The 116,444-nt window shown below is 37.8% G+C and overlaps 2 protein-coding genes and 1 pseudogene across 3 annotated transcripts; 2 read left to right on the top strand and 1 right to left on the bottom strand.

Moving 5' to 3' along the window:
• Window positions 1–4,036: 4,036 nt before the first annotated feature.
• On the top strand, window positions 4,037–4,579 carry LOC122110835 (annotated as a pseudogene).
• Window positions 4,580–38,608: 34,029 nt separating this feature from the next.
• Window positions 38,609–44,063, top strand: Ermn (ermin). 2 transcript variants are annotated; one of them, XM_042683540.1, is made up of 3 exons: window positions 38,609–38,864; window positions 39,539–39,571; window positions 42,344–44,063. In XM_042683540.1, the coding sequence occupies exons 1-3, from the start codon at window positions 38,621–38,623 to the stop codon at window positions 42,859–42,861; spliced, it is 795 nt and encodes a 264-aa protein (XP_042539474.1). In that variant the 5' UTR covers window positions 38,609–38,620; the 3' UTR covers window positions 42,862–44,063. The 2 variants fall into 2 exon arrangements, with proteins under 2 accessions (XP_042539474.1, XP_042539473.1); XM_042683539.1 differs by having other exon boundaries at window positions 39,479–39,571.
• An 8,998-nt stretch (window positions 44,064–53,061) lies between these two features.
• On the bottom strand, window positions 53,062–94,739 carry Galnt5 (polypeptide N-acetylgalactosaminyltransferase 5). The gene is made up of 10 exons (XM_042683523.1): window positions 93,340–94,739; window positions 77,772–77,938; window positions 75,789–75,908; window positions 69,147–69,282; window positions 68,094–68,213; window positions 65,197–65,314; window positions 63,892–64,215; window positions 59,195–59,275; window positions 55,639–55,800; window positions 53,062–53,370 (listed from the first exon to the last, which is right to left on the bottom strand). The coding sequence occupies exons 1-10, from the start codon at window positions 94,737–94,739 to the stop codon at window positions 53,230–53,232; spliced, it is 2,769 nt and encodes a 922-aa protein (XP_042539457.1). The 3' UTR covers window positions 53,062–53,229.
• Between the last annotated feature and the right edge of the window lie 21,705 nt (window positions 94,740–116,444).

The following is a 116,444-nucleotide window of genomic DNA, read 5'->3' as shown; positions in this document are numbered from 1 at the left end:
AGGGTACAGAAAACTAAAACAGAAACATAGTAAGAATCTCTTGCTTTCAATTCTTGTGTTGACACGCTTCATTACATATGGTCCTATGCACTTAGCAATTGGGCTACATATTATATATACTGAAGGATCCCACACATCCATCCCAGGAGACCATGAGGAGACAGGCAGGCACAGGAGAAAGATTATTATGAGGTTTATTAGAAGAACCATATTTTCCCTAAGAGGAAGCACATGGCATCTGTCCCTATCCAGGTAGCAGGAGGGTCTGGGGGATAGGAAGTGAGGTAGATGGGAGTTCAGGTGGGTCTGGGTAGAGAGAGGGAGAGGCCAGCAATATGCAGGGATTTGGGAACTCCGGGGCAGGGAAGGGCTCAGGTCTGGGTGGAGCTGAGGACCAAAGATGGGCATAATACTTACATATACTATGCTATATATACTATATATATATATATATATATCTATATCTATATATATATCATACATCCATTCTAGTTATTACAAATGAGGGAAACCATGTAACCTACTTTCTTTGAGCTTACTTCACTTAATATATTTTTTCCAGATCTTTCCATTTCCTTATGAATGTGTATATATACCATATCTTGATCCATTCATCTACTGAGGGGCATTTGAGTTGGTTCCATATCTTAGCTATGGTAAATAATACTGCAATGAATGTGATTGTGCTAGGAGCTTTAGAATGGTCTTGTTTGCAGCCATTTAGATAAATGCCCAGGGGTAGGGTTGCTGGGTCATAGTTGTAAGATTTTTTTTCTATTTATTTTTTCTTTAATTGTGAAAATACCGTACAGAGGGGTTACAGTTACATGGGCAAAGTAATGAGTACATTTCTTGTCAAGCATTGTTGCCTCCTCCTTTGTTTCCCTTCCCATCCCTTCCCCTCCCCCCCACCAACCCTGGGGCCATAGTTGGTAAAGTTCTTTTTTAGACATAACATCTTGTACATCTCATTGTTGCAATGGGTCCACCTGTATCCCTATTTATACAATTTGTTTTTTCCCTTCCCCTCCCCAAATTATACCAACATCAAATACAGTGAAAACAGGGGTTATACCTTGGGGAGGGACATACAAAGCAACAAAGAAATCATCTTATAAATATGTTAGAAATAATTGCAAGAAAGAAAAAAACATTTGAATCCTTATCTTGAGGTTCATTTCACCTAGCATCAACTTATCTGACCGTTTTTGCTTATCTCAGACATATACTAGTTATTGCAAATAAGGGAAACCATGAGATCTATTTTTCTTTGGGCCTGGCTTACTTCACTTAATATTTTTTTTCCAAGTCTTTCCATTTCCTATTCTTTCTGATGGAAACATAGAATTCCATTGTGTGTGTGTGTGTGTGTGTATATATATATATATATATACACTACATTTTCTTGATCCATTCATCTACTGAGGGGCATCAGGGTTGGTTCCGTATCTTAGCTATGCTAAATAGTGCTGCAATAAACATAGTTGTGCTGGTAGCTTTAGTATCGTCTTGTTTGTGAACATTTGGGTAAATGCCCAAAAGTGGGATTGCTGGGTCATTGGGGGGCTCTATGTGGAGTCTCTTGAGGAACCTCCATGCTCAACCTCCCTAGCCATAAAAGAAATGCAAATCAAAACAACATTGAGATACCACCTCACCCCAGTTAGAATGGCTATAAGCAAGAGCTCTACTAACAACAGATGCTAGAGGGGATGTGAACAGAAGGGAATCTTACTGTATTGTTGGTCGGAGTGTAAACTTTTTCAATTGTTAGATTTTTAGAGAAAGAAGTACACCACGCACGTGGTATTCAGGTAAGGGGTAGGTTTATTCATCGTTCTGGCTGGCACCAGTCCATGTTAGCACTCCATGCAGCTGGGAAAGGCCTGAGAAAGAGGACGTCTGGCCCTGGGCTAGGCCTTATCTAGAGTAGGGGCAGAGAAAGGTGTGGCCACATCCAATCCAGATGTGACCTCATCGGATGCAGATGTGACCACTTCCAGGTGTGCTAGTTGCCTAGGTAACACAGGTACTGGGCAGAGACTTTGCTGTGAGGAAGGTGGAGTCTGCCTGCCATCCAGGAGCAGACCTTACAATAATTATGGAAGCTCTATGTTTAGGAGAGGTAAATGGGAGAAAATGGGGGAGGGAATAACAGTGTTTATAAAGAAATGTACTCATTACCTTATGTATGCAAATGTAATCCTCCTGTTCATCTCCTTTACATTAAGATATATATTGAAAAAATTGGAATGAAAGACTGTGCCCAAAATTTAGTAACTATCCAGAAGATGAGTAGGAAGCTGAATCTGGGACCACTGACCTCCATCAAAGGCCTATTGACCTATGAAATTTGCCTGTTAGGTGCATGAAATGGTTGAGGAACTTTTAATTTCAGACTATTAAAGACTGAACTAGTTTCTTCCTTTTAAATTCTATTCAAGAAATATATTTCAGTGAGTCCAGGGACAGGTGAATCTTCACAAGCAGCAACAGTAGCAACTGCACAGAAACACAGACAAAATACTCATCAAAATTGTAAAACCCAAAGGATTTTTCAGGGTAATAGTGTACAGAAGCATCAGAGAAGGTGTCCTCACTTTTAATCTGATCTCAGAGATAGAACACCCCCATTGAGCACTACTACAGTATTAAGTGTAGGTCTTTGTAGACATTCTTTATCTGATATGCTCTTTGTTTTTTCAAAATATTTTTCCTTGTATTTTTGGTCATTTTATTTGTCGTATACCTTACCTGTTGAACTTTATAATAGTGAAGTGTTCCTATATGCTGTTTCTGAAAAGGCTATATTCTGTTTCCAACAGTACCTAGCATTTTACATGGCACCTAGGAAGGGCTATCAACTCTTTTATTAATTTAGTTTCTTTCCCTCCAAAATTGCTTCTCTCTCCTCTCATTTGAGAACAAATAATGTATACTGGCAAACTCATCTTCTCTTCTGACATGGTGCTTGTTAATCAGAAGATGGTTTTGAGTGAATTGCTTTTAAATACTCAAGAGACTTTGAGGCTCGATCAAAAAATGCATTTACGATAAATTTGTGCTTTTCTGCTGTCACCGGAGTTGACAGTCAATCCTTGGTAAAAATATACATTGAAATGAGAAGAGGGATATGCTCAGGACTGAATGATATTCAATTTTCAGCAAAAAAAATTGAATTTAATGTTATCATGTTTACAGAATCTCTGCTGATTTTATAATTCTAGGGATTATAAAATCCATGTACTTTCTATTTTTTCTTTTTTGATTATTTCTATTTCATGGAAAAGAATATTATAGTAAAATAACGACATAAAGGTATTTATTAATAGTTTTGTCTTAAACTGCCCCCCTCCAAAAATAATTGCCAGGCACCAATGGCTTACATCTATAATGCTAGCTACCCAGAAGGCTGAGATCTGAGAATCATGGTTCAAAGCCATCCCAAGCAGCAAAGGAAATCTGTGAGACTCTTACTTCCAATTAAAAAAACTGAAAGTGAAACTGTGACTCAAGTGGGAGCGCTAGCCTTGAGGAAAAAATTCAGGGACAGTGCCTGGGCACTGAATTCAAGCCTCAGGACCAGAACACACACACAAAAACAAAATAAGAAAATTAAGTGCTGTGTGTGTGTGTGTGTGTGTGTGTGTGTGTGTGTGTGTGTATATATGTATATCTATATATGTATATCTATATGTGTATGTATATCACATACATTTATATATATGTATATACATATATAGGTATATATATGTATGTGATATATGTATATCTATATGTATAGATATACATATATACACATATATACATATATACACACATATATATCATTAAGTATAGAACAAATGAAAGTTTGGTCATTTAAAAAAGTGATAGAAATATTTGTGTGTTTTATCCTTAAAAAGGAAATAACAAATGAAAATAGTACCTTTGAAGGAAAATTGTTCTCTTGGGGGCGCTGCAATAAGACCCATGCTTACCTGTTGCCCAGCATGAATCACTACAGGTCCTCAAATAAAAATGCTCTAGCAGCTCCTGAGCGCTTTGTAGGTGTCATCGTTTCTGGACGTTGTTCCTCGTCCGAGTCCAAGATGCCGCGCGGAAGCCGGAGACGCACCTCCCGCGTGGCCCACCGGCCAAGCCGTGCCCCTCAGATGAGAGCTGCACCCAGGCCAGCTCCTACAGCCCAACCTCCAATGGCAGCCCCAGCATCTGCTGTGGGCTCTCCTGCAGCCACTCCCCAGCAGCCTGGGCTGATGGCCCAGATGGCGTGCACAGCCGCTGGTGTAGCTGTGGGCTCTGCTGTTGGGGACACACTGGCCATGCCATCACTGGCGGCTTCAGTGGAGCTGGTAATACTGAGCCTGCCAGGCCGGGCATCACTTATCAGGAGCCCCAGGGAACTCAGCTGGCCCAGCAGCAGCAGCAGCAGCAGCTTAGTGGCCCATGCGCCTATGAAATAAAGCAGTTTTTGGAGTGTGCCCAGAACCAGGGTGATTTTAAGCTCTGTGAGGGCTTCAATGAGGTGCTGAAGCAGTGAAGAATTGCAAATAGACTAGTTTAACCATGAAGTGCAAGTTGAAGAAATGGAAAATCACCCCTGATGACCAAGTTAATTTAACATGGAAATGTAATTGGTAGTGTAAAACTATAAGTTAACTTCTTGTTGTTAATTGTGGCCTTGGAAGAGGGCATTGTGACTCTTAATACAGGTTCACTGAGATGGTATAGAGTTGGGCTGACAGGTGTTTGTGTGGCTTTCATTGTTCTGATGTTAATTAGAATAAACTGATTTCTTAAAAAAAATGCTCAAGGAGCAGTTACTTGGTAATGACAAAAGAATTTTGGGACTGTTAGCATTTGGTTCTAGAAAGGCTAGCCTTTATTTCCAAGTTGTTATTCTTTTCCCAGATTTTTTTAATTTGTTGTGTTTGTTTATTCTACGTTCTCATTTATTTTGTTGTAAGACATTCTATTTTGTAAGAGGTACTATTGTTATGGTTTCTTCAGAATTCCCTAGTATTGTAGAATAAAGAAACTTCATGCTTTGTTTGCTAGAGGCAAAGTTTTCTTTTTTAACCAGCACCTTTATGTTTTTTCATGTTGGTAACATGGCATCTATTTTTTTCACTTATTTCTTGTTGTTTCTGTATAGTTTTATGAGCTGTGCTAGCTGAACTTTCATTTGTTTCTTTCTCTAAATGTCTTGATCATCTGTACTTGTTTATTGACAGCCTTTTTGAGCTCATATTCTATTTAATTTCACAATAGCCTGATTTTATTCAGTCTCTTACTATACTCTTATTAATGTTCACCTGTGCTTTGCTTAAAATGAATGTGGAGAAATACTATTGACCTGAAGTCTCTGGGGCAGCTGGAGACCAAGAATGCTGCCTACAATGCCTCCTCTTTAATTTATTGGCCATTCTTGTTTTCTCACCTTGTGGCCCATTTCCATTGGGGGTGAGCAGGTGACACACTGAGAAGTCATTTTTGGTCTCAGGAGAGCCTTTGGGCTTACCAGGGTTTTAGAAGTGATTGTTCTGGAATTGTTTCTGCATTCATATCCACCTGCAAGGCCAGTCTTTATTTTCCTCATACTCTTCTCTTCCCTATGTTCCTCTGAAAGAGGATCCCACACATCCATCCCAGGGGACCACGAGGAGGCAGGCAGGTACAGGAGGAAGATTATTATGAGGTTTATTAGAGGAGTCATATTTCCTCCAAGAGGGAGCACATGGCACCTGTCCCTATCCAGATAGCGGGAGGGTCTGGGGGATAGGAAGTGAGGTAGATGGGAGTTCAGGTGGGTCTGGGTGGAGAGAGGGAGGGGCCAGCTGTATGGAGGGAACTCCAGGAATGGGAGGGGGGCCCAGGTTTGGGTGGAGCTGAGGACCAAAGGTGAGCATAATACTAACAACTTCCAGATAGTTTTGAAGGTCAATGATTCCCATCTGCATCGACAGCTTCTTATATGCCAAGAACACTGTTGACTTTGAATGCTTAGGGCTCTCCCTGGAGTCTTTTGTGAACTGTGTGTGTGCTGGTAATTTTTTATATATATAAAATATCATTGGGAAAGGCTTTAGAGATTCTCTGGCTTAGCTTAAGATTCATTCACTTATTTGACACATGAATTATAAGAGCATAGAGCGTGGAAGCTTTACATTTCTTTTCCTTTCCATGTTGCAGCTAAAATTAGCTGAATTTTACATTGAGTTGATACAATCAGTAAAATTGCAGTAAGACTTGCAGAACTAAAGACATAAATTTTTCTACATCCTTGTTGATGTTCCATTACTTATTTAATAAAACTATAAACGTAGGCTTACCAACATACCAAGGAGGTTTGAGGGAGAGGTTCTATGGGAAAGGACTCAGCCTGAGATCCCAGGGTCTCATTTTGGTGGTATCAAGATTCCTGGTGTTATCATTGTGGTACAAACATATGACATGATCATTTCAAAATCTCTTCACGAAGAGTTCAACCCTTTGCATTACCTGGCTGCCTGATAAATGATTTCTTGATTAGCCAATAAAGAGGATGGAAAAACATAAGAGTAAAGCTTAAAATAAAATGGTCCAGTGCCCCTGTTTTCTGTAGTTTTTTTCTTTCAGTATTTCATAAAATTTGGTTTACTAGAATCCCCTTTCATGAAGAGAACTTATTTATCAGAAGGGAATGATCAGATTCATTTTAACCCATTGAGAAGTTCATTAGAAGACTTCTAAAGATACCCATCTTGAGAGATTTGAGTTAAATTTTCTGTCAACAAAGACATTTCATCAGACTTGGCCACCTTTTGAGCTTAACCAATTCCAAATTTCTTAAGTTCAAACATAGAAAGGAGCCAATGATTAGAGATCAACTTTTGTGTTTTGGGGGTTTGTATTTGTCTTTCAGGTACATTTTCCTTTTTTTTCATTCCTTTTGACTTTATATTTTATCACAATTTTTATTTCTTTATTTTTGTCTTTGTCCATAATCTCTGTGAACCATATTTTATAAAGATGGGGTAATAACTGGCTAGGGCTTAATGAAACTACAAAGTTTATGATTGGGTGTAAAATGTAGTGACAAAAGTAAAATAATCTATACAAGAAAAAGATGGAAAATTTCCCAAGCTTGGGACCCCTCTTTTCTTTATAGTGATCACACACACAGGGGGCAGTAATTGTTCTTGTTCTCTCAGTTCTCTGAGTTTCCAGTCTCTGCTTTATCTGTCTTCATTTTCATACTTTCTTACATTTAATGCCAATTTTGAACTTCTACTATGCTAAGTATAAAATAGGCCGAGGAAATGCTGCTTCAATTTCTCTTTATTTCACATATCAACCAAAAGATATATTCTGGCTTTACTGCAAAATTAGATCCTAACTATCACCAACTTAGAAAACATTTTTGTGAGACTGGGGTTTGAACTCAAGGTCTCAAATTTGCGAGGCTGGTGTTCGCCTACTTGAACCGTGACTCTAGCCCTGCTTTTTCCGGTTTATTTTGAGATAGGGTCTTATGACCTTTTCTGCCTGGGCTGATCTTGGACCTTGATCTTCCTGCTCTTGGCTCCCAAATAGGAGTCACTGGCACCCAGTCTTTTATTATTATTATTATTATTACTTAATCACCATAGTGCTTTGAAATTAGGTCCTTGAGCTTATTAAACAGGTGTTCTACCAGTTGAGCCCCACATCTCCCTAGCTTTGTGCTTTAGGATATTGTTTTTCAATAGTCCCTTGTTCCTTGCTCTAACCTCTGCTTGTCTTATATCCTACAATCTTCTTACTTATGCCTCCCAGTTTCTTTCCAACTGCCTGCAAATACCTGCAACATTATCTTTTTTTTTTTTTACTTTTTATGTTTATCTATACTACAAATGTCAAAATGATTTCTTCTTATATTCCTATCTTCACCTGTATGCAACCATATTAAGGCTTTAATTAATAATATATATATAAATTATATTGCTCAATTGCTTCAAACTGCCTGCTTGTTTATACTGAACTTAGATTAAGTCTGAACCCTTCTTATGTTGCCCATGTTCTGAGAACTCCAGCCCTTCTTCCACACTACCTGTGTCTCCAGCCACACTCTGATAACTGTGTGTCAGCTACACTGTTTTCTCTTCCCTAACCACAGCACATGTACCGTACTCTTCCGTTGTCACCATCCTTCTTCTAGTGTTTGATTGGCAGTCTTCTGACTGGTTATTTCTACCTTTCCAGAGTACCTGTGTTAATATTTCAAAGTAAGTTCTTCTGGGTCCCCACCTCTGTTGCTTTTAAAAATTCTGTTACCTAGTTTGCTTGTGACACTTATCACTATATGTTCAATTATCTCTTCGATTATTTCCTTGCCTTCCTAAAATATAATTAAAATTTTGTGAGAGGAAAGTGTTAATCTGTTACATTGACTATGATATCCTCTACCTTGGAAGCAGTGCCCAGCACTTTAGAGATGCTCAAGAAAGAAATGCTTGTTGAGTGAATGAATTCTTAATAAAAGTTGTGCTTTGAGGAAAGAAAAATGTTTGGTGTCTCCTACTTAGATCAAGGATTATCCACAATTAAGAGTAGAACAAATTGTCTCAAACAAATGTAAAGATATTTAAATAACCCATCCATTTTTATTCACTAACAAAAACTTTACTATAGATGTGATTTTGCTTCTACTAAGTGAAATAATTGCAAGAAGCTAAATGTGTAACAGGTCAAAATAAATATTTAAAAAACCAATCCCTTAGATGTGTCTATAACAAAAACCTCACAGGAAATCTGTTTTTTCAAGTGATGTTCTTGCTTATGTCAGAGAGCAAAAGTCTGTCATGACAACCTTCTGACCATATCTCCTAGGAATTTAGCTTACAGAGCTTAATAGGAAGTATACAATAATTGGTGGTTGTATATTTATATATTAAAATCAAATAGGAATCTGAAAGAGAGGAAGATGAAAATCAAGATGGAAGATTGCCCTGTATGAACTTAGTCACATGGGTGGATTTTGGATTTTTCTGCCCCTGTAAAATTTCATATGCCATTTTTTTTTCCTGAGTACTGAGCAGCTAACCGCCCCAACCCCCACTTTTTTTGAAAGACTATTTTTCTAAGTAGGGATACTGATGTAAACAAAATCCAGTGGTTTTAATCTTTTGGGGCTTGTTGGCTAAAGGTATAATGGAGATGTTTTGCAATTCATTAAAAAAAAAGTCACAGCCACAAAATCAAGTGATGAATCCATGTTTTTCAGTTTGGGAGATGAAGAGAGTTGCTTAAATAAAAACACCCAAATGCCAAGGTGAAATTTCTATAATACATTCTTGTGTCTGTGTATGTACATTTACATCTTATTCTGATTTTTTTCCTTTGTCTCTTTTGTTGGTAAATGGTCTAGATTAGAGGCTATTGCTGAAAGAAACATTACCAGTTCCATTATGCTGTGTATTTAATATGGTATCGTTAAATTTATTATTTTCATGATGTGTACATTTTGGTTTATCAATATAGAGAAAAACAGCAGCTTCAAATTAAGTACTAATGTAATAAAATTAATTTTAGAAGGAACTGGTATTAACTTGAGGGCTAGTCAGGTGCTCTGCTGCTTTTTTTCTTCTTTTAGTTACTTTTTTGGATGAAATGTCATGTTTATTTGTTTTTCTACACAACCTGGGCTGCAGTCCTTCTACGTATGCCTCCTAAATGGCTGAGATTACAGAAATGAGTCACAATACCTAGACTAGTGAAGATCTGATTAGTCTTTAATGCAAACAGAACCAACTAAAGTATCCTCATGAAATGGTGGCTCTAGGTAGTAGACCATTTAAAGTGCTGTCATTTGGGCTTCTCTAAAAAAACTCTGTGTAGGTTACAATGTTGGCTCTTAATTCACCTCAACTTACCAGTCACAGCTGGGGAACTGTCCGAAGGTAACTATTTTGGAGAAAGTTATCTGTAACTGGCTTAGTGAGAAAAACAAAACAAAACAAAACAAAAAACTAAATGATCAACTATGTTATATATTGACAAGACAATCCAGTAAGAGTAACTGCTAGGAAGTTAAAAAATAAGTCTTGAGGAAATTAGATAGTAGAAATGTCAAAATCTAAACAACAGAAAAACAAACAATTGAGGAGTTATGGGGCAGGAAAAGCCTTGGAAGCCAGGAGCTGGAGAAGCCATGCAAAGAAAGAAATCAGCTGGGCCAGGGCAGGGAATCCAAGGAGACAACTGCAGCAAGCTATTGAATCAACAGAGCCTTAGTTGGTGATCAAAGAAGCCAGTGACTGATGGACACCCTTAAAATTGACTTTCTTCTTTAAACATGAGACTTGAGAGACACTTTTGTTTATTAGTAAGTTTCCAGAGTGAATTGTGTTAAGTGAAGTAACTGGAAATTACATATTTGCTGGCAGATTCTATGATAGCATCCAATAAGACTTTCCTAGAATTTTCCCACTTTTCTCATTGCATTTTGAGACAGTTTATTTATAGAAAACATAAACTTAATTCCTTATAACTATGGTATGTTAGTCGAGGCCAGGATTCCAGAAAAAAAAACCCTAAATGTATCTAATTCTCCTTTGACAGTCTATTAACTATAAGAAGATCACTACATTTAAGGAGTCTTAAGCCTCCAGCTATATATTTATAACAACTAAGGTATTACCAAATTCTCGAGTATCACCATGTGATATCATACCCAAATTTTCAAGTTTATTGGTAATAACTGATTTCTGTAAGCACTTTATTTAACTGTTTCATTCTGACCCAGATGTGTACTTTTAGTTCCACTGATACAGACAGCATGCTTGTAGTAGTGTGCCTAAGACTTTGTTCACTTTCAGATCTGTCACCATCTCTTTTTGTTGTTGTTGTTTTGTTTTGTTTTGTTTTTCCCCTTCCCATCCCTTCCCATCCCTTCCCATCACTCCCCTCTCCTGCCTACCCCCCTCCCCCCGCCAAAGTTGTAAAGTTTGTCTTTCGACATAAGATTTGTACATCTCATTGTTGCAATGGATCCACCTGTATCCCTATTTAAACGATTTGTTTTTTCCCTTCCCCTCCCCAAATTATACCAACATCAAATACAGTGAAAACAGGGGTTATACCGTGGGGGAGGGACATACAAAGCAACAAAGAAATATCTTATAAATAGTGTAAGGTCCACTCCTGGATGGCTAGCAGACTCCACCCTCCTCACAGCAAAGTCTCCGCCCAGTACCTGCGTTACCTAGGCAACTGGGACACCTGGAAGAGGTCACATCTGCATCTGCATCTGCTGAGGTCACATCTGAATTTGATGTGGCCACACCTTTCTCCGCCCATACCCTAGATAAGGGCTAGCCCAGGCCCAGACGCTCTCTCTCTCTCTTGCTGTTCTTTTTCTAGCTCTCTCTGTTCCTCTCTGCTCTCTCTGCTCTTTTCTAGCTTTTTCCTCTCTCTCTCCTCTCTTTCCCAGCTCTCTATCATTCCCAAGCCTTTCCCAGCCACGTGGAGTGCCAACCTTGCCTGGTCCCAGCAGGTCTACTGAATAAACCTACCCCTTACCTGAATACCACGTGCATGCTGGTGCTGTTCTTACTTGGCTACCTCTTTTTAAAAACCTAACAAATAGGTTAGAAACAATAGCAAGAAAAAAAACATTTGAGTCCTTATCTTGGGGTTCATTTCGCCTAACATCAACTTATCTGACCGTTTCTGCTTGTCTCAAACATATACTAGTAATTGCACATAAGGGAAACCATGGGAAAGAAACTATGTTTCTTTGGCCTGGCTTACTTCACTTACCATCTTTTAGCACAGGTAGACCTTCTCCAGGATACTTTAAAAGGCATGGTTGGCCTGAATTTTTGTTCTTGTATACAGAGACTTCTAAAATATCAACAAAAGACTTAAATTTATAACTGCTAAATAAAGCTAAGGACTTAGCTTTATTATAGCTTTTGGCTTTCTTTTCCAAACTCTGTTTTATGGAGCACTCATGTGCTCACAAAGTAATAATGCAACATGTATAGAACACGCAACTGTTAGTTTTTGTTTTTTTTATTGTGAAAATACTGTACAGAGGGGTTACAATTACATGGACAAGATAATGAGTACATTTCTTATCAAGCATTGTAGCCTCCTCCTTTTTTCTCCTTTCCCATCCCTTCCCATCCTCCCCCTGCACCCCCCCCCACCCTCACCAAAGTTGTAAAGTTCACTTTTGACATAACAAGTTGTACATCTCATTGTTGCAATGGGTCCACCTATATCCCTATTTAAGCGTTGTTTTTTTTGTTTTATATTGACCATTCTAATTGGGGAGAAGTGGAATCTCAGTGTTGTTTTGATTTGCATTTCCTTTAAGGCTAGAGTGGTTGAACATTTCTTCATGTGTCTATGGGCCATTTGTACTTCTGAGAAATCTCTCTTTAAGTCATTAGCTAATTTATTAAGTAGGTTTCTTTAAGAGTTTATTTTTTGAGGGTTTAATTTTTTTGTGCTCTAAGTATTTTTTGGATATTAGGCCCTTGCTTGATTATAGCTGGTAAAAAAAAGTCTCTTACTCTGTAGGCTTTCTATTTAGTTTATTAGCTGTATCTTTTACCATGCAGAAACTTTTAAGTTTGGCACAATACCATTAGGTTACAAATAAATTAACTGAAGTGTAATAGACCCTATAGAGAGCACAGATAGTGTAATTCTTTAAAAAAATAAAGCCAAAGCCCAACAAAATAAGTACCAGGAAACTGGTACTTGGAAGAGGGGAGGTGAGAGGGACAGGAGAATGAGGAGGGGGAGAGAGAATACAGGCAAGAATTCATTGTATATAGCACACATTTGAGAAATATAAAGGAAGGTGTGAGTCAAAGGGGGTAAAGATGTTTAACTGATAACACAGATCAAGATGCATTTTATATATAACCTGCTTTGTTAAATGGCAAAAAGTTCAATATATAACCTAAAGTTGGTAAGTGAGGGAAGGGTGGATGAGACTGTGGAAGGGGATGCTAGTGATCAAGATGTATTGGATTCATAAACTGCTTTGGCAACTCCTTTGTACAACTACTTAAAGTGAATAAAAATATTAAAAAAAAACACAAAAGAAAGGAGTGATATAAACTATTACTAAAAAAGGAACAATGAACTTTCCACGTAGTTCTTTATATAGAATAGCTACTAACACTTGTAGGAACCCAAGTATCATTATGAATCTCCCTGAATCATACAAAGTTCATAAGTAGTAAGGGTGATGCTGTATTTGAGTCATCTCTCTTAGTCTTGACCAGTAGAAAGGGTTCAAACAATGCTTTTTTTAAACATTTTATGTTTTTTTAATGACCATATTTATTCAATTTTTTTCTTCGTATATTCTTTTCCCCCCCATGAATCCCGTCTTTCCTTTCTTTTTTCATTATTCTTCTGAGGATATGATTTTATTTAGAATTATTTCAGGCTTCTCTTCAAATACTGCATTGAAATTCTACTTTGGCAGCTAGGTTGGATGAAGTTCAATTCATGAGCTGTTTCCTGGGAATTTTGGCTGGGCACCTCAGCCTTACTCACCTTTTGATAGGCTTCAATAGCCTTCTGAGTTGCTCCCCCATCCATTTTCCCCACTTCATCTCATTTTGTTGGGTCAGGCTTTCCTATCCAGTCTCTAAGTCTAAATTTGCAAACGCTTTTCAGGGTTGTTTTGTTTGTTTGTTTGCTTCTTTCTAGCTTTCTTGTGGTTGAAATTGAAAGAGGATTTTTTTTTCAAACATGAAAATGAGATAGAGATTTGGTCTATATTTGCCACTGTGTGTCTTGGTGCACCCTCTTGTCACACAAAAGAGTAACACTGGATCCTCCTGTGTCTCCTGTCCAGATGTCTAGCACACCTGCCACTTTCAGCAGTCATATGCAGTGAGTCAGAAATGAAGAGGAGGAAGTGGGCTAGTGTTTTTGGGGTGGAGGTGGGGGCAGAGATGTGAGCAAGATATCATATTTCTTTTAAAATAACAACTACTCAGAGTATTAGAATCCACTAACTTTTCTATTGACCCATCCCTTGAAATAATTAATCTATAGAGAAGTTTCTGGAGGGAACTCATTTGGAACAGAATACCTTTTGGAATAACTCTGGCTCTGTCCTTTCTTCCCTTTGGGGATTTGTGGTCATTGGATGGGGTGTCATTGCTCTGGAGAATCATCTATGTGTATATTACTCCTAACTGCTCAAGACTTCATCAGTTAAGAGGTGGATGCAGGAAACTGTGATACTATTCAATGAAGGATGAGAAACTAGTGTCCCTATCTTTTCATGTCCCTAACTATCTTATATAATGTCATTTTTTTTCCACCTATGGTACGAGGGATTGAATTCAGGGCCTTGTACAAACATTCTATCACTTATTCCTTATTTCCTCTGCTCTTAATGTGCTTTTTTGTTGTTATTGCTGTTGTTTGTTTCTTTGTTTTTGTTTTTTAGGTAGGGTATTCAGACTGAGCTTGAACCATGGTTCTCCTACTACTACTTTCTGAGTAGCTGGGCTCATAAACATGTGGCACCTTTCAAAATGTTGTTAAGTCAATCTTTTCTTTTTCTTTTTTGCTATTCCTGGGGCTTAAACTCAGGGCCTGTGAATTGTCCCTAAGATAATTTTGCTCAAGGCTAGCATTCTACCACTTGAGTGAGCCACAGTGCCACTTCTGGGTTTTTCTGTTTATGTGGTACTGAGGAATTGAACCCAAGGCTTAATGCTTGTTACCAACCACTCTACCACTAAGCCATATTCCTAGCCTTGTAATGTCAATCTTAAAGAAGAAGCTCACTAGACCCATGATTTTTTTTCTGATGAATATTACTCTGACAAATGGGTAAATTACATTGTCATACTCATCTGCTCCAAATTCGCTTCATAAAATACATATTTGTTTGAGGATTTTTTTGTTGGAAGGTTTAATTTTTTGAGCTCTCTGTGCATATTTTCTTTTTTCTTTTTTTTTCTTCTGGCAGTTGTGGGGCTTAAACTCTGGGGCTGGCATAGTCCCTCAGCTCTAGTGCTCAAGGCTAGTGCTCTACCACTTGAGCCACAGTGCCACTTCTGGCTTTTCTGGTTGCTTATTGGAGATAAGTCTTATGGATTTTCCTGCCTCTGCTGGCTTTGAACTGTGATCCTCAGATCTCAGCCTCCTGAATAGCTAAGATTATAGGTGTGAACCACCAGCACCCAGCTCTCTGTATATTTTTTATATAAGGCCCTTGTCTGTTGCATAGCTAGTGAAGATCTCCCAATCTGTGGGCTTTCTATTTATCTTTCTAGCTATGTCATTTGCCATGCAGAAGCTCTGCAGTTTAATGTAATCTTATTTATCTAGCCTTTCTTTGATTTGTGTTTCTGAAACAACAGTCCCATTAATAAGTGGACTAAAGAATTAAAAAGAGACTTCTCCAGAGAGGAAATAAGAATAGCCCAATAGACACATGAAGAAATTCTCAACATCTCTGGTCATAAAAGAAATGCAAATCAAAACCACATTGAGATTCTACCTCACTCCAATTAGAATGGCCATTATCAAGAAAATGAATAGTAGTAGATGCTGGTGGGGATGTGGCCAAAAGGGAACACTACTACACTGTTGGTGGGAATGCAAACTGTTTCAACCACTCTGGAATGCAGTATGGAAGTTCCTCAAAAGAATAAACATAGACCTCCCCTATGGACCCAGCAATCCCACTGCTGAGCATTTACCCAAATGATCACGAGCAAGGCCACACTAACGCTACCAGCACAACTCATTCATTGCAGTATTATGAATATGGAACCAACCCAGATGCTCCTCAATAGATGAGTGGATCAAGAAAATGTGGTATATATAAGCAATGGAATTCTATGTTTCCATCAGAAAAAAATAATATTGCCCCATTTGTAAGGAAATGGAAAGACTTTTAAAAAAATATATTAAGTGAAATAAGCCAGACCCAAAGAGACATAGGCTCCATGGTTTCCCTCATTTGTAATAATTAGTATATATCTAGGATAGTCCTAGCGGAGGATTACAATAGCTCAAAAGCTGTGTACATATGGCCATATAAAATGATGCTAATAGAAATGATCTCCAGGATATGGATTTGACCTTGTTGTCATCAATGTACTGTATTTTTATTTTTATTTTTCCCTTTGGTTTATGCCCAGTAGTCACTGTTTTTGATTCTGGTACCCTGCATCTTCTATATACACTTATCTGATTTGAGGAAGGAAAGGGAAATAGCAAATTGGTGAAACAAGAACGCAGGATGAACCAATGCAACAGTGATACTCACAAGGTACTAGGTTGGAAATGAACTTTACAACTTGGGGGGAGAAAAAGTCAGGGGGAGACAGTGGGAGAAAAACAAAGTGGGTAACAATGTTCAACAAGAAATGTACTTATTACCTTACTTATATAATCGTAACTCCTCTGCACAGCACCTTTACAACAAAATAAAATTTAAAGAAATACAGATTTGCCTAGATATGTCCTCAGCTATCCCCAGCATATCTTCCTCTTATTGCCATTCCTATGTCCCTGTGTGGAGACATGGGATTTAGTCATCTGTGAGACAAAGGATGTGTATGTTCATGTTATGATGCTGCTGCTTTGTAGCTGGGTGAGTGTGATAAGTGGCCTACTGTCACTCACTAGTGTCTAGTGAGTACTGCTGTCTTTGTTTACCCTTTGGTCCCCATTTCTGTGCCCCTCCCACTTAAACTTTCCCTTTTTTAATCAATTGAAGAATCCATTAAAAATTCTAGGTGAGCTTTGGGGTCAAAACCAATGCTTCAAAATTATTTTAAATAACAATTTATAAATGAATTGAAATACCAGCACAATGCACTTAAAAACGGCACAGTAGAGTGATTCCCACATTTTGTGATATTTGGCCAAACTTCAAACCTCCTGTACTGTATATATAAGTTCTTTAGAAATGAATTTTATTCCTAATTAAATTAGTTTACATAAAAAAAGAAATATTTGCCATAGTATAATTTGATTGTAAAATTGAATACAGTTCAACAAAATGATGCAACAAAATACTAGAAACACACTGCTGTCTTCCTAAGGGAGCCTGCAACCTAGATCTTTACTTAAAATGACAATAGCAAGAGCTTAAAGAGGCTGTACAAACCTTCTTACAAACCTAGAAGGGTTAAGAAATTTGAAATTATTGTCTGATGTAATATTATTTACTTCTTGCTTAACATTCATCCAAAAATAATCTTGTTCCACAGATAAATTTACTACCTTAACGCTTATAAGGTCAAGCTTGTCAACTTAGTTTTGTTAGATTTATAAGACTAGGAACATGTTCATTAATTAATCCAAGTTTCCACATGAGGAAACATATGCAGAAATACATATTAAAAGGATGAGGACACAGAGAAAAGGGAAGGATTCCAGTAGAAGTATGCTGTTACCTTGCACTTTGCCTGATTCCTGGCTTTTACTTCCATTACACAGAACACCTGTGTGAAGATCAGATTTTTCCATCTATGAAAAGAGGCAGTTGGGAGAGACACTATTTATTCACTCCATAATTGTTTTTAACATTGGTAGCTGTAACTGGGTTAGCTCTTTTTGTGTTTCTGTGTGATGCAAAGACTCTTGGACCTTGTCTTTCCTAAATTAACATTAACTCAGTTAACTGCCTTTGCCCCTCCTTTGTACCCCGCGGCTGCCTCATGCTGCCCAATTGCAATAGCTTGCCATGGCCTGAGGTGGTAAGGTAGTTTACTTCCTCCTTTAAATAGACCACAGGGAAGTATTGCCATTTTCACGATGTTAATCGTTCCAATCCAGGAGCATGGGAGGCTTTACCATTTTCTAAGTTCTGTTTTGATTTCCTTTTTCAAGATTTTAAAGTTTTCATTATAGATGGCCTTCACTTCTTTGGATAAGTTAATTCCTAGGTATTTTATTTTTTGTGGGGCTATTACAAATGGAGTTGCTTTCCTGATTTCAGCCACACTTTTCTCATTGTTGGCATACAGAAAAGCCATTGATTTTGGGGGTTAATTTTATACCCTGCTACTTTGCCAAAGTTTTGAATCAACTTGAGTAATTTGGGAGTGGAGTCTATGGGATTCTTTAAATATAAGATCATGTCATCTGTAAAGAGGGAGAGTTTTATTTCTTCTTTCCCTATTTGGATCCTCTTTATGTCTACATCTTGTCTTATTGCTGTAGCTAGGCATTCTAATACTAGATTGAAGAGAAGTGGAGAGCGTGGACATCCTTGTCTTGTTCCTGAGTTGCCCCTCAGTAGATGAATGGATCAAGAAAATGTGGTATATATACACAATGGAATTCTATGCCTCCATCAGAAAGAATGACATTGCCCCATTTGTTAGGAAATGGAAAAACTTGGAAAAAATTATATTAAGTGAAGTAAGCCAGTAAGGCCCAAAGAAACATAGGTCCCATGGTTTCTCTTATTTGCAATATCTAGTATATGTATGAGTCAAGCGGAAAAGGTCAGATAATGTGATGTTAGGAAAATGAACCCTTAGATATGTATTTTAATGTTTTTTTTCTTTCATGCATTTGTTTCTAACGCATTTATAAGATTATTTCTTTGTTGCTTTGTATGTCCCTCCCCCACAGTATAACCCCTGCTTTCACTATATTTGATGTCAGTATAACTTGTGGAGGAGATGGGGAAAAACAAGTCGTTTAAGGATACAGGTGGACCTGTTGCAACAATGAGAAGTACAAGTTGTCATGTCGAAAATGAGCTTTACAATGTTGGTGAGGGTGGAGGGGAGGGGGGAGGATTGGGTGGGTGGGTGGGGGGAGGCTGGGAAGGGATGTGAAGGGTAAACAAAGGAGGAGGCTGCAATGCTTGATAAGAAATGTACGCATTATCCTGCCCATGTAATTGTAACCCCTCTTACAGTATGTTCACACACACAAAAATAAAATTAAATTAAAAAAAAACCAAATAGACCACAGGTAGGGAAAGGACTGAGAATTGCCTGTAAACACACTATCATATTTAAAATCAATATGGAAAAGCTGGAGAGGTTAGAGATGAGAAAACAAACAAACAGTTACTGAATGACTTCCAATTTATGCTTCAGGACATCTGCCAGTTACAATTCTCTGCATTTTCATTCTCTCTTTTTCTCTCTTCTTCCTCCCTCCCTATTTTTCTCCCTCCCTCCCAGCATTTTGGATGGAAAAATTGGCAAAGGTACCAAAGATTGGGTACCAAAGCCTAACCTTATCTCAGCTCAAATCTCATGAGAACCTAGGCTGAGAGCTGCTAGTCAATCATGACCCTTACCTTAGATAGAAAGAGCTAAGTATAAACTTCAGGCTTTCTGGCTTTATATATTAGTGATTGTCCTCAAGCCCAGCCTTTTATTTTCCTTGTTTTGGATTTCTTCATTTCTTGGGCTTTTGTAAACCTTGATCATTGGCAAAGATGGGTTGATTTTATTAAGCAACTCATATTTGAAAATTTAGAGATCTTTTCCCACCTGTTACTATAAATACTAAGTTGAAGAATTGTTAATAATGAAAATTCCACTTTGGAATGAAAAAAGAAGCCGAGACCTTCCCAAATGTAGGAAGAACAGAAACTGTCCCAGCTAACACAAAATAAAGCGTAAGCACATGCGCATGTGCACGCACGCGCACACACACACACTCACACACACACACTCACACACACACACACACACACACACACACACACACACACACAAGACATCAGTGATAGTAATATAGGCTATCATTTCCTCTGAGGCCATGATTAACTAGAAAATTGATAAATTTGCCCCCTTATTTTGATGAATTCTCTGTGATTTGATTAGATAGTTACTTCTACTTTTTCTTTGGTGATGGTACAGGGGTTTGAATTCAGGGCTTGGTGCTCTACCACTTGAATCCATGACCCCAACCCTCTTTGTATTAGCCTACCTTTTTAAATGGAGTATTTCTTTTTGCCTAGGGCCAACCTCAGATTGCCACCAGACAGAGGTGAGGATTAGTGAAGTTCCCCTTTAAATATAGGAACTCTTCACTTGGGTTTCTTGATTTCAATCGCAGAATAAGAATTTCTGTACAAATCACAATGGTAAGAAAACTTGGCAGAGCTTTATTAAGTAAACAAGCAAGGAAACAGACAGACAAAAAAGTAGACAAACAGAAGGGCAGGGACACACTCTAGGAGAGTATGGGTGCTCTCACAAGGACACAAAGACACAGACACAGCTCCTTGGGCTGTTAGGTATTTATAGGGTAAAGACAGGGGGTCTGGCTTAAAGTTATGCAAATCTAGGTGCTTTGTCTTTGCTTTAACTACACCTGCTGTCATTCTCAGAGTTTCTAGGTAAGAATGCATCCTGCCATAAAACAGATCCTTATCCTTGAAAGGAGGAGACATCTTGCTATCTGCATTTTGGAGCATCCTGTCAGGCAGTTGTGAGTTCTTCGGTGAGAAATGCATCCCTCGGAAAGAATGCATTCAGTTGCCTTTCTTTGAAGCAAAGATAGCATTTCTAAGTTTTTAGATACCATATTTCTTAGTTGCCTACACCAGGCCTCAGTTTCCAAAAATTATCCTGCTTCAGTTCTCCCAAAATGACTTTTGTTCCCTTAATCTTAAGGGAAGTATATGAAGGAATATTTCCTGTATTTGCTATTAGCTGATCATACCTCATTTTTCCTAGTCTATCCAGCTTCAAGATCATGATCTTACCTCTGCCTCCTGTGTAGCTGAAATTACAAGTCTGCAAAATCACATATAACATGGTGTTTTGAGCTAGTCTTAGCCTTTTTTTGGGAGGGGCCTGACCTCAAAAGGCACCTTGCCATTTCTGTCTTTTGCATAGCTGAGATTCTAAGTATATACTACCATACTTGGTGATTAATTTAGCCATATTTTTAGTGAAGCACAGATCTATGTTTAAGAGGCTTGGCTCTAGTGGGGTACCAGTGGCTCACATCTGTAATGCTAGCTACTCATGAGGCTAACATCTGAGGATTTATGGTTCAAAGCCATCCCAGAGAGAAAAGTCCATGAGACTTGAACTGCCAAAACGTGGAGCAGTGGCTCAAATGGTAAGGCAGTTGCCTGTGTGCAGAAGAAAAAAAAAAGGGAAACAAAAGCTCAGAGCCCAGGCTCTGAATTGAAGCCCCAGGAATGGCCTAAGAAGGAAGAGAGAGAGAGAGAATAGAGGGGGAGAGAGACAGAGAGACAGAGACAGAGACAGAGACAGAGACTTGGCTCCAGATGAGAGAGAACACTACTCATAAACTGATGTGTTTAATTGAACCCCCTTTGAAACTGATACTTGAATTAAATCCTATTTAAGACCTTTTTTTTTTTTTTTTTTTTTAAAGAATAAACTATGGTTCAAAACTTGGATTTGTTACTCATCATACAGGTAAACTTGGCATACCACTTAAACTTCCTATGCCACAATTTTCTTTCCTAAAATAATGAGAGCTGGCTACCAAGTCCTCCTTGGATTTGAACTCAAGGCTTTATATTTTTAAAGCAGATGTTGTACTGCTTGAGCCATGACTCCAGTGTAATTTTCTCTGGTTCTGTTTTTGAGATAAGAGTCTCACTTTTCCCCTAGGTTGGCCTGGATGATGATCTTCCTGCTTACACTTCCCACAATAGCTGGGATGACCCTCAGGAGCCACCACCACACCCAGCTATGGCCTAAAATAAGGATTGCTTTGAGATGAGATTTGTTGAACTTTTTTTTTCTTTTTTGGCCCAGGGACCTAGAATAGAGATCCTAATACCTATGGAATGCCACAACATCAAGCTTTTGTGTTGTTGTTGCTATTGTTGAGATGGGGTCTTACTAAATTTTGCTTTCATCTATGATGTTCCCAATCTCAACCTGTAAAGGAGTGAGATGAAATGAGCACCACATCTGATCCCAGGTGTTGTTTATAATGCACATTCTGGACTGCAAGAAAAGCAGGGTATCTGGGAGAATGTAGTTTAGAACACAGTTTTGAATTGAGGTTTTCTGAGATTCTGAGCCGAGCTGAGGTTGAGAAAGCAAGCAGAGGCTTCTTTTTGCTTAATCAAAGAAATGAGTCCATTTCTTTGTAAACCAGCCTCTGAGCTCGTGGGTTTTTATCTTATTAAATCCTCATGAGTCCTCAGAAGGCAAGTTTCTATCATGAGCTCAGTTTTTCAGCTCTGAGATTGAGGCATTCACAATGCTCCGATTAAATGATTTACTGAGGATACTTTGGAGATGGAATTGGGCAAATGGAATCAAGGTCCACCTGGCCAGAATTTGGTGTCTCCAAACACATCAAACATTTGGCATTCTGTCTGAACACAGTTCCTCCTCGTTGAGCCTTGATGCTGTGAAATATCATTCAGAATGTTTACTTCCAAATTAGCCAAAATGGTGACAGAACCTTCTTCATAAAGACTATACTAACCAAATGGCATTCTCTTAACCAGGTCTGTCCACTAAACAGTGGGAGTGTAGGTAAAGGTCATCCTTTTGAGCATAGTGTTCCTAGGTTTCTTGATTATAGCCATTCTAACGAGCTCCCCTAGGACCCAGCAATCCCACTTTTGGGCATTTACCCAACTGATCACAAACAAGACCACACTAAAGCTACCAGCACAACTATGTTTATCACAGCATTATTTACCATAGCTAAGAGATGGAAGCAACCCAGATGCCCCTCAGTAGATGAATGGATCAAGAAAATGTGGTATATATACACAATGGAATTCTATGCCTCCATCAGAAAGAATGACATCACCCCATTTGTTAGGAAATGGAAAGACTTGGAAAAAATTATATTAAGTGAAGTAAGCCAGGCCCAAAGAAACATAGGTCCCATGGTTTCCCTTATTTGCAATAACTAGTACATGTGTAGGACAAGCAGAAAAGGTCAAAAGTATGTATGTATGACCATATAAGATGACGTTAAGCGAAATGAACCCCAAGATAGGGACACAAACATCTCTTTCCTTTCTTGCTATTGTTTCTAAGGTATTTATAATGTACCATGTCATTTTTTTGTTTCTTTGTATGTTCCTCCCCCATGGTATAACCCCTGTTTTAATTGTATTTGATGTTAGTGCCCTGCATCTTGTATATACATTTCTCTAATTTGGGGAGGGTAAAGGAAAAAACAAAATGCTTAAATAACCATACAGGTTGACAAACTGTAACAATGAGATATACAAAACACTATGTTTAAAATGAATTTTACAACTTTGGGGGTGTGTGTGGGAGGGGAAGGGGAGGTGGGAGGGAAGGGACGGTAGGGGAAAAACAAAGGAGGAGGCAACAGTGCTCAGTAGGAAATGTACTCATTACCTTGTTCATGTAACTGTAACTCCTCTGTACAGTATTTTTACAATAAAAAACGTACAAGAAAAAAAGAATAGTGTTCCATGGAGCCATAGTCACTGCCTATCTGCCAGTAGGTGGCGTCTTCTCAATCTACCCCACAGTCCCACAGAGTACATAACAGTGCCTGAATCCCTAGTTTCATTTAAAAAGTTAGAAGCAGATATATAAAAGTGGGGACAGGGATTTGTTCAAATGAATTCACTGTCACGTTATAATGTTTAAAACCTCTAGTTATGGCTGACTTAAAGCATATTTATACAACATAAGCCACGAAATGTGCTATGCTTGCTTGTTCATGCTGAAATGAGAAAAATTAATCACGTAAAGTCAGAAAGGATAAGGCAGTTTCCTAACAAATAGCACTGCCATTGTTTTGTAAATCCCAGTAGGTGACAGGCACTGTTCCTGGTGATCCACATATATTTTGTTATGCTATTTAATAGCTTCAGAAACTCCATGTTTTAAGCATTATTCACGGGCCCCAAGGCTCTGGAAATTTAAGAAGCTTGCCTAAGATCCTATAGCTGTTCTGTAGCAGAACTGGGATTTAAATCAGGATCTTTCTATTGAAGCACAAGCTTTTCTGATAGGAAGTTCAGACAACTGTATCAGTACATGGTAAAATAACCAGGTGATGTTAAAAGGACATAAAAACATTGCTAAGGGGACTGCAAGAAAAGCACAAGAAGAGCCTTTAGGTAAAACTATTAGTGAAATGTTTGAGGTGGGCCTTGGCCTCAGGCTCTAACTTGACAAGGGTGCTACTCAGTCACTCCAGATACAAGCAGAGAATTGTCAGGTCGTGGAAATGGGCACCAGTGTTTGGTAATGTGAAATAGTTCACTGTGGCAAAGACAGAGATAGGATTGGGCCACTGGGATGATATAATCACAAGGTAGCCAGGAGTCATATTATGAGAAGATTGTACTAAGTAAGCAAAGAGGAAGCGCAAGGTCTCTCTCTCTCTGTCTCTGTCTCTCTCTCTCTCTCTATTTGGCAAATAAAAAAGCTTTGAGACATTCACTTTTTATTATATATTTTCTATGAACTGGCCAAAGTGTCATGTGATTTACAATGTTATCTGTTGTTCTTGTATAATTATATTTAAAAGCTTTCTGTTAGGATATTAATCTAATGATAGTGGGTATGGATAGAGGTCAGAGACAGACAATTACAGTGGCTCAGATGAACAATTCTGAGAGCCTAAATTTAATTTACTGTGTAAATTCTATTGTTTGTGGAACACTTCAGCTCTTGATGGTGAATAAGATCATGATCGGTCTTAAAATCATTGTTTTCCTTATTCCAAAGCCAGTAGAATCAGTGCAGCTATTCCTTGCTCCTCTTGTGGCTTCAACACCAAACCTGTAAAGGTTTTTAAGCGATCTTGCTATATGCATTAGTTCCTTCATTGTCAGCCTGAGGCAACGTTTACTCAGCTAAATTATCAGTAGCAGACTAAGAGAAACATTCTGATCATAGTCACATTGCCATCACTTTCTTACAAAAGCAGACTCATTTTATATTCACTTTTTCTTTCTATTTTTTTCCTTAAGGAAAAATGTGTTTCATTATTTCCTTGCTTTTCTCCATTGAAAAACAACATGTTTCCTTAACTCCTAGTGACATTCAAAATAGTTTCAGATGGGCAATACTGACAGAGATATTACTTTCATACAGCTCTGCTTCCCCAGGAGGGTTATAAAATGCTTTCAAAGTACTAAAGAGTGTATATGCACACATAGTTAGAAATTGTTTCCATGGTTTTATAAATACTCCCCCAAGTCCCCCTTCTATCTATTTACCACTTACAATCTCTATGAGCAGAGAAATCATTTTTCCCATTAAAGGGCAACAAGCAAAATTCTATCATGAGTAAACAGAATTATAATTGCCTAGCTAAAAGCTCTAGAGAGCTAGTTCATTGGAAGCATTCCTTATGCATTTAGGATGGTATATTTAAATTGTGGCCAATTTTACTTTATAGGGATTGCTTCTATTCTTATCTGCACAATGGCTCTGTCACATTTAAAAAAAAAACTCATGCTCTACTTGCATGGATTCTTGTGTGTGAGAGACATAAACATCATGATCTATAGATCACCCTGTTAGATCACATTCTCTTAGGATCAGTTTTGCCAAGTCAAATGTACTGCAGTATTTACAGTATTTACAGACCTGGTGCTTCCATACTATCCAAAGACAAGAAGAGTAATGTTAGGTGTATAATACAAAGCAAATCCTATCATTATTTGCAGTAAACCTCTTATAAAAAGCCATTTTATTCAAAAGAGGGCAATGGGAGAAATCTTTCCCCAGGAAGAAGCAGGACTAAGGTCCTATCTTATCTGAACTTTCTATGTGCGAAGTATCTTGGGAGCAGACATACCTCAGCATCCACCCTGTTTCCCTGAGTAAGAGCTCTCCAATACCTGACTCCAGTACATCTCAGAAATCAAATTTCAAAATTTGTTTTATAAAGCTATTCGTGCATATGAAAATTCATTTCCTTCAGGAATTTTTTCTTCCAAAATAACAATTAAAAGTGACATAGAATAGTCATGACCTTGCCGGTTGCTGGTGGCTCATGCCTGTAATCCCAGCTACTCTGGAGGTCTGAGGATCATGGCTCAAAGCCAGCCTGGGCAGGAAAGTCTGTGTGACTCTTAATTCCAATTAACCACCAGAAAAGCAGAAGTGGCACTGTGACTCAAGTGGTAGAGTGTTTACAGTGAGCTGAATTGCTCAGGGACAGTGCCCAGGCCCAGAATTCAAGCTTCACGACTGACCAAAAAAAAAGAATTGTAATGACCTGTTCCACATGCAAGGCCCATGCTTGGTATCTTGCCCACATTTACCTTAACTATTGTTAGCCAAGATATGTGTCATCATCCCTAATATCAGATTAGGAATTCCAAAGCTACTTCATGGCTGATAAAATCATAGTAATAGAACTACCAGTCAGTGAAACACTTAAAACCTGAGTTGCCACACTGTGATACATACTTTCCTTTGATTGAGTTATTTAAGTTTAACAACATTGTAAAGAAGTATATAATAATTTAAGAAGCACATGCTTTTAAGAAGCATGTCATACTTTCAGACTATAAGCTTTTAAGAAGTGTATCATACTTTGGTAGATCAGGGGTCTGAGTCTCCAAAGCTAACTAGGTTAGAGGTCTAATTTTAAGGACTCTACATGTTATGGCTGGAGATTTGCTCTAGTAGACCAGACAAAGATGTAAGTAGTAATGAAAGGAGAGAAAGAGGCTTTATGAGAACATGAGAAGCTTTATGTAAACAGGCAAAGAAAACACTTCAGCCCAGCTGTGGGGGTACAGACATGCACTTTAGGTTTAGATAGAGGAGGAATTAAAGCAGGGAATGTAAGGTGTGGTCTGGTTGCTCATTATTTTAGCATTTGTTAGGCATGGCTTGTAAGAGCAAGTCATTGTTGCCTGGCAGAGGACTAGCCCTGTCACGGGAATAGCTTTGCCACAGCATGTGGATGTATCAGTCCTTTCCTTCCTGGATTCTAACATGGCTGCTGGCTGACTTGAGGAGAGAAAAGAAAGACTGCTCAGAGAAAAGGACGGAGATACAAAAAGGGAACAGAGACAATTTTTTCCTTCTTTCAGTTATCCTTGGCACATTTGCAAGCCCAGGAGACAAGACAGTGTTTCTTACCAAAGGCTGCTTCTAAGTACCTGCTGTAGTGTCTTCTACTTGTTGGTGTTTGCTCTACATTCACCCTCTTTTTTGTCTCAGAACTGGGTGATTGCATATTTATCCCTCTTATCAGAATTGGGTCAAAGGGAACTGTTGTCCAAGCTCAATGTGGCTTTCCCATAGCCTTTGATGGGAAATAAGCGGTCTTTTTCTTTCACATCACCAATCATCTTTACAATGTAAACTTACAGTTAACAGACGTTTACCACAAGTGAAAATCAAATATAGAGGAAGTAGGACGAGAATAAAGACAGAACTTTCGAGAAGTCAGAATAAGTCCCATTTCTGGTGAATTCATTTTAGATGGAATTTCTTTCATTTTCAAACTATGGATCCCTGTATTTACAAAATAAAAACAAAAGTGAGATGCAGATTATAGAGTTTAAATCGTGGAACTGGGTCAGTAGAGGAGCAATGAAAAACAGAGAGAATTTTCCTAACCTAATTGCAAAGATGACTATGATTGCTATTGTCCTTCTAAATCATAATTTAGACTGTCATATACCGAAACTGAAGCTTTGGAGACCTGTAGAGAAGTATTGGAGAGCTTTTTTTTTTTTTAAAGTTCTTATCGTTTTTGGTAGACTCCTTCAAATCTCAGAAAAACCTGGACTGTAAGAAAGTTGAGAAAACAGCACAGAACCTTGTTAAGAAAGATCTTTTCAGATAATAGGAAAGAATCCAATATCACTCCAAAATAGTCTGGATTAACAAATATACATCCTAAAAATAGTATGAAAAGCTGAATTTTCTGTCCTTAGGCACTTGGCTCATTTTCTGCTGTATCTTATAGCAGCCTCTGGAATTCCTGAGCTAGGACGTAGGGACCATCTTCCCCTGGAAGATATTCACACCATAAGGTGAGAAGCAGTGAGTGTTGATACAGGTTCTAGCTTCTCCTTACATGCATGTTCCAGCTTGTTCTTGCTCTTTCCCCTTTGTAGACATCTTTCTGTCTCAGCTTCCGAATGTGAAGTCTCTGGGATAGGAAGCTCAGATTCAGATGCCACAATCACCTACGATTGTGTAATGGCAACACCTCTCAGATAGGTAAACGGTAGGTAGGTAAGGCAGGTAGGTGATTATTGGTCAGACCAACAGGTTTGTCTTTCACTTGTTAGTCCTTTATGCTTCCACCTTGATTGAAACAATAACTCCGTTTCACCTATGTAAACCTCTGTTCGCATAAAAAAATCAGCCCTAAGCTGCTAGAATCAAAAACGTATGTATATATATATTTTTGGGGGGGTCTGGTCATGGGGCCTGAACTCTGGGCCTGGTCGCTATCCCTCAGCTCTTCAGCTCAAGGCTAGCACTCTACCACTTGAGCCACAGCCCCACTTCTGGCTTTTTTCTTTTTGCTGATGTGGTACTGAGGAATCGAATCCAGGGCCTCAGGCATGCAAGGTAAGCGCTCTACCACTGAGCCACCTTCCCAGTCTCAGAAACTTATATTTTAAATTTTTTTTCTTTATTTCATCAGTGATTACTAAGCCACATTATTTTGTGGCTTAGCTTTTCATCTATTATACTGATTCAGGATTTCTTTGGTCCTAATTCTGATTCCATAGCACCAAGCATTTATCATCTAACACATAGAATGTGATTATTTATATACTTCTATTGTAGCATTGTATTTTTTATTTTATTATCACATTTTGCTAAGTATTTCATAATGGGACATTTATCCAATAACTTTTGCTATTAAGATGAACTAGGGAAAGAGCCAAGTTGTTAGCCTAATGAGCTCCCTTCCTATAACTTAGCATGCACCGTCCCCTTTCCACAGTTTAGGATGCTCCTTTCCCAGGTAACACTAGAACCATTTAGTAAAGGCAGTAAATAATCAGCTTCCAACTCCCTCTACCTTGGGATGGTACTTCTCTGGCTAAGGCAGTAAATAATCAGCTTCCAACTCCCTCTACCTTGGGATGGTACTTCTCTGGCTCAGCAACAAGAGCCACTTAGAGTGACCTTCAGGTCTGGGAAGCTGCAGGGCCCCTTATCTACTATTTGAGCAGCATCCATAAATCTTAATCCACCATGATGAAGCCCCTGGTTCTCATGTCTACACCAGAATCTCCACCTCCTAGCCCTAGCCCCTTTTATCCCCTCCTAGCCTCAGTAGGTTATATAAGTCACCTCAGACATTAGCACTTCTCACTCCTCTCTTGTGAGAAGGGGTCTTGCCGGCCCCTTTATCAGCAAAAACCTTTTCTTTGTTCTTTGTACCTCTAGATGTCTGCAGTGGTTTTCTGGCAAAGTCTAATATACTCTAACACAAGTACTCCAGGAAATTATGATTAAAAAGTCATGTTTCATTCATGAAACATGATGCAATTACACAACTGTGTTTGAATTAAAGATCATTAGTGTAAATTCCAACAAGTGTTTTACATCATAGTGAAGTAAATAGTTGAAGCCATCCTGGTACCCAGGCAAGAGATTGGGGGCTGTCCATCCAGCTCCAAGGCCTATAGGTGAGGCAAGCCATCCTTTGAAATGCAGATGCCTAGCTCAAGATGAGCTAGGAGGGCACTGCTTCAGAGAAATGCAGATGTTATCTTGTTTTCATGGTGGGGAAGGTGATGTCCCCCAACCTCCTCAGGTATGGGTGTTCCTGGGTCCCTGGAGACAGGGCAGGCATTTGGCCAATAGGTTGCTGAACCTGTCAGTTCAGTGCCTGGGACTGGGAGTGTCCTGTGACCCTACCCCTTGCACGGACCCTATTTAGGCATAGAACAGAATAGGTGCCAGGACACCGTGCCACGTGTGCCTCCATGATCCTGACCTGTTTCCTGTCTCCTGGCTCATCTCTGATCATCATGGCATCCCAATTCAGTTCTCCATCGGAGCTGAATGGGTTTGTTGGAATTGTTTTTGTTGTTTCTTTCCTCTCTGGCCTGTTTCCTAGCTGTGCTATGTGTATTTGGGGGATGCAGGCCTTTGTAACAACTGGCTGTCTGTAGCCTGCTAACTGTGTGATAAAGACTCCAATATTCCATCTTCCAAAATGTGGCTTGTGGGATGTTACATTATAACAATAGATGGTCATGAATAGTGGGTGGTAGTTCATATCCTTATACATAAAATAATTTGTGTTTCCTTAGTAGTTACACTACTCTTGATTCTCAATTTGTCTTTTATTGTGTCTGATTTGTGGGAAAATGGAATATCAGACATCATTAATCTGGTCTCTATTACTTTAATAGGAGTATTAAACACTTAAAGAAATAAACACATTAGTTAACCAAGGATGACAGAATTCTGGATCATTTTTCTATCTTTCCCAATCTGAAATTATTTTAGTTCCTTAAAAAAAGTCAGGGTATGGCTTTAGAGAAAAGACAATGTATAAATAAATAAATAAGTTAATTCCCACTAAAAGCTAGGTTACAAGTCAACACTGACGTTGATAAAAATAATAGAAATGTAGAAGTGGTAGAGACAGTGAGAATAAACTCACCTTTGCTGGAGTCCTCAGATGAGATACTTGAAAAGTCCATTGTGAAAAGTTTGAGATATCACCTTTAAAGTGAATGTGACCATTTCTATATTTCTATACATATTGCGGGGCATTTGGTTGAATTAATACTACATTGTGTTCTTAAACATATTTCACTATCTCATAAGTCTCTGTACTTAGTTTCTGCATTCTCTCATCTGTTTGTGTTGAGTATATACTCATCTGGAAGCTTTCCACTTAAACTTCTTAGGATAACTCTTCCCAACAGCATTTTCAACATCTGTAACATCTCTTCTGTGAAGATTTTGATACTGCCTCAGATGCTTTGCTGCCCTCTTATAGCTACAACTCTTTCTCTACTGACAAGGTCAAAACCTTCCTGTGTGTGGTGTCTTCCCATCCCCCAGCCTCCCCCAAAACAACAACAATAACAACAACAACAAAACAAAAAACAACACCTAATATAGGCCAGAGATGACACCTGATTTCATCCATGTTGCAATTTCTTATCAGTAGTTTATTAATTGCTTATGTGTAGCCTTTACTCTCAGTGTTTCATATTTTAGTCTGTAAAATAGACTAACTGAAAGAGAATCGGACACATCCATCACAGGGGACCATGCAGAGGCAGGCAGGCACAGGAGAAAGATTATTATAAGGTTTATCAGAGGAGCCATGTTTCCCCCCAAGAGGGAGCATATGGCCTCTATCACCATCCAGGTAGCAGGAGGGTCTGAGGGATAGGAAGTTGGGTAATGGAAGTTCAGGTGGGTCTGGACAGAGGCAAACGGGTCTGGGCAGAGAGAGGGTGGGGCCAACTATATGGAGAGAACTCCAGCATGGGAGGGGGATCCACGTGTGGGTGGAGCTGAGGACCAAAGGTAAGCATAACACTAACATTCCCCGCTCTGTTGTTTAATAAAAATAGAGGGTACCAGGCCTGGGGTATGGGAGGAGGTCTTTTCTTCTGGAGCTACTTCCTACTGTCAAGGGGCGAAGTAGTCAGGGGTCTCTGCTTTGTTGCTTGGTTGGGTACCATCCACAAAGCATCTGCTTGACAGTGGTTGGCAAGACACAATTAATAAAAGGCAAAATTGTTGTTAAGGCAAACGTTGTTAGTAGCCCAAGGGAGGAATATCCTATGGACAGATTGATTTCCAGAAGGTTCTATCAAAGACTTGAAATTGCCTTTTCTGTCTCGGATTGGAGACATAGCATGGTACCTGACTTCTGGCATCCTGGAGGGGGAATAAGATTTTTCTGCTTTAGGATCACAGTAACCTGAGGAGGGGGTAGCAGAAATATTTAAAGGTACCAGAATCAATGGGTGTCATGGGCTTTTTTGGCTACTTCCTGCTGGACTGGTGGCATCAAGGAATCCCTGGAGCTGGGATTTTTAGGGTCTGGGTTTGCACTGGACAAGGCAGGGCAGTGTAAGCGATGTCTCTGGTTGCCTGTAAGAACAGGATGGCGCTATCCTGGGCAAGAGATGTTATTCTGTTGAAAGAGACTTTGGGAAAGATCAGGCAAAAAGCTGACAAAAGATCAAGCAAAAAGCTGACAAGGTGACAAGCTCAGTTAACACAAATGACATAGGAGAACACACGTTCACCATAGGCCAGAAATGTTTCATTTGGAGTATAAAGCCCAATTGTAGCCCATTACAGCGGGAAGGTGAAATAACTGGACTTGGGGCAAGAAGACAGAAAGGGGGTGTCTATGGTCTTTTGGTTAACTGGGTAGGGGGAGCCTAATGGACTGGTTGGGAGTACCAGTCAGAAGCTACTATAAATACAAATAGCAGGCAACAAAGGCAAGATTGTTAACTTTTTGTCCAGTTAGAAGGTAGACAGGTATGGACATTAGGTGGGCAAGCAACTATTTCTCTTGGTCTCCCGGCTCTGATTAATTTTGAAAGGATGAGCATAAAGTGACTCCATTTAGGATGTCATCTCCTCTTACTCCTTTCCATGGTTTTCCATTGTCAGGACTGACTTTGTCCTGGCGGGTGTCTCAGCATCCATTGCTAGGATAGCTTGTCCTAGTTGGCATTTACGGTTTGGGTTCAGGGCCTGGGCACTGTCCCTGAGCACTTCTGCTTGAGGTGAGTGCTCTACCACTTAAGAGTCATAATGCCACTTTCAACCTTCTGCTGGAAACAGAGGTGAGTCTGGAGCCCTGCCTCCAGCCTGGAGATGGAGTTTTAGAGGGATTGTTTTGTGCCCGGGATGGCTTTGAACTGTGGCAAAAGGAGTCTTTGTTACACAAGCCCTTTTATTTCCAATTAAAGCAACAAGGAGATCAATGAGATACAGGTGTTATGCCTAGGTCGCAGGACCCCCACCAAGAAGATCACGGAGAGTCAGACTCTACAGCTGTTTTAAGGTTTTATTTAAACGAGCTGCAGCTCGGGCCTCGTCCAACACTCCAACACAGTGGAGCCTAGGAGGAGAGCCCCAAGCTAAAGATTTGCAGGGGTTATAAAGGCACACAACCAACCAGGTGTTTGGATTACCACCACGTATTGCTCTGCTAGAAACAAGCAACAAGTGGTCACTGCCTCAAAACTTTAACCCTTCACAGGTTACCTATAACTTGTTAACAATTGATTAACAACTATTGGTCAGAGTTTTTTTAATAAAACCCAGTAGATGTTTTTAACCTGGGACTGATTGTCACGCTAAGTACCACCCACTGCCTCTGCACAGCCTGTTTAAAGTGGCTTATATATAACATTTAACCTTTAACAAATGTACAGGCCTTTTTTGGCCTACAGCAGCATAACCTGTTTAACACCTTGGTTTATCAAAGCATTTTTGTGGCTGGGGGAGGAACCTGGTTTCTCATGGCCCCAACAATGCCACCTGTGTAGGCCTTTAGACAGATCTCAATAGGGACATAATCTCATCTCCACAAGCTTTTTAACAGATGAATAGAAAGAGTGACATTTTTCTGTAGTCTGAGTTACCTTTAGGAATTTAGCAGTTTTTTACATGTACTAGCACTGTAGCATCTCTTTTTTTAAATGACATAAATCCAATTGTTAAATAGTATAGAAGTCAACTTATATCCTTTGCTCATACACCCCTTATGGTCTAACTTGTGGGGATTAACATGTACAGAACCGAACATCTGAAGTGGCTTGTGCTTTATCCTAAATCAGCAGGCTTTTGGTCATGTGTGATGGAGCAAGGCCAGCAAGGTCTGGAAAAGGCTGTGGCATCGCCCAGTGTGTATGGACTGTCGCACCTCCCGTTGGTTACCTGTAAAATTCTATATATATTGGTTAAAGTCCTGGTTTACACTGGCTTTTGCGGGCTGGTGTCACTGGTTTCACTCTGGTCCATTGATCTTAAAGAGAGTTGATTGGCACACAGGGAGGGAAACAGAGAATTAAAACCTTAGCCTTACTTTACTAGCCACGGTCAGAGGTACAATATTTAACTCAGCATAGATGGACATAGAAATGACATAAATCACAGCCAATTTAATTACCAATGTCATTTACTTTGCAAAGGAAACCATTTTTTTTTACTCCTTTCCTCAGGCCTTTAAAACTGTTTTTCCCCCCTTTGGCTTATAGTCAGGTCACAAAGTTTTAAAACAATTTAGATGAAATCACACCTTTCATTGACAAAGATCTTTTAGTATGCAGAATACTTGGTAACTTGAAACTATAACCACTTACATATAGACAGATACATACAGACATGTTTGTGTACAGATTATAGCGCATGCTTAGATGTTAAAATCGCCGTTTTAAAGTTTTGAAATTTTAGCAGCATTACTTTTCCTAATTATGATGGAACCACATCGTCAGTTTAAAATACAAAACTTTGCCAACAACAAAAACTTAGTACACAGGAGACAGACATGAACAGACATGTGGCCTAATATAATGGCACCACAGGTCAGGTTGGGCGGGAAAGGGGGTGGAAGGGGGGGTGTCACAGAATCAAGTTGAGTTGCAAAACATCAGCTGAATTACCACAATGCCAAGATGGTGGATCCACCACATGCTCAATGCTAGAGAGAGGATTTAACAGAATTTAATACACTTTTGGTAATATCCAAACTTGACCTTTTTTGGGAGGGAGGGGTGGAGGAGCAGTTGAGTTTAAACTTAAACTCATCCATTCTTTTATCTCAAGGAGTTTAAACAAGCTATTGCTAGCTACATTCTTCCAGGGCTTAAACCAAGGCATACTTGTGAATACCTTTAGTTGGAAGAAGGGAGAGGTTACCACAGAGTTTAAGGGGAGGGGGAGAGAGAGACCGAGCGACTTTTGCCTGCTAGAGTGCTCACAGAAGTGCAGTTTTAAATTTGGGGCCAAATTTGACTCTGAAGGGGGCTCAGCAGCCCTCCAAGGCCCAGGTGGCTTTAATGTAAAGGAATTTAGTGTCCTTTCCATGGGAAGTGACCTGAAGCCAGGCTCCTACAGTAGAGCATCCTCTACAGTGTGGGTTGGCTCCTAAAAAGAGTGTGGCCCCACCGGTGGGGAATGTTATCAAGTTTGTCCATGGGGAGGGGGGCGTCCTTGGGCCATGGTAGGCCCCTTGTGGCTAGGTCCAGGCACTTGGCCAAGATTTTGCTTGGATGGGGGGCTCGGTTAGCCCACCAACCTCTGGTGGCCTTTCAACTGAGATATCAGAATTGGAAACCTGTACCTCAGATAAACTGGTCACTTACCCTGGAGTGGAACTTAATTAGCCGTGTTGGATGGGCTGGTAGAGCACTCGGTCAGGAGAAAGTTACCTTGGCCCTCTGGTGACTGGAGTGTAGGATCTCAGGATAGGACCCAGGGTAGCTGGTCGAACCCCCTTCCAAAGTGGAGGGGGGGAACAAATCCCTGGGGGAGCCTATCCCTGTATGGCCCACCAATGAAAGAGGATCAGACACATCCATCCCAGGGGACCATGCGGAGGCAGCCAGGCACAGGAGAAAGATTATTATCAGGTGTATCAGAGGAGCCATATTTCCCACAAAAGGGAGCACATGGCCTCCATCACCATCCAAGTAGCAGGAGGGTCTGAGGGATAGGAAGTGAGGTAGATGGGAGTTCAGGTGGGTCTGGGCAGAGAGAGGGAGGGGCCAGCTGTATGGGGGGGGGGGGGCCCAGGTCTGGGTGGAGCTGAGGACCAAGATGAGTATAACACTAACACTAACAAAACACCTTTGCCACAGGACTATTATGAGGATTAGTTTTGTTAGTATTTGTGAAACAGTTTGAATAGTATTGTCTGGGTGTTTATTAAAGAAATTAAAACCAACCAGGCTCAGGGATGCAAGCTTGTAATTCCATCAACTTGAAAAGCAGAGCTGAGGAGGACCATTATCTAAGGCCAGGCCTGGGAAAAATCTTGAGATCCTATCTTATAAAGGAATAAAAGAAGGAATGAGAGAAAGAGAGAGGAAGAGAGAAAGAAAGAAGGAAAGAAAGAAAGAAAGAAAGAAAGAAAGACATTAAGAACACAAAAGGGCTGTGTGGCTCAAGTTCTAGAGTGCCTGTCTAGCAAACATGAGAACTTGAGTTCAACACCTTACTATCACCAAAAATAAATAAATAAATTAATTAATTAAAAACAAGAATTCACACACTCAAATAACAGTGGACTTGTTGTGTAGAGAAGTCAAAGTTTTGGTGAGTAGGGAAGAAATTCCAAAACCTACTAGAGACATCTTCCTTGGACAGGAAGAGCCATGGGCTTGAGGGCTCAGCTGGAGCTCCATATTAAGGGTGACAGATTTACAATTTGTCTTCAACTTCTGTTCTCTCTTTCCTAATTAAAGATCTTAAATGTATTCTTTTCTTGTTGGGGGGGGGAGTAAAATTTACTCAGCATTCATATATATATATATATATATATATATACATATATATATTTAAAACTTTAAAATAGTCTATTTAACTCAAGGCAGGGACTATATGCTAGGAACCAGGTAAGTAGGTTAAAATGACCCCTGCTCAGATGAAACTTAAGTTCTAGGTGATGGAAGAGATGTCAAATAGACAATTGTGCAATTACTTGTTTAATTTGAAGGGAAAAAATATCTCCTGCATCAGGAGATTGTGTCCTCATTGTGTAGGTGGGGGAAAATGTCATGAGAAAAACGATACTTATGTCTAGGAACCAAGAACTTGAAATAGCTGCTCAGGCCAAGGGCTTCACCTTGAGGAACATCAAGACCAACCCTCTGGAATCATTTGTACTTTGTAAAATCCACACACGTATAAGAAGTAATAATTTATTTAAAAAAGAAAATGGGAAGCCAGGCACTGGTGGCTCATGCCTATAATCCTAGCCACTTAAAAAGATGAGGATCTGAGCATCACCTTTCCAATCCAGAAAAAGTTCATGGATTCTTGTCTCCAATAAACTATTCAGAAAAGCTTGAAGTAGTTGCTCAGTCGCTCAAATGGTAGAGTGCTTTCTTTGAACACAAAGAAGCCCAGGGACAGTAACCTAACCCCAAGAAAGGCAGAAAGAAAGGCAGAAAAGCAGAAAGGCAGAAAAGCAGAAAGGCAGAAGGAAAGAAAAAAAGAAAGAAAGAAAGAAAGAAAGAAAGAAAGAAAGAAAGAAAGAAAGAAAGAAAGAAAGAAAGGAAGGAAGGAAGGAAGGAAGGAAGGAAGGAAGGAAGGAAGGAAAGGAAGGAAGGAAGGAAGGAAGGAAGGAAGGAAGGAAGGAAGGAAGGAAGGAAAAAAGAAAGAAAAGCGAGAAAGAAAGAAAAGAAAACGAGAAAGAGAGAAAGGAAGCGAGAATAGAGAAAGGAAGAAAGGAAAGAAAGCAAGAAAGAGAAAGGAAGAAAGAAAAGGGAGTCGAGTATAACAGGATTTCTTGGGATTATGAGGTATCAGCAAGAAGGGGAAGGGTGAACAATGCAGAAGGTGAATAAGGAGGAATATATATATATATATATACATACATATAGAAACAGAATAATAAAACCTATTGAAATTGCCTTAGAAGTGGGGAGGGGCTAATGGAGAGTGATAGAGGGGTAAGTTTGATGAAGATATGCTGTATGCATTTATGGAAATGCCAAAATGGATTCCCTTTCCCCCTCTTTCTACAACTCATATATGTTAATAAAATTGTGGAAAAAAGAAAAGGGGTCACTAACATGTTTTAATAATCATCATTTCTCTAAGAGCAGACTACATCATTTGATATCAGAATAGAATGTAGAAAAATCATTCTAATGACAGCAAGGCAGAACATGGATAAACTTATAGTCGGGTTTTAAATGCCGAGTTACCATTTAGTTGACACAAGTAATCTGGGAAGTAAGAATCTATAGCTGAAACACATTATTCTAAAATTGTAAAATTTTGGTATTAACAAATCAGCAGAATAATTGGTTTGTTCTTATGTCCCTTCTCAACCTCTGGAAAGCACGTCAAGGAATCTGCTGCCAGAACCATTTACAATCAAGTTGTCCTGTTTACAGGTCTTTGATAAGCTGTTTCTATTCTTTAATAAATAAGAAACGGTGCCATTGTCCCTTACTAAATAGCAGAGGTTTTACTTGAACAAAATCTGTTTGGAAATGTTAAGCTGGTTACACAGAACTAATATGCCTCAAGGTGGTCATTCTCTCCGGATTAAAGCTGTGGAACAATTGTGGCTCCTGTTACAAGGAAAATTACAATGGGCCATTATGGAAAGGGACAAAAATCTCTGTTCCCAGAGGGGGACTGACAAGCTGAAAGTGCCCCCTCCACATGCCCACACAAAAGCCTGATTGCTTCAGATTGTTTGTTTATGTAAATCAAAGGGTGCCATTAATTCTGCAAGGGAACTGCTAAGCAGTAAAGGAGGTGTTGATTGGCTGGATTCTTCCTTGTGGGCTGTTGGCAATTCTGACAAATCCTATTGCATTTATTCTAAGCATTGTCTGGACACTTTGGTAGAGGGTTCTTGTTATGTACCAAGGAAGATAATTTGTGTTTTTAGAATAGGAAGTGGAACGATTGGACTCCAAGACCAGAGAAGGCATCTTATCAGGGATCTGCTAACTCAGTTTCCTGGACACTGTCTTCAAATTGGACTCCTGTCAGTGAACATCATGACAGATGTTTCAGGGACCTTGAGGGAGGCAAAGGGTCATGGGAATAGAACCCCTGAACATGGTCAACAAACCACCAGTAAAATCAATGAGAAAATGACTGAAGTGGATAAGACCCATACTACATACTACAGGGAGGATTCCAATCCTGAAGATTTACCCACAGAAGCAGATCAGGAACAAAGTGGAAAATCACCAGGGAACACGTCGGCTAGCTGGTCCATTGATGAGAAGATTGTAAAAGGTAAAGTATTTCCTTTTCTCCTCAATTTTCTTGGTTTGATTTATAAACTCACATAGGGTTATTATTCTTTTTGTAAACTATTTTAATAGGAATAATCTGGGTACCCAAGAAATATAGCCCCTTATCAGACTAGAACTGCAAATGACAAGGACTAAATCTTTGTGTCTGAAAAAGCCAGAATTAGCTACTTGGGAGCTCTTTGATCCTAAACAATTTCATCTCCTTGAGATTTTCATCACTAAAATATGGAAAAAATAATTGCAACTTACTTGTACATTTGTTGCAAAAAGTTCTATAGGTTGGTTAAATGTTAACTACTGTTATTCATCATTATATGGGAGGCTCCATAAAACTTGAGCAAAGAAAATTCAGAATTTGAGTATCTGCTATATATGTCTGAATTTACACCTCTACATCTACAAATGTTAAAGGAGAGATATGAATAGAGGGGTTGACCATTAAATACATGAAATGAGTTAAAGAGGAATCTGGAGCATCAAAAGAATTCATAATGAAATGAGAAATCTGCCTAAACTCTATATTGATAACATGTGAGCCTTTGAACTATATTTATTTTAAATGTTATAATATAATACTTATATTTTCTTTCTCAGAAAATCCAGAGGAGAACCTCTTCGTTGTTCATAAGGCCATCACTGATCTTTCTCTCCAAGAAACAAGTGCCGAGGAAATGACATTAAGAGAAGGTAGCAGGAGCTAGCATTCTCTAGACAGAAATTGTTTGACTGGGTATTATGCAAAGTTGTAATTTTGCATAAGATGCTGGATGAGTGTGCATGAAAAGCAATCTGGGCAATGACTTCAGAATCTCCAGACTGCTAGAGGTAGATAAGTGAGTATTAAATTTCTCTTGTTTCTACCTTAATGAGCAGTCCAGAGATAGCCTAAGACTAAAATTGCCCAGATTGGCCTACCAATGTAATACCTCTCTCTTGAAAGTTAGTCCATTAAGTCAACTTTTCAGTGGAAAATTTATGTCTCCAAATCTGTGTCAAGCACCTTGAAAAATGTTTATCCTAAAAATTTACTTTTGATACACAATATAATTTTATAAATTGATTTATTTTATAGAAAAGTTCCAGGCTTGTCATATAAGACGTTTAACTGCTTCTTGTTAAAGCAAGCTCTCAGTGATGAAGATTGCTTTAATTGTATTCTTAAAGTCAATAGAAGAATAAAAAGAACAGTGAAGTTCTATATTAAGTTTTAAATAAAGCCAGTAGACTAAGAGATACAAGATCCTTTAGACAGTTCTTCTAAGAAGACACTTACATTTAAGCAGTTTCCAAATAAGTGTTACATAAAATCTATTAATTAATCATTCTTTCTCTCTGCTGCAGCTTTAAATGGCTTATCTCAAAATTGAAGTCTGTTTGTTAGACTAGCAAGTTTAATTTAGGATCTTAACAAGCAAATCATAGAAGAAACTACTGGTTGAAAATTAGAACGTCACGTAAAATATCAGATGTTAAACCCAGCTTCCTGAGTTTCTCTTTTTGCTTAGCTAACTCTGAGACTGTCTGCTGACACTTAAAGGAAAGGACCACAAGCAAGAGCTAGAAATAATCTATAATACTTAAAACCACACAAAATAAACTAAATAACTTATTTGTTTTAATTTTTCTGCTTCCAAGGTAACAATTTTTCTAAGAGGTGGGGGGAATTACAACATTCTATTTAGAGCCCCTTTCAAATTTCTGATCAGGAAGCTCACTGTAAACATCAGTTTTCTAGAATCTTCTATTTTGATCAAATGGAGACTGAAACAACCTCTTTTTGGACCAGATGGTCTCACCAGTGAATTTTTCCTTGCTTTAATCCTTTTGTGTTTGATGTAGCATGTGCTTTTCCTTTCTGATAGAGGCACAGATTTTGGTCTCTTTTATTTTCACAATGACAAACAGCTAAAAAATCCTCAGAGAATGTCCCTGGATTGAAAAGTATAAAGATGCTAAAAATATTGAGGAAAAACTATAATTTAAATGCAAGGAGTAATTTCATTCATGACAATCCTATGCCTGAGTCATGAATATGAACAAAAAATCAGTTCCTTTGATTCTTGTGGAAAAAAACAAAACCAAACAAAGCTTTCATATAGAAAACATTCTAATGTAGATGTCTGTAAAAAGAATATTGACTAGATACCAGCAAACTTATAGCAACATACATAAACTTGTGGTGTGATAATTCATCTTTATTTCTATTGCTCTACTTTTAAATTTTGATTCCTAGGTTTAAAAATAAGCAACAGAAAATGAAACTATAACTAAAAACTTTGCATGAAAGTGTGTTTAGGCACATTTTTCAGGGAGGATGAAAACTTGCAAGGGCGAAAGACAGAGACAACCATTGTCTTTCATGTTGTTTATATAGATTTGCAGTGTTGAGAGGGAATGGCGAACCCTGGTCTGGCAAGTCACCCAACCCAGACAGCATGAATCAGTCATGCATATCATAGGCTGTAAGAAACTTTAGCCTCTTTAGCGTGATAGCTCAGACAACAACCTCTGTTTTTATAATTCATTCAGAGTAAGCAGCTCAGTATAGCAGTTTTATATGATATAGCTGTTTCAAAAGTGATGATTGCAGGAGATAAACCTTCCAAAAGTCACTATGAACATGATATCCAAATGACTTGTGGCTAAAGAGTTATCACGCAAGATATATCGAAAGCAGTGGGTGTTACATGGTTAGGACCCCAACATGACTTCTAAACCTGGACTCTCTAGAAACCAGTGCCAGATGTTAGACTGTTTCATGCATGCTTTGGTGGACTTGGTCCCTTAGTTGCAAGCACGCAAGTTCTTACTATCTCTAGTTCTCTGCTCTTACCTCTATATCTGATTACTTTATGAGCACTCTTAGAAACACAATGTTAAATGCCCAGTTTGTTATCTGAATGTGACCAGACATGAACAGTCAGAAGAAAGACTTTCACCCTGAGGTATTGCTCTAATTTTACTTGAGAGATGTCTGTTTTAAAGGAGGTAGGCCAAGACATTATATATATATATATATATATATATACATATATATATATACATATATATATATGTATATATATATATATATATTCACATACACAGTTATGACAGGTGACAAGATTTGTAAGTGTGTCAGGGAATATTAACCTTACTATATGTAATAGTTCACAACAGTAGAGGCCCATGGTCCATGAGGTTGAGCCAAGGTCTTTCCTGATAATTTACAATATTCATTAGTATTTTAAAATCTTAGATAATTTTTGAAGTTGATTATTTAATTATACTATACAACTTATTTCCAGACTCATTTGACTGTGAGCATATTTGATCCTTTAGAAGGAACTAATAAGATCGACTCACATACCATAAAACACAAGTTGGAAAATGATTGTTACAATGTAAGAGAATAACACCAATGAGCTTCATAACTTTGGAACTTCAGCACAGCTCAACTATCAACTGATTTTTCTACAGGGCAACAATGGGAGAAGATTCCTCTCAGTAGCAGTACCCAGGAAATAATCCGACTGAGGGAAAGCATTGCTGAACAACCCCTTGAAGAGATAGATGAGGATCAGGAAAATAAACCTCCTCAGGCAACAGAAGTCGAATGGCTGGGATTTCGGAAACCTAACCAAGTTGACATATTGCAATCTAAACACTTTGAGGAGCAAGAGGTTTGGAATGAAGAAACTCATGATGAGGAAGAGGAGGAAGACTGCAATGATGAAGATGAGGTTCGAGTAATAGAATTTAAGAAAGAACATGAAGAAGGCTCTCAAATCAAGGAGGAAGGTGACACCAGTGAGGACTCCCCACTGAGCAGCCCCAGTTCCCAACCTGCCACACCTGATGAGCAGCCCATGCTAGGAAAGAAGGGAGATATCTCCAGAAATGCTTACTCTAGATACAACACAATATCCTATCGCAAAATCAGGAAAGGGAACACCAAACAAAGAATTGATGAATTTGAGTCTATGATGCATTTATAAACTCACTGGAGCTGAGAAAAATCTCATAGCTCCCAGAGCAAGAGCGAATTCAATTGTTCTCAGATGAATCATGATCTATTATGGAAAGATGCATGAGCTTGCTTTCTCTGTAGACAAAGGTGAAAATAACCTTAGACAAAACTCATTCTGGGAACCTGCTTACATGGAAAAGCTTTAGATGCATTTGGGCATTTGCTTTTAAAAACGATTAATATAGCACTATAACTTAAACATGAATGTGTCAGCACCAGTGGGAACTCTGATATGATTTGGCTTTAAATGTAGCAATTCTGGTAGGTAAGCATCACATACAGGGAGTCTATTAGAAATGACTTGTATTTCCTTTGGTGTCTTTCTGTACACTGAGGTTATAGGCCTGGTATTAAACATTTCCTTCTTTTAAGCATGGTTCTTACAGATTCTAGAAATAAACTTTTCCTAATCATTGTGGCTGCTCTAGGCTCCAAAAAATATTCAAAGTTTCCCTTTGACATCTATTAATGCCCTAGATCTCCTTCCTAGGTGTCACCATTCACTGAATTTTCTCACTACAGAGGCTGAGTAATTGCTAATCCAGAGAATTCTGTTTGCTAAATGTTGGCTTTATGCTTTCATGCTGAATGAAAACCATTGTGAAGTTGGTACAGTGAAGGGTTATATTAGTGACGATTAGTGAGCAATATTGACTAGAGAGTCATATTGGATAGTTTTATCTTTGTGACTGAAAACAAAATCTGTGTGGACTAGTTAAAGCCATTGAAAATTAAAAAATGACAGTTTTAGCACATTTTAAAGCAATGCCTCTCTCAATTACTGCACTTCCTTTTATTAACAGTACCTCAGAATGATGATTTTATTTCCTTAGAAATCCGAGATAATGCTAGTCATAAATGTACTAGTTACTACGAAGATGGAAATAATTATCTTAAAATATTTTTAAAGTAGGTTGTGAGGATATATTTTGAGAGGTAGCACTGATAGTTGTTGAGAATATATAATTTACTGGACCTCAGCCCAAATCAGGAAGCTTTAAATTATATTTATGGAGCTTCACTCAAACCAATGTGTCAAATAATGTATTGAATATTTATGAAAAGAGTCTGTATTTATATTCTTAGATAAATGTTCCCCATTTAAAAATTATGTTTCCATATATATTACTCTGAACTTTCTGTTACCACAGATCAAAATACCCTGAGCTCTACAAATAAAAAGACAATTCCTTATTGTCTGAATGTAATACAGTCTTCATTGTTCTATTCAACCCTCTATTTCTTTTCCACTTAGTGAAAAAGCTGGGGTTACTCCTTCTTAGATTATTGCTTATTTATGTGTAACAAATCCCACATATTCTCATGGCAACTTGTTTAATCCTTCCTGGTCACATAATACATTTTGCACAGTACTATATACCATTATGTAGTGTTCACAGGGCTCAAATTTGGATTTAGAGTTGGAGTGCTCCTTTTATTCCTTCAATTAATTTACAACTGACCATAGGAAAAGTTCTGTTATCCTTAAACTATAAGATCTGAAGATTTCATCAGAGACAATATCAGTTTTCAAAAGAAAGTGAGGGAAATCAGGTATTTTGTTAGTTTTATGCTCACGTTTGGTCCTCAGCTCCACCCAGACCTGAGCTCCTCAAAATCAGGCACTTGTTGATAACATTAGGTAGGAGATTGATATACTAGGACAATTTTCTGTTTACTTAGATCCTCTAAATCTTTCTATTAAGGCAACCTAGTTTTCTTTCCTGAGACAATGAGGATACCTATAATGTTCTACTTAACTTTAAAGCTTGGTATTGTGAGCATCATAAAACAAGATTATATCATTAATTTGTCATCAAGAAAACCTGTACATTTGAGTTATTCCAACAGAGGAGTTGAACTCCAATGGGATATGAGTAGGTTGGATTTTCTATGGCTATGTAATATAGCAAAAGAAATTTCTCTTATGTGGCTTCCATAGATCACAATGCTTGTCTTTTTAGCTATGTGCACTCACTATCCAATTAACTGACTATGAAACATATTGTCAACAAAGACTATTTTAGGGTATGCTCAGTTAGTGAAAGCTTTATGTTCAAGAAGGAGGTTATGTAGTTGCAAAAGAACACTGACCATATTCTCTGGCATCTGTGTATATTGGCCTAGTTGTCTTTTTATTTTTTTTCACTAGGGACACACAGTTAAACAGCTTGAGTAACATGATGGAGATGCCTGGCTATTTGACTCCTTGTAGGTGGGTAGAGACAAAGGTCTAGTTCAGATTACATATTTAACATGTTTGAAATGCATGTGGGACATGATGTAGATAGAAAATTTGGTAACAACACATGAAAGTTTACTTAAGTTTTTGTGATTCAAAGTTCAGGGATGGTAAGAACTCTGGTACTTTTTAGGAAGGAGAATTGATTTATTGGGTGATATGCCTTACATGACTTGATTTTTCTTTTGCTGTCAGATGAACAGGAATTAATGACAGCATTATTTCTGTGTAACAAAGTTTTCCTTTCAGGTAATTATACAATTTCTAGACACAGTATTTTCCAGAATCTCTCTCTATCCAATTTAAATAAAAGATCTGCTATGTATATATGCTGTCAATAGAAGTATGCATCTTTTGTTTCTGCTTTCTAAACTTTGTTTCTTCATCTACCTTATAAAAATTATAAAATTATTAAATTTAGTAAGAATATGTCTACATCAGCAGTTACTAAGACCATTACCAGATGACTTCAAAAATCAAGACAGCACCTTCAATTCATTTGCATTCTTTATTTCAAAAAGGTCTTAAATAATTGTATATGAAATTCCAAAAGCAATTTCTTTTTTAAAGCAATTTCTTGTATGAAGATATATACTATCTGTGCTAAGATTCTACTACTTTATAAGAAAATGAGGTATTGAGATTCATGTTAATGCCAACAATGTAAAAAATATATTTATCCCTGCAGTAATCAAGGTAATTCATTTTAACTATGCTGACACTTTTATACTAATTGTTTCTGCATATTTACATGGGGTAGTTCTTTTGGCGTTTTTTCAAGTGGAGAACAGACCTTTGAAGTTTTTTAAACTGATAGAGAAAACATTTAAAATAAATAATAATAGAAAATTATGCAAAGAGATGGAACATCAGAGTATTATAAAGAAGAAATATATTTGGCCATATGAGAAAGGCAACTACCTCTTTCAAGCCTGAACTTTCATTACACTATAAAAACAAGAAAGTTATTAAATGTAATGTCGAAAGTTATATTTGCCAATATTAAAACATCAGACCTCACCACATCACAACATAAATATGAAGACCAAAAACGTAACTCAGCTCATAAAGAACACAAACCATCAACAAAACCATAATGGAAGGGCAGCAATAGGCAAGAAATCACCCACATAGATGATAAAGTTCAGAATAAATTAATAACACCTAGTTACAAATTGTCAGTGTAGGAGAATTTTGGAAATGAAGTTAGAAAACAAATTGAATGTCCATAGATTTAAAAGTAATGTTTTTGATTATAATAATTTCAGTAGGTCAGGTGCAATAAAAAAGGGTATTTAAACATGTTCAAGTAGAATGGAGGAAGAAAGGATAAGTAAATGCAGTCATTGTATTCAATGTACATTATATAATAATTAAACTACATAACTTGAGGGTAGGGATAAAAAGGAAGTAATGGGAGAGAATAGTGAGAAGGAAGACACTGAATAGGATACATTGCATTCATAACCTTACTTACGCAATTGCAACCTCTTTGTACAACTACCCAATAATAAAATTAAAAACTGTTCAAGTAACTCCAAAGTTCTATTTTATATTAATAAGTTCTTTTTATTGTGAAAATACTGTACAGAGGAATTACAATTACATGGGCAAGGTAATGAGTATATTTCTTATCAAGCATTTTTGCCTCCTCCTTTGTTTCCCTTACCATCCCTTCCCATCTCCCGTCTCCCTCCCAGCCCCGCCCCGCCCCTCCCCCATATTCCTCCTCCTCACCCAAAGTTGCAAAGTTCGTTTTTCGACATAACCACTTGTACATTTCATTGTTGCAATGGGCCCACCTGTATCCCTATTTAAACAATTTGTTTTTTCCCTTCCCCTCCACAAATTATACCAACATCAAATACAGTGAAAGCAGGGATTATACCGTGGGGGAGGGACATACAAAGCAACAAAGAAACCATCTTATAAATATATTAGAAACAATAGCAAGAAAAAAAAAACATTTGAGACCTTATCTTGGAGTTCATTTCACCTAACATCAACTTATCTGACCTTTTCTGCTTGTCTCAGGCATATACTGGTTATTACAAATAAAGGAAACCATGGGACCTATTTTTCTTTGGGCCTGGCTTACTTCACTTGTATAATTTTTTCCAAGTATTTCCATTTCCTAACAAATGGGCAATGTCATCTTTCTGATGGAAGCATAGAATTCCACTGTGTATATATACCACATTTTCTTGATCCATTCATCTAGCATCTGGGTTGGTTCTATATCTTACTATGGTAAATAATGCTGCAATAAACATAGTTGTGCTGGTAGCTTTAGTATGGTCTTGTTTGTGATCATTTGAGTAAATGCCCCAAAGTGGGATTGCTGGGTCATAGGGGAGCTCTATGTGGAGTCTTTTGAAGAACCTCCATACTACTTTCCAAAATGTTTGAACAAGTTTATACTCCCTCCAATAATGCAGTAGGGTTCCCTTCTGTCCACATCCCCTCCAGCATCTGTTGTTATTAGAGTTCTTGATGATAGCCATTCTAACTGGGGGTGAGAACAGACCTCAGGCCAGTGGAATAGAATTGAAAACTCAGAAATGAACCCACAGACCTATAGCTATCTAATCTTCCATAAGGGAGCTAAAAAAACATAATGGAAGAAAGACAGCCTCTTCAGTAAATAGTGCTGGTAAAATTTGTTAATCACTTGTAGAAAAATAAAGCTAGATCCCTGCACCAGAATCAGCTCCAAATGGATCAAAGACCTCGGAGTCAAAGCAGACACCCTGAAAACATTACAGGAAGGAATAGGAGAACCCTAGGTATCCTTGGCACTGGCCAAAATTTTCTTAATAGACAACAAATCAAAGAAAGGTTGGACAAATGGGTTTGCATGAAATTGCAGAGCTTCTGCATGGCAAAGGTCATAGCTAGCAAGATCAATAGAAAGCCCATGGATTAAGAGAAGATGTTCACTAGCCATACAATGGACAATGGTCTCATATCTAAAATATACTTGGAACACAAAAAATTAAATCCCCCAACAACAAATCCTCAAAGAAACAACTGCCCAATAAATAAGTGGGCTAAAGATTAACAGAGAAACTTCTCTGAAGAGGAAAGAAGGATGGCCAATAGACACATGAAGAAATGCTCAACATCCCTAGCCATAAAAGAAATGCAAATCAACACAATGCTGAGATACCAACTCCAAAGTTCCTTACAATCTGTAGTTTTTACACTAACAAATACTTTAAGGTAATAGCGAAATTACTCTCTTGCTCTTTGCATCCTCTTATTTTCTTATAGCTCATATGTATAAGACTAGCAAAATGTGGATGGCTGTTTGAGAACAAACAAAAAATATAGCAATTTCATTTGATGACTCTGCCAAACAACACCCAGAATGAAAGTCCATTTGAAGTACTTTTGTGCAGAAGTCCCTAAGAAGACACAGCTATGTAAGTAAAAGACAGTTAAAAATATCTAATGACATTTCTTATTTCCTTTTTGTTGCAATAGAGCCTCTGTGTTTTATTTCTTCCCTATTTAAAGTATCAAATACACACACATACATACACAAACACACCTGTATCTATATTCACATATACATTTAGACATTTTTATATAAAATTGATGTTTTCAAATCATCAGGTAAAGATTAAAATCTTTATTCATGTTACCAAAAACTTTAAGTTTAGAATGTGATATAAAAGTTTATTTACACAGATTTTTTAAACAACATCTTAAATTGGCAAATATTTATTAATCAATAAAATAGAAAACCTCTGTTTTCAAGGAAGTTATTGTTACTTATTTGAAAACAATGATCATTATTAGGAACTCAATATACTTAAGTTGCCCCATGTGCTAGAAAATGAGAATTTTCACTTGTGTTTTGTTTGTATTTTTTCAAATGAAAGACTCACGCAAACTTCTAAGGAGATCTTAATAAAAATGGTAACTATTAGTTGAACTATTATGTTGAAATTAGAGATACTAAATCTGCTTGAATGATGTTATTTTTTCATTCTTTTACACACAAGAATCACCAACACCTGAAATACCATCCGTTAAGCCTCTTGGAGGAGGAAGATATACAATATTATTGGCTTATTCAAAACAGTCCCTGAAATGGCTATTTGTCAAAACAAATAGTATTTTTTACAATGTCTTTGGTTAGTGTTTCTTTTTCTCTCTTAAAGGCATTTTGTTTGTAGCAATCATTAAATACCTCAAACAACAATTGTACATACAGTATATTATGATCTACACAATGGGAAAAGGTTAAAAGTCATGCTTTCTATTTTAAATTAAAAGACTTTTTAAAATTCAAATTTCTGATCTTTATTCAAATTGAGTAATTTGTCAGCTATCTCTGAAGGTTGGAAAATAGTGTTGCTATATTACCATAGAGAAGAACTGCTGTACACGTTCATTTAGGTTTGTCATATTTGGTTCAAAAACTGCAATTAAATAGGTCTTGCATAAAATGAAGGATACAAAACATCTGATTCAAAACATCAGATACAAAACATCTGATAGTCATCTCACTAATGGCTACACATTAATTGCTTAACAGGAAGGAAGGTCTTACTTTTATTTTCTTTCTACACAAAACCCAAGAAGATTCTTCTACATAAGATCAAAGAGGTTTGACTTCACTTTTTATTTTATGATTTGTGAGAGATTTTAACTGAGCCCACTACCATTGGCTGCTCTTTTTTTTTTTTTTTTTTTTAAGAATTAAAACAGCATGGGAGGGCATTTGATTGAATGGTAATTGTGTTTTATCTCCTGCTAATGGTTTGATCAAATCCCTTGTTAGTATAATTGAGAGTCATTCATCTCATCTATGCAATAGAGAGATTGATAAATTTACCTCAGTGAGAGCCTAGTATACAGTAACTGCTCAATGATGAATAGCTCCTTTCTTTTCTCTTCCCCTCTTTTAATTTCCTTATTCCCAGGGTATTCAAGCCTATATCTGAGGTGTTTATTTTTCTGTTTTCCAAATATGAAGTTTAAATTATAAATGTTCAAACAATACCAAAGATGATGGCACTATCTGGTGTTCCTAAACTTATTCTCTTGCATAAGAGCTCCTTGAAAATCATAGTGAGCCATCTAAGAAATCAAGATTGACTAGGAATATTGAATTCCCATACGCTGTAATTGGGATCCTGGTCTCACTACCTTTGTTCAATCCCTACTACCGAATCAAGGAGTTTTTAATATTTAAGAGAATGTTTCCAAATGAGTGTGAGGAAGCTAATGATACATCATGATCATGGGCACATGGTTATTTTGCAGCCTGTGATGACAGTAATTGAATGTCAGCAAGCATAACTGGTATAATACTGGTGATAAAATAGAATTGTACTCCAACAGCAGCTGTGTCTTCTCACTGAAGAGTAGGGAAGAAACTGTGGGTAACCATTGGAAAGAGAAAGAAGCGGAGCAAACTGAAAGTTGCAGAAGAGCTTTGATGGATTTTGATCTGTAACATATTATCAATCAGGGTACGATGCATTACAATGTTAAAGAGACAACTTTTTTTAAGAAAAGACAACTTAATTCAACCTAAGAAAAATGAAACCCCTAGTACCACAGCCTGCTCTTGAAGAATTCAGGGCTGGTAGGATCCTCAAGTGTCCCTTTCAAAGGTTTATTATTAAAAGCAAGACATGACTAAGTAGGATTTGATCTTTACATCTTAGGATAATTGAACAAATATATAGTAAAATGGTTTTAAAGCTTCTACCAAGCATAGGGCTGGGAAGGTGGCTCAGTGGTAGAGCGCTTGCCTTGCATGCCTGAGGCCCTGGGTTTGATTCCTCAGCACCACATAAGAAAAAAGCCGGAAGTGGCGCTGTGGCTCAAGGGGTAGAGCTGAGGGATAGCGCCCAGACCCAGAGTTCAGGCCCCACGACCGGACCACCCCCCCAAAAAAAACAAAAAAACAAAAAAACTTCTACCAAGCATAAAAGTGTGATATTAGAAAACATTCCTTTGTTCTATTGGCAGTATAGATTCAAATGTAGTTTTATAGATTCAAATAAATATGTCAAGGTAATATCAAAGAGAACATCTATTATACAGATTGTAGAAACTTTTGAGGAAAACATTTGATTTTCTTTGGCTTGTATATTCAAAGATGTATGTATCACTGATCTTTTTCTGAACTTGTTTTTATGAAAACATTTTTTCAGTAACAACAGAGACTCTACAGAATAGAGTGGGGAGAGCCCTCAATATCTCTAGTTACATGGAGAATTACACGAGGCTTTCAGCTAGTTCATTTTGGTTAATAACTCAGTCATCCTTTGGCAACCAACTTGTGTTTTATTTCCTAGATGTTTTGGAAAGAATCATCTGATTTTTCTAGCTATTTCCTTCTTTCATCTGCAATTGTCCATTATTTGAATAAGACTTCTTAAGTATGTTCTCAGTGTGTAGGAATGCCTTCCCTTTCACACTCTTAGTTATACCTCTGCTTTTGCGCAATTAGCTGGAAGAGGAAGTAGAATGTTACAAAGGAAGTTTAAACTAAAACTATGTGTTTTACCATCATCTCAAGTGAAGGAAAAGATACAGTGTGCTTTAATCTTAACAAGAATCAACATAACTGTCCTCCAGGGATGCTGCCTCCAGCTAAAAGGTTTGTGCATCTTTCTCAGGATTGCCCAGCAATAGGCTTGTTCAGACCAGTGGCCTGAACAGAAGAAAAGCCCTGTCTTTGGAGATCTGAATTGTCATTTTGATTCTCCCCCTCCATGGCCTGTGATTTTTAGGCAGATAAGTTGTCTTCAGGCATCAATTTTCTTACTAACTGGATATGAAGGGTGTCCTGATTTCCAAGCTTTCTTCTAACATACCTAAATATTTGGATCACAGATATTTTCCCCAGATTTGTCCATGTCATTCTTGGGCTCACACCGGGGGTCTGCTCTTTCTTCCCTCCTTCAGGTCCTCTTCCTTTTCTGCCTAAATCTAGGGTAACTTTTTTCCCCCAAGTCTCTCCTTAAGTCATGCACTTTTAGTGCTAAGCAACAGATTAAGCAATAGTGCTTAATCTAAAGTAACACTTCATTTTTTTCATGTCTAAGAAATCTTAATATTCTCCAGCATTGTTTTTGCTTTTTTGTTTCAATTCCACACTGAATTAAAATGTGCTTAGTGATGAAGTATATTGTGATTTACTATACTGCATGTGACCCAGCTTTTCCTTTCTTTGCCTTTTTAAAAAATAGAAGTCTAGAAAGTTACAAGTAGGAACAATTTCTTAACTATACTTTTAAAAGCATAAGACACGACCAAAGGAATGTCCATGCCTAGATATATTCTAAAGACTTGTCTTTCTTAAAATATTTTCCACTGATTCAGACTGAGAAAAAATAGATTGTAATTTAAATAAAAATATGCCATTAGGTAAGGTTTATCAGTAGTTGTAAATACCATGTGGAACTGTTAGGTAAGCATAACTATAGACTGATGGGACTTTAACAGCTTGCTTACCTGTCTTAGGTCTTTTTTTTTTTGGTCGGTTGTGGGGGCTGAACTCTGGGCCTGGGCGCTGTCCCACAGCTCTTCAGCTCAAGGTTAGCACCCTACCACTTGAGTTGCAGTGCCACTTTCGGCTTTTTCTGCATATGTGGTGAGGAATTGAGTCCAGGGCCTCTAGCATGTGAGGCAAACACTCTACCACTCTACCATTGAGCCAACTTCCAGGCCCTGTCTTAAGGTCTTTTAGTCAACAGAAAGAAAGAAGTTTATATTTGAAGACGAAAGCAGGCTATAAAGGACCAGGTTCTCATTGTGAGTCAACAGAGATGGTTATCTTTAAACACAGAGATGAGTATCATTATGCTTCTCCAAGTTGCTTTCATTTCTAGTGACCTGTAAGGTTGCAGGATGAATTACTGCACAGGGCAAGAGGTAGGAAATTCCAAAGGCCACTTGAGGCTAAAAGGAGCTCAATTCAATAGTGTAGATATTTCCCTGAGTTATCTTTTGGTTCTTCAAATGCCATTACAAGTGAAAATTTAAACTACCACAAAGAAACATTTACCAACTTGACTGACATTTCCCCGTATTTAATGGGCTTATGAGAAAAACATCTGTTCTTCTTTACTCATCATAGTATTTTTCAAATTTCCACTTTTGATATGGCTTCTTTTGGTCACAAGTAGATACTTTCAAAGTCTTCTGAGAAAAATTTCCTTCCAAGCATAGCAACTGATGATAGTTTTCAAAAACCACGTGACTCATCTAAAGAGAAAAAAGGTCTGGGAGTAATCCAGAGTGAATCTGACAAGATGAATATTAAAAACTATATCTCCCCGCCAAAGAAAATAAGCAATTGGTTCCTTAGTTATGGATTCCTGAACTAAATTAATGACATAAACCCAGATTTTTGAAAGTAGTAAGTTTGTTTCTGTCTCAAACTAAATAATTATACATCTTGAAGCTATAAGACTTAATTATTTAGGAAATTTTTTTTCTAGAGATATGTATTGTTTAAAGGTTAAAAGTTTCAGATAGTATTTAATGTATTTGGTGGATGAAGTCTATTTCATTGTTGGTGGTAAAGAAAAAAAAGTGACTATTTCTCAATTATATTCATGTGTTAAAATGAACATTCGTATTACAAAATGTGTGCAGAATGAATTTTGTTTATAAGCTCTTCACTGTAATTTCTTTTCTTTTCTTTTTTTGTCTTATTTCTTTTTTCTTGCCAGTCCTGGGGCTTGAACTCAGGGCCTGGGCTCTGTCTCTGAGCTTCTTTTGCTCAGGCTAGCACTCTACCACTTGAGCCACAGTGCCACTTCTAGTCTTTTCTGTGTATGTGGGTACTGAGGAATTGAACCCAGGGCTTCATACATGCTATTCTCACTATAATTTCTGACAGCATATCATACCCAATACTCAGAATCCTGACTTCATTAGAAAAGTTATTAAAGATATTTCAGTGGGCTTTATTATTTCTTAATATTTGATGATTATGGAATGACTGATAGCTTATTACTTTATACTTTTTTCTATAAATCTTCTTCATCACCCATATTTGTGATAAAGGTAATCTTAATTATAAAAAAGTAGCTCTAAGACAAGTGGAAGTGGCTCACACTTACAATCCTAGCTATTCAGGAAGCTGAGATCTGAGAATCACATTTGGAGACAGCTCAGGCAGACAACATATCTCCATATAACCACAAAAGGCCAGAAGGTTAAGCCTTCATGCCATCACACAAAAAGAGTTTTAAAATGCTTTATAAATTTGACCAAAATGGGGTTCCTTGCTGGTGAGATGGTAGAAAATTTGAGTCAGTCCTAAGATTAATTCGGCCATCTCAAGATCCTGTGACAAAGCTCAGGACTCTGAGTCCTTTTACGATTAAGCAGAATGGCTGCCACTTTGAAATGAATACAGTAGAACATGTTCTGGTAAATCTCTGAACAAGTCTCTTCTTTTTTTTAATGGTCCAGTCATGGAGCTTGAACTCTGGGCCTGGGCGCTGCCCCTCAGCTCTTCAGCTCTAGGCTAGCGTTCTATCACTTGAGCCACAGCACCACTTCTGGCTTTTTTCTTTTTGCTTATGTGGTGCTGAGGAATTGAACCCAGGGCCTCATGCATGCAAGACAAGTGCTCTACCACTGAGCCACCTTCCCAGCTCCACAAGTGTCTTCTTATCCAGTAGTTTCTGCTGATTTCTCTGGTGTCTGGTTTCAGGCTATTGATGTCAAAGCCAGTGAGAGATGCACACAACCAGCTCCTGCAGGCTCCTTTACAACAGTGAAACCATAGAGGTTTCTGGAACCATAGAGGATATGAAAAGAATCCTTGTGTGAAAAGTGGGCAGAATGAAGAACTAGGTTCATTCCAAAGCGCAGAGCTTTTAGTAAGCATGTGGCTCCTTGCTTTTACCTTGTACTGCGTTTATGGGTTTTGCTTGTACCAGAACAGACAACGTCAGCCTGTCAGTTACTTTTGGTGCTCTTGATTGAATAATCAAATGACTTAGGAACAAGCAAAAACATCATAAAACTTGGTAATTTTAAAATTATCCATTTGGCCAGGCACCGGTGGTTCATGCCTGTAATCCTAGCTACTCAGAAGGCTGAGATCTGCGGATTGCAGTTCAAAGTCAGCCCAGGCAGGAAAGTCCATGAGATTCTTATCTCCAATAAGCCACTCAGAAAACTGGAAGTGGTGCTGTGGCTCAAGTGGTAGAGTGCTACCCTTGAGCTGAAGAGCTTAGGACAGCACCCAGGCCCAGAGTTCAAGCCCCATGACACAAAAAAGAAAAGAAAAGAAAAATGATCCATGTTATATAAATTAAAAAAAGAACACTAAAAATAAAAAAGATGACAATTCACAAAAAATGCTTTTATCTCTGAGATAAACTCTAATATTGCCTCTATTGTCACATATACATTTAAAGTTGCTGACTGAAGAAATTGACAAACAAGATTTTATGTCCTATTTGATTGAAAGTTGAATTTTTGATAAGGAAGGGGTACAAATATTTTGCTTACCAGTTCTGGATGAAAAAACGATGGTGCTTTATGCAGCCACCTGAACTCTTTGTTTTTGGTTTCACAAGGGTGCAGCGTTAGGGATCCTTTGTCAGTGATGGGAGCTAGGCACCATTCTCCATGCTTAATAAGTCTTAACCAAGTGTAATTAAACTGTTGATACTGTAGGAGAAATGGACAAAGGAAAGATTGCTTCAGACATCAATCCTTGGTAGGGTCTCTGCCAAACCTATTTTTTGTTAGCCATATGTAAAAATATAGGAATGCTTATGTGTTCAAATCCTGATGTTGCCACTTTCATTCTGAAAATATGAAAGTGTTATTTGCCCTGTTTGAAGTGATAGAGAAAAATTATATGTATTTGACAGAAGAAACACTATTAAGTATATAGCATATAATGAACCTTTAATAAATATTAGTTGAGCTAGGCATTGGTGGCGCACGCCTGTAATCCTAGCTATTCTGGAGGCTGAGACCTGAGGATCATGGTTCAAAGCCAGCCCAGGCAGGAAAGTCTGTAAGACTCTTATTTCCAGTTTACCACCAAAAGGTCAGAAGTGGAGCTATAACTCTAGTGGTAGAGTGCTAGCCTTGAGCATAAAAGCTCAAAGATAGTGCCAGACCCAGACTTCAAGCTCTACAACAGGTACAATCACAATAAAAAAATAAACATTAGGTATACCAATATCAGTTATTAGTACAATTAGTATATGTTTGGATACAGAGTTGTTTCACATGTTCTGAACCTTAGTCAACTCTGGTACTTGAAGTATAGGAACATATTACACTATCATAGTTATATTACAAAGCCATGGACAGCTTCAAGGAGCTCAGTCAAAACATCAATTTTTTAAGTGGAAAATAAGATGCTTTCTTGTTTTGGACTATGAAGACAATTGGACTCTGGTTGGCTTTGACTATGTAAAAAAAGGGTAAAATCTTTCTCTGCTGCTCAAATAGACAACTATCAGATTACTGCCATATTAGCACCCACCTCCCTCCCCTCAGTTCCTTGGAATAATTCTCCAGGAAGTGAAGTTGGGGAAAGTTGACTATGTCTACAATAAATGCCAATTCAGGTTTTTCAGTTATTGAAAACATTTTAAATGGTTCTTTAACATTAACTCTAATGTGGCCTGGTCAAGGTATGGCAAGGCCATGGGCCATTGGGAAATTTGCTCTTTATACTACTACATAAATGCTCAGGGAAAAATAGACTGCTGGAAAAATATATTTAAATGTTTTTGCTTAATCCACCATTAGCAATGTACCTGAGATTTTAAAATATCATTTTATTGCTCTTATTAAGGTGCTATACATAGAGGTTGCCATTTCATAAGTCAGGTAATAAGTACAATTCTTTTTGAACAATGTTGCCTTCCTTCATTTTCTCCCAGTTATCCCCTCCCATACTTCCCTACAAGTTGTATAGCTCATTTTCCATATGGTGTATACTTAGTACCATGACTGCATTTGTTCACCCATCTTCTCTCCATCTCTGGGACTCTCTCTGTGCCCTCCCCCAAGCCAAAAAAGAAAACCTTCAAAGCAAAACCAAACACCATCACTGCCACCAACAACAATTAAAAAATGTTTCTGTTTCTTGGGATTTGTTTTGATAAATAGTACTTTCAATGTTCAGAGAATATGCCTAAGAATATCTTCTTTTAATCTGCTTGTGTATGAATGTCTACAGTCCTATGTGAGTTATCAAGTCCAGTTGTATTCTAGCTTCTACATATGAAAGAAAACATGCACTGTTAGTCTCTCTGAGCTAGACATATTAAATTGAAACCATTGTGTTGGACTTTACCTTCCTCAAAGGCTCATGTCTGGAGCAATACTGGTTGAGATATTGGATAGTGCTAGTCAGAGATGGTGAATCTCAGTCGACCATGACCCTACTAAGTCTTAATTGATATTAACATACTCCACAAGTGATTTGTGTAGACATTAAAATATGAGATTCATGAACATATAGTATATTAAAAGGAAGTAATTTAGCTACTAAGATAAGCTAGATAGTATTTTGAAAAGGGGAATCTCGATTCTTTAAAAAGTTAATAACTAGGTAAGAAAAGGTATAAAGCTTGATGCTTCAATCTGAGCAAATTATTCCTTTGAATACTGTAGTTCTGGACTTGGTTTTAAACCTTATTAATTCTGCCCACACCAAATTAATTTCTCCTATTTTCCTGTCCCTTTTACTGAACAAACAAAATTCAGAAGCTAAAAATGATGAACAAGGAAAAAAAGGAAAGGTGGGTTTTGTAGAAGTTAAGGGCTACATTATTCAACTCTCCTTTCCTCACCTTCTGTACAGAGACTCAATGGTAATGAAAAACGGAAGCTGGGTTTTCAGATGAAATACTGGTTACTAACGCATAAAGTTTCTACAGTGATTAGTCTTGAAAAAGTGCATTATTTAGTATCTCATATAATGTAGACAAATCATGGAGTTGAGTTACAGTTGAAGTTATTAATAAGAGTTATGTCTTTCAATTAATTTTTGACACATCTCTCTGTCTCCTATGATCCCTAATTAAGAAAAAGTTTCCTTGGCTTCAAGTTTACAACCCATAGCCAACTTATAGTCATAGAGATGCCTTTTCTTCTCATAGTAACTTTGAATTAAGAGGTAGAGATGGGGTATGGTAGAAAAGATAAGTTGGATCTGCAAGTCAAAAATAAGAATAAGATTCACTAAGCCTAGACTACCATTGCACAATAATTTCTCTACTGTGTGGTCTGTAATCACTGGGGGATGATTTCTGCTCATGAATCAGTGTTCCTGTGAGTCCAATTTGGCATCCAAAGTAGGTAACTGTTCCCACAGCTTGTAGATCTGTTAGGGAGCATATGTTGGAAAGCGAGGTGTGATAGCACAGACCTCACCTCCAGCCCTGCAGGAGGAGTTCCTGTTCTGATTTTTCTGGCCCTACTTGTTTCTTAACCATTGTGCTGAGTTTGTGGGAGTCTTACTAAAGAATTTTCTGTTATTGGGCCTTCTGTTAATCTTAAAATGCAGGAAGATGGCAGGGGATAAGAAAATGGTGTCAGAGAATAAAATAGCTCCCTTAGAATGATCATTTAGAAATATGCCTTTGTCTTACTTACTATCTTATCTTCACAGGCTGTTTTACAGTTTTGTTTCTATTATTACAGAAAACATTTGCAGAACACTAAGTATTAATTATTGTTCCTATGGATTATTCATTTTGGTCTTATGCCAGCTCTGAAGATAGACAGTATAATTACTACCATTTATTCAAATGTTAAAGTATCTACATAAGGTAACAAGTTTGTAGCTAAAAGAGCAGGCCTGGATCTATCCTGGACCTAGTGGATTGACTTTAGTATTCACACTTTCCCTTCCTTGCTTACTGCTTTTCATTTAGTAGTGAAGTCTCTTATACCAGCTTTGTGATTATATCAAAATTTAGAGATTAATTATGCATTTCTACTGAGTGAAAACAAATTTCTCAAGTGAGCAATGAATATGTCAAACATTGTACCTATTGACTACCATGAGATGTAAAACCCCAGCTGATCATACCTTGCTGCTGGCATCACAGTCTCCCAGAACGGCTGTGAAATTTTCAATGGAAATGCATTTTCCCAAGGCTACATTAATAAGCTAGAAAGTAGAATATAAATTAAGAATTAAGAAAAACATAAAATAGAACAAGAGCATTCAGACATGTCTAGAAACCAAAGAATGTAAAACTATAATAAGGTTAAGAGATGGTTAACTTAATAGCTTAGCATTACTTAGCACTATGCAATTTTATTGGTTGCTAGCTCTAACAGAGGCATAATGTAATCTTACTAAAGTACAGCTTCAATCTGTCAATTTAGGACTGTGATTCAGTCACAGAGCCAACAAACAGAAGCTTTTAATTAACCCTTTCCTGGGATGCTGAATGGCAAATGAACAAAAGGTGGCATGGGAAATAGTTAGCTTTTGAATTTATCTAATACAGATATTAAACAGTGACTCATACTAGCAATTTAATTAAACCAAGAGTTACGGGCCACATTCTTTGGCCAGCCTCTCTACATTATCTGACCACTTAGACACTGAATCAAAGATAAATTGAATCCTTCAAAGAACAGACAATACCAGCTGATTCCTTGTCAAAATCTTCCTAATGACTGAAGCAAGCTACAATTCATTACAGGAAAGTCACGAAAGCTAAAATAAAGGCAAGTGTAAAGGCACTTTCTGGCAGGCTGTCAGGTTCTTAATAGATTCATAGGCTCAAGTATGGAGGTAGCTTTCTACATATTTAATGCAGAAAAAAGGCTGATTCCCTTGCCCTCTATGACATCTTGGGCAGGGCTAATGAGATAGGGATAATAATGCAATTTACGCTTCTCAGATTTCTAGAAAAGCTCTGAAGAACAAGCTCTCTCTTATTGGTGCCAGGAAAGTCTGTTGAGGTGGAAGGTAATAGCATTGCATGTATCTGTTCTTGCTCTGAGAGCCTGACACAGAGTTCTGACTCTGGAGTGTTGTGGCTCTGTAGGCTGCTAACTTTCCTAACAGGACAAGTGGGTTGGTTGCCATGTTTATATACCTAGCTTAGCTTGGTAGAAGGTAAGGGTCAGCTTTAGGGATCAGTAACTACAGAATAAAGAAAACAGAGAGTGAAACTGTATTTTCATTTTTATTTTTTTGTCGGTCATGGGACTTGAATTCTGGGCCTGGGTACTGTCCCTCAACTCTTCAGCTCAAGGCCAGCACTCTACCACTTGAGCCACAGCGCCACTTCCAGTTTTCTGGTGGTTAATTGGAGATAAGAGTCTCCTGGACTTTCCTGCCTGGGCTGACTTTGAGCCATGATCCTCAGATCTCAGCCTCCTGAGTAGCTAGGATTACAGGCGAGAGCCACCAGCGCCTGGCTGAAACTGTGATCTTGCTCATAAGAGCATGAGAAAAACCTGGACATGACTAAGTCACAGAGTTGGATTGAGATCTTGTATATAGAAATGAAAAAATAGACACTCTCTCTGTCTCTCTAGATAGATAGATAGATAGATAGATAGATAGATAGATAGATAGATAGATAGATAGATAGATTAGTGTAGGAAAACCAATTTCACTCATTATCCCAGGTATACTATCGGGAAGTTAGCTTTTTCCTGGGAATCTTCTTTATATTAGGGAAGGAATTCTCACTGACTTTCAAGATGTAGATGCAAACATTAAAAATAATACCAGGCTGGTAATTTCTAGATTGACAGACTCAGAAAACCCCAGAGAAATTCTAGAGAAACAGATCTCCATTAAAACCCCTCAAATCAGGTCTATTCACAATTTGAAATGACAAATATGGAAGTAGACAATCCACAAGTAGTCAATGTGAGCAGTCACCATATACAGAAGGAGCAACCACACAAGCCTACAAACTGGAGAATGAACAGAAATACAGGAAATTAGAACAACTCAGCAGGGAAATCATGTCTCCATTTTTCTCTGGCTCTCAGCCGAGATCTTATAAACTCCTGCATTTGTGGATCACACAGAAAATATTTTATCTTCAATCAAATTTTGACAAGTCTAGTTCCAACACAATTGAGCAGGTTGTCTTACTCCAGAAATTCTCAGAACCATCAGAGTGTTAGTGCTGAGCTTGCTGCTCAGAAGACATTGAGTGTTTCCCAGTTTCATGCGACTGTGGACTTAACACAATTAACCTTGATCAAGATGGTATTTGGGAGCACTCAGTGTTACAGTTTTCTTTATTTTTATTTGATATAATTCCTCTCTCAAAGTGCTGAAAAGTACTGAAAGGAGAGGGAAGATTCTTCCCTGTCCTCTTTTGGTAGATGTCTCTTTTCCTTCTTATCAAAATCCTGGGGAAACATTTTCTTCCCATGGAAATGACTTTCAAAGTATTAAGCAATGTTTAAATTATATTAAATATTTAATTATGAGTAGCTTTAATTTTTCATTTTTAAAAGAGAGTGTTATTCATGCTGGTGTTATAAACCATTTCAAACCTTTTTGCTTTTTAAAAATTAACTAGTATGTAGATTATCTGTGTTGAGTGATTTCATTTCCCATTTCAGAAGATGAGAATTCTCCATAGTTTACTAGAAATTGTTAAATTTTAGGCTATGGGCTATTGGCTAATATGGTAGTACAATGGAAAAGTACATTATTGATTAGGTTAATTTCTTCATTTCTAATATATGGGTTCTACAATATTTAATATATTGTTTTAAAAACCTGAAAGAACTTTCACTGAATGTAAATTTCTAAGTATGTATGCTGGAAGATATGAAGCAACACGGAACAAGTAGCAAAAAGATGTGCTTTATTTTCTTAAAACTTTTCAAGATGACTTATCCAAAGTAATAGTCCAGTCAATAACTTTGTGTTACCTAGAGAAAGGTCCCAATTTTGTGTAATGGTGATAACATTCCCTATTAGTTGCTTCAAAGGGACCAAATGATATCTTCATTAACATTTATCTAAGGAAGACAGCAAAGAAGAAAGTAGAAAGAAGGGAGCTGTTAAAATCATTTTAAAAATGTTTTCTGCATTTTAATATATTGTTTAGCCATCTGCAAAAAAGCTTCCATTAGGCAAGCTCTTCAAAAATATTATAACTCTCACACAGTTAACATTAAACTGGAGCTAAAAGGTAGTTTTCTAGTTCCCTCTGGTGGTTAAAATTCAGTAATGCTTTTGTTGAAATTCTGTTAGAAAAATGTACTATGTAGAAATGTTTCCCCTATTTTCTGGGCAGGGGATGAAATTTTATTTAAAACATTATATTTTATAGTTATATATAATGTCGCTACTGAAACAATGTGTAAAAGGTGTTCTTTCTAAGGATAAAATAACGTGGTGAGCCCCTGAATTAGTTGCTATTTGATTGTGATCAACAAAGTTGACTTTTTTTTTTCCAGACTTGGGGCTTGAATTCAGGGCCTGGGCATTGCCCCTGAGCTTTTGTGTTCAAGGATAATGTTCTAGCACTTTAAGTCATACCTTCATTTCTGGGTTTTTTTTTTTTTTTTTGGTGGTTATTTCGAGTTACATAAGAGTCTCAGACTTTCTTGCCTGTGCTGGCTTGGAACTACAATCCCCAGATTTTAGCCTCTTAAATAACCAGGCATGAGCCACCAGTGCCTGATGAAAATTAATAATTTTTGAATTATGCTTTTGTAAAGACCTATGAGACTTGCTTATATATAGCTTGTTTGTTCAGTCAAATTTTATGAAACCAGATTTAGTTTCCTGTATTTCACACCTTCCCTAGATTTCTCTGATATAGTCAAAGTGAATGGCCCATTCCATGGGAAATGTCCTCATGTCTTGCCATGTTCTTCAATGAAGTTTCATTCCTACAGTGGGTTTGAAGAGACTTTCTTCTAGGTTCTCCTCTTCCTAGGTTGCTCTTAACTTGGTATCCTATGCAACCTGTTTGGCTTAACTTCTTCCCTTTGCTACCACCCCTTGTGCTCTTTATTTGGAGCTTAAATCCCTCATTATTCCTAATTGTGTCATTGCCCAATAACTACTGATTAAATTCAAGGCAAATAAGGAAAAAGAAACAAAAGGAAAAAAGAAGGAAGAAGAAAGAGAAGGAAGGAAGGAAATAATAAACTGTTTACCTACCAGGCCTGAATGATCTTATTTCTGCCTTTCCTTCCCGTTCTTCCTCCATAGCTTGACAACAACATGATTCCTTTCCCATACTTGAATGCCTCTATCCAATGTTAGACTTTCACAGATCATAGCTGTACCTTCTATATCGTTCTCTCTTTCTCAGAGCGTGGCTGATGCTTTGTGTTTCAAATAAAGGTTTCAAAATCTCCTCTACAGATTTCTTAATCACATTAACTTAGAAATACCCACCTCTTATGACCTGTCCCCTAAATAAGAGCTAGTGCATTTTGTATTTATACTTGCTCAATTGTTCATTATCTTTCTTCCCTACTCCACTTTAAGTTTCAAAAGAATAGCCTGAATCTACTTCACTGACCATTCTGTTATCGAATGTGGGAATGAAGACGGCTTGGCCAGGCAGATATGGAAGTGTTCAGTGAACATGGCCTCCTTCCTCAAGTTTACATTTAATTCTCAACTCAGCTTTGTCTTCCTGACACTCATACTTGTTACTGATTCATAATATAAAATATAAATAATATAGTGTAACATAATAATTCATTTCCACACATTTTTGATAGTCTTTTGTTGCTTTTATCAAATAAGACAAAATTGCCACATGAACTTACCACACCACCAGCTCGTACCACAGGAGCCTTTAAGTCAGGAAAGACATTCTCCAAATACCACTTAAAACTTTTGCATTTTAGTTTCTTTCGAAGTTGTAGCTGTTGGGTGAGGTTACCCACATCCAACCCTTGGTTGATGAGGTGATCTCCATGGCCATAAAAGAGGTCCTTGTATTCATCCATCCACACCTCAGCCACCCGCACCAGGTTCCGTTCCACTGTCTTCATGCGGTCTTTGGGGAAGGAATATGGGTTGTCATTTCTGAATATGTGACCTACTCGGGAGCAGGGAATGATCTCAATCTCGCCACCACACATCCATACCTAGGACAATTTCATGATAAATACCAATTATCAAAGGGTTGTTTACACATGATAGACAATTAACAATAGTAAGGAACCACCTGGCAATTTTGTTTCTTTGTGCTTTGAGTAGAGAAAACACTTTTCAACAGAAAAAACACTTTTGAAAAAGAAAATTCAACTCAGAAGTCTTATTTAGGTTTTGACTTTTGCTGGGATGGACCATTTTAGGATTAATACAAAGAAATGTTTTATCTTCCTAACCTGCTTTTTCCTTCCCTATAGAACTTTCCTGTGTTCTTACTTTGGTTGAATTGGGGAAAGGTAAATGGATGTCCATTTGTTCCCCTTCCCCAAATCCTTGGGAGAACCACATGAACCATTCTTGATCAGGAACTGCCAAGTTCTCTTCCTTCTAATATACACTGCTACACAGCAAAGCAGCTGCTTTTGGATGCTCGCTACTGTTGTCACTGCCAAGGCTTTCTAGGTGTCAGTCAGTGAATAGTATAGATGTAATGAAGTATCTAAGTTGCTGTGTATAACTAGATGTCCTTGGCCTGTTGGTGACCTCTGCTATAGGTAGTTTTATACATGTGGCATTTGTGTCCTCCAGGTGACTCACTATGGAATAGTTACTTCCAACACATTAGAGAAATATTTATTAGCATTATTTAGTTATCAACATGTATCCCAGAGTTATTTCATATCAAATACAGACCTGTAACATTTATGCTGAAGGCAGAACATAATTTCTTGCCTATTTAGATGGGACAAAATTTCACTGCCATGAAACATGAAGAAACACTAATAAATTTTACAACAGTGATTGGTTCTTTTAAGTTCAGCCTGGGATATAAAAAAATAATTCAGTGACCCATTTTTAAGTTTAATGAAATTTCCTCTCAGCAATAGACATATACTTCACTGTATTAGTAAAACTTAAAAAAAAAAGACAAACTCTTTCATGGCAAAGAAAAATTGGGAAATACTTGGCAATACCTTGAATGAGAGCTCCATATTTTCTCCACCCCAAACATCAAGGCCAGGGTCATAGGTTCCAAGTTCAAAAAAGTAATTTTTATCTATAGAAAATAATCCACCTGCCATGACAGGGCACCTATGAAAAGAAAAGATTATTTTTTTAAACTGTATATCCTGGGAGCCCTGCTTTCAGAGTTGGTCCTGTGTGAGCTTGTATTGGAGTTAGGAGAATTTTCCAAGTGCAGAGAGGTCTTCAGATGAAGTGCACCAGGATTTAAGCTCTCTAAATTATGATGTCACAGCTTGATTAGACCAGCAATGAGACCCCAGAATTGGGATATCTCCTAGAGAAATTCTCCTAGAGAATTTGTGAGAGACTATAAGACAAATGGGCACTAAAGAAGTTGTGACAGATTATAAAACAAATAGGCATATATATGTATTTATATGTGTGTGTGTGTGTGTGTGTGTGTGTGTGTTACAGCACTGAAGACTAAATCCAGGACTTTAGGCATCCAAAAACAAATGAGTTACATCACTAGCCTGGAATAAGTTTTTGTTATTATTTTTCCCCTACTGGGAACTCAGTTGTCTCTCAACATTTTCTCTCTAGGCTAGCACTCCAATATGTAAGCCATACCTCTATATCTGGCTTTTTGATGATTAATTAGATATAAGACTCTCACAGACTTTCCTGCCCAGGTTGGATTCAAACTCTGATCCTTACATTTCAGTCTTCTGAATTAGCTAAGGTTACAACAACCATGAATCACCAGTGCCTGTCTTCTAGCCAGAAGTATTTTATACAAAACTTGCTTCGAGTCCAGTTAGATGTACTGTATAAGTACTATCAAAGCACTAATTCAAACTGTAAAAGTCCTCTAAGTGTGTACCATGACAAAAACACTGCAACACAGAGAAGTGAAGACATTCCCCAGTCCACCGACTAGCATGGGGTGCATCTGTGGTTCACACATAGGCAGTCTGGCTTGACTCTGTGCCCTAGCACTCCACGTGCTGCTTCTCACCCACTGGCACACTTGACTGGCAGCTTGTTATATGGCAAGCACTGTTGGAAGCACTTCCTATTTAGAATCAGATTTAATTAGATAATCTATTTAAGTATAGCTGCTTCTAGTAGTCTTCACATAGAGATGAAGTGTTCACTAAGGATCTCAAAGTGTTTAAGTAAAATTTTCAGGTTCACACCACTAGTAGGTAGTAGTTGTGATGAAGACTCAAAGTGCCTGACTGCCATTACTGATCATGAGGAAAGAATTGATATTTTAGTCAGCAGTTTGTCAAGGCAGTGACGGACCACTTCTCCTGGTGGGCATTGCTGAGCCAACTCCGATAGTAGCCATAGTAGCGAGAACATGCTTTGTGTTAAGGGCATTCTGCCTTGCACCTCTCTCCCCTTTCCAAAATTTATGTATAGATCTGTCTGTGTCTCAGTTCTCTCTACCAGATTATTCACAGTGCATCTCTAGTATTATAGTGGACATAATTTGAAGTCAAAATGTGAACGTCAGAAAAGCACAGTGGTCCTCTAGATGTGGGACTCAAACAAGTGAATCAAATTCAGACAGATCTAGATTTGAAGCTCCAAAGCTCCTATTAACTGTCTAACCCTGGGGAAAGTTACTCTTTATATGTTTCAACTTTTCCACTACACAATGTAGATACTCTTACTCCTCTATGAATATATAGAGAGGGTTAAGAGCCCTGCACAGAGTATATTAAATGGTAAAACTTCCTCTTTACTCCCTGGGATACTGACTCTGACGGCATCACACCTGGCAAAGCTGTGATGCGACAATGCACAGCCTGATCTTGTTTTTCTTGTGGGATTTGTGGGATTCAAATTCTATTTCTATCTCTAACAGGGAATAATTACTTGAAGACTTTGTTCTGCCTGGGACTGGCCTGTCCTATAGGTCTAGTCTTGTAGGAGTAGTAAGAAACCCCTACTTTTTGCTTCAAGTTCAAGCTGCATTCTTGACTAATTTCTCTAGTGATAAAGCTCTTTGTGTATGTTTGTGTGTGCATGCGTGTGTGTGTGTGTGTGTGTGTGTGTGTGTGTGTGTGTGTGTCTGTCTGTCTGTCTGTCTGTCTGTCTGTCTTCAGACTTGATTGAACTCAGGACCTGGATGTTTTCTGAGCTTTTGTGCTCAAGACCAGCACTCTACCATTTGAGCCACAGGTCTGTTTCTTGATTTTTGGCGGTAAGAGTTTTTCATGAGTTGGCTTCAAACTTTGATCCTTAAATTTCAGCCTCTTGACTAGTTAAAGTTACAGGCATGAGCCACTGATGCCTGACTAATGCTCATGCTTTAATTGATATTGATCTTCTGTGTCTCTTTCTTAATTGGTTTGCTAAATTTGGACCTGTGTCATGAGAGGAGAGGATGAGATTTTGAAAGAAAATTTTACCCTAGCTACTACTACAGTATCTCTAATATTGTTATTTACCCTTTCTTGCATTTACTCTTGCTTATGTTAATACAGTACATTCAACTAGTTTGGTTCTTCAGTTATCAATCTCAGAGTAAAGAAATACCATTGGCTGATTTCTTTAGGTTCAGAGGTGAATTGGGTACACTTAAAAATAAGTATTAGTAGTGGAAAACTAATTTCTCAGGAAAACCTTACTTGCTTTGGTAGGCTGTTAGACCTTTAATTCTTTTTTTTTTCTTTTGAGATAGGTCTCAGTATGTACAGGATGACCTCAAACTCTTCTTTCTTCCTAAGCTTTTGGAGTGCCAGGTTTATAGTACCATTCAGTCATTGCAGGCTTAGCCTGTATTTCTGGATGTTCTATAGAAAGATAGCATGTAGATGTTCTATGAAATTCTTTTTTTTATCTTTTTAAAAAGCTATGACTGCCCCCCAAGTCTTAAATTTCACACACTTACCTTATTATATCAGTTTCCTTAATCTTGTTTTTTGCAACCACATCAGGGGGAATTGTTCTCCAACCAAAGTTCATGGGCCATGTGAAGATGCCTCTTTGAAAATTGTCCACCGTCATGTAACTAATCCAAGAAACAAAGTGGTGACCAAAGTGATTATTCAATTACCTGTTGCTAAAGTCGCTATCATATATTTCCATTTATTAAGGATATAAACTGTACATATCTTAGGTGTTAAACAATGCAAATGATAATGGGGCATTTGTGGCTTATGTCTCTAATCTTAGCATTCAGGAGGCTGAGATCTGAGAATCCTAGTTTAAAGCCAGTCTGGGCAGAAAAGTCTCTGAGACTCTTAATCTCCAATTAAGCACCAATATGATGCCAGAAGTGGCTCTGTGGCTGAAATGCTAGAGTACTAACCCTGAGCAAGAAAGCCCAAGAACAGTATCCAGGCCCTGACTTTAAGACCCAGGACCAGAACACACACACACACACACACACACACACACACACACACACTCACATACACACACACAATGCACACATTTTGAGTTGTTTTTGCTGTCTGTGGGTAAAGGAGCACTTAGTAATATCTGGGATTCCATAGATGTGGTGAATTTAGCCTTGAGACTTATTCCTGTGTGCAACAGGAGGTTATAAAATAATTTCAGATCAGCCTTACATTCCTTACTTTTAGTTGATAGTTTTCTTTAAATAACGTCTTTGTCACTTTTGAGAAAGAAAGAAGCACTATATATGTATATACAAATATGTTTCATATAAAAAGAACTAGACTGGGGAAAAAGGACTACTTTGGGGTTTAATTGAACATAAATAGGAATGCATTAGAGAACAAGCCATTCAATTCAGATTGGCAAATTGATTATTGGATTATATACTGCTATCTATCATACATTTTCATTTATTGAGTGGAAGTATATATCTCTCAGATTTAAAAAAAAAAAAGCATGTACTGTAATATGACCGCCCCCTTTTACTACTTATGGGCACAGATGCACTTAACAATGTGTGGGAGGGACATAACCCTGTTACCTCATGTCTTTGTCATTGATCACTTCTATGACTGGACAGGCAACTTTTTTCCTACTTAAATAAACTCTTTCCAGAAGAGGTTCCAACCAACCAACATTACATTCAATGTGAGAATCTAGGAATGTCAACACATCACCTAGGGAAAAAAAAACAAAATTGTTTGAAAATAAAATATAGTGAGTGTGTATACTTCAGCTTCAACAGTTTAAGGACAGCTTCAGATATGTGGTTATATCTTAGGGTTCATTTTCCTAACATCACCTTATCTGACCTTTTCTGCTTGACTCATACATATACTAGATATTGCAAATAAGGGAATTCATGGGACCTGTGTTTCTTTGGGCTTGGCTTACTTCACTCAATATAATTTTTTCCAAGTCTTTCCATTTCCTAACAAATGGGATAATGTCATTCTTTCTGACAGCGGCATAGAATTCCATTGTGTATATATACCACATTAAGATATGTATTTTAAATGTTTTTTTTCTTTCATGCATTTGTTTGTAACGTAATTAAAAGATTATTTCTTTGTTGCTTTGTATGTCCCTCCCCCACAGTATAACCCCTGCTTTCACTGTATTTGATGTCGGTATAATTTGTGGAGGGGAAGGGGAAAAACAAGTAGTTTAAATAAGGATAGAGGTGGACCTGTTGCAACAATGAGAAGTACAAGTTGTCATGTCGAAAATGAACTTTACAACTTGGGGGGGGGGAGGATTGGGTGAGGGGGGGAGGGAGGATGGGAAGGGATGGGAAGGGTAAACAAAGGAGGAGGCTACAATGCTTGATAAGAAATGTACTCACTATCTTGCCCATGTAATCGTAACCCCTCTGTACAGTATTTTCACAATAAAAAATAAAAATTAAAAAAAACAAATGTGGTAAAGATAATAGTCTTACTAACACATTGAAATCCTGGTTCCTATCATTCTTTTTTTAATAATGATATTAAGAAACTTTATGTTGGGGTGTTGTGAGGCTAGTATCTTCTATGCGTGGAAACAATTGAGAAAGAAAGTACCACTTAGGGTACTTCATACCAAGTGGATATGATTTAAGCCTCTGAAAGGAATATTTAGTATTGCGTGTGGTTACCAAAGTTTATTCTAAGGAGTGTGGATCTCATTAATTCTGAGGGTTGATGACAGGATTTTTTTTTCAGAAGAATACATGAATTTTGGTATTATAAGTAAGGCCATAGAAATGATCAGGAGCAGCAATCATTCCACACATGATTAAAGTGGAAGAACTAGCAAGACTGGCAGGTGTTGAAGAGAGACAAGGCTGGAGAGGGAAGAGCGGAACTGTTGCTGAGTGAGTAGGTATGATATTTTGTGTATGCAAGATGAAAACAGTTCTGGAGATTTGATGTATGGCTGTGTGAATGTACTTAATACTACCTAACTGTACACTTAAAAATGATTGGGGTGATACATTTTATGGGATGCATATTTTAACATAATAAAAAAAGGCTACCAGAGAAAGGAATCTCTCTCTTCCAATGGAATCTCCATTGCATGTGCAATGCTTTAAAGTGATGATATTTGAATGTGTGTGTGTGTGTGTGTGTGTGTGTGTGTGTATGCATGCATGTGTGAAATTCTCAATAACATGAGGAACAGTGCACTTGGCCACTGTCTCAAACCATCTGCATGGTGTCTCAGGCCCAACACAGGTAGTTAGGAGGGCTTTACTTGACAAGCCTCAGTTACAGAGAAAGCTGTCCTCCCATGCCAGATAAGCAGTCTCTAAAGGAATTCTAGTCATCATCTCAGGCTCTTCCCATTCTGCAAATAACCTATTATTTTTCTGCATTCCTAGCCCACGTGCCTTCATTCAGAGACTTTCTCAGGCCGAAGACTACCTTTGGAGGTGGAGCGAGTTTTGAAGTTTTCTCAGTGTGTGTGTGTGTGTGTGAGAGAGAGTTTTATTTTTTTTTTTCATCCAGTTGTGGGGCCTGAACTCTGGGCCTGGGCACTGTCCCTCAGCTCTTCAGCTCAAGGCTAGTGCTCTACCACTTGAGCCACAGTGCCACTTCTGGCTTTTTTTCTTTTTTGCTTATGTGGTGCTGAGGAATCAAACCCAGGGCCTCATGTATGCAAGGCAAGCTCTCTACCACTGAGCCACCTTCCCAGCCCGATATTCTTTTTTTTGTTGTTGTTGTTGGTTGTGGGGCTTGAACTCTGAGCCTGGGCACACTCCCTCAGCTCTTCAGCTCAAGGCGAGGGCTCTACCACTTGAGCCACAAGCGCTACTTCTGGTTTTCTGATTATGTGGTGCTTACGAATTGAACCCAAGGCCTCATGCATGCAAGGCAAGCACTCTACCACTGAGCCACCTTCCCAGCCCTGTGTGTGTGTTTTAATCCCTTATCCTTTCCTCTATCTTTCATCCTGGATCCACAAACTATGAAACAGGAGGAGACTTATTTTTCTGGACTCCATAAGTAGTGAAATGATCTGCTCAGCTCTATCAATTTCTGTTCTGTGGGAAAAGATGGGACATTTTTAAAAGTTAGCATTTTCTCTTGTTTAAATTTTTACTGATATTATTTCAATAGGTGATTAAGATTTGAATGCTATTTTCATTTTGGCTTATGGTTTTCATTATTCATTCCAATACCTAGGTGCCCAGCTAACATTGACTATCATCTATTAAGTGTACACACTACATGACCATATTCTAAGTGACCTTCTACAGGATTGTCTTGGTTACTCCTTGCTGAAAACTTGTACTGTTGAAATAATTTTCCTTCCTACTTAAGATCTAAGTCAACAATACACAGTTGTTAAGTGCCAATTGTGATGCTAGAAAATAGACTTCATTGCTTAGATTGTGTTTCTTGAAGATAAACAAAACATGCCAGAAAGGAAGAGCTTCGAATAGGATAAAGTTCAAAGAAAAGTAGTTACCTGATGGTAGTTTACAATCACTGAAACCTATAAAGTATCTCTCAAGCAATGAAATGCATATTAATTATCTGGTCATCAATTGAATTTTTGCAAGAGAGTGAAAGAACTAATTTTATCCAGATTTTCTTGGAAAAAAATTTTTTTAGAATGACCCATTTGTATTAGGCCAAAGCCTCCCATATAGCCAACTACTCTTGGAGGTGGCTGTTATAAATGACATATTGTGGTTTTAGAATTGATAATGAAAGGGCATAGCTCCTTCTCTGGTTTGAATGTGTGTACACTCTCAAAAATCAACATGATGGTATGTAAGAGGTGAAGCCTCAGAAGGTAATTAGTTAATGAGTGTGGGACTCTAGAATAGAGTTGTTTATATAAAGGATGTACAAGGAGCTTATTGACCTTTATAAAGGGGCCCAAGGGAGCTTGTTTACCCTCTTTATCCTTCCTGTGTGTGCATTCATGGTAAAGCTACTATCTTTGAAGCCAAGAGTGAGTATCTCCAAACACTGATTAAGATAACACTTTGATCTTGGATGTCCTAAGCCAAAGAACTATGCATGATAAAATGTATGCCATTTGTGAAATTAAGTCTAAGGTATTTTGTTATTCCAGCCTGAATAGACTAACACATACTCTAAGACTGTTCTCTTTCATGACCCTGCACTCTGTCATAGGAAAACATAAGGTCATTTAACTAATGGAGGGTATGTTTGCATGGTTTGAGAAGGTCCACTTGGCTGTTAAACCATGCAGAGCACATCTCTTTTCTTACCAGTCCTAATTATGGTCTATTCAGATCTAGAGTTTACAAAGACATCTATACTATACCACTGTCTTTATCCCCATATAATTCTTACAGAGTCTAAGGAAACTTAGATCAACTTCCTTAGTCCTGAATAAAAGCCAGATGAGCTCCCAAATATGTGATCACATTTGTTTCCAGGACCTGGGGGAAGCTACATCTGACCCAAACAATATGGAGTCTTATATTGTTTTATTTGAGCGAAGATGAAAATTGTCCTCTGCATAAATACCATGGCTCCACCTGCAATCATTTTGTTTGACAATAAGATCATAGAGCTGTGTTAGATAAGAAAACAAGAAGCTTTCAGTGTAGAAATCCTTGGCAGGCTTTCTAGTGTGGTGCATATTTGTAGACTTTGCACACAGTGTTCCTGATCTTGAGACTCTTAAAAGAATGATGAGTTGAATTTATATTGAAATTGCACATGACTGCTCTTAAATTCAACCCTGATCTTCCTAAACAGAAAAATAAGTTGTTTATCTTCTTGGAATTATTTCTCATGGACAATTGCTAAGATCTATCTAATCCCTAAATTCTTAATAAATGATTAGTATTCTTTATTGTTCTTCAACAAATGGTTAAACTCAAGCTCAGAGCCGAATCTTGATTATAACCTGGCAGGTTTTTCTATTTCCTATGACTAGGTCCCAAGAATGCCAGATGGGTTTCATTGTAATTTTTTTTTTTTGGTCGGTCGTGGGGCTTGAACTCTGGGCTTGGGCACTGTCCTTCAGCTCTTCAGCTCAGGTGAGTACTCTACTACTTGAGCCACAGTGCCACTTCTGGTTTTCTAGTGGTTTATGAGAGATAAGAATCTCACAGACTTTCCTGCTAGGGCTAGCTTTGAACCATGATCCTCAGATCTCAGCCTCCTGAGTAGTTAGGATTACAGGCGTGAGCCACCAGCGCCTGGCTTGCTTCATTGTAATTTAAAACACACTTTAAGCCATCCTCAAAGTACTCAGTGAGGCATCAGCCTTAGGTCTTTGATAAGCACAGGCTCTAACATACACTTATTGACTGGCATGAGATCTTGCTGCCAGTACCAATTAGTATCATATTTGGGGTTCTTAGTTTTATGCCATGACTTATACGTGACACTAAGAAAGCCATATGCTGAACCTATAGCAGAAACAGGCTGTAGAAGTTCGAAGAAAGATGTCCATTGTTGCATCTCAGAAAGACTTGAAGTTGGCCAGGAGTTATATTTCACTTCATATATATAATCATATTAAAGTTTGCTATCTAACAGCAATGGCAGTTATTTTGCTAAGTAGCATGTCACAAAGAAAATGAGCATCTGACCTTCACTTTTGACAGTCACTGATGAGGCTGTGTTACTGGCCTCCATATAGTGAATAATGTCTGGAGATAAGTTGCTTTCGGTTTGCTTGCCAACATTTGAAATTCTCTTTGGGCCTCCCTCCTCATTCACACTACACAACTGACTGGACCTGATCTTCTGGCCTGAAAAATGTAACATATCCTTAATCCTGAAAACATGGTGGATATGGTAAGAATGATCACTGTTTGGTTTCTAATGACTCTTCCAAACTTTTTGTTGTCGTTGGTCATGGGGCTGGTCCCTGAACTCTTTTGCTCAAGGCTCATACTCTTCCACTTTGAGCCACAGCGCCACTTCTGGTTTGCTGGTGGTTAATTAGAAATAAGAGTCTCATGGACTTTCTTGCCCTGGCTGGCTTTGAACTGTGATTCTCAAATCTCAGCTTCCTGAGTAGGTAGGATTACAGATGTGAACCACCAGTGCCCAGCTGACTCTTCCAATCTTTAAGAAGGGCTGACAAAACCCACATACCAAATCTGGCAGCTTGAATTTTATTCCTGCATATCCTTGAATTTCTGATCTTATCTTTGTCCTTTACTTCCCTTTTTTCACATTCTTCTGGGCGAAGCTCCAGAGAATGAGTGGTGACTGGCAAGGAATTCAGAGAAGGTTTATGCTGGATAACCTTTACTAATCTCTGGTTTGAACATAATATTCAAATTTTGGTCATGTGCATTTGTGAGGATTGGGGAACAGCCCATAGTCAGAAGGACTCACTAAGCCAGCTTTGCTCAAAGCTGATATCTGAAGTATATCAGCAGCAGCAGCTGGTAAAGGAAAGAAATCCCCTGAATGCCCCACAGCAGTCATGTGCAGGAGGTTGGACCTATTCTTAGACAAGGTTGTTCCATAACCCCATCTTGACACACCTTTGTACTTTTCCTCAAGCTCTCAGGCACTGACCCTCTACTAATGCTGCTCAAAATGCAAGCCCCAGTCTCTACCATTCAGAGAAAATGAGAAGAGTAATTCAGAATAAATGTTCTGGAACTATATAGCAATTTGCAAAAGGAATTTATTAATTTATTGCTATTTCATCTACACAGTCATTTCTTAGTATCCACAGGGATTGTTTTCAGGTTCCAATGTAGGTACCAAATCCTTGGGTTCTCAAGTTACTTGTTTGAAGAGGACTCACATCCTCCATATACTTTAAACCATTTCTAGATTACTTGTGATATGTAGTGCAACATAAATGTTACGTACATAATTGCTATGGCATATTGTTTAGAGATGATAACAAAAGAGCTTGTACTATATTTTTTTAAATTTTAAAACCCCCACAATGGGTTAAATCCATGGATGTGGAATATATACATATATGTAGTTCATATGTACATGTATTATCTGTATTAAAATATGATTTATTAATTTATTTTTGGTAGTACCAAGGACTTTCCTTATATTTACTAGCTTTTCTTTCACTTAAGTCACACATAGTAAAAAGGGATAAAAATCGGTAGACTTTAGTAATGAACATTTAGCTATCCATTATTTTATTCTTTCAAGTTTCTTTAACATTTGAAAAAATTTTACATTGGAGAAAAAAATATAGTGAAAGAAAAATAACTTCTTACCTGTGGCATTCTGTGCCCCTGCCAGCCTGGCTCTTATTAAGCCATGTCTCTCTTTGAGTCGAAGAATCCGAACTTTGGGGTATTGAGACATGTATTTATCCAAATTATCTTTTAGGTAGTCTATATCAGAATAAGAACAAATGAAGAAAAGACTTTAATATACTCAGTTTCTACTATAATTGCCTCTACGATGTCAAATTCCAAAAGCCATGACTTAATTGTATTCATTAAATTTTATTTTGGGGCCATAATTTTATTTCCTGACGTCATTTTTTTTGGAGATTTGGCTTGGGTTCAATAGTCTTAAGATGCCTAATTTCTCATATTTCAGGGAAGAGGATAATCAGTGTGCACAAGTTTGGAAAATTTTTGCAAAAGTAGCTGGTGCTGCTGATGCAGTTAATGAAAATCCCTGTCATCCCTGCTCTGGCATTGCTTCCATCAAGTTTTCTTCTCTGTTTTAGTTAGCCACAGTGGGACTCAGCTTAAAAACATCATGGCTGGGAATTTTAAGGATTTATTTGTGTGGCCTGCAGTCATTTCTGTGTAAAATTGGCAGCTTTTTGATATAAGAATGGCTTTTAGGAATAGGATTGTTTTTTACAGCTCATTTTCCTTGTAGTTTTGTGGTGTATGTATGTATGTATGTTTATGTGTATGTGTGTGTGTATGTATGTATATTTGCATTTAGAAGTACTAGTCATTAAACCCAATACTTGACCAGCTGAACTGTGCCCCCAGACTGTGTTCTTTTTTAAATACAGAGAACTCTGAGAACTCTTCAAGTTTTCAGGTTTCACAAATTTTGGATCTTCCGACCACAAGGGGGAATTTTCCTGCTTCATAATTAGATATTAAAAGAGTTTATGCTTTTCTTCTTCTTTTTTTTTTTTTTTTGGTCGGTCGTGGGGCTTGAACTCTGGGCCTGGGTGCTGTCCCTCAACTCTTCAGCTCAAGGCGAGCGCTCTACCACTTGAGCTACAGCACCACTTCCGGTTTTCTGGTGGTTTATTGGAGATAAGAGTCTCACAGTCTCTCCTGCTCGGGTTGGCTTTGAACTGCGATCCTCAGATCTCAGCCTCCTGAGTAGCTAGGATTACAGGCGTGAGCCACCAGCGCCCGGCTCAAAATGACTTTTTAATGCTTGTCGTCACTGTTTCTTGATCTCGTTATGATTCAGTTCCTACTATAGGAACTACAAAATGAAAGACTATATTCATATCACCACGCTTATAGTTCAAGGCTAGACTGTACTAGTAACATGGTTATTTCCTTGCTAATTCCAAGCAATAGGTTGCAATGTAAAAATTCACAATGTAGTAAGAATCAGATCTGTGGGACCACCTATGTATAAAAATATTTGACATCTTTAAAGGCCAAGGTTCTTCTTTATTGCAACAACAAAAAAAAAAATCTTAAAAAAAAACCATAGTGGGTTCTCTTTTTGAACTCTGTTAGAACTACATCTCTCTGATCCTTCCAGAAAACTTGCCTTCTCTACACTTAACTGAACATGTAATTTGCCTTTCTCTAGAGGAGGAAGATATATGACTTCCATTTCTCTGTTTTTTCCATTGAGCTGAACCCCTGTTATTACCAGTAGGAAAGGCATTCTATTAATTGTGTATGTGTGTGTGTGTGGGGGGGGGGGACACTGGTTTTTTGATTTAATGAGAATGAACTTGGAACATCTTCTGGACTCACTTCAAAGTGTCCTTCTTCAAGCAGCTGCAGAGTTAAAATCATTCCTTCATGGCAGGAAGGTTATCACTGAAGGGAGGCCTGAGGTAGTTAGTGGATCAGAACCTGGGATGAGTTTTCGATCCCACAGATAATTTAGACTTATGCTTATAAGTTCCTCATGAAGCAAAGATTCAGCACTGAGAAAGTCATGCTTCATCAATGTACTCTGTAAAATTTCCATCTAAATTGCTTTTGCCTCCTGCCAATACTTTGACTTTTCTGCAGAACAAGTTTGCTTACCTTTGGTACTGAAGTCATCTACCAGTAGAATCTCCTTGATGAGGTGTGAAGGAGACCGGTTGAGGACACTATGAACAGACCTCAGGAGAGTGGACCACACCTCATCCACAAAACACATGATGACACTGGTGGTTGGGAGGTTGTTGTGAACTTGCTGTTCTGCACAACTAGACAAGATAGAAGCAGAGTACAAGAGACAATAATAAAATACAAAAGTTGGCTGGAAAACTCACTGAGTATCATTATACACACATATTAGCATTACCATTTGTCTATGTCATTAATGATCATTTTTATCAAATACTTTTTCCTGGGAAGGGGGTAAAACAAAAGAGCAGCGGAAGACTAACCAGAAAAGGGAGTAGCTGTTGAGGACTAGCAATGTGGGACATAAGAACTTGTGAAGGCATCATGCTGAAATAGAAAGGCAGGGGTTTTAAGATGGTTAGACTCAATTTTGCATCTTTACACAAGAATTTCTCAGAATTTGAATATTCTGAGATAAAAGGAAGATAATGTATTATATATTTATATTTACATATAAAGTTATTTTCAACTATATGTCCTTATCTGAGGCTCTGCTTCAAAGTAGACACAGCTGAAGCCATTTTGTTGGCATAGAATAAGGCCCAGTGAAAGATGGTGTTTAGGAGTGTTGCCACTGGTCTTGGATTTTTCCAGGCTCTACATTTTAGACTGTCTTATTGCTTGTATCCCTTCCTGTCTTACCTATGTTGTTCTTTATGGAGGAGTGTCCAATGGAATTTTGCAGAGAATTTGTCATCTTGCTAACACATCTCCGGGTAGTGATGCAATAATTAATAGTGACGATAAATAAATATTATAACTGCTTTCTCTAATTTTGACTTAAACCTCAAATCAAAGAGATTAACTCATAATAATACTGTTAGTAGATTGGGACTAAAACTCTGGTTCAGTCTGGCTTCCTAAATATCTTCAGGAAGTCTGACATTCACAAGAATGAATACAGCTAGCAGTAGATATGACATTTGTGAGAGCTAGTGTTCTGTGAGAATAACATGGCTGTACATTGCTTATTCAATAAATAAGCAATAGATAAAGAAAATATAGCAAGATATTTCCATTACACTTTATAGTTGACAATGTCTGTCTAACTGGTTTGCTGCACTAAAACTACGAGTTTGAGAATCAGATAAATACGTGAGCAAGTATCAGTTCTAGCAAATTATTGGCTTGTAGATGAAGCATAACTGCTGTAAACCTTAACACATCAACTATGAAGCAGAGATAAGAAAACCTGCTTGTTCTATGCTCGATAGGAAATGTACTCATTACCTTACTCATGTAACTGTAACCCCTCTGTTCAGTATTTTTACAATTAAAAAACACATAAAAAAGGAAAAAAAGCTAACCTGCTTGTTTTAAAACTAAATATATGTATTACACAAAATTCGTCTAGTATGTATTGCCACAGCATGTTCTTAAGAAATAAGAAGCAAAGTGGCACTGTGGCTCAAATGGCAGGGCACTAGCCTTAAGCTCAAGGCGGCATCCAGGCTGAGTTCAAGCCCTATGACCAAAAAAAAAAAAGAAAAAGAAAAAAAAAGAAGTAAATCCATCTCTTCTCTGTAGTTCAAGGCTCTCCAGAAATGATTTGCTCTTATAGTAACTAAAAACACCTTAGTATATCATACAGAACATTTGCCTAGCCTGAGAATCTTGACCTAAAAAACAAGCAAAATGAACTAAAATAAATGACTCACAAGTTATTAAGAGTCTAATTTGGAAACTTAAGTTCTAATGTAAAGTTAATTTATTCTCCTTGTTTATATGATTAATATTTAAAAAGTAGAGGACTGATATGAAGAAGTCTTTTAAGTAATGGAAAATCAAAATATACTTATGTATAAATACATATTATATATGTATAATACAATATATTATATACATACATATTCATTTGTATTATACATACATACTAATTTACATAATAAATCAAATATTGATTATATATTATATAATATATAAATGTGGCATATTTATATATTAATATATAACTGCAAATATGCATAAATATATTTATATTTAAAAGTAAATATATAGGTAAATATAAATTCAATAATATAACATATTTATTGTATTATTAAATTATGCCTATTATATAAATTAATATATTTATTTACATTAATAAATTATAAATATGCCTCATATAATATGTGATATAATATAACATATGTTATTTGTCTTTGATGAGCTATTTCTATCAATTTGCCTGAAGTATTAGATTAGTTAAATATGGAATAAAGCATATGTGTACATATATTATATGTTGTCTTTTGAGGGTTATTTCAATCAATCTACCTGAAGTAATTAATAAGTTAAAACACTAAAAAAGGCTTAAAAAAATGAGAAGACACGTGTATTCTTTGTGTATCCTTCAACTTCTCAAGAAAAGGCACATTTGCTTAGAATAAGTGATTTTGTGAAAGCATTCTTTCTTTCTTGCTTTTTTTCTTTTCCTTACTGCATTTTGGAGCTTTCTTGTAGTTTATGAATTTTTACATCAGAATCCATGGAAGTGTCTATTGGCAATACAAAATAATGAATTCTAATATTAATCATTAATTTTAGAGAAAATCCTTAATTTAGATTACAAAATAAAGAATATGAATTGGAATATTTCCAAGAATTAAATGAAAAATTGTGTTTGGTTACATAATTATGAACAGTTGAAGGATAATTTTGGAAATCACCAAATTATAATCTCTAAAATTTGCAAAAAGACATAAAGTGTCTCATGCAGAAATCCAATTGTCAGGCCCTCTGGTGAGAGAGAGACCAAAGTATCAGTGAGCATCAAAATGCCAGTGAAGACTCAAGTTTCTCAAGGAGAGAAAGGCTAAGGAGAGAGCAAAATGAGTAAAGATTCAAAAGTAGGTTCAGTAATGGACAGTATTTTGAAGACTACTTAGCACCAAATCTTAGGAATAAGAGAGATAGGGGATAGTCAGGTGGAATGCAAAACAAGTTCACCATCTCGTTCTCATCTGTCTCATGAATAAAAGTATCAGAATCATATTTGTGGACATCAGGGAAAGTGCAAGAAGATATATCAATTACAGTTAATGACTGAGATAGCCTTCGTCTCATTGATCAGTGATATAGTGACAGTTGGTAAAATTGACAGACCTAGTCTCCTATAGTCTTTCCCCATCTTTTCTGGTCCTTTGAGACCTTACATTCTCCTACTTTCCATCTATTACTCCCTGGCTTTCCTCCTTCACACACCTTCTTAGCTTTTCCCTGTTATTCATTATAAACAGTCTCCAAGCTGGGTCCTGGACTTTTGTTTTCTATGTATTATGTTACTGTTTGATCCCATCTGTTCCCATAGTTTAAAATCTGATAACATCTTCCAAATTTGCATCTAGACAAGATTTCTCTTGTGAATTTCAGACACATATCAAATCAACTACTCCACATGCCCCTGTATGTTTCACAGGCAACTTAAGATATAAAATGTCTTAAGATATTTTTACTTCACCCAATGTAGCCTAACCAGTTTTTCTGCATTTCTCTTCTTAATCACGTCTATAAAATATAGATGCCATTCTCAACTAGTGTAAATTTGTTTTAATCGATCCATTAACTCTGCCACTGGACTTCCTGATTATATCTGTCACCCAATGTCTTCACACTTCTACCTTGCTACCCTTGCTCTTCAACCTTCACTGTCTTTCTCTAGGATTGCTGCAGAGGTCTCCTGGCAGGACTCTAATGTACACTTTTTGTCATATGTCTAACAACCTTTTCCTTAAAATCATTAAACAAATCCCTATTGGGGGAAAAAAAGACCACATGCTCTATCACAGCCTAATTTACTATGTTTTCATAACTTTGAGGACTTCTCCATGCTTGCATAAATGGATTCTCTGTCCATTTAGGTTTTAGTTTAAATGCATCCTCTACAGAGACGTTTTCTTTGACTATTCTAATCTTCTATTATTATAGAATATAATTTTCTTGTTATTGTCTTTTATAGTAATCTGTGTTTCAAAGCATTCACTTATCAATTTTATTTTCTGAATTCAGAGTTGCCCACATCTGGGTCAAATACTTCTAGATTACCACAGCTCTAGTACAGTTGCACATACAAATATTTTATAAATTTATATTGAGCAGATAGAGGGTTGGTATGAGATGGGAGGGCACTTAAATATGAAGCATTAATAGTAAGTTAAGAGACATTTTCCTCCGAGATAGGAAGACAAGAGGGGTCAATGTATAGAAATAGGTTTACTTGGAAAAAATGTGAAGACCAAAACAGCACCTACTGGTTATTTATTAATGAACTAGACTAGCAGTTGAGGCGAATGGAGAATATTGGGACAGGAATTATGGGCAATGAGAGACAGTGCTTGCTGGCTGCATGTAAAAATATTTCTGAGAGTCATTGAGCCCATTCTCAAGTTGAAGAGGCCAACTTTTTTTCATGATACAAGGATATGATTTGTTTGACCACTGACTGGCATATGGGTTTAAGAGGAAATAGAGGGCTGGGAAGGTGGCTCAGTGGTAGAATGCTTACCTTGCCTGCATGAGGCCCTGGGTTCGATTCCTCAGCACCATATAAGCAGAAAAAGCTGGAAGTGGCACTATGGCTCAAGTGGTAGAGCTCTAGCCTTGAGCTGAAGGGCTGAGGGACAGCGCCCAGCCCAGAGTTCAGGCCCCACAACCAAGAAAAAAAAGAGAGAGAGATAGAGAGAGAGAGTAAACTTGGGAAAATCTAAGTCTAGGGGTCATCTTAACAGTGAAGAGGGGAAAAAAAGGACTGACAGAAAATTTTGAGGAAATGGGTGTAAAGTGGTTAAATGTTTAATTATGGTTTCTGTGGGGCAGGGGAGAAGAGATAATGGCCCGAGTAGAGGGAGGGAGCAGAAGACATCTGGAACATCCTGTCTTCACATGTTTCATTTTATGATGTAAATTAATGAGAAATGCACATCTCACACTTAAATGTTCTTTCAGCGTTGGGTGCTGAAAAATAATAAATCAGCTCTAAAAAGCAAAGGTCAGCTGTATAAATTCTGTGTGAACTAACAAGGCTAGCTGTGAAATTCTGAGAACTAAATGTTAGACATATACAGTGACAAATCAAAAACACATTTTGAAGAGTTAACCTTCATATGATGTGGCTTTTCTTATCGTAGGAACCAGTAGATATTTTTTTAAATCTATTTTAGAAGGAAGTTCTAAGAATTACTTATGTCAGTTTGGCATGGGGGAGTTGAGCAAAGCTGTAGGATGTATAAAATTTGGAGATGGCATCTCCAATCACCAAACATCTTAGCTGATCCTTCATCACCCCCATTGTGCTGAGTGCCTTTGTTTTATCATTAGAAACCCATACAGGTTGGTCTTGTAGAACTCCTATTAGATTTCACTTTTATATCCCAACAATTAGCTTAACTCTCTAGCAATTATTGGAAAACATTATATTTTAAGTGTTTTTAAGGAATCATGTGGAGACTATCCCAAGGAATATGATGTGGTACAGATCATACCAGTGTCTGATAAAAGGCAATATGAAAGGATGGGGAAGAAGGACACACAACATCTACTAGAGCTTTCACCTACAAAGTGTCAAAGTGAGACTTTGACACAAAGCCAGGTCTCCTGTATTACTGAACAGGCTAACCATGTTTTCTGGTGTCTAGAAAAAAAAAGCCAAGAATGGCATGCTTATTTTGCTCAAAAGCACAACAGGTCAGCCCAGAAAGGCTTTTAGACATAGGAAGTCTTGCTTTGTCATTCAATTTCATCTAAGTTCCATAGGTTTCAACAGCTTTTCCAAGTTATCCTCCACTTACCCAGGTAAAATAACCTGTCTTTATTGCTATTTTCCTACTGTAAATCTTGATTTTAGCTACATTGTGGAAATAGGAATTGGAATAAAGTCTCACTTCAATGCAAAGTAATTCTGTGCTGATAAACTTATCACTAGAAATTCTATTTTTTTATTATGTATGCCATTTGTTATTATACAAACTGGGTATGTAAAATTAACTCAAACTGTTTTGTTCTGCTTAAAATTAACTCTGATTTTTTTGTTTGGGGGACATCTGTGTTCAGATTACTGTGGCCAGTTCAAATACTACAAACAAATGATGGCTATAAAGTGGGTGAGCACATCATGCTGTAGCTAACTGATGCACATTTACCCTAGAACAAAAAAACTCACCTTTGAAAAGGAGACAAGAAACCGATCTTGCTTTCATTGGCTACACAGCTACTGTGGCCAGTCACTTAACCTTCCAGAAACTCCGTTTCTTCACTTTTAGGATGAAGATGCTGCAGTTTGTATCCCAGAACGGCCATAAAGATTTAAAGAGATAATGGGTATAGAAATACTTGGTTTCATGGTGGAAAATGGACATGGACGACCTCCAAGGACCCATAATGCACACATCCTCATTCTGACCAGATGCACTGCCCTTTAACGGGCAATCCCTTAATCTGAGTCCACCAAGCACTCAATCATTTATCAAAAAAGACTCAGAACGGGGATGTATTTCACCTTCTCGGCTTCTGTGTGCTGAATGCGCTGCCACTAACCTGATTTGAATGTAGCCCATCAAATAAAGGTTTCGAATCAGAAGATCAAGGGAATGATAGCATTCTCTCATTTCTATGAATTTTTCATTTTATCCCAATACAGGCAAAATGTATGATGTGGGTCAAGTCTCTGTCTTCACAGGTCTGAACAGAAGGTCGGGAGAATATTTTCTCAACTTCGATTTGCAATTCATCTGCGGCCTGGATGGGAGCCTTCAGGGGCCTTCCCTCCCTAAGCTTGGATATCTTTGGGAGCATCAGGAGAATTGTGCCTCCCCGTGAGGAGCTCTGCCTGGAATTACATTCTTTTCCCTCAGACCTTAGAATATTGGGACTCTTTTGTCTCTGACTGATAAGAGGGTATAGTGATAGAAGAATTTTGCTTTTTGTTCTTCCCAGGGTAGACTATCACTTACAGTGCAAAGCACCTGGCTGCTAGCTGAGAACATTTAAATCATATTTCTCTCCTCTTTTCCAAAGGTCTTAGCCAAGGATATTGGGTTTTCTTAGGCCAGTGTATAGCCATTAGAGCAACTACACTCCATGTCAGAAATATAAGCTTACTCCTAGAATCAGCCTTTGCCACTTTAACAATAGTCTATTTTGAGCAGACAGCTGTCAGGGTAGAACTGGTTTGGGAGGGAGAATTGCAGGAGATAGTGTGATGAGACAAAAATAGTCCTGAGTGGAGAGGGTAGGGTACCTTTGGAGTAATACTGCCACGTCTGTTAGTGCGTGACTTGAGGCAAATGGCTTTACTCCTCATACCTTCTCTGTTGTACAGGGCATTGGATCAATCACTTTGAAATCTTCACTTAGTGTTAACATCTCTACATTTGCGATGCAACCTTAGCCTTATTTACCCTCTCACATCTCTGACCTACGTATAAGGGAAAGCATCTTAATTTCTTCCACAGTCATATGATTATAACAAACAAAGGAAGGAGGAACTGTAGCCTGTATAAAGAACATTAGAACGAGAAGTTGGAAAATTTTCTTTTGAGTGTCAAATGACCTGGGGTAGCAGCTATATCATTTTAATTTGTCGTTGTTGCTTTCAGCCTCCTTTGCAAGTAATCTTACTGTACTGCTGCAATGATTGGTTAAAAATATGCATTATACACTCACACATATGAAAGATACACTTAAAACATACAGGTGCACCTACATTACTGCCTGGATTCTAATAAGCAGGTTTTCTTTGGGGGGGGGTTGAGTCTCAGCAAGGGAGGGTTTCCCTTCATATGCACAAGTCCAGGAGAGGTGAAAGTGATGATAGGGATATAGCTGGGGTTGGAGGAACCAAACTGGTGCAATAGAATTATGACTATAGAAGGAAGAATCAGAAGACAAAGGTTTGGGGTAAAACTTTGTGACATGAAAACTGTGGTCTCTTGGAGAAGTTACTTGTGCTCTCTCTCTCTCTCTCTCTCTCTCCCCCCTTCCCTCCCTCCCTCCCTCCCTGTATTCATGAGTGACTGCCCTTATTTGTTAATAAGGAGGGACTTTGGCTGTTGCAGGGATCAGAGTAGATGATGTCTATGAAAGAAGAGAGTTCCCAGCTGCCTGTCTGGCAATGAGCAGATATTGCTTGGAGTGGAATAACCTGCCACTATCCAAATGACTTTCCATTACGGTCTAAAGCTTCAGCTTCTCGTGCAAGTCTCAGCTTCTCTGTAGTCATGACTGGGATGGTGAGAGTATCTACCTGGAGGAATCATTTTCAGAATCAAAGGAGAATACAAATAGAAGATGAGTGAAGCCTTTGTAAGGCCTGTTTCTCCATGCTACTGCATCCTACAAGTGCCAGTATTTTAGAAGCAGGGCCAAATTAAAAGGCACTTGAGTTTGGCATATTATTAAGGTTTGTCCAGGGAACTCTAGTTCCTTTCAGTTTTTGAAAATAAACAAGACAGAGCCCCCTAAACATTATTTCCTCTGAATTTTCTGAAACTTTGGGGACACAAAAACAAAAACAAACAAACAAACAAAAAGCACTTGAATTCTGTTTTAAATGAGTTAGGCAAAAAGCCCCAAAGAAAGTTACTTCTGTAACTCAAGGAAATAAATCAATAATTTAACAAAATTTAGTTTAGCACTGGCGGTTCATGCCCATAATCCTAGCTATTTAGAAGACAGATCTGAAGGGTATGGTCTGAAGACAGTCAGGGAAGAAAAGTCTGTGAGATTTATCTCCAATTAACCAGAAAGAAAACAAAACTGGGCTGGAGGAGCTGTGACTTGGGTGATGATAGAGTACCAGCCCTGAGCAAAAAAGCTGAAGGAGAATGTCAGTCCCTGATTGCAAGCCTTGGTATTAGGAACACACTCTCTCTCTCTCTCTCTCTCTCTCTCTCTCTCACACACACACACACACACACACACACACACACACACACACACACACGCACACACACACACAAATATATATACACATACACATATACACATTTACACATACACATACACACATATACACATATACACATACATATACACACATATGATAAAATTAGGCTGGTGACTAAATTGAACCCTGGATTACAGATGTGAAAAAGCCATGTAAATAGGTTCAGAATCCTACATTTGCTAATTAATCTTTTCCAGGAGGAAAGGACTATTTAGGGAGTATTTAAGAGGGAAATTCACTGATTTGTTTTAATATTTTCCAGTTTTTAAGTTAATTAGGCACTGTTCTATACTTTTCCTTTGAATTAGTGGCAGAAAAGTTTTATTAAAATTTCATTTATCTTTTCTCTTGGTTTTCTCCTTGTTAAGAGAATAAGTTTGTCATGGGTTGAATGTAATATAGTGTACAAAGGCTTCACAATAATCTCTAGGCCATGTTTAACCTTTGTGGTATTGTGGCCTAGTTTCTGCTTCTTAACACAGTCTCCATTTAATTCCATTCATGTATGTGACTTTTCAGTGAAACAGACCTATTCCTATCTTAGAAACACACACACAGGCCCACAAGTTCATGTGTGTTGAAGTTCATCAATTAAAATATTCATCTCAAGTTGGGTGCCGGTGGCTCACACCTGTAATCCTAGCTACTCAGGAGGCTGAGATCTGAGGATCGCTGTTCAAAGCCAGCCTGGGCAGGAAAATCCATGAGACTCTTATTTCCAATTAAAAAAAAAAAACCCAAAACAAACAAACAAACAAAAAACACTAGAAAACTGGCAGTGGCGCTGTAGCTCAAATGGTAGAGTGCTAGCCTTGAGCTGAAGAGCTGAGGGACAGCACTCAGGCCCAGAGTTCAAGCCCCACAACCGAAAAAAAAATTCATCTCAGATAAAATAAAATCTTAAATTTTATTTAACTTCAGGTTATTTTTTCCTCCTCTCTGCCTCATAAACTATTGGAATGTTATAGTTAGGACGAAATGTGATTAACTATATTCTATTTTCTAGCTTGTACTCTTTCTCTCCCTCCTGTAACTCATTACCATGGCTTTTGACCTTTTAGGCTCAATGTTAAAAGTTCCAGAAAGTTTTCCTTTTCCCTTAGTAATTTATACTGGTTTGTGGTAAATGCCCACAACTATCTTTGTTTTTCATACACGCCAAATGAAAACTCTCCTTAGCTGTGTAGGAAGGAATCAAATTATCGGTTGACAGTCCCAGCTCTGGACCAAGAGAAAAAAGACCTGTTTTATGGCTTCATTGAGGGTCTTGTCAAAGCTCTTCCGTAGAGACAGCAAAGCATTAAAGTAGCAATTGAGTAATGTTACAATACAGCAGAGGTAAATAAGGATGCCATAATTCTCATTGGACTTTAAAAACAATACGCAGGCAGGAAAATTTCCTTTGAGCCTTCTTTTTTTCCCCCTCTAAATTCAGATTCAGGAAGTGTACTCTTAAAATAAGTTCATTTTGGGGGTTTCAGCTTAGCTATTTCTGCAGGCCAAAAGACAACATTTTTCCACATAGAACTGTCCTGCATTTTCAGTAGGTCTGACAACAGTTCAGGAAAATGCATGTGCTTTTGTGGAAGAGTGTGTGTGTGTGTGTGTGTGTGTGTGTGTGTGTGTGTGTGTGTGTGTGTATTTATTGTACATGTGTTGATTATTGACAATGAAACAAATTCCAACAATTAAGAGCAAGAACTAAAAGGATTTTTTTATATAAAATGATTAAATGTGAGACTTTAAGTGCCAAAAGAGCACTGCATTTTAAGCATATTGTATGTGCAAAGATTGTAGGCCAAGATGAAATTGTATTTTTCTTGCTGACATAAAACATTCTTGCAAAAAATCAACAGATGTTTCTTGATTAAAGTCAAAATAGTAAAATTAAAAACCAAACAATGAGAAAATATGAACTAATGAAGATGCATGAATTAATTAATTGCAGTTTTAAACAATATATTTACTTTAGAATATGTGCTAATATATCTGTACATTCAGAAAGAAAAATTAGGAAGTCATTATTAATTTCTAATATGACTTATTATAAGCCTCATTTGAATTGCTACTTCTCATTTATTTCCTTAAATTAGAATCAACTTAAAATATTTTAGAGAAATATGCCTTCTAAATCTGTACTGTACAAACTTACAAACCTACATCTTTGGAATATTATACACTAGTGCACTCAATACTAAGAGTATGAAATAGCGTTAAAATAACATTCTCTCAGAGGCAATTTTATTGAGAAGCAAAAATAAATAACTAAATAATTTTTTTAAAAAAGCTCAAGATCATGGTCAGTGAAGAGAGAGCAGACGGTAAAGCATTTCAGTAACTGGGAGGACTGAACATTTGTGCAGTTACATGTTATTCGAACTCAGAGGTCACAGTCATGCTCCAGGTGGAAGTTCACTGCAGTTAGATTTTTGAGCAATGTTGGATTCGCTTTTGTCAGAGCAAATGCTGAAGGCAATAAAAGAAAAGGGTGGAGGGAGGATATGAGAAGAGATCAGCTAATAAAAACATTAGGACATTATTATGAGCAGAATGTCTGACAATAGTCAAGAGATTGACTCTGTGAAGGCCACTTTGGGAAAAATGATGTGTTCATCATGCCAGAGATCTACCATGAGGGGCAGAAATATTGAGCAGCCAATGAGTGGACATTTGGATATTGCTGATGATAGGACAGTGCTTTGGGGAAAGGTGCATGTCAACATCTTAGAAATAGTCCTTCGAGATTCCAAAAGGAAAGAAGAAGAGAACATGGTTGAAAAAGGGAGTCTGATTTGAGAACTAAAACAGGAGAAATTGTGCTGTCTACCCTTCCGGTTTTCACATGGCAACTTTGTCCTAGGGTACCAGTTAATTCACTTTCAATAATTTATTAACTATTATCTAGTTGTTATTTTTCTTCAGGGAATTGAATTGAAAATAGTATATCTATGGTTTTTATATTTTTCAATCAATATTCAATGACTGTTATTGTGTTAATCTATGATAGTAGACTTGGGGTAAAATTTAAAAGGCAGTAAGAGAAATAGTCCCTCAAACTCTTGAAATTGAAAAGTTGCAATGGGCTGCTAATGTAGCTATTTTAAGGCCAACTCTTTTTAAAAAAATTTTATTGTAAAAATACTGTACAGAGGGGTTACAGTTACATGAGTAAGGTAATGAGTATATTTCCTATCGAGCATTGTTACCTACTCCATTGTTTTTTCTCCAACCATCCCTTCCGTCCCCACCTCCCCAATTCCTCCCTCCCCAACTCCAAGTTGTAAAGTTCATTTTCAACATAGTGTCTTGTACATCTCATTGTTACAATGGGTCAACCTGTATCCTTGCTTCAGAATTTTGTTATTTCCCTTCCCCTCCCCAAATTAGAGAAATGTATATACAAGATGCAGGGCACTGACATCAAATACAGTGAAAACAGGAGTTATACTGTGGGGGAAGAACAAAAAAAGAAACAAAAAATACATTAAACGTTTAAATACATTAAAAACAACAGCAAGAACGAAAAAAAACCACTGTGTTCTTATCTTGGCGTTCATTTCACTTAACAACATCTTACATGGTTATACGTACATAGCTTTTGACCTTTTCTGCTTGTCCTAGACTTATACTAATTATTGCAAATAAGGGAAACCTTATTTGGGACCTATGTTTCTTTGGGTCTGGCTTACTTCACCTAATATAATTTTTCCAGGTCTTTCCATTTCCTAACAAATGGGGCGATGCCATTCTTTCTGATGGAGGCATTGTGTATATGTATGTGTATATCAGATATATATATATATATATATCTATATATAGATATATATAGATATATATATAAATGCTGACATTGTTGTGCTGGTAGCTTTAGTATAACCTTGTTTGTAATTGTTTGAGTAAATTCCCAAAGTGGGATTGCTGGGTCATAGGGAAGCTCTACGTGGAGTCTTTTGAGGAATCTCTATACTGCTTTCCAAAGTGGTTTAACAAGTTTACATTCCCACCAACAATGCCATAGGGTTCCCTTTTGGCTACATCCCCTCCAGCATCTGTTGTTATTAGATTTTTTTTATTATAGCCATTCTAACTTGGGTGAGGTGGAATCTCAATGTTGTTTTGATTTGCATTTCTTTTATGGCTAGAGAGGTTGAGCATTTCTTCATGTGTCTATTCAGACCAACTTTTTTATCTGTGTTCTTGTAAGACCCTCTCACACACACATCTCCTTATTTCTTTATTATATTTTATAATGATTTTCTCCCTACTCCTCATATGACTTTGAAAATCTATTATACTAAAAAATTATCAATAAAATCAAAGCATAAACAACAACAAATACACTCCACTTCAAATCTTACCACCCAAGGAACCAAGTGTATTTCATTTGAATGTTCTACCATCCTTCATCTGTTTGATACATATTTGCAAACATTTGCAGTCCGAGCATAGGAGTAAAAGAAGTAAAAAGTAGATGAGTCATTCTCTTTCAAGGAAGAGTGGCACAAAGGGCTGCAGATACACTGAGGGATCCCAGGATGAAGGCTTTTTAGTGGTTGGTCTGTCTCCTCTCTTGTTGGAGCAACAGGACCAAAGCCAAGCCACTTGTGGGGAGCAGCGCCCATATTTAGCCAAGGTGGGTTAAGTGATAAGAGGGAGGGACCTGGCCATGTGTTCTCTGACTCATTAGTCTCAAGCATACATGTCCATTTCTCACTGTACCATTCCTGACTGCCATGCTTCACTTCCACAAACCATGCTATAAACTAAGAGACCCTGGGTGCCCTCAAACTTTCAACAAATCACGAGGATGATAACATTATTATTAATTGCTTTTGGCTCCATACACTGGCTTTTCTCTGGTTTGGAGACAAAACTTGTGCTTCTTTGCTGTGTCTGATTTCTCCCAGACTCTACAGCAGTCTGCCAGGCTACTTTTGAGCACAAAAAAAAGCTGTCCTAACAACTATGTCATTCCCCTGGGTTTTGAGCTCTAAGCTGGTGTATGCAATCGGGATTTCAGACTAGATCTGTTCCAGTAGATTTTAGGACTTTCTTTTGGGGATAATTCATAGGAGATGGGAAAGAAACAACATCATAATTGCAAGCATGGATTTAGCAAAATTGTAATCATGAAATTTTTTCAATTATTAGCTCTATGATCAAAGACGAGGTAACTTCCCACAGCCTCAGTCTCCTCATCTGTATGTGTTTCTGTGTTCTCATCAAGAATGCATTTGCCAAAGTGAGGAACATGCATGACACAAGGTTCCATGTAAGCAGGAAGTTAGTAGGTGGCTAGTTTGCCAATGTCTAAGAGATTAAAAATGGCCCTTTTGTAGCTGGCCTGCCAATAAAGATGTTGTTCTTACTCTAGTATGAATATGAGTATATCTCTAAGGGCTTTTCTCATACTAATCTGGGTAACTAAAAAGAAGAGTTTTCTATAGAAGCCGAACAAGACTAATGTTTGCACACTGCTTCTGCTAAAGTTTCAGTCTTGCCATATAATTCTAGGTAATCATCCTTTGGCTTAGGAACCTGAATATTATGAATGGGTAGTGAACATATGGCCTCAAAGTGTCCTTAATTCTGAGTGAACCAAAAGGAATCAGAATGAAAAATGTGTTTGAATCAGGTCAAATATCTGTGATATCAGCCACTTTCTGATGACTTAAATAATTTAAATCTTTGAACAACTGTTTCCTCAAGGTACATTGAATAGTTTCAGTGCTATGCCACTTTGGGAAAAGTAACAGATACATTCCTGAGTGCCCTTCATCTATTGTTTGGGACCATGATGTGTACCAACTCTTTCTAGGGCTCTTACAAAAGTTCAGCCATGTGTGTGCAGGCTCTTTGTAAATGATCAAACTCTACAAATGTGAGAGATTATTAATTATGCTCTTAAACATCCTGCAGGTGTTTGCTCATTACCAATGGTCTTTGCTAACATCATTATTCCTGTGTAAATGAACTTATGAAGCGTCTGTCATTTTCAAACACATAGGACATTGAAATTCAGGGACTAAAGTTACTTCTTCCTTTGCTGTTATCATTGTTCATGATTAGGCAGAATTCTATTGGTTAAAGATATAATTCCAGGGAGGCAAAGAAGATTCCTTCTCTGAATATATCTAGGTTTCCCAGATGTATTTTATAATAACATTGCTAATACTGAAAAGTTTCAAGTTGAGAATTAATTCCATTAACACTGTTATAATGGAGTTAAGCTTTAAGCTCTACCATTCATATGTGTTTTATTATGAATTGAATTCATCTAATCATTTAAAAACATTTCAGCAAAGGGAAGGATATGGAACCTGAGCTGAGAGAGATGTGGACAAGAGAAGATAGTATAGAAAGAGAAGAGAGTGTATATGCTGATATTGGAAATTTTTTCTTTGTGGGTATTTGGACAATGTTTAATGATTAATGCTTATTTAATTCCCTAGATGACCAACACATATACTAAATTATCTAGAAATAAATATTGTCTAAACAAGAGCCAGAATTTAAAACAGGAGCTTGGAATTTAAAAAAGAGAACAGAAATGTGTCTTACCCAACAGGTCTCGTGTCTTCAATGGCTCTGTCCACTGGGATCAAATCACTAAGGTAGACATTGAAGTTTCCTTCTTTCCACCTTCGCTCTGCCTCCTTCTCCTTTCCAGAGGGAACAAGTACAGGTCGTCCAAACTGACCTGGTGCTTTAGGATCCCTTGGAGAAAGTGTCACATCTATTCTTAACACAGGGTGCTTTCCATGGTTTTCAGGTAGAAGGGTTTTTGCATGATTTTGGTTATGTTCTGCAGGCTTGGCCTTGACAGTTGCATTGATTCTTGCTGACCTTGGTCCTCGAGCTAAGACTCGTTTACTTTGAGACACTGTTGATCTCCATAAAGCAGATGAAGTGAAAGATATGTCACTTCTACTTCTTGAAGAGGATTTTGCTTGGCTTCTTCCCAATACTTTAGGAAATACAGTTTTGGTTTGAGAATTGGAAACTGGTTTGGTATATGTCTTTAGCTCTTCCTCTTTAGTTATAATCACAATCTGGCTTTCAGAAACATTGCCTTTCCTCCCAGGAGCTACTATGGCTCCATCATCCTTTGGCAAACCTCTCAAGAGTATCTCATTTATAGGATGCTTCTTTAAACCATCTGCAATCAACGTGATAACAGGAAGATCCGCATGGGTTTTGTATTTATTTGCCTTTAGTTCTTTGCTCTGAGTCTCAGTTTCATTTAAGCCTACAGCCTTCCTAAATCCCAGTGCTGGTGAGCTGGCCGGGTGTGTCCTGTTAGTGATCACTGCCTGTGATTGCTGCTTTGATCTGTCAGCCTTAAGATTGATGGTCACATTCAGGTCTCTTTCAGCTGCTTGTTTTGTTGTGTCATGGCTGAGACTATGAGTCTTTGGGCCCTTCTGTTTTACACCAGTGGGACCTGTGTGTACTGAAATTTTAACCAATGGGCTTGGCTTCAGTGTTACCTGGGGAGTGGGGGCTTCAGGTTTGCTGTCTCTTCCCTCTGCCTTCTGACCGATAGGAGTCACAGAGAGGGTCTGTGGATGTGCAGGGTGCCACAAAGGCATAATTTTGCCTCTTCTCGGGGATTTCTGTATCTTTCTTTCCTGTTCAGCATGGTCCAAATCATCCTCAACATTGAGTGCACCTTCATCCATCTTTCTAAAGTTCTCTTTGCCCCACCCCCGCTTCCCAGGGCCTCTTGGGGGAGGCCTCATCTCTCTGATGCTGCTGTAAAGGATCTTCATTTGGTCTGGCTGAACTCTGAATCCTATATGCTCCCTCTTCAGGATGTCTTCCTTGAGGACCCGGGTGTTGATCTCACTGAATGAGAGGCGGAGAGCTGCCATGTCAAAGAGCAGCCAGATGACAGAAGCCACAAATATAAATGCCAAGACTCGCCCACTTCCTCGGAAAAACTTTCTGACCTTGTTCATGGTACAAGCGATTGTCTTGCAGCCTGCCCTCCCTCTGAGCCTGCTTACCTGGAGTGGAGAGAGAGCTGAAGTAGCAGCAGCAGCAGCAGCAGTTGAGTTGGCAGAAAGCTCCCCCTCCCCTGAACACAGCAGGACAGGAAACAGCAGTCCAAGCGGAGAGCTCAGCTCCTACTGCCTGTCAGTCTCTGCCTGCGTGGCATTTCATAGCAGAGCATCTGTGCCTGCTCAGCCAGCCCTGGCAAAACCCTGGTTAAACACCAGCCTTAGGTCACTCCGGGAGCAGTCGACTGCGGCCACAGGACGGTTCAACATATCACTTGACTTGTTTCCGGGAGCCCATGTCCACCTTCCTATAAGCCCAAGAAAAAGTGGGGGCTGGACCGGGTTGCTGCTTCTCTCCTCCCAGTTCTCGTCTGCACACTGTAACTCAACACCACTTCTCATAAGGAAAACATTTCAAGCCATTACCCAGAAACTTCATTCAGCTCTCACCTTCTGTGTTATGTGAGAGCCTATGTGTGTTTTAAAGGCAATTAAACAGAAAGCAAACTATGTAACTTTGAGGACATATGTTCCTAGTTTCTAACTCCAACTATCCTCTCCTACACATTAACCCTGTGGTACCCAGGTGCTGAGTGCTCTGCCTGAACAATTCATCCCTGACCTTCTAGTTTCCGTTGTAAGAGGTTAATGGCTTGCAAAGAAGAGGTTCCCCACATCCTCAGTGACAGAGACAGATGAATATCCAGAAGCTTCCCTTGAAGGAGGATGAATGTATTTCTTTGCAGGTCAACTATTTTTTTTCTTTCCTTTATTTTCCTAACACATCTATTGTTACCACTAGATTTAATAGACATAACCTGGATTTGTCATATTGTTGTGAAAGTTTCTGGACACTTCGCTAGGACCTGCAAGTTTGGGACTCTATCCAATTCACATGTTGAAACTTGAATCACCAGTGTGACAGTGTTAGGATGTGTAGGCGATGGAAGGTGATGATGTGGATGGAGCTCTTGGGAATGAAAAAAGGCTTAAGAGACCCTGTCCCTTCCGCCAGACAAGGACAAAGCAAAAAGACTTCTTGCAACCAGAAAATGGGTCCTCACCAAGTCTTCCATATTTGGATTTCCCAGCCTCCAAAAGTATGACAAATTAATTGATAACAATTATAAATCAGTCTACGATATATGTTTTAGAAGTTTGAATTAAGACAAACTTATTCTCTGCTGTAGTAGTTATTATTTCATAGACCACAAGGTATCCCAAGTTCTGATTAATTGATTATATTTTGAAATTATTCCCAGGGTTTTCAACTGTGCAGCCAATGTTGAGATATTGTAGTCTAATATAAACAAACATCCATCTTTCTCTTTTTCTCTCTCCTTTCTGATTTTGAACATGGCTAATTTCAGGTGTCAACATGTCAACGTGACTGGCATAAGAAATAATGAGATAGCTTGTGATACATTCTTGTGAAGGTATTTCTAGAAGAGATTGGCATTTGAGGGCTAGGAGGCGTGGTTTATGTGTTACAGCACCTGCTTAGCAAATTTAGGGTCCTAAGTTCAACCTCTAGTATGAGATGGGTGGGGGGAGAAAGAGAGGCAGAGTGGCTAGTAAGGAAGGATGTGAGTACAAGAAATCTCATGGTGACTGGGCACAGGGAATTGTCTAATTACTTGAAAATTTAGAAAACAAAAGATGAAAGGAAAATTTGATCTCTCTCCTTAAGAGAGATTATACTCACATTCATAAAAATTTTAAATACTTTGATCATTGGATTTTAGGATTTATACCAGAGATCTCCTAGCTTTTCAGGCCCCAGATTGAGCTTTATGGTACTGGCTTTGGTTTTAAGGCTTTCCAACTTGTATTGAATCACAGGCTCTCCAGTTTATAGAAAGCATATTGTGAAATTTCTCAATCTTCATACTAGCAAGGTCAGTTCTCCTAATGAATCTCCTCCTATCTATCTATCTATCTATCTATCTATCTATCTATCTATCTATCTACCCATCCATCCATTGATCTATCATCTATCTATCCTCTTGATTCTCTTACTCTGAAGAACCCTGAACAGCTTAACATTTTTGTGGAATTTTCTTTTTAGAAAGGGTAAAACTTGACAATAGCTGCATTCCTAGAACAGTGAAATCAAGTGTATGTTTCAACATTGCTATTAATAAAGATTGTGCATCAAGTTTGAAAACATGGCTGAGGAACACTGTTTTCTAAGACCCTCAGATAGCACAATGCTTTCCTGGGGGAAAAAAATCAGCATCCATTGTTTGACATAAACTTTCCCTCGACAGACTCAAGAGGGAGGGAAGGAAAGATGCTGAACTCCATGTAGCTGTGCATTGCCTCTAACAACATTTGCCCTTTCATTAAGTTTGTACTTCACTCCCAGGGAGGGGTTCAGATAAACACAACTATAGTCACATGATTCAAAATATTTGATTCTCCTCTCTGTTCAGTGCCTGCTCTTTCTGACTTGGAATATCCACATTTGTGAAAATATCTTCCAGTATTATTGAGAATGTTGTACAGCTCAAACGCTGTGTAAGTTTGTAAGTTATTGACTGATATTGAGTAAGTTGACAGTTCTTATCCTTGAAGACCTCTTAAGCTATCAATGGACACAGACAGGAGGCATATATTGTGGATTACAATAAGCAATATGTAACTTGAGAAAAATACTCTCCTGAATTTTACAGGACCATTGCTTAATTTTGGTAAGTATGGATGGCTTTAACTCAACAGATTTGCAGGATGAATATGAAATTACATAGTGGATTAGAATAGAATTATTAGTTGAATAGAAGAGACAATAAATTAGCAAAAACATAGACAAAATATAGTTCCTAAAGGACAACACAAGATTTTGAGAACCAAAATATGACTAGAAACACTGGTTCTAGTATTAGCATTTGTATGAATATCTGTGTGTGTGTATGTGTATGTGTGTGTGTATGTATGTGTGTGTGTGTGTGTGTGTGTGTGTGTGTGTGTGTGTGTAAGAGAGAGAGAGACAAAGAGATATAAAGACAGAGTCAGAGACAGAGAGACAGATATATGCAGAGACAGAAACAGAGAAACACAGTGTGAGACAGGGCTATAGTGAGACACAAGACAGAGACACAGAGAGACCAGAGAGACTGTCTATAGAGATGAGAAAGAAAAAGAAGCTGGTATGTCTCAAGTACATTGCCATTCTATTTCCTTTAAGTCTTTCACTCAATACATAGAATAATTCATAGAGAGATAAAATCACAATTCTTTTGTAATCAAGAGTGAAAACAGAAAGTACCTTGCAGTGCAGACTGGAAGAGATGGCTCTTGGATTCATACAGTATGAGGATACAATCCAAGTGTTTAAACATTACACAGTACTGCTTCTCTAGCTGTATGACCTTGCAGGTTAGTTTATTTTATGTGGGAGCAATATAAAGAAGAAAATAATGTCTGCTTTTCAGATTAATGGGAAGACTGGAAGAAAATCACTCAAGGTTCTCCTTGTACCTCATAAATAATATGTTACTAATACAGTCATTAGTGTTTTGCTGTGACTGGAGTATAGGGTGTATGTTGAAGTTATCCTTCTGGCTCTTTCCAAAAATCAAACAAAAGACTGATGAGTAATGCGATTATTGCAATGGGGCAAGAAGTGAATCTGAGTATTTTATGTTGTTCTATTCCTGTCATTCTTATTTAATTATGAATTAAGTTCACTGGGAACTCATTATGTGCCTTAAAATCAAGCAAATGATATTCCATCTTCTAACAGTTTCATGTCTGCACTTAGTAGAAACCTATCAACTCAAAACTTAGAACAATAGTTTATAATCCACATTTCAAAGTAAAGTTGATTTCTTTACATTTTCACGGATACATAAATAGTTTGTATCATGTAAGGGAAAGCAGAATGCTTTGTAAATATTTTATTCGACAACATTGGAGTTTCCTCCAACAATATCCCTTCCTCAAGGGTCATAACAGTTGGAATTACTCAAAATTTTTATAGAAAAGTCAACACTTCTCACATCCTTCCTGTGTATGACAATTTTAAAACACAGTAAATATTTCCTTATCCCTACATATTCATTTGATCTTAGATCAAATGGTCCTCTCTCTCTCCCTGCCCCCTTTCTGACTTGTCATTACGAGGTAAAATACAAGATGTTTGCATCCAGAAGGAAAAACATTACAAAAATTGAAGGGGAGACTTTGTCTATTTGATATGGCTAAAGTAATTTAACTCTGGCTTACACTTAAGTTTGTATGGTGTGTAATTCAGGAACCATAAAGAGTGCCAAACAAAGAAAAGAAACATTGGTTAAGTACAGAGCAAAGGAAGAATGAACTGGTAGTTAGGCTTGACTTAAATTACTGACTTGGCCACTGGTAGCTGTGTATATGTCACATGTGATCTCTGCAGCATCTCTTCCTTGTGGTTTCCCTCATAAATCGATGGGAATCTATAGGGATGGCAGAAGTTGGTTAAAATCAATATTACAAGCCCAAGATCGTGCATCTTCAGGGATCTAGTAACAGATTCTGCTGGGCCCATCAGCTATGCATCTCCTCTAACTCACCAGTTCTCTGGACACATTTGATATTTAGTATCTAGAACAATAACTAATATGAGCAAAAGGAAGGAAAAACAGGGAATTGAGGTTTACTTTTAATAGATATCAGCACATACATTGCCCAAAAATTGTCTTTATGTAGTTTTTTGAGGCTACTTGAGGTTCAGTTGTATTAGTTTTCATATTAGCAGCAGAAAACTAAATAGAGAGTTGGTTATTTGAGGTGCTCTACAGTTGGGCAGTCTAGTTTGTCATTCCAGATAATGGAATCCAGGGCTGGGAAGGTGGCTCAGTGGTAGAGTGCTTGCCTTGCATGCATGAGGCCCTGGGTTCAATTCCTCAGCACCAAATAAGCAAAAAGAAAAAAAAAGCCAGAAGTGGTGCTGTGGCTCAAGTGGTAGAGCGCTAGCCTTGAGCTGAAGAGCTGAGGGACAGTGCCCAGGCCCAGAGTTCAGGCCCCATGACCGGACCGCCCCCCCTCAAAAAAAAAAAACAAAAACAAACAGATAATGGAATCCAGGGGCTTTACTTTTATCTGTCAAATTTCCCCAGAACTTGTACATATGTAGTTGGAATAAATAGCAGTGTAAAAACTTAAAGCCATACAACAATTCTTAGAAAAATTTTGTGAGGTTACTTTATCTATTGACTCAACTGCCTCATGCAAAATTTAAAATACATTTTTAGCTTCCTCTTATGTAAAATGATACATTTTACACAGGAATAGGGCTTTCTCTCTGTTCTATGCAGATCCATCATATTCAATAACAACCATCTATTGAGAATTTACTAAACACCTGTCACTAGAGTAGTCGTTTGACAATAATTATTTTATTTAACCATAAACATTTAATTTTCAGAAGCTAGATAACTTGCTACCAGGACACCTTGCCATATACTTTGAGTTCAATGTATATCTTTATTCTATGAAAAATATCTGTGAATCATCTCATTGCCAATAAGTTGGAGCTTGACAAGCATAGCTTTAGTTCTAGTTTCAAATTCCTTCAATGAGAATGTAGATTTTTACATAATAAATATGATACCAGTTCTCAGTAAACGTTATACTTTATAAATGTTATAGCAGTTCTTTGGCTTTGAATCTATAGTTAGTCGTTCAGGGTATTTGAATGGTTCTTGACTATGTGAGTATATTCTGAGCAAGAAATTCTACTACCCCAGAAAGATAGTAATGACTACCATAGACTATGAGAATCCTGCCATTTAAACCGGGGCATCTAGTCCAGGGAAAACAGAATGATGGCAGAACAAAGTAGGTTTGTGGACAATCACAGTATTCGTGAGGCAGTCAGAAGGTGATGTGAGGGTAGATACGGTGTGGCAATTTTTGACAAGAATGAAAAAGGAAATATCATGGACAACTTCCTACAGGAAGTGCAATGGGTGGATCTTGAAGCACTGGAATTCTGTAATAGGCCCTAACAGATACTAGTTGGTAGGAGGTACTAGATTGCTTTTGTTGCCTAATTTGTTGATGGAAAGAGACATTCTTTATTGACCACAGTGATGACTTTATCCTTTGAAAAGCTATTAGCTATGATGCAAAAGTCCTTTGTCTTTTGGATCAAACTGGATGACTCTTTAACAGATCTTGGACATCACCAACAGGATCCAAAACACAAACTAAGGAAGGAACTGGGGGAGTCTCATTAGGACTTGGGCCAAGTCATGCCGTCATGGAGAACGAGATGGATGCATGCTAACCAACCCCAGACCTGAGTTTGATGCAGCTCCCCTTGCTTAATTTGCTGCTTGCTACCCCGAAGCCTCCCAGCTGTACCCTCCATAATATCCTCTGGAAGTTCACGCCACGTAGTTGTCATCTTTTTCTTCTCCGTATCTGTCCTCTGCAGAGCCTTGCTGATTTCTTTATGACCACCAAATTCAGCAAAGAGGATGAAAGAAAAGGCATAGAAAAAGAAGGGCTGTGGGTGGAGCAGATGGTGGCACAGAGGGCACTTGAGGGTGCCATTCCTACGCTGCAAGAAGTAGGATGAGATGAAAGCCTTTCAAAAGAGCTGGGTTCTGTCAGACTATCTCCTCTTTCCCGCTCCTCTTCCCCCAACCAACTCACTTTCTGCCCCCAGGAGGAAGTTTAAAATAACTTTCTGTAGGATGGCAGTGTGATAATGACTTTGGATCCAATTATGTGATCATTACCTGGAAATAGCCCTTCCATCTGAGCCTTGCAAAAACACTGAACTGTTAAACTCAGACCAGATTTGAGGAATATGAAAGAGACTTGAACTCAGGGCACTATTGGTCATTTCTCTCAATATCTGAAAATGGCATAGGAAATATTAGCAAGTGTTAAGTTGCAGAGACCAGGAAGAAAGAATAGAGAATCCGAGTGTGTGAGAGGAAGAGGCCAACATGAAGATGACTGTATTCTTATGTTCATTTCCAGAGGCCTCTCAGGACTTAGGGTATCTGAGTTCCCCTCAGCCCTTTCCCATGGAGATATATATGACCTCGTTTCTATGTGTGCCAGGCAGACTCAGACAACTGTGAGGCTGGTGATCTGGGAAAGCAAGGCTCCTACAGGACAGTCACTGAATGACACCAGCCAGCTAGCTAGCACTTTACTACTTGAACCATGGCTCTACTTCCAGCTTTTTGATGGTTAATTGGAGATAGGCATTTCCTACACCTTCCTGCCTGTGCTGGCTTTGATCCATGATTCTCGGTTCTCAGCCTCCTGGGTAGGTAGGATTACAGAAGTCAGCCAGTAACACCCGGCTGGAGGTATGTATTTGTCAATATTGAATCATGCAGTTAATGCCAGTGCATTTGCTAGATGGAAATTTTCTTTCTTTTTTTATTTTATTTTATTTTTATTTCACAGAGGGGTTACAATTACATGGGCAAGATAAGGAGTACATTTCTTATCAAGCATTGTAGCCTCCTTCTTTGTTTCCCCTTCCCATCCCTTCCCATCCTCTCCCCTTCCCCCCCCCCCCGTCTCCCCCATTCTCCCCACCCCCCCCCCCTCACACCAAAGTTGTAAAGTTCAAAATTTTCTTTCAAAGAAAAAGTGTTACTGGACTAAAGTAAGTGATGTATATGCTAACATATATGGGTAAAAGTTTGCTGTCACAGCTTATTTTGGATATATAAAGCAAATAAGATGGATGGATGTAGAAACAAATCCAGTACAATTGGATAAGCTCTAGGTGGGGCTTATATGTGGGTTAGTATACAATTCTTCTAATGACTAAAGTCCTTAGATTCATTTTCATATTATATATATTAAAGTGTTTTATAATAAAATGTTTGGGGAAAAACACGCAGTCTGAAAAAATGAAAAAGAATACACATTAGGAAATTAAACACTGAGGAAAAGAAAAATGGGATACCATTAATGTGAGTCCTGATGTTATACAAAGTCTGAATTTTGTTTGCGTTGTTACACATTTTCAGTTGTCCAGATCTTCTTCTGTGAAGTGCCTGCCTTTTTTACTTTTGGAAATCAGTATTAATTATTCAGGTTAGGCACACTGAGACAGGAGCAGGCAAGTATCTACTCCAACTAAGTTAAAAGGTAAAAATACAGATCGTATGCACCCACTTTATTTCTAAGCACAGAGATATGAAAACTTTTGCCATGAGTGTAGTTGGACTGGAGCCAGACTAGGAAGAAACACTTGAAAGAGGATGAATAAGCAACGTGTATCTTTCACACATGTACATGCATTTTTATACAAGCATATAAACACCATTTGTGATTGAGGGTTGGGTGTATGCATTCATGTTTATGTGCATATGTACATGCAGAGTTCAGAGAACACAGCTACTTCAGTACAACCCAGACATGCTGACTTTGAAACCTGTAAGAATCAGATTACTACTGGGGAAGACAGCAAACAGGGCTTTTGAGGATATTGGTCTAAGCGTGCTTCATTGTGGAGGGTGGATCATATGTTTTGCATATGTTTATTTTGGGTAAGAGAGAACTCAGGGGCAAAATCACTGTTTCAAGATTTTGGAGGGATCTCAAATGGGAGAAGGATTTAACTCATTCCATATGGTTTCAGAGGGTGGAACCGAGGCTGGGATGTAGCAGATTTCTGTTCTAAATGAGAACATCTTTCTAACAATTAGTACTAAACAAAAGAGACATAGATTCCTTCTAAAAGTAGTTAATGATCTGCCTGCTCTTGGAAATGACATGTGGCAGAGGATGAAAGGCCATCTGTCACAGAACTTGTATTGGGCATTCTGAAATTCAGTGGTGGCTTACACACTGACTAGAAGAATGCCCTCATTCTCATTCTGAAAGCTAATGGTTCTCCAAAAATACATAAACACATTTGAGGCCAGATGTGGCTTTATTTTACAACTGTTTTTAAAATTCAATGACGTGAATAACTAAGTACCACCTCAATAGGTTATATACATGACTTCTTTTTTTTCATTTTTTTCGTTTGTTTTCTGTTTGCCACACTTCTTTTTTTTCACCCCAAGGGTTTGTATTTTCTGTTTTTCCTCTTTATTCAACCCATGATCTCTATACATAAGGAGTGAAATGAAGTAATGTTTGTCCAGAAAACAAATCTTGGCTGCTTATGAGTATCTGGTTGTTCACTGTTTACATATGCTTGATTGTGTCTATGTATGCTTGTATACACCCATACATTATTGCCTGGGGAATAGGATTGGTCGTAATTCTAACTTGGACAATTTTATTCCAAAGCAGATGCTTGCTAATGCTGGAGTTTGGAACTCATTTTTAGATGTCACATTGCTGGGTTCTGGTATTGGCATTAAATGCGAGAAGAAGAAATGCCCAATGTCCTGCAAATTACTGGCCAGTTCCATCTAATCAAGTTTTATATCATCTGAGAACTCCACTTAGGAACACCATGTAAGAAGCACTATGCATCTATGGAGGTAGAGTGTCTGGGGTTGTCTGCTTTAAGCTTTGTGATCTTGGATGAAAACTTTTAACATTTTGCATTTGTTTCCTCATCTATAATCTGGAATGTCATGAGAGCATCCTCTAATGTTGTGAAGATGAATGACTTCATACAAGAAAACTTGTTTTATAACCTTAGACACGGTAAACCATTCAATTAAGTTTAGTTAGAATTTTGATTTTTTTTCTGAAACAACTAGGGATGGGCTACTTAAGTTCATCTTCCCATCTAAACAAACAAATGAACAAGCTGATATGTTGGTTTGTGCCTATAATCCCAAGTATAAGAGAGTTCTCAGAAGGATTGTGGTTCCCTAGTGGTCTGGGGAAAAAAATGGAGAGCCTATCTGAAAAATAACTAAAGCTGGAAAAGGGGACTAGAGGCTTAGCTCAAGAGGCACAGCACCTGTCTAGAAAGCAAGAGACTATGAGTTTAAACCTCGGTAATGCCCCTTCCCCACAAATCCTGTAAGTTCTAAAGAGTTTTGCTGTTGTATATTTGCTTAATATGTGGATATAAGAAATACACATAGAATACAGGGAGACTATGGAAATTTTAAAAAAAATTTTCTTTACTTCTATATTCTTGAAAAGTTTAAAGTTAATTCAATGGATTATTCCTAATTCTGCTATGACAGTTATCTTTATTTTATGATTTTATGGATTGACTCAGTAGGCAATTTAAGACTTTGCCACATCCAAAGTCATCATTGCAGACTTTAATGATGACTTTCTCATATGTCATTGCTAGAAGACACATTTGATTATGGAGAATCTGTTAAAATTGTGAATGGCATAAATTTGCTTCTAGGAAAAAATCCCTAACATTAGCTTGTTTATTTTCCATTTTTCACTTATTTTATGAAAACAGGTTATAAATTCTTCATAGTTATGTGTGCTTTGGTATGATGAACAATATTTCCAATTTATTTTTCCCATCTGTTTAAATAGTATCCCTTTTCTAAATGACTAGCTTATTTGGAAAGAAACATAAATATATATATATATAATAACTAAAGGAAACACATGATCCACTGTTATGATTATTGTATTCTGTGACTATGTATTGATAAGTGTTAAACTTTCTACTGTTCACAAGTGTACTTATTGAACAAGCTCTGGCACATGTGTTTTACATGCATTTGATGCCATTTAATCCACAGAAAACATAGAAATATCATAGCTTATAAAGGTATGTGTAATATTTGATCAGAGGACTAAATGACTTCATATAACTTAAGTGTTAGAAAGCTCAGATGTATAGCAAAATCAGAGAATATCTGCTATGGTTTAGACTTTTCTGAAGGATGGGAATGGACTATTTGATTTCATTTTATATGCTGACTATGTAACAGTTACTATATGCTTTGTCCAGGTTTTACGACACTGTAATCAGAACTCACAAGCTTCATGGTAAGAATGAAGACATTTTTATAATTTATTACATAGTATCAGGTTTTATGAATCACTTTACTGGAAGATGTTGATTGCAGTGGAGGCTGTGTGTGTTTGCAGGCAGGAAATCTATGGGGTTTCTTTACTTGCCACTCAATTTTACTGTGAATCTAAAATTTCTCCAGGAAGGATAATGCAGTAAGTGCTCAGAAAAATACTATTGAAAAAAATAGTATTGATACCAAAATTGTGATTCTAAGATGATCATGATGATGATGATGATACTAATATTAATATTAATACTACTAATAATGATGTAAGTTGGGGTTCACAAATTACTTTCCTTAAAGTATGTTAAATTACTTCAAATTACTTCTTTTTATTTTTTTATTATCTTAAGTAGTTGTAGAAAAGAATCTATTTATTTTATTTTGTCGGTTGTGGGACTTGAACTCTGGGCCTGGGCACTGTTCCACAACTCTTCAGCTTAAGGCTAATACTTGAGCCACAGCACTACTTCCGGCTTTCTGGTGGTTTATTGGAGATAAGAGTCTCATGGACTTTCATGCCCGGCTGGCTTTGAACTGCGATCCTCAGATCTCAGTCTCCTGAGTAGCTAGGAATACAGGCACGAGCCACTGGCGCCTGGCTAGGAGTTGCTTTTTTATGTTCAAGAAATTAGTTCTTTTCAAATTGCTTCTTTTTCTTCTTTTTCCTTTGTTTTTGGGGGTGGGGGGAGAGGATCCGGTTGTGGGGCCTGAACTCTGGGCCTGGGCACTGTCCCTCAGCTCTTGAGCTCAAGGCTAGCACTCTACCACTTGAGCCACAGTGCCACTTCCGGCTTTTTTCTTCTTGCTTATGTGGTGCTGAGGAATCGAACCCAGGGTCTCAGGCATGCAAGGCAAGCGCTCTACCACTGAGCCACCTTCCCAGCCCTTCTTTTTTTTCTTATATAAGCACTCACCCCAATGATGACAGTGATGATTCTCCGAGGAACTCTGCTGAGTGATTTGTGCTTGTCTGCTTCTTAGTGGCCCAACCCAGAAAGGAAAGCCAACAGTCACCTTACTGGTTGAACTTCCCCGGGAGAACTATTATACTTTATCTTTGCTCTTATATTCCTGTTTGTCTCACTGTGTTGAGTTCAATGTATAATCTTTTTTTGTAGTATTTTCAAATTCGTGTTCCTTTGCCATTGAAATAATGGGAGAAAAAAATACCTAACTGTCCAAGGATTCTTTAATGCTGACACTAATGATAGACTTACATGGATGGGCAAGCCTCAAAGCAGGCTTAGGTAAAATTCTGAGCAGAGAAGTTTTGGTCTCTCCTTAAATCACATAGGCCAAAATTTTGCTGCATGGAGTTCCTTGGTTAAATTCAATTGTTCTCATACTATTTTATTCTAGAGCTTTCTGGAAATTTTAGTGTTCTGCTTGAGAAAGTTCTGAGAACCTCAACGGACTTGGAAAACCAATGATCCTGGCTGTGTTCTAACAGGTCTAAAACATGATTTCACATATCCAGACCAGCAAAAGTCTTTAAAAAACATTTACTGCATAATCCCAACAGGCAGTACTCTTTTTGTTCTTGGAGAGTAATGCCCTTGGAGTTGTTTTGCCTATGTGCAGGGACGCCATGCTTCCTTGATGTGTGTTTTTCATCATTTTCCCATGGTGATGTTCAGCACAATGTCCTATCTGTCAAGCCACAGTAATCTTGTCCATAATACCTAGATTTAAATGAGTTCTTCTTGTTCTCAACATAAGGCCAGTCTCTGCTCTGGGTTAGAGGGTGGAGTTGAGTATGTGTAGAGTACTGTGACTATACTTGATAATCTTGCCTGATTGCATACTCTGTACTTGTAGCTAAAGCAAATTTTACATGTAGGTTAATTTATTTTCCTTTACTGCTTATATGTTATAAACTTACAAGGTCACCAGGTTGATTTCCTTTCAACCATTAGCAGTGAGATGTTTCTGATGATAAATACTAATGACTGATGTTTAGAATTGTCACTATTTTAATAAGTATTTCAACACTTAAATCTTAAAATCTTCCTCCTTCTCTTCCTCTTTTTTTTCTTTTTCCTCCTTGTTTTCTTCTTCTCTTTCCTCCTTCTTCTCTTCTCCTTCTCCCCTTTTCCCCCTTCTCCTTCCTTTCTTCTTCCTTATCTTTCTCTTTCTCCTTCTTATTTTCTTTCATGTGCTGTTATTGGATTTGAAACTATGGGTTTTTTACTTGTTAGGGAGATGGTCTACCACCTGAACCATACCCCAAGCCCAGGATTTCTCCATATTTAAGTGTAAAAAATGAAGTTTTGTGCAATTTATGTCTTATAAACTCAGTTAATAAACTTATCCACACAGAGGTGACTTTCTTTGCAAAAGAAGAAACTCTATTCAAATAGTGAGGTATATGTGTGTTTGTAAAGAGACTCTGTTTATAAGACTCACATGCATTCACATGTGAATAGATGCCTAGGTTAGTAGAAATAATTTTCAAGTTCAAATCAAGAGTATCAGGTCTGGAGTACGAAGTTTGTGAGTATAGAAAGTTGTCTTGGGCACTCTTTGAGAGAAGCTAGGGATGGTGACTTAGCCAAATTAGCTGTATGAGTTATCTAACAGAACTTCATTATTTTAAAGAAATTCCTCCAGTTACAGTTTCTGAAGGTAATTTTAAATGGAAAGAAAATGAGTTAATAATTAGCTGAAAATACAAGTTAGGATCTTTATAATAGGCAAAACAGAGTATCCCCCCTTAAAAAAACAAGAGTGTATTACTTCTTTTTAATATAGAAATAGCTGCCTTATTTTGATGTCATAAGCTTGAGATATTGTACTGAAATCAGTCTAAGCTAGTTCTGGAGCATTTTACAATTTAAGAAGCATAGATCTTTCGAGTAAAAGGTGTTTAATGATCCTTGACTATATGGAGATATTTCTACTTTCATGTTCTCTTGTCTTGTTCCTCCATGCACAGTATTTGTATACCTGGGATTATGCTAAATGTTTGAGATTATTAACGGGGTGCCAGTGGCTCATACCCATAAATCCTAGCTACTCATGAGGCTGAGATCTGAGGTTCAATTTGAAACCAGCCTGAAATGACAAATCCATGAGACTTGAATTAACGAGCTAAATGTTTGAAATAGCAAAATTGAATATTTTCCCTTCATTTTCTACAAGTTCTCTAATAGTAGACAAAGAAGATATATAAAATTGTTAATATATGTCAAGGAAACAGTCTTATGGGAAAGTAGATTACCTTTGTCTCTGCTCTTTACATTGTAACCATATTGTAACCATTAGGTCTTACCCCCCTCCCCCCCAAAAAAACAACTAAACTAAAACTAAAGGTATCAACTAAAATGTACCACTTAGAAACACTTAGAAAACTTTCCTCTTCCATGATATGGATGTCAAAGTCCAGCAGGATTAGGCGCTAGACTCATGCATTTCTCTTTTACATACTTTGGCATGAGTGATAGTGATTGAGATATAGAAGAGATATGTCTATGCTGGAGAAAACCAAATAATTTAGATAAAATATATTTTAAGTACAATTAATTGAATTATTTTGAACTCTAAGAAATAAGAGAGAAATATGGATTGCATAGGTAAAAATAGACAAGAGAATGAGGGTTGAGATAAGAGACAGAGTGATATAAAGAGGCAGAATTTACAGATGATTATCTCTCAGAAATGTTTGCTGATTTTTAGTGGAAGCCTATAGAGATGCTGGGAGATTTAGTAGCACTTCAGATATCCATGGTGAGAGAGATGAAAGAATGAGACATATGAAAAAGTCTGTAAGAGGAAAAGTGATACAGAAGGAAGGGTCAACATGTTAATCAAGGTCTAAGAGATGAGAAGGACAGAGTTGGAGTGAATGATTGAAGAGGAATTGTGAAATTATTAGCTAAAGCTAATAGAAGCTCTACAAAATTCAAGCAAAATAATCCAAAAGATACTTAACCAAATCACAGTAAAAACAAAAGCATCAAGTTAAACACAAGTTAGACTGACAGCTGAATTCTTGAAACAAAACTGCAAAACAAGTGAAAACAAACCCCCAGGGGAAAAACAAAACAATGGGGTAATTTCTTTAGTGTACCATAAGGTAAATAATTGTCAAAATGCAATTCCAAAGCTGATGAAAATATTCTCTTAAAAACCTGCAGAAAAATAAAAATAAAAGCAAAAGCACCCAAAAGATATGGTGATTAGCAAACTCACACTAAAAGACATGCACAGAAATATTTTAGGAAGAAGAGTAGAAAGATAATGTTAAATAGAAATTTTGAGATTCAGTAAAAAAGCAAGGAGCAATGAAAGTAGTAAAATTGTGAGATGTACATAAGTTTAAATGGATATCTTATGAATTTTAAAATACAAAGAGATTTTGTATTTTTTGCATGATGTCTCTAGCCTGTAGTTTTAGCTGCTTCAGAGGTAGAAGTTAAGGGTCTCTTGGTTTGAGGTCAGATGGGGCATAAAAGTTAGGAGACTCTACCTCAATTAACAACTGGGTGTTCAAGCTATGGAGGAAGTACAATGGCTTGGTATAATGGTGTGTTCCTCGCAACCATGAGGCCACTGTCATATCACTGACCAAAACATTATTATGTATATCATGTTTGCTTTATCAAACTGAATATAATAGTGCCTTGAAAATAACCAAAGCAAAAATAATTGGAAGAGTAGCTCAAGTGGTAGGCTGCCTGCTTCACCAGCCCAGGCCCTGAGTTAAACCTCAATACCAGCAAAAATAAAGCTGAAACAAAATACAAAGCAAACCAAAATATACCATGGCATACAATATGGGTCTAAATGCTTAAAGTATTCTAAGTGTCTTACAAGAAGTATCCAATTAGGCTTTGACCTGTCAGGATTCACTCGATAATTTCTGAGGTAAACATAAAAAATAATGGTTAAATATGAAAACTTTCCAACTTATAGGAAAAAATATTTTAAAAAATCCCCAAACCATCCTTCCTCATCTAGTAGTTAGAACATTTGTGCGCTGTTAATGGGGATATAAAATGGTGCAGCTGCTGTGGTATTCAGTATTATTATTCCTCAAAAATTAAAAATAAATTTCTATGTGATCCAGCAATTCTTCTCCCAGTTCTATATCACAAGACATTTGAAAATAGGGATTCAACGTGATATTTATTATCCTTATAGAAGCTACTCAAAATAGCTTAAATGTAGATGCAACTTATGTTCCTTAGTAGATGAATGGATCAGGAACATGTGGCATACATATACAACGAAACATTTTTCTGCTTTAGGAAGGAAATTCTGGCATTTGCTATAACATAAACTTTGAGGACATTACAGTAAGGAAATACAGCAGTCAAAAATAATTTCAAGCCGGACACCAGTGGCCCACGCCTGTAATACTAGGTACTCAAGAGTCTGAGATCTGAGGATTGTGGTTCAAAGCCATCCCAGGCAGGAAAGTCTGTGAGACTCTTATCTTCCAATAAACCATTAGAAAACCGGAAGTGATGCTGTGGCTCAAGCGGTAGAGTGCTCACTTTGGGCTGAGGAGCTGAGAGCCAGCACCCAAGCCCAGAGTTCAAGCCCCACGACCGACAAAAAAAATAAATAAATAAAATAAATAAAAATTTAAAAATTCAAAAAATAATTAAGAAATGATTTTACTTATCCAGAAACCTGGAGTAGTCAGCAGGAGAGCATGCAAAGTACAAAAAAGTGGATACCAGGGCCTTCAGGGAGGGGCTGGAGAGCTATTAGGTAAAAATACAGAGCTTTGGTCTGTAAGATGGTAAGAGTTCTGAAGATGAGCTGTGAGGATAGTTACACGGGATAATTTCACTTAACTATACAATGGTGGTGAGGATCTATTTCTTTTTACCACTATACACATACACAAACACACACATATTCATACATATTTGGTAGTCTTAGATTAGGACTCAGAGTCTCAACTTTTTCAAAGGGGGGAGGGGGAGGGGGAGGGGGGAGGGGGGAGGGGGGAGGAGGGGGGGTGGAGGGGGGGGGAGGAGGAGGAGGAGGAGGAGGGGGGGGGGAGAGGAGGAGGAGGAGGAGGAGGAGGAGGAGGAGGAGGAGGAGGAGGAGGAGGAGGAGGAGGAGGAGGAGGAGGAGGAGGAGGAGGAGGAGGAGGAGGAGGAGGAGGAGGAGGAGGAGGAGGAGGAGGAGGAGGAGGAGGAGGAGGAGGAGGAGGAGGAGGAGGAGGAGGAGGAGGAGGAGGAGGAGGAGGAGGAGGAGGAGGAGGAGGAGGAGGAGACAACACTGAGAACCTCCAAAGTAAGTAGGTCACTGGTGCCTGGTTCACAGTTTAACATATCAGTTTGTGAGTTCAATGCATTTTGCTCAATATTACCCCACAATAAAAATATTTAAAGACAAAAATTATAGTATACTCACACAAGTTAAGATAGTTTGGACATTATAGTGATAAAACCTTATGGGACCACTATCATAAGTGGTCCCATCATGATACATGTATTGAATTGTTTCAGCAAACTGAATATAGTAATGTATAAAAGAATGCTATGTTGTGATTGTCTATTCTAGGAATGTAAATTGGGCTTGTTTTTTGAATTCAGTAGATATCACAATTATTAACATTACCATTATTACTAGTATTATATTATTATAATCATTGGTCATCTCAATAGATGCACATCAAATATATGCTAGAATTCAGTTTCTATTCATAATAAAAAGACTTAATCAAATGCTCAAGAGAAGGCAATTCAATTTGATAAAAGAAATACACACACACACACACACAACCACCAGAATATTCACTCTGAATAAAGAAAGGTGAAACTTTTTCTTTAGATTTGGGGACTGAAAGTAGGATTTATATTTTTCTGCTTTCTCTGCAACTTTATCTTGAAGAGTCAACTAAAAAGAGGAACTACAAGAATGGAGAAGTAAGCTTTGAATTGTAAATGTATTTCAGAAGATAGGAATGAAGGAGTTACAAATAAATTATTAGAATTGGAATTTGATTAACTGAGATCGCTGTTTATTAAGTCAGCACCTATTTTTACATGTTACACATTATAGGTGCTGACACAAGCTTGAAAGATAAACGCTAGCTAACCCAAATTGAATCCCATATTCAAGACAGTCTTAGAAGAGACTTTTTTTTTTTTATCAAATAGCTTTAAAATTTCTGGTTTTGTTTCCACAGTCTTTTATTCTTTTAAACACCATGAATCTGATAGGCATGTAATTGTTATTTAAAGGACTGAGAAAATTCTCCTGGTCTCAGTTTATCAATATCTGGGTAACTTCATCCAAGGTAGCAATGACTAGTAGGGCTGGAGCAGTTTTCACCAATAGTTTAAATAGGCTTCTGTTCTACTCTTATCTGCTCCCAAAGCTTTCTTTGCTGGTTGCTTTCTTCCCAAGTGTCATCATCTCCTCAGGAGCAGCCTTTCTCTTTCCAAGTCCTCCCTGTGGTGAACCCAAATGTTGTTTATCAGTCAGGCATAATTCAACCCACTAAAATACTTCTCTGCCAATGGGATTCATGCTACAAGCCCCAATTCCTCTCCCCCCCTGCTTAGTGGCATACGCACTTGGTTCTCAGTCTGCGTCATGGAGATTCGTGGGCAGATGTAGGTGGTACCTCACAGATGCAAAGTTTTTATTTTTATTTTTGACTTTTTCTTTTGTCATTTGGACATGATAGTACAAAAAAAAATCACCCATTAGTTACACAGAGTGCACATGGAAACTTCTTGTCCTAATTTTCTACCACCAGTCCTATATGTGTGGCCTACAGGATTTTTGGAGGAAAAGAAGCACTATTGACCTTCCACCCTGTAGCTCATTATAGTTTACCCTGCCTTGTGTGTTTGCATCCCAGCCATGTTTATGTGCTACATCTAACTTGCCTAAGAGAGCTGAATGATTCTGGATGGGTAAATATCACATCTGTCTCTATTCTCATGTTTGTTAAGTATGCTGATAATGCTCCACTTCAACTTTGAATTTTTTTAAGCTGATTCCTAGAACTCAGATTTAGTGGGCACAAAAATAAGACTATTATTTTAATATAGAGGTTTTTTTAAGTTCTTTTCCTTAATTTGGACAAAGAGTAGGAGACTTCTATATTGAGTGTTTCAAAGGAATCAGGAATTTAAATTCTGGGCCAAACAATAACAACAAAACCCTCAAATATGGTATTTATTTTATTCCATATTCCTTTTTCAAATTACAGACTTACGGGAAATTTCAAGATTGCTTTAAGAGATTTTCATTTGAATACTACAGAATTGTTATTAGAAATCAATTTATACTCATTCAAGATTTTGAAAATGAGAAAAACGTGACATGTAAACATGATCATTTCAGAAATCTAAATTTTGACATCTGAGAAGAAAATAAACTTGGCAGAACTGTGACTAGAAAGGAATAGTGGATTTTAGAAATATTGGAAGGCATGAAGTTTATAACAAAAGATTTCTAGCACATGACTAGATAATTTATCTAAATTCAAAATCTTTCTACCCTTTCTAAACACTGTATGTTTTGTCTCTGTTTTCAGATTAAATATCATGTTAGCTTCAGGAGTGTTGCTTTTAGTTTTTGTTAAAAAAATGTCGATTTGGATTGCTTTTCCGTATGTTGTATTAACAATAGAGGGGTATTTTTAAAATGAAGTTTAGCAGTTAACTGTAATGTGTCAACAGCCTGTAGCATGGATCCTAGGGGCTGCACTGTCAGACAGAAAATCAGTGACAGTGACCACTGCCCTGGCTTTGCAGTAGTCATGGTCTTATGGTAGAACCTACCATGTGGTAGGAACATTGTTATGATTATCAAATGATCTTCTAGGAGACCTGTTCAATGTCTGTTTTCTAAACACCAAGGTATTACTCAATGTATCACTGTTAATGTTAAATCATATTTCTATTTCACTGTTAAGAATGATTGAAGTCCTTCTTACATTTCCCCTTCTTTGTACAGCTCATTCTTTAGAGCCATATTAAGCGTAGAATACTGCCAGTATAAAATGTGCCAGCATGTTCCAACACATGATTTTGGTGCTATTTTAAGCATAAACCTGTCTATGCAACACAACCCATCATGAAATTTTGTCAGACTTAAGTTTTAGATTGGAGAGGGGATAGGATCCAATCGATTCATATTGAGTAAGTGTATTGATAGTGTAAGTAGTGATCATTTGGTCTAGGGAGGTTTAGGTTTCATGACCCACACCAACTGCTGAGCAAGCTAGGAGGATATCACAGCTAAATAGTTTCGTCATTCTGCCCACCTCAACCTCTGACACTCCACTCACTGCAATGTCTTCAACATTTCCTAAGCACAAGACATAGGCCAATCTTCTTGTTTGTCTATATTCTCAATTGCTCTGAGACATTTTATAAACTGTCCAAGCATCAGATCATCTCACTCACCTGTTTCTTCATGGTCACAATGGCTTAGAAAACATTCTTTATCTTTATCTATTTCAAAATTTCTTTCTAATTTATTTGTTATTTTCCTATAGGCAGGAATTAGATTATGTCATAGATACGTACTAGTTTCCATCACCTGTTAGTTAAGTCTAGCATAGGTACATTTAGTACTTTTTCCAAAAGATGAATGGATTTATTGTCTACTGTTTCCACTATTTGAGCTTTAGCAGGACTTTGGACATACTATAGCAAGGCCCCTTTCTATCTAATGAATTCTTCAGCAAGTGGTTAACAACTGACTGGCAGTTTTCATGATTTTGAAGTATAATATTCTTATTAAGTGATCATTAACTTTCTATTCATATATTTCTTTCTTTCATCATCATCATCTTTTTTTTTTTTTTTGCCGGCCTTGAACTCTGGTCCTAGGTTCTGTCCCTGAGCTTCTTTTGTTCAAGGCTAGTACTTTAATCACTTGAGCCACAGAGCCACTTCCAGTATTGTCTGAGAAGTTAATTGGAGTAAGAGTCTCCTGCCTGGACTTTGCTGCCTTGGTTGGCTTTGAAACTCAATCCTTAGATCTCAGCCTCCTGATTGTCTAGGATTACAGGTGTGAGCCACCTGTAAGGGACTAGATTCTGGCCTATTCATCTATTTCTGATACGTTAGATGCTTGTGAAAAAGTTATTTAATAACTTTACTTATAATTTTACTTTTGCATGTCTGAGGTGTGTGTGTGTGTGTGTGTGTGTGTGTGTGTGTGTGTATTTTCTGGTCCTGGGGCTTGAATTCAAGGCCTTGAATTCTTACTTTCCTGTTTTTACTGCAGGCTATTGCTCTACCACTTGAGCCATACCTCCACTTTGACTTTGAGATTGTCTAACTAGTCTTTTTTTTTTTTTTGTCGTGGGCTTGAACTCTGGTCCTAGGTGCTGTCCCTCAGCTCTTCAGCTCAAGGCAAGCGCTCTACCACTTGAGCCACAGCACTACTTCCAGTTTTCTAGTAGTTTATTAGAGATAAGAGTCTCAGGGATTTTCCTGCCCAGACTGGCTTTGAACTGTGATCTTCAGATCTTAGCCTCCAGAGTAGCTAGGATTACAGGTGTTAGCCAATGGTGCTTGGCCTAACTAGGCTTCACAGAGGGAGAGGTGAGATTGTGGGCTCCTGTGATTTAAGTTTGTACTTGCTCCTATCCTGCTCACTTCCACAGAGATGCAGTAAAGAATTCCATCAGAAGTAACCCATAGAGAATACAAAACCAAAGAACTTTCAAGCCAGGTTCTCTAACAAAGCTGAAACTCAAGTACTAGCAGGAGAAATAAAGTTAGGGTGCAAACCACTTGGGATC

Source organism: Dipodomys spectabilis, unplaced genomic scaffold (genome assembly GCF_019054845.1).
Source record: "Dipodomys spectabilis isolate Male_0828 unplaced genomic scaffold, ASM1905484v1 ptg000081l, whole genome shotgun sequence".
NCBI lineage: Eukaryota > Metazoa > Chordata > Mammalia > Rodentia > Heteromyidae > Dipodomys > Dipodomys spectabilis.
The sequence above is the reverse complement of the archived record's forward strand: the minus strand, read 5'-3'. Positions and strand labels throughout refer to the sequence as shown.

Excerpts from the sequence above, each read along its gene's own strand:
- Ermn (XM_042683539.1), top strand. The coding sequence starts at position 38,621 with ATGACAGATGTTTCAGGGACCTTGAGGGAGGCAAAGGGTCATGGGAAT. Across the intron at positions 38,865-39,478 it reads TGATGAGAAGATTGTAAAAG|AAAATCCAGAGGAGAACCTC; the intron begins GTAAAGTATTTC and ends TTTCTTTCTCAG. Across the intron at positions 39,572-42,343 it reads GGAAATGACATTAAGAGAAG|GGCAACAATGGGAGAAGATT; the intron begins GTAGCAGGAGCT and ends ATTTTTCTACAG.
- Galnt5 (XM_042683523.1), bottom strand. The coding sequence starts at position 94,739 with ATGAACAAGGTCAGAAAGTTTTTCCGAGGAAGTGGGCGAGTCTTGGCA. Across the intron at positions 68,214-69,146 it reads ATCAATGACAAAGACATGAG|TTACATGACGGTGGACAATT; the intron begins GTAACAGGGTTA and ends TTCTTGGATTAG. Across the intron at positions 65,315-68,093 it reads AAGGAAACTGATATAATAAG|GTGCCCTGTCATGGCAGGTG; the intron begins GTAAGTGTGTGA and ends TTCTTTTCATAG.